Consider the following 144179-nt stretch of genomic DNA (forward strand, 5'->3'; position numbering starts at 1 on the left):
TGCACTGCTGGGTGCAGCGCTGCTCTCCCTGATCTGTTCTCTTGTGCTTGGGAGCAGGAGCAGGTGGGAGCAGACGCTGTGCACAGCGGCTGCTCCTGGAAGGCACCTGTTCAGGGCCATGGGCCGGCTGCCTCGGCAAGCCTGCCAAGGACCTACCTGCCACTTCCCACAACCTGGCACAGATGTTATCTCCTCTCCAGGGGAAAAAAAAAAAAAAAAAATATTTTTTTTTTTAGGTTTTGCCCTTGCAAGAAAAAGCACGGGCACAGCTCTATGCACGTTGCTACATGCAAAGTAAAAAAATGTGAGGAATTAAGAAATAGCATCTACTTATAGAGAATCCAAAGGCTATCCTAGGTAACAACTCAGTCCAAATGTGGTGGGAATAAACCAGTTTTCCCAGGCGGCCTGAAACATGCAACAGTCAAAATTGTAAGGTATCATCCCTGCTTGAGGAATTCAATGCATGTAGCAGGATGAGTTGCTGAGGAATGCACTAAGTGGATTCTCAGCCCTTGCCAATGCATCTGGCTGGGCCAAATGAGATGGCTAATGAAAATGCTATTGAATAAGCAGCTCTGAAGGGAGGAAATCATGCAGAATAGATTTGTGATCACTGTAAGAACATCTGGCTAATGGTTATTCAAAATAAACACAAAGATCCAGAAAATCTGATTCATCTGAATCAGCTGCCCCAAAGAGTATCAAAGGTGAGTGATTTAGCTGCTTCCCTGGTGCAAAACCTACTAAGGAATTCAACAAATTAAACTCCCTGGTAGACTATGCAACCTAAGGGGACTATTGCATAGATGAGGACAAGATTTATAATGTGGTGTCTGAGCAGGAAATACTGGGATTGAAGAAGAGACTGATAAAATTATGCAGGATTATTATGAGATGTTTGAGGAAAAGGCCAAAGACCTCCCTGTTTGGGAGGAACAAAGATAGATCAGGGAAGAACAAAAAAAGGTTGGGGTAGATTGGAGAAGGGGAATAAAAAAGACCACTAGCATGTAAGCAGGCTGGTGGTCAATACATTTGTGTGGCTGAGCCCTGTGACTGATTGTCAATGTCTATCCTATCTTCTTTTTAAATTCTGGTTTTAACTATTTTCCATGTGACTGGGTTTGCCATTCTGTGTCTGTGCAAGTGATCTGCTCATCAACTCCAGACCAGCTGGTGATTTGAATGAGCAGCCTGGGAGACAAGCACTGGGAGACAGACCCTTGAAGGAGGTTTTCCCTCAGCACGCATCCTTAGAACCAGGATTGGGCTACACATGCTGCCTGTGTGTGGTGTGGGACTCTGTAGAGACCCAGCCTGAGAATGGGAAGAAGCAGGGCCAAGGTACCCAACACTCTTCATTTGTAAGATAAAGGACTTGATGCCAAAAAATGCATCTTTTTTTTGTGAATTTCTCCACTATTCTGCTAAAGCATCTACATTCTGTGACTAATCCATCAATATATTTACTCATTAGAGCATACTAGACTACCAAGAGTCACAGGGTTAAGCCTCTGTATTTTGTCATATTAAAAATCTCACATCAAAAGCTTAGAGGAAAAGCCTCTGAAGAAACCAGTAATCATTTAAACCAGCAGAGAGAATCATGCAGACTTCAGGAAGCTCTGAATTGGGCCCATGCACATCATGGTAAGGTTACTTATCATTTGTATGCAACCCCCCAGTGTTTTTATGAGAATTACTTCTATTCTGTGTGTCGTTTCACCATCTGAGGAAGTTATTGACAGAGTGGTTGTTATGGAGACAGCAGTCTGTTAGAGAAAAGAGGGTATGTGACAGAAAGAACATCTGATAATAAAAAAATTTGTTCTCGTACCAACAAGAGCTTCAGGCACCAGACAGAAGAGGAGGAGTTTTCACATGCCGCCCTACAAACACACAGATATATTTGGGCTTTTAAAGTTACTGTCCCAGAACCAGAAGCTCAGGGAGAAGAAACTGGATCTGGTGGCAGAGCAAGGCTACAGCCAGTATAACATACAACTGTTTTGATTCAATACAAACGGGTCAGCAAAAGCGTATTATTTTAGACTTAATTATGATCAATGGGCCACTGTTGGTTTCAGGCTTTTTAAAACAAAGGCTCCTTCTTTCCTCCCTGCAGGACTCCAAAAAGGAAAAAAAAAAAATATCTAAGCTAAGCAAAACAAAATGGAGACATAAGAGAAAGGGAACAGACCAGTATTGTGTGTTCATTCTCAATGATCCAAAACATGAATGTTTCAGTTCAGTGTAGAATCCCCCTTTGCAATCCAGTTCTGCTCTTGAATTCATGTTCTGCTCCATCCTTTGGTTTGTTTTCCTGGATTTTTTGTAAATTCTTCAGAGCAGCACAGAGAACAATCAATGATTTCTCCGAGCACACACATCAGCACGGTTATTGTGAAATACAGCTCTTCTGTAGTTTGGTACTGTATCTACCCACACGCTCTCCTCTGCTGTCTGACTGCTGTGTTTTCTTCTGCCCTTTCATTTAAAGCATTGTCTAAAACCTGAAGAAATTCTGTAAAATAACTATCAGTTGCTGCTATCAGCAGTTAGCAAAAAGTTATTATCAATTGTGAAGGCCTAACACTAACACATCCTCTGTCTCATCAACAGTAAAGGGGGTGTCTGGCTTTTGATGAAAGCTCTCTCGTAACACTGTTTAAAGCAGGTGTGATTGACAATGTTTAAATCTACAGGAGCACATGTCTTCAACAGCATATCTCTCCAGTGCTATTAAAACAGCATTCACAGCAGTGGACCTTTTTTAATTCTTATTTAGTTTTTAACATACCTTTCCACTGACACTTGACATTTTCAGAAGGTGGCTTTCTTTGCATTTTAGGATGATGGGGAGTGGAGCAGGAACATGAAAATTGCATTGATTATTTCTAGAGCATGAAATCTAAATCCCTTTTTTTCTTTTCAGATGTTAACATAGAAGCAGATCCTTCCATCTGAGCCTCGCAGAAGAACCATGGTAACCATGCAGAGCCACACTGATTTCAGTGGGCTCTTATCTCTGTCATCACAGCATAAATCAGAGCCATAATATGGTATTTCTAAAGTTGAAATATTAGGGTTCTGTATGTATATATCATACAACATAAGCAAAAAGAATGCCCTAAAATTCAGCAGAAGGGAGTGGAAACTCCTAATGCAGATGCATACTAATAATGGTATCCTTTCCTACAGGGAGGAAAAAAAAAAAAGGCACTTAAAATATCATTTAAAAGTCAACCAGACTTAACAAACTTCCTCATATCACTCAGTTACAGGAAAGACTGAAAGCTTTCAAATGTGCCATAGCACAGAGCTGCTGGAGCTCACATGGTGCTACAGGCACTCTGGAGCCCCATCAGCATCCCACAGGCAGCAACAGGCACTTGCCATAAAGAGTAATTGCTGTAACTTTGGGTCACAGTGGAATACAAAAGTGAGGGCAGCAGAACCCTTTTCAGGCTTTGGTTTGGTTTTGGCATGATTTCTAACTGCTGTTTGGTTGGAAATAGAGAGCTTCATTTTGAACTGAAAGAGGGTGGATTAGATTTAGATTAGACATTAGGAAGAAGTTACTCACTGTGAAGGTGGCGAGACACTGGAACAGGTTGCTCAGGGAAGTTGTGGATGCCTGACCTTGGAAGTGTTCAAGGCTTGGTTGGATGGAGTTTGAAGCAACCTGGTCTAGTAGCAATTGTTCCTGCCCATGGCAGAGGGTTGGAACTAGATGATCTTTAAGGTCCCTTCCAACCCAAATCATTCTATGATTATCACACATCCCTGGAGGAAAAAGAATCTTTGCAGAACAACTTGTTAGTAATTGGCAAATTATCAGTGAAGTGCCTTACTTTTCTGGCATGCAAATACTTCTGAGCAGTTATGCTCATTGCTTTTTAGATTCACAACTTACTTTTACTTTATACGCCTCGGAGGCCAGCTCTAGTTATTACCTAATCTTGAAGGAAAGTGCCTCTGGACGTGTGTAGGACTTTAGGCTATTTTCCCTGTTGCCTCCAGATGGGGCGAGTCAGAGCTGCGTAGGTGCCCTAAGCAAAGGCAGAACTGGACTCGTTATTGCTCGTTGCCTTTTGCCTGTCAATCAGCACACTGATTTCCTGGAGCACCCCTGCCTAACCTTCCTTATCCTTCAAAACGAAAAAAGCCAAAAAAGACATAGAACTAACACATACATATTAATTGCCAATATTCATCAACATTTCTGTATAGGTACTTAGGTATTAGGAAGGGCACAAACACAGTTCCCTCACAAGAACCTTTGCATTCATGTAGATTTAATGCACATGCCTCTCTTACACATACAGAGTAGCTGTAATAGCAATGTGCCACACAGCAAGGGTTTATTCACACTGCTTTCCTAGAAAGTTTGGCCAGTGCATATACATTCAAAATACTTTTTAGATAGATGCATCATGTATGAGAAACTGTGAAGTTCCAAGATAAAAAACATGAAGATAAATAACACTTGCAGCACACAGCAGCAGTCAGGCAACTTAGAGTATAAAGACATGCTTATACACATGCCCCTTTAAAATAAGAGTCATCATTAACTAGGATACTGTTAGTGTGTTTGAGGACAAGAATGCCAAACATGACAGATGTGGAGAAGCATGTCATCTTCTAGGGAAAAAATAAATAACTGGGTGATCTTTTTCATACAGCTTCAGTGGCCAAGAGCTCATAGGAACAAAAATCTTGGTCTCTAGTCCACCTTGTGACTATAGTTTGTATAGACACATCCATGGGCTTGCTAGAGAAAGAAAAAGAGAAGCCTGAAGAGAACCCCAGATGGGAAGAGACCTACTCCATGCAATCCCTCATGGAAGGGGCCCTTCAGAAACAGAAAAGTCATCCCTGGCCATATGAGCAGAAGAAAATGCACAGCAGGCTGCTGTGTCTACTTGGGAGATCTGGCCTTCTTTGTCTGTACAGTTAGTGGGACATGGGAGCATATTTGTTACCACTTTAGTAGGAAAATAGGTAGAAAATGGCAAGTCTCCTTCCATGTTGCAGTAAGCTTAGAAGAGTTTAGGATGTGGGCTTCCTACAGGAACTGCTGCCCATGCTCCTGTGCCTCCATCCTCAAAACTGCCATGAACTCACAGAGAGTTTAAAGATTTTAAAGATAAGTTAAAAAGAGAGTCTGGAGATGGGGTAGGTACATTCACTGCAAAAGGTGGGTGCTGTGCCACCACCCAGGACACTCGCACGGTGTGAGGGAGATGAGCAGTTTGGCATTGATGGAGGTCTCACAACTCACCAGCTCTGTCCTGGGAAGCTTCAATCCATCCTGAAAAATTTCTTCTGTCCTAGTAACTCTGCCTGCTCTGCTCCAGAGTGTGGCTCTGCCTCACCAGGCAATAGCTGCTTCTGCTAGGCCCAAAGCAGTTTGTCCAGAAAATGATAGAAAGCATCTGCTCAATATCAGCTTTTGCTTCTCCCTCCTTCTCCTCCTTCTCTTCCATTGCACTGGTTACTCTGGGTCTCAAGTCCTGGCACGAATGTAGAGATGCTCTGCACAGCCTGAGCACATTCATCAGTGTGATGACCACAATGTCTGTCAACATTTCCTTCACGAAACTTGAGAGCACTTTGAAACCACTGCTGGCTGCCTCTCAAATATCTCAGTGAAATGCAGATTTCACTCAACTCTGTTCTCCAAATTCATATACCTCCTGGGCATGTGGTTCCTGTCAGCCTGTGACTCCTGGTCGCAATCCAGGAGCAGTGTAAGTGCAGACAGCCTTGTCTAACCCCAACTATAGATCTTAATACTAATGCACAGGTTTTCTGCACAGGTGTACACACACCCCTTTTTGAAGGCTTTGTAAAATCTGCCCCTTTCATCCAGTTTATGTGCAGCCACACAAACAGCTGAATCAGCTTTCCTGAAGGGGCCTTCTTAGGAAGGGCAGAAGTGAGCCCTGGGGGGAGATGGTGGCTTCAGAGGCAGATTTTCTCACCTACTTTTGCTACCAAGGGACATGTAACCGCAGCTGCTGCACGTTAATGGATTCACCCCCTTCACCAGTGAGATTCCAAGCCCAGAAGTATCTTAGGGAGCTATGGGAGGGACTCCTAAGTGGAGTATGTTAAGCATTTCATGACAGAAAAGTAAAATAAGGATTCAAACAAAACTAAATTGATGTATTTCCCCTTCCTGCTGACATTTACCACTCAGCCCAGCCCCCTCCAGCCATGGGCACTGCTGAGCTGGCTTTGTTATAGGCTCTGACCCAAATCTTCCCTGTGGCTGATAAGTCTCTCTCCTTTCCCAGTTATGGCTCCAGCAATCACAGGCAAGCTAGCAGAGAACTACCAGTGTGAGGGATGCGTGCTTATATATTTTTCCTTGAGAGGCAAATGTCAAATGCAAACATAAGGGTCTAGCATAAAGTTAGGCCCAGATACATAGGGCCAGCTTCAGATCACCAGGATTAGCTCTGCACAAAGAAACCGGTCTGTGACTACTGCATTCCTGCAGCCAGAATACCAGGGTTTGGAAATGAATATACCATGTGTAAGCCTGCCATGGGCCCCACTCATTCTGCTTGCCCAACTCACACCCACATACAAAGGCCAGCTCAAGCTCCACATGTTTCAGAGACCACACGTGAGATGGCTGCCCTAGGAACTGATGCAGGCTAGAACAGCTCTAGCTTTGTCCTTGTATTGTGTATAAGGAATTTTACCTGCATTGTGTTTCTTCAGTGGAATTCAGCTGCAGAGCCAAAGATTCCTTCACAATCACCTTAGAAAAACATGATTAATCAGATGGCATTTGCAAGGGGCCATCCCAGTGCCTATACCCCTGGAACAACCCCCAGCAAAACTCTCTCACAGCAGTGCTTATACATGTGGGGGTCCCACTCCAGTGGGTGTTCCTAGCAGACACTTGAAAAAATTAGTCTTTTCAGTATATGACTGAAAACAATTTTAATTTAGTCATTTAGAGCAAGCTTTCAGTACTACAGAAAAATAAATTGGTTTCCATGTTATTTCTGGAAGCTTATACCATTTCTTTCCACTTTCTCCTTTCCTTTGGGCAACACCTCCCCTTTGCATAATTTCATTAAGATGCATAAACGCTCCAAGATATATACAAGGGAAAGGAGAGTTAAAGCAGCAATCACAGGAAAAAAAAAAAAAAGTAACACCCTTTATGTCCAAGTTACACAAAAAAATTCCTTGCAAAAATTCCTTGGCATCTGAAAATTAATCAATGCTTATGGATCTTTTCCCAAAAGGCTGGTCTCCACTTCTCATTACCCCCAGAACAATTATCACTGGCTGGCTCTCCTCTTAAATCTTCAGCAAAACACACAGAGCTGATACAAGGAGTGATCTGCCTTCTCAGCTGTTTGCCTGCTCCCTGCTTAGTTCTGCATCTGAGCACCCAGGCGTTCATTGCTATTTCCCTGGTTGAACCAGATCAGCAAAGACAGCGACAACGTAAAGCTTGAAAATTTTTCAGCCACAAGCACATTTCTTTGCCTGTTACTCATGTCCTTGTAAACATTTATCCTCAAATGGCGTTTGAAGAGCCACATTCTATACTGTATCTGTATGTGCTCTTGACATGCCTCTGAGATGAAAATCAATAAAGGCAGTTTCACTTGCCCGAGTCTAAAGCCATGGTGTTTGCCCAGTAAACATCCCATACACAGTCCTTCATTGCTGAAGAGAACTTAAGTAAAGTATCACGGCTACTTCTCCTTATCTCAGAGCTTGTAAAAAGATATTCTTACAGAAGCTGAAGGGCTGGATTGTGCAACCCTTACAGCACGGGGCACTTACCTGCACAACCAGCCCATTGAGAAGGTCTGGCACAGAAACATTCCCCACAGGTTTGTGGTTGCAAGAAACCAGCAAATTAGTTAATGGATGGCAGCATCTCCAAAATGGCTGAGGTCTCAGCCCTGAATTTCAGGTGTCTTTTTCTGATAAAGTTAGCATAAATGTAGAGTAAGATCATCTCAGGAAGAAAACTATCCCTCCAGACTGATAGGGTGCTCTGGGAGAACAATTCCTCCAAATTTTGCATCAGATTTTATTAGGGAGGAAGGACTTAGCCATATTGTTAAGTAAAAAAAGAAGAAAAAGCATTCACCCAAGTGATTAATTTCAGCAGCTCCAGGACACCCTGTAGTTTCTTACAGGGAAATAATTTGTACTCAGAAATGTATTAAAGATCACTGCAAATGCTGTAGGTCCTTTAAATCCAAAAATGATGTTGTAGGCCACTGTCAGCCTGACAGTGACAAATCAATTTCTGCCAGAAAAAAAAAACACAACAAACAACAAAACACAACAAAACCAAACCTCAAAGACAAAAAAAACCCACAACAACAACCAAGCCACAGGGAAGGGAAAAAAAAGACTGCAGAGATTGTTGTCAAACTTTTAGCAGGTTGAAATCGGAGCCACTGTGCACAATGGCTTCAATGTGCAGTTTTCAAAAGAGGCATCTGGAAAAAAAGCACAAGCTTTGAATTGTTTTGGATGTGAAGCCAAAGGAATTGAGAATAAACATTTTGGGAACAGAAAAAAAAGTCCATCAAGAAGGGGCAGGGCAGAAACAGTTCACCTCTACTCCAGATAGTGATTAACCTCTGTGAAGCATCCCAGGTTATTCAGAGGAAGGTTTCACTGGAGCTCATTTGACCCCGCGTTTTATGACACATCTTCTGATGCTGAGCAGTGGAGAGGCAGAGCAGCACTGCAAACAGTCAGCAGAGTTGAGTTGAACTGCAGGATTTCTTTGCTTTTTGTGATGTGTTAGGACTGGTTCCAAACTCTCTGTAATCTTTGCATTAATCTCACAAGCTGTGCCTGACTTGAACTCTGCAGCCTTAGAAACAGCAGATTTCCACCTGCCCAGCCTTTGACTGCTATTTAGCCACGGCCTTTGCATGAGAACTCATAGAAGGAACCAGGAGCTGTGTCTCTAAACGATTGCTCTGGGATAAAGTCAGCGAGCCTGCTCTGCTCAGGCTGTAAATACCTTTGCATTTAAAAGTCAGCTGCAAAGAGCTCCAAAACATCCAGCTTTCTCTGCCCCAACATGCAGCACACCCCTCCAGCACTGCCCCAGCACACAGGCGAGGTGGAGGAGCCCTATCTGCATCCTTTTATGCACTGTGCTCCAGAAAGACACAAAAACAGAAAAAAACCAAGCACCAACCAAGAGACAGGGCGTCTTGCCCAGGACAGAAAGGAGAGGGGTCACTGCCAGCGAGAAGCCCCCCCGAGCAGGACCAAGGTGAGCAACTGGGGCACATGCCACAGTCTGGGCATGTTTGTGTGACACAGACAAGGATGTATCTGTCAACCAAAGGCTGCAGCTTACTCCAAGGAGTAATACCTCTTCCCTTCAACCAGACAGTGCCTCTGTGCCCAGACAACACCACAGGCTGCTCTAGAAAAAACAAAAGGGAGTACATGCTGTGGAGGGTGGGCAAAAGTGAGGCAGAGAAGGACAGAGAAACAGTTTCTCTTTCACAGAAAGGTGTGTCGAGCAGCCTACAGTAAAGTCATGATAGAGGAATCAAAGTCATGCCCATGGCACTAGCTCAGACCAAGGCCTGTTAGCTGCTCAGCACAGGAAGTGGTGTGGCCAGCAGGATAGCAAGTGGAGAACTGGTGTCTACACACCTTTTTCCACATCACATAGGAATGAAGCAGTTTTATAATATGCAGCATTTAAGTCCAGTCTGCCTCTGTCTGTTCATCCTTTAAGCTTCTTTGGACTTAAGTCTTGCACAGAGCTCATCACACTTGCCAACATTTTGCTAATAATAGCAGCAGCCCTTCAGGCTTTCAGGAGCACTGATTGCAGCCTAACAAAACTGCAGCAATGCTGGATCTCTGAGGTCTCCTCCAAGTTAGCCCTTTCTCAGTCTGGTGAGGAGAGCAGCAGATTGTAATGCTAAAACGCTCATTTTGGGACCCTCTGAATCCCACCCAGGCTGTTCACTGGTGTCTGCTGCTGCGATCCTCTAGGAGAGCCAGCAATTAGCAGCACCATAATGAATGCTAAAAGCATTTAATTAAATGAATATATTCAGAGTTAAACACATTGCTAAGGCTATTCAATACAAGCACAAAGATAAACCAAGCCCTACAAACACAAGGACCTTGTCTATGTGGGAGGGTAACCTGGAATGACTTCCTCTGAAGATGCACTAACCTTTCACTGCGGGGTAACTCCTGCAGACACACCACAGCTGGGACCATACCTGCCTCACTAGGGATGAGGTAGCCAAAATTTGACTGCCTGGTGGGGAGGAGAAAGGCAGGTTTTCAAGCTGTGGTGCAGCACTGCTGTCTACATGATCATTTTGTAGTCTTTTAATTACTTCAGGAAAATTATTTAATTAAGGTCTCTTCTGTACAGTTCTAGTTCAAAACTGCAGCCTCTCAGCTTTACTGTCCTAAACTGAAAAAAGAAGTCCCCAAGAGAGGACATGATAGGGCTCCTTACATGCTGATGCATGACCTCTGTCAAGCAGAGAAGGCACAGGATCACTGTGGTTTCAGACCACCAGCACCTGGGGAGAACACCCAGGCTCCATGTGAAGGCTGAAATTTGCAGTGAGAGGGACACATGCTCAGCCATAAATAGCTTTGAAGGTCTGAGGAACTTGCCCAGGTACTAAGTGTGTGAATTACTCATCCACAGAAGTGCTGGCTCGCAGGGACAGCGCCACCTCACCCCCATTTGAACACACTCAATTTTAAATCCAATTTACTTAACTAGATTTTAGTACAAAGACTGCTAGAAACTTATCTCATTCTCCTGAGTCAGGTCATGATAGTGTTTTCTTAGGTCTAGAATATACATAAACATTGATACTGACAGTGGTCAATTTACAACGCAGCTGTCCTCGTTAAGCACGGTTTCCAGTTTTAATAGGTTAAAAATTGAGGTCCTGAGAGGCATGTTTTCCAGCTCTGTTGGGCACTGCAGTGCTACAAACCTTGGTATGTATCTGGAGTCTCCACTCACCCACCATTTTACATACATAGGACACCCTTGCAGCTACAGTGTGGGAAAAAGCCCACAGTAAAACTCTCAGGATAGAGGAGAGGCTAGAGGGCTTGGAGACCAACCATTACCTTCATATAAATCCCCTGGACCTTGGAGAAAACAAACCTCAAACAGGAGCAGCCATCACCTGCCCAGAGCAGAGGCACTCTGAGGCCATACAACACTACGCCACTCTCCCCTGCTCAGCCAAAGTCACCTCGCAAAACTGCCTCTGAATTTCCTTTCTGCAGAGGATGCCGGGAAGTTGGTGCTGCCAGGCTTTCTGCAAGGCCATCTGCTCTGCAGGCATCAGCAGGAGGGACGGACAATCCAGATGCACAGCATGGCACTGTTTCTCCTGAGCAGTCTTGCTCTGGCTGCACATCCCTTCATGAGGGGAAGCTGCAGCTCCAAGATTAGACTCTGGCCCTTGATAGCACACAGGGTTTCCCTGCAGAGCACGGCCGAGCACAGAGCCAGGGCAGCGGGACAGCCCCGAGCATGGCTGTGCTGGGATAAGCCTTAACAGTTTTGCAGGGACAAGCTTATCACAGGTACTTGCACAGGAGCAGGAGGGGAAGAAGAGCACACAAGCAGCAGCAACACAGGCACCCCAAGGCCCTGTCTGAGACATGGGGAAGAGAAGGATAAAAAGAAAAGGCAAGGAGTCCTGGGGTGCTCTGAGAGTTTGAGCTTGGCTCTAGGTGGGAGCCAGTTGTAACTTGCACTCCAGATTTCACCTGGTATTTCTAAAACGTCTGAAATTTCAAGTCAGGGTGGGGGCTCTACCCCCTTCTCAGGACTATTTATTCCCCTTTTTTTTCTTCCTTATTCTGCATTTCCTATTATCATGATCCCCATCTTACAGAAATGTTGCTTGGCAGTATGTTGCATTCAACACCTTTCCTTTTATTTTGTAGCTAAGGATACAATCTCATGTGGCATCTCCCAGGGATGATGCCTCAGGAGGAGCAACATAAATCCACCCACCCCAGCAGAGGGGAGCCTCCACCAGGTGCTGGCAGCAGCCCTGGCACCGAGGCCTGATCACGGCAGCTCCATCAACAGCCTCTGTGGCAAACCAGCCTGCTCCAGGGGCTCCATATATGCTGCAGGGTTATGTTCAGGAAAAGATCTTAAAATCCATTTTTACAAACCACCTGAAGCAGCAAAACTACCCAGATCTAGTTAGCAGAACAGCAGCATGTTTGTGCATTTATTCCTAATGGTCTATACAACCCAGTCCCAACTCAAGATTTTGTTGTTTATGGGCACAACATGTTCGTTTTATGGGAACAGACCTGCTCTGTGCTGGAAGACTTCCTGCAAGCAAATGTGGTGTTAATTTAGAAGATGGCATTCTTCCCAAACAGTCATTATTAAACCAATAACCCTATGTTACCTCAAGCATCAAGGGGCAATGTGCTGTTGGAGGCAAGACAGAACAAAGGTCCTGGCTGTAGTAATTACAAAAGGGCTTAGGGGCTGTTCTCTTCATGGAAGGGAGCGAGATGCAGCCTGGCCTAACTCCAGTGCATGTGGTTTTAAAGATCCTCACTTGAGTTGTATTGTGTTGATGTGCAGCACTAAAGAGCTACCACTTCTGCACCCATGCCTGGCTGAGTTACAAGAAGTATTTTCAGCATCTTTCTGCCAGAAACAACATCTCTCATGACTTTTATCGTGGAGTGGGATCGTGTTTGTAATCAGCTTGGAAAATCTGCTTCTGAGCTTAATTCTAAAGCCTCATCTTTGCTACAGAAACAACTGTACTCAGTAATACAGCCTTCCCTCCCTTTAGAAGCATGGGGAATGATTTGCTGTCCTGGGAAACTGGTCACAGCATAAGCCCGCAGCATTTTGCAACATCAATGTTTGATGCCTTTGGTTTTAGTGCTGAACACACTGTACAAGCACAAGTGGACAGCCTGAACTGGAAACTCTTCTGTAGAGACAAAATTGCCAGTTATTCAGGGAACCCTGTAAACTAATCAGTAGTCCATGCAGCAATGTCATTAATTCACAGAAGGAGGCAAGGGGTTAATGCCAAGATTAAAAAAACTACAGAATTTTTGTAAACTCTTTCAGTTCTGGTAATCTTAAGGATCACCTTGCATGTTCCTACAGCAAACTTGCTCAAGACCATTTTATTTAAATGCCTTCACAAAATACCTTTCTGAACAAACAGACCGCCCAGGCTTTGCAAGGGCAAGGATGTCAATCACCAGCCTAAGATGAGGCAGACCAGCCATACGTGCATTGCACTGTGGCTGCAGATGGCTTTGTCATCATTGGAGAATGCATCTTTTTGCACATACACTGGAACCAAACTGACACTACCTGTGCCTTGGAGCTCTTTTCCTTGGAAACCTAAACTTCCATCCTCCCAAGCTGCTTGGCACGCAACGCATCCATGCAGAAGCCTCAGTCTGTACTTGTGCAAGAAAATAGATTAATACATTTATAATAATTTGGTTTTGCCTGAACAGAGCATCAGCAGTTGCTGTCTGGCCAGGGTTCTAGCTGTTTCTTCAAGGGGGAAGATGATGAAGGAAACAGCTTGCCTAGAGAGCCTGGAACCTCCATCAAGAGTCTAACCCTTCCTACATCATGCCAAACATCCAGTAGGAACGAGTTGAGGAACCTTATTTCTGCTAAGGCAGGGTGGCAAGCTTAAAGACATCTTGAGATACCTTCTTGCCCTATGACAGCTTGCTAAATCAGATTGTTCTGGGATCACACATCAGAAATGCATTGATAGGGCTCTGCCATGCAGCTAATGACAAGACTGCCTGTGCCTCTTGGATCTCTTTGCATGACCTCATTTCTACAGGATTTGTGTTATTCACAATCATTCATGCATTTTACCTCCATTACAGAATCCCCATCTTAGAGACAGGAAATGTAAATTTTAAAGTCCTTTTCCACAGGTGAGGAGAGATCGTGTCAAAACTAAAAGTGAAGAAAATTAACTATCACAGCCAAAACTAGCATAAGGTCTGAACTCACAGGTTTAGCATGGGTCTTTGCTGTGGACTGAAGGGCAGTGCTGTGCTCCATGTTATCTTCAAGGACAGTTGTTGCACAGGCAATAATCCCATCAGACTGGGTAACAGAGCCCAGATAAGCTACCTTCAGCCACTGCCACTGTATCCTATGACTCTGCCATCAACACTGGCATGCCTCAGCCAATTCCATGTTTTTGTTCTCATCTTTAGCACCCTCACAGGTTCACATCCCACAGAAGCCTTGTTTTTCATGTTCAAACGAACTGGAGAAGTTACACTTGGGACTGCACAGCTCCCCGTCTTGAGAACCAAGAAGTCTGAAAGCCAAAATCTGCTCCTGCAAGAAACCATAATGATGGTCAACACCACAGCTGTAGGAGCACCTCATTTGTTCAACCTGACTTTAAGCAAAGGAATCAAAGTCAAGTCCATTGCCTTCACATAACCATACACCACTGATTTCTGTGTGCATCAACAGGAACACAATATACAGAACAGCTATTTCTCTAAGATTTTTAAAAATCAAAATCAGATCCCTCATATCCAGAAATTACTTAAGAGGGGTCTGGGCTTGCCCCTTTGCTACCAGAGAAACAGCTCAGGACTGCAAAGTCATTTATTTAGCTGCAGAGAGCCTTTCAAGAGTGTCAGCATCCTCCTTTACACCAAGAGGCCTCATGCCTGCTCAGGACAGCCGTCAAAGGAAGCATTTTCCAAAAGGACTATTTATTGGAAAACTGAAGGCTCTCTACAGAAATGTGTTACAGTGGTAGGAGCAAACAAAATGGGCAATTTCCTACTTCCTCTCATTTGAATGGACACAATTTTTCTTCTGGGCTCATACATATATTCTGCAAAATCCATTAGTCAAATAAAAAAACCCAAACAGTAGTAGGTCTTTTAGATTATGTATATATAAAACAGAAAAACTTATCCTGAAATATTGTATTCTAGTTAGAAACCATACCTACAGGACTTACTAGGAGGAATGACTCATACTTCTTCCTTCTTAGATTATAGGCACCACAGAACAAGCTCAGCACAAGATAACCTGAAATCAGTGATTTTACTGCACACACTTTTCCCCCATTAAAAAAATAGATTAGAGGAAGATATAAACATCTTATTTATTAAATCAAATAGAAACGCAAAATATATTTCACATGCCTTACATGGAAAAGAGATGAACTTCCAAGACTTTAAAGCAAGACTGTGCCAGCTGACACGCAGAAAACAGGAACATTATGAACAATCACAAAGGAGGAAGGAATGGGGGAGGAGGTGACATGGAGATGATGAGCAGTTCCTCCCCACTCTGAGAAAGCTTTCCTAAGAACAAGAATGGAGTTTATGCTGAGCAAGCATCACAAGCCTGAAATTAACTTTAACATATACTTATTTTAGAGGAAGTTGTCTGAAGAAGTACAATTGGCTAATAACTACTCAAAACAGTGGTCTAAATTATGTATACCATACTCATATGAAGTGGACATGAGTTTATTTTTTGAACATTTGTAGGGACAGCAGGAGAATTGGAAACACCAAAAAAAGCTCTTAAAAGCTGGATTAATCTGTGGTCGCATTCTGTGCGACTCCACTATTAAAATAAAAAAAAAGATGAAAAATAGTTCTATTTTTCTAAATATTTTAATTAGTTTGTCATCCTCCAACTCTTCCTACCTCCTACACACAATTTCTTGGAAGCTGGAATGACACTCAACAGCAAATACAAAGCATACACCAACAGTATATTCCACAGTTTTTCTAAAGAGTCCATAGTCCAGCAATTTTAAAGTGATCTATGTGCAAAAAATAAACACATGAAAGACTTTTTTTAAAAAATAAAATCCACTGCAGCCTTAACTTCTACTTAAAAAAAAATGCTGAGGATTAGCACTACATTTCCCAGTGGAGGACAGATCAGTAACTGCAAGTATTCTGCCAAAACTGTGACTTGGTGTTGCAGAACTGTCAACATCCCAAGTTTACTACTTGCTGGCAAGTGGAAAACAGACTGTATCCCCAAAAGAAGTGGGAAAACCACTACTCATATAAACTGGTCTTCTGATATACATAAACATATGGTGCAGGTATGTATTCAGAGACAGCTACCTACAGCTGAGAACAGTCCTCCCAGCATGGTTAACAGTAAATGATTAACAATAAAATGTGCAAGATTCGTAAGAGCAGTATTTGAAATGTTCTTGGCTGCTCAGTGCCCCTAGGCCTAAACTATACCCTTGTTAACAGTGGTGTAAGTCAGGGCAGCTCTGGTGAAGTTACAGTAGAAATCGCTGTGCATGAGGATTTCTGTACAAGAACAGTCCCTTGAACGACAGACTAGTTCAGTCCTGACCACACTACAATAGGGAATTGTGTTTAAACCATGAGTAATCATGTAATCATCTCCCAGCATAGTACTTCTTTTCTGCACACATGGAATGTAACTGGCCAAGATTTACAATTGATGATTTTGCAGATTTAATGGATTATATTTCTTTAATGTTTCTGGCAATGCAAACTCAGTTAAAAAAAACAACACCAAAAAAACAACCATAAAAATATCCCACGCTCACTGCTGTCTGCTTTTTTCTTTATTTGATGACTTATCTGGCACACAGGGTTTTCTAACAGTGCGTAAGTGTTCAAAACCATCAAATTACTTGGGCTGGGGTCAGGGAGAAGGGTGGTCTTATGGTTCAAGTCCAGGTGTGGAAGACACACCACAATAGGCAATAAAGCTAAATCACATTTGGGTAAATCATAACTCTTACATCTCTGTCATTAGTCTAGTAAATGGAGCAGACACCCCAGATTCTAAGCAAGGGTTGTGAAACAAAACAATCACCAACTCATAAAATGCTTGAGTTTCCCAGATGAAAACTCAGAAGAGGAGCAAAACATGAGCAGTAAAGTCACTTGGTGTTTAATGGCTTTCAAAGTCACCTTGCAAAACAGTTCAAATATCAAAACTGTCCCCAACTTGAAAGCCAAGTGGCAGTATTCTCCCTTTTACCACCCGCTGCTGTGTGGGACAGAGAAGCGTTACTGAAGCTGAGGGGGAGACCAGCTGCAGGAATGTGACCAGTCTTTGCCGGTGTGAAGAAGTAGCACACTGGACCACAGAAGAAATCTCACCCAAGAAGATGAGGCCTTGAGGATGAAGAATGAAGGCAAACACACTTGGCCTGATGCAAACCACATACCTTAATGCAGGAAAATGGTGGTTCTGGTGCAGTTCAAAGCACAGCCAGCCTGGTTTCATTTGCTGAGGATGGCTACACACTAACATCACACATCACCATGTGTTTCAGGTGCTGTTAGAACCATACCGTACACAACATTAACCTTGGTTTTCCCTCCTTAATGCACTAAAGTAAATCCAGACCTTAAGGAATAACTTGCATAGTAAGAAAAGGTCATCAATTTAATCATTTACTTTAAGCAGGCAAGCAAATTTGTAAACATTCAAAAGCGGCAGCATCCAAGTTACAAACAATTTAAGGAAAAAAGAATTGAGATTATTAAGGTTCTTTATCGTCTCAAAGATTTTGGAAATAATCTTTTAAAACACTGCAAACATTGAACACTCGGTTACACCTCTTCTAATCCTGCTAGGAGTCCTGCCTTCCAAGGAATTCTGCTTTCTAAAATGCAGTCCCTCAATTGCCATACTTCTTAGCCTTTGCCATTTGGAAGTCAGCTACCGGAGCATTTCAGCTCAACCTAAATCCCGTTAGCAAAGGGAATGTTTGTGTCTTGATTCAGCACCTCTTTAACTTCCAAGGGTAAAGTGTCAAAGAGGTGATCTTCCACCACGAGCCCGCTTTTCCTGAGAAGCAGACACTGCCCCAGCGTGGCTGGCAGACGGTCCAAGCAGTTTCCCTTCAGTTCCAGATAAGTCAGCTGCAACAGTTTACCTATTTTATCTGGGATTGAGGTAATAGAATTTTGTCCCAGACTCAAAGTCCTCAATTTAACACATTTAAACAACTCTTTTGGCAAACTTTTGACTTTGTTTCCTGTGATGTAAAAATGCTGCAGATTTTGAAGACAACCTATATCGTCTGGAATCAATGCGATTGAGTTGTAGCTCACATCTAAACACCTAAGTTTCTGTAAACTGAACAGTGCGGGTGGCAAGGATTCGAGTTTGTTATTGGAGAGATAAAGAGACTCCAAATTCCTCACGTGGCTAATGGAGGAAGGAATTTCAACTATTTTATTGTGCCACAGCTTTAAACAAGTCAATCTTTTTAAGTGCTGGAAACTGATGATTTCTTCAATTGTGCGTATGCTATTTGACTTTAAATCCAGTTCCTGTAAGTTAGAGAGGCTGAAGATGGCATGAGGAATTCTCTCCAGTTCACAGTTCTGCAGTTCCAACTCTGCAACATTAGTCATTTTCTTAAGGCTATTTAGTACCACGAGCTTAGTGCCATCATTATGAATGACTAGTTTTGTCAGATGTGGTGCCACATCTGTAATATTGGGGGGAATTTTGGTCAAATTGCTCTTCACATGGAGAATTTTAAGGTGTCTCAACTCTCTGAGAGATTCGAGCCCTATCATTTTATTGTTTTCAGAGTTCAAGTTGCCTATCAAGTACAATTCACGGAGGTTTTTGAGCAGATACACCCACGCAGGGATTTCTGCAACATCTGTGAATTTCACATGAAGGCATCTCAAGTGGTCCCGGAGGAAGCTGAAGGCAGTCTGCTCGACCTTCACAGGACAGTGGCACAGATGAAGCTCCTGAAGATTTGTCATCTGGGAAATTTTCGGTGGGATTTTTGCTTCAGGAATCAACTCCAGTTTCAACACATCCAGATCTGTCAAATCAAACACTGCATCGGGGACTCCTGACAGCATGAAGAGATGCAACTCTTGCTTCTCCTGGGCATTGCGGGAAACATGTTGCCGCAGCTTTTCAAAAGTCCATTCATGGTTTAAACTAATTTCCCGCAGTTTGTTCTCACTTACCTCTGACAAAAAGACACCAAATCTCTTGGAATACAGCTGGTCATACTGATCTACCATATGCAAGAGAAATGCAAAATCATTTTTGACATCAGGGATATCACTGAAGCTACTCTCTTCTCTGACCTTTTCAAAGGAATATTCTTTTAAAGGTATCCGGAACAGCCAGAAAAGTGTGTAGAGGCAGATAAAACCGTAGACACAAATGAGGGAAATATAGCTGATAAGCAGCTTCTTTAACATGTAAGCCATGTTGTGTGTACATTCAAACTGTGTATAGCCAATCAGGTGTTCCACTTTTGGGTTGCAGATGTGTTCAAAACTAATGGTGTTGACAAAGTTTGCAGTATAGCAGAGAATAAATATGAACTTGACAGTCTTGATGACAGTCTGGCCGACATAAAGCTTGTAAATCAGATCACTGTCCTCCACATGAGCCCGGAACTTACGGACTTTCTCAAACAGTGCTTTGGCTTGTTCCCCATCTTTCTTATCTAAAATTGTGACACTGGGAACCTCGATCATTGGCTTGTCAGCTGAAAATTTGAAGCCAGACTTTGTTATCATGGGAGTGCTGGCACTTGGACTTCCTTCATCACTGCTAGTGGAAACATACTTGGGCAGGGACTGGGCACCAGTTAACCTCTGTTTGTTCTCCTCAGAGTCCTCACATGCTGTTTCAGACAACGCTTTTGTAGTCCAAGGGGACTCAAAGCACTTCCCTAATATAGAAACAAAATGCTCTATTTTTGAGCAAGTCTTGGGATACTTGAACCAAAAATTGCTACTGACTATTAAAATTATGGTATGAATGAGAACAAGATAGGGAAAATACTTTGAATACCAAGGAAGAGCCAAGTGATAGCACATCTGGTTAATAAATACGTATTGCTGAAAATCCAAATTTGTTTTACGGCCTGAAGAATCTTTCTGCTCCTTTTTCAGCTCCTGGCCTGATTCAGTGGGTTGATACTGAGGAGAGGTAGCTCTGCTCAGAGGTATGCCAGGTGTTACAGTAGGGGCACTTCCGAAGGAAACTGTTCTCATTGATGTTTCTTCTCCTTGACCAGTGGTTGCTTCGACAGTGGTAAAGTCAGTGTTCCCTGATGTGCCAGGTTGTGCTTTTGAATTTACAGTAGACTGCAAAACTGGCAAGCAGACCACCTGGTCTTTGGTCAGCTGCATGGTTCCAGCAAAAATGGCAACCATTAACATAACAACAGCTAGATAATCCATAAATACATCCCACCATGGTTTCAAGATACGGTAAGTTGGCTGGATGTCATTGAGCGATGCAACTTCTGCAAGGGTAAACATTCCTACAAGAGAACAAAGAGAAGATCAGTACTGATGACCGATAAATAGGTTATTTTACCATTTAGTAACAATCACACCATGACATACAGATCCTCAGAAGGTTGCAGTTTTAATTATGTTTTGTTGCCTGTCACATATCATTCAATTTAACATCACCATAACACATCATTCCATTTAACACTGTTTTCTCAAAAGGTATGTCCTGAAATGATGTATTACTTTAGCATCTTCTCCCTTCAGACCAGGTGATATTTACGTTATCTTTGCTACTTCACAGTACAAGCACCAAGGCCTGCTCTGTGCAAATGGAATATCCGAAAAGTGCAGTACCTGAATTATATTAACAACATGAATCACAATAGTTGATTACACTGCACAAAATCTGATTCTGTAAAAATGACTGCTTGAGTCCAAACACGTGAAATGCAGTGCTAATGATACTTCGCAGTACCTTGCATTTAAACAAAATAGCACTTGTTAAATACTTTGCTCATGACTTGCACAACACATTTAGGTCTCTTGTTACATTATAAGCGAGGTCTCTCATTTCTTTTCATCTCACAGAATCACAGAATCTTAGGGATTGGAAGGGACCTCAAAAGATCATCTAGTCCAACCCCCCTGCCAGAGCAGGATCACCTAGAGCACATCACACAGGAACGCGTCCAGGCGGGTTTTCAATGTCTCCAGCAAAGGAGACTCCACAACCTCTCTGGGCAGCCTGTCCCAGGGCTCTGTCACTCTGACAGGAAAGAAGGTTTTTCTGATGTTCATGTGGAACCTCCCATGTTCCAGTTTGCACCTCACACAATAACAGTGTCTCCCACTCTTTGCTATCGTGAGCATCCACATTACTTAGGAGAACTAAAAGTCTTGCATTAACTACATTAATACTTGGCATAATTTTTTAAATGTCTTTGGATGTTTTATAGTGAGAAACAGTTATCACCTATTCATAGAAGCAAACAGTACTGTATAGATTTTTTTCTCCAATTAAAGAAGAAATAATCCTTCCTCAGAAAAGCCCAACCCAACTAACCACGAAAAAACCCACAACTATTTCTTAACAGAACAGGGAAAATATTTTTTTCAGATTATCATCACAGCCTGGTGATTATAGAAAGCGACCTAGTCTAGGGAGCACAGGAGCAAGCTGCAAGGCTTACACTTTAAACCAAGCATCTGCAACCTAAGACAAAGTGGCAAACTGTGTGAGAATCCAGACCTCTTTACAGCTTTAAATAGCTTGATTTGCTTTTTGTTTTGACAAAATCTAGGAGACTGAACTTATCAGCTTTTTAAAAAATAATCTTCCTGTGCAAGCAGGATGTGGTAAAATCATCATTTTAACTACTGAACTTGTGACCCAAATTTGCCATTTCTAAAGTAAAATATGCAGCTTGTGTGCACACATGGACTGGGGAAGGAGACAGGATGTACATTATCACACAGAATTTGGCTCCCTTCAGTTGGGAGAAGAACAGCTTAGAGTTCAGAGCATATAAAGCACAAGGAAATCAAAGCAGGAAAGATAGAGATGCAGCAGATTAATTATTTTTAACTTGTAGCATACCAGTTGGTACAGACCTGCACCTTACAAACCCCAAAGGACATTGGGGATTTGACATGATTGTCACATGCAAGGAATATACAACATGATGTTCTGATTATTTCTAGCCTACATTTATTTGAAGAAGAGAGCAAACATTTCTATACACACAACTCATTTAGCAGCTATTGCCTATATGGTCAAAGGCAAGCATTGCTCCTCTCCTTCCACACACCAGCACGAGGAACACCCATGACCTCGGTCCACAGGAAAGGCCAGTGGTCAGCGTTACAGAGCCCAGCACGGAGCTCACTATCAACATGTCTCCTCCACCACAGGGAGGGATCCAACCCCTGGCCTCCCACACTCTTCTCCCTGGAGCTTTTACCAGTTTTGCATACCTAGCCTGGGATTTGGTGAAGGCAGCCAGAGAGGAGAGGGTTTTATCTCACTGCAGCACTCATCTTGGTGTTCTTGGCACAGCTGCCAAAATGTCAAAGTTAATGCTCAGTTCCTCAGGGAACAGACAGAAGGAACTTCCAGCTTTCTATTTTCCAGTGACCAAATTAATGTCAAATACTCCTCCCTGATCAGTAACACAAATTATTCAGATCTTAGAGTTCTCCCAGCTCCACGAGAGCCTCCTCCCAGCAGCATGGTTCCTGAGCCTTTCCCCACGCATCTCCCCAGGGCTGTAGTTGCTACAGGAAGTGCTGAAGTATATAAACCAGTATCACACCCCACAGCTATCTAAGCCTCACAGAGCTTTACTTGAAATTAGCTATGAATTCCCATTTTCTTTAATGTTTCCCGGTGCTTACCTAGACTAAGTCATGGCAAGACTGCTTGCCCTAGAATTACTACCTTTGACATTTAAATAACAACTGTGTGCAAAAGAATACCATTAGGTCATTTGTACTAATGTGAACAGATAGATATAAAAGGACCTTCCTTACTCCTAAGAAAACTGCCACTTGCCCAGGTCAGGAGAAACAAAACTTCAGCAGAGATTTTTGTTTTTTTCTTCCATGGACTTTTTTCATTCTTGGAAGTGTTTGGAAGGGATGCTGTTATGGATCTCCAGTCTGTTTTCACTGTGGTCTCACCTACCTTGGCAGCAATCAGAACTTCTTGTCCACTAGGTTGCTAGTGCAATAGTTCAACGGGACAGCACAGAGCCAAACACCTGGCAAGGACAAGTCATGCATGCTTACTACAGCCATGCCTCCGCACAAAGAGCTACGCAATGTGCAGGCAGAAGGAAGCAAGAAGGATGGGCAGGAATAATGACATGACTGCTGTAACAAACATGGGTAGCTGCTACTGCTTGTTGCTCTAGGGCTAGCCTTTCCCTCAACTTTGCACTAGCTAATTACATGGGAAGTTACTTCACTGCGGTTTGGGGCACAACCTGCAGAATTCCTTTTACAGAACGAAGGTGGTATTTTTTTGCTTCTGCCATGAGAACACGTGGATAAAGCACCAAAAACCAAGCACTGCAGATGTGGCTGGCTGGTCAACATAACTGAAACAATGGAATGGAAAGTGGTTCCAGCTAGAGAATTAGAAAGAATTATTTAAAAAGCTAAACCTAAAAGTCACATCAGCCAGACCTCTGCCTTGCACACACAAATTTCTTTCAAAAAGAGGTTAGGAGACACAACAGAGCCTGTGTAATCCTCTTTGTGAGCTGTAGGCTGCATAGTGTAACAGGAGCTTTACACTGAGAAGTGCCACATTCAGTGCTCAGAACATCTTTTCTTTCAAGTTACTGATACTCACAGAAAAGCTGCTGTTTTGGCAAAGATTAGCAGTTACAAAACACTAAAAAAACCCCTCTGTTGCATTAGTGATCACAAAAGAGAGGCAGATCTTTTTCTAGTAAGCAAAAGTCAATTCCAGGAGCTGAAAACAGGTTTCTGTCCTCATGTCTAAAAAATTTAAATGAGCCAAATCTTAAAAAATAAAACAAATAATATAAACCTACACACAGTGTAAGAAACATTCTGACTGACAGGCTGCAAATACATTTGATATTTTCTCTCTAAGAGAAAATCATCATTAAATGTATTAGCATTTAACTTTACTAAACTAATAACCACATAAGTTAACTTTTATTTTTGCAGCTGTGTAGAAATTAAACTATTAAGAGGTACTCAGAACAACAGGTCTCAACAGTATTGTAATGGTTTTGGATTTTCTTTATTCCATGGTTAAATGTAAACTATCTAATGCTTTTAAAGCCTACTGTCCAGAATATTCCCTGGAATAGGTAGATAGTGTTTTCATCACTAATTTTCACTTCCTTTTAAGGATGCAAGATTGGGGCTGGGGTTTAATGATAAGCTGCAGTGATGAAAGGGAGCAAAGAAGGAGCAAAAAAAAGCAAGCAAGGAAGAGAGGAAAGGCAGTCAGAGCCTGAACTCCCTGCCCTAGAGGGGTCTGCATCAACACCAGTGCATGCTCTATCCACAACCTCGACTCAAAGAAGGTCTGTTAGCAGGTAGTTCAAACTGAAGAACAAAGTACTATACAGCTCAAAAGCAAAATGTCTGATTTCTCATGGTGAAAACATACATTTCCTTCAGTCCTTTCCGGGGCTTGTAAGGCACCAAATGGACCTTGAGGCTCAGCAGAATATGGGGTTTTGATACACCAAGATCTAGACCCTGTGGTTCTTGAAGAGAAATAATTTTTAATTATCAATTTCAGGATGCAGTGTCCTTTTTAAAATAGCATATTTTAGTTTAGTTTTAATAAGCACAGATTTTAGTTCAAGCCTATTGCAGCATGATCTTTAATGCTGCACAGCTACACAACATAAGGAAGACTTAATTTCAGCACATAATCCTTTTTCCTCCCAACCCTTTTCTATCCAGTTCTGTAACTCAGATTATGCTCTAGGATAACATTAACCTATCCCAGCTCCATCCATTACCTCCCACTATCTACTGAAGGCATTCTCTCCTGGGAAAAAAAATAATTTAACCTAAACAAATACAACTGTTTTAAATGCAACTGCTTCTTGCTACCTTCTAGCATTTTATGTGGAAAAACTTAAAGTTTTGGAAACGGCATAGTACTACCTCCCTTTTCATTGCTAACATGATATGGAGCTCTAGAACTACAACCACTTTATTTACTTTGCAGTTATATAAGTTACAGTGAAAAGAGAACAGAAAAGCAGAAAATAGACCATGACAACACAATTGTTCTAAATTACAAGCCCATGCTAAATCAGCAAAGGTAACAATTTCATGAATTGTACTTCTAACTGAATTATAATCCTTTCATTAGTCTTAAAGAAAAGCTGTAATAGAAAGAGCTCAGAATTATCCTGGTTAATTTTTCTGACATATTTCAGACTCTAAATGCTGAAATACCATGTGGACATATTGAGGTTTTTTCCTAAGAAACTGTTTTAGCTTAAATACATAAGGAAAAGGAAGCAGCAGATTTGTATGTCACTAATGTTTATTTACATCCTACTTCTTCCTGTACTTACTGATAAAAACTTCATTTGTCTGCCCCTGTAATTCTCCGGCCTGTTTTAAAAGTATATTTAAAGTTTAAGTAAATTCAAAGTTAGAACAAACAAATAAAACCAGAATTGTAGCGCATGAACCTCTCATTTTACTTTCAGGTTCCCAAGGCTCTGAACAAGTCCACTTTGTTTCAGGAAACAAAAAGATTCTTGAATTAGCCTTCTCACCGCAACTGGTCAAGAATTAAAAAAAAAAACCACACAAACCAAAAAACACAAAACCAACAAAACAACAAACCCCACATTTCTAGTTGAAAAGAAGTCTACCATGAGCAAAAGTATTTTCTCCCTTCCCACAGGAAATTAAGGAGAAGAAAAGTTTTCCCATAACTAAAAGGCTTTGCTAACTTGCTTTTGATCAAGTGACCATAGATTTAAATTTATTTGCGCTGTATATTTTACCGTCTCTTTCTACCAACCATTTCTATTTCCTTTGTTTTGTTTGTTGTTTTTTTTTTTTTACTTCTGCAATATCCTATTTAGGCAGGCAATTAGACCTTAATATGATAAGAAGGGATCATAAGATTCCTCTTAGCCAGGACACTGTGACTATCAACTGTTCCACAGACAATCTACAATGATGAAAAAGATGGCACCACCTTCCTCACAGAACCAAGTGTAAGGAGCTCCAGAGCCCTTTTAAAACAATGCATGAAGACATCCAGAAAAGAGCCTATGAATGAATTTATGCATTGTGAGCATACAGACACATTCACTGTCCACACTGGTTATTCAGTTTCTGAGATTAAGTTTAAAACTGAAGGACGTTTAACCAAAACACCAGTAGGCTTTGGGAACTAGTAATAGAGGGAAATTATCCCTGCTACCGTATCTGGGGATATTACAACTATTCTTAGCCCAGTCTGCAGCTCTTATATGTTGGCTGACGCGCTGCTTCTAGGTAGCTGTAAAGAAGCAGCAGCCTGTTTGAAAAAGAGGAGTTAAATCTCTGCTGCTTTGCTCTACAGGGGATTATTGTGTTTTGCTCTACCTGACCTGACACAAGTTACAAAACCAGTTTTAGGTACATCTGCACCTACAGCTTCTCTTAAGCATCCTGCAAATCAAACCTCCAAATTCAGCTAAGCAGGGATTTGTGCATTGAGTGCCCCTAATGCCTGAAACATTCCACAATAAAATACAACAGTGGCATTTTCAGTAAGTATTATTTTAGTGGGTTTATACTATATGAAATGTTTTGCTACTTCTTCAGTGACAGAAGGCATTAGAGAACATACACTAACACCAGAATGCAAGGACTACTGTCTGGCTAATGGTACCAGATACTTCCCAATTAGTGCTTTTGTCTCAGGAAGATCAGAAACAGATTTAACATAAAAACCTGCACAGAAAAAGACTTTTTTCCACCAAATTATAATGACAAGAATTCCCATTCAGTATTTCTTCCCTAAACATCTGACAGGGACCACACATACCAGTTTTGGATCAATCTACGAGATTACTACGAGTTAGTTTATTTTTGTTTGGCTAACCTTTGATGAAGCAAATTGTTACTTGTTTGTCTTACTTCATATTCGACGCTAAGCAAATTTCTATGGGATGGGATATTTATCTGTATGATTTGACTTTATAATTAATTGCACATCACCCTGAAGGCATTATTTTAGACATGGTGTACCACAAAGAGGCTCTGTGGGCGTAACAGATAACTGAATAAGGAGAAAGCAACAAACACAAAGCTGAAAGATTTCCTATAGAGAAAAACATTCCGACTAAGGAACATGAGTTCCACAACAGCTTTTAATTATAACTAAATCTCACTCTATAAATGTGTGGAAAAACATGCTGTTCTTTGATAACATACTTACATGATTAAGAAGGATTAATTACCACCACTCACACCCAAAAATACAAATAAAAATAGAAAACCAAAAAATCCCCACAAGTAACTCATCTCCTCACTGCCCCCATCCCACTGCTCAAATAGCACAGCTATAATTTTGGGCTTTCCTTCAAAGGGAATATATAATCTCTGATATAGACTGTAAACTAATTCCCCACATAAGGAATCATTATGAACAGCATTAGCCTGACCTACAGTAATTTGGTAAACAAAAAATTACCAAAATCTAATTTCTCTCAGACTGCATACAGAAATATTAGGCTACAGTAAGTTGAAGCCAAAGTAAGATTCTTTCTCTATATAATCAATGACAAACTAGTACTCATTTACAAAAGTTAGATCTATAAAGAACTTTCTAATTTATTTTTTTAAACAAACATTTTTGTCCTTCAAAGCTGGGTTGTATAACACTCTAACCTAGTTCTGGATCCTGCTGTGCAAGTGTTTACACTGAATCTTCCTTGTTTACCAGCTCTTTGAAGGTCTAGTGCTATACATCACTCCTACACAGATGGTTTTTTAATCAATGGGATATTTAAAAAGCAGTATTAGTGGCCATAATTTCCCTAACAATAAACTCTCAAATCATACCTCATTCTTGCCTTGCTATAAATGACCCCAGAGATCTGTTTAAGGATGAATTTCAAAACAGGAGCCCAATGTACTTCTGACTAGCTTCCCAAGCACACAGTTTAACAAGAGAATTAACTCTGTGTTGGCCACATGCAAGTTCTGTGTCCACAGAGCACAGGAAATGAGCAAATTCCTAATTTGCCTACTGCAGTGCTCCTGAGCCATGCTCTTACAAGAAGGCTGCTTTGACCAAAGGTACAAGCTTCATTTTTTTTATTCACAGGCTTCAGAGTGCACTGCAAGTGCTCAGTATCTTTCAGAATATCACTTGTCAGTTTTTGACCTTGAAAAGCTCAAGACACTGTAAGCTGAATGTTCAGCAACACTGCTCTGTCTTCACTTTGCACAGGTTAATAGCTTCAGATGCTATAAAAGGTGTGAGAGAAGAGATGGGAGAAGGAAACAAGAGTGGAGAGGGGTCCTTGAGCATCCCTCTGCACGGGTCTCTGTAGCTGGTAAAGAGCTCGTATTAAAACTAACTATATGTGTTACAGTTCAAGTCAGTTAAGCACGTGATTTTACAGTTATAAAACAAACCACCTAGCAAGACAACATGCAAACAGAGATGACTAATGAGGCTACAGAGAAGCAGGGGTAGAAACTGAACTTATGCTTTTCAAAACTGTAATTAAGAGTCCATAAATGGACAGGCCTTTGATAGGCAATTTCTCTCAGCAAGAACCTGAATCTTGCATAGCACAACCGCCTGAGCAGAAATCCTACAGCACAGTAGCAAGGGCCTTGCACACGAAGGCAAAGAACATGTCTTGGTGTACCCTGGCACATGCCCTCCAAAGCTCACATTGCTGCTACAGGCGCTGTTATTTATGCAATACCAATTCACCCTTCTTGTCAGAGGCAGCACTAAGGCTGAGCAATCAGATAACCTGACAGCATTTTCCATTTTACCAAGCCAGGCTAGAGCAAAAACAGTAAGTGGACAATTTGTGTCTCATTTCACAGAATTCCCAAAACATACCAAAATTGGTAATCGTGAAATTGCCTAACCTGTGTGTGCAATACTTAATGCATCTCTTCTACTCAAGTATAGACACAACTGAAAGCTACTGCAGTTGATTTAACCTGTGCTGACATGGATGTACAGTGCAATTAAAAGTTACACCATCCAATAAACTGTAGCAGCTGCTTGAGCTCAAGTGTTAAACAGTTAATCCCTTTGCCATTTCAAAATCTGCTGTTCCCCTATCTTTTAGCCAGTGATGTTTCAGCAGTGTTTTCACAACCACTATCAGAAGTACAGGAACACACAGTAAACATCTGGCGTTTCTACTGACCAGAGCACTTTGGGAATTTATCAAGATGCAAAAGCAAGCTGCACCAAAATAAAAGCACATCTGGTAACTCTAGTCCCTAGAGGCTGCTTTTTAACACTAAAAAAATCTCAGCAATATAATTTTTAAAATAATTAAAAGGACTGGAAAACAGGGGAAAAAAATAACAAAACTGTATTTCATTTTTAGTTTAGAAATCTGAAAAAACAGAACAGTTAAAAATGGTTTAGACCTTGAGATGTTATTTCAATTTTCTTTCACATAAGTAAGTCTACATAGCTACAAAGTTTGTTATATGAAACAGCTTGATCTCAGGTAGAGATGGTATTCAGGAAATCATGTAATTCCTCTGAAAAATACTCCTTTCTGATCCACTGCCACAGACACTGCCAGTCTCTGCCTCATCTTGTTCTAACTGGGGTTGCTTCAAAAGCAGTAAGAAATTGAACTTGGCATAGAGCTGATAGTTTAGTAATTTTAAGCCACAGAATGTAAAGATACAAATCTTACTACACAATATATTAGTACCTTTAATTACACACCCTAAACATACCTAAAGAATAGGAAGGAGAGCCTACCAAAGAAAAAGAAATGTATCACTGAAGTTCATGTTCCTGGAGGTTTTAATAACGACTCTTAAGGGCAAAATGACCTCTCTACCCTAACTCATGGTACCAAAGTCTAGGTTTACTTAATTTCTAAACTGTACTCCCACCAGAATGGAAGCAGGTTTACTGAATAACTAAAGTAAGATATTTTCAATTGATACCTTCCTTCTTTTTATTTTTAATGGACATGTTAGCAACCCTGCACTGGAACATTTACAGCATCCTCATGGAGATCTAGAGCCAAGTCTGGACAAAAAGTTCTTTTAGCTAAAGAACAGGCTCCATTGTTCCCTACCTGAGTTGGTTCATCTCTTCAGACAGAACAACAAACACAGTGACTCTCACTTGGTTACACATTAAACAGAAGTTTCATACATAGGACTTGCACACATATGAGCTACTCTTTATTCAAGTACCTGTAGTGACACTGATTACATCACTACCTAAAATCTATCTACAACAAAAGCAAATTCAGCACACAAAAAAAACACCACCAAAAAGCATTCAGTGACACAAAAAGCTACTTGTGAACACCAGGTTCCTACTTGCACATCAGAGTTCTTCAGTATCTGTCAAGATCTTTTCCATGGCTGGAAGAAAAGGTGCATCAAAATGCAGCAGAGAACCACGATGTGAAAAAGCACACTTAATTTCACCTTTCCTTTTACCCACTATGCCAACATAGAGTTGCTTTCATTAAATAGAAAAAAAAGAGGCAAATTTACAGCTCAATAAATAGGCAGCTCCCTCAGTTTCAGTTTTCAAATACACAGTCTCTCCAACTTCTTATGGGACAATAGTCAAACTATGTTCCTACTTAAACATCACACAGTTTCTTCTCTCTCCAGGGAAAAGGAGAGACTTCCTCACTCAAGCCAAGGACTAGCTGTAAAGCCGTGTCACAGAAACTACTCAAGATAATTGCTAAGCAGTCTCAGACATCCCTCCCGCTGTCCTGTCTCCCCCACACAAACCCTGGGCAGACATGGCACAACAAACAGCCTGCTCCCAACCCTACCTGCTCTTTATCAAACAAAGAGATCTTCTGTGTTTCAGACATCCTGCCAGATGGGTAACAACGATGACTTCTCATGTAAAACTCATCAACAGATGAAGGATGACTTATTAATGCTATCACATTCCTGCCAAGCTTCCAATAGCTGAATCTCAGTGGTTTCATGCCAGGAAAAATGCCTGCAGCTGGAGCATTTATCCTCAAAGGGTTTTATTTAAGTTTACTATATTCCTTTTTCCTCTTCTAAACTTAAGCTGCTTTCTGTAGGAGATAAGCTATTTACTCAGTCCATCTAGTCCCATAATTGTTTAGTTCAGGGTGTGTACTTCAATCTCAGTACTTAAGCATAAAAAGGTTCTGCTACAACACATTTTGGAGGCTGTTTTGAAATTTTGCTGATGAGCTCAGATCATCTCCTTCCTTTTTATGCTTTATTTTCTCAAAACCCCATTTAAAATGTTGCCTTAAGAACAGAAAGAATGTTCCAAAAGATTTTGCCATCTTCACTGCAGCATTCCAGCTCTAACAAGCATGTTTCCAGCTCTACAAGAACAGTCAGTAAAGCTCAGTTGTGTTGCTTGCCACCGTTCACCAGCACCAACAGATCCATACAGCCTCTGATTTAAATATTTACTATTCCTAAATTTATGTTATTATTTGACCCAAATGCTCCAGCTGGAACTGTAACCTCTGTTCTCCAGCAGGGAGTGGGCAGACAACCCTTGCCCCTGAAGGCTTACAATCTAAAAGTGATTATTTGTTAGGCAATGACAAGCACATTTGTGGCCATAAAATTCAAAATAAAAAAACAAGACCCACCAGGCTTTCAGAAAAAAAAGGATTCTATGATTCTATGAAAAAGACAGAAAATGTGGGGCAGCAATGTGATTAAAAGTATAATCAAACTTAACATTTTAATGCACTACTATATTTGAAAAGGCTTAGCATTATGTTCAGATAAATCCAACTACAGTTACAGCATTCCCATATCCTTAGCTGTACTCCTTCCCACTGGTTGGAGGATGACCCTATCTCAAAAAGAAGGCACTACATGTAACAGCTCTTGAAACCTACCTTTCCAGTAAAACAGGCAATGAAGCTTTCAAAGTATGTACTTCACTTCAACTCAAATAAGTAAAATAAAAATATAGACATTTTGTTCAATCTCATCTACAGACAGATTCAACTCCTGCTCCAGCACTTGGAACCTTTCTATGATTAGTACAGCCTTCCCCACACAGTAACATTTCTGGCAGCCACTTTCATAGGTGCAGTCATGTACCACATCACTGACTGTCTGACTTGTACAGCCAAAGTGCTATCTGCCTAGTCCACAGGCAGTTTTTCTTATTCTGCAGGCAGCTTCCCCTTAACCCAGGTGCTCACCATTTGAACTTGTTTTGGCAAGTTACTGTCACTTAAAGAAGCACAACAGCCACTCCTCTGCTGCTACAGAAATAGAGTTGCCCTCTAACTGGAAGAAAACAAAAGTCATGTTTCCTTGTTGCCATGATTTCAATACACAGCCAAACCAGGTAACCTGCACATCCCCTGACAGTCAGGTCCTGCAAGCCTGGGTAACCAGGAAGGCAAGCTCAGGAAACAGTACTAGCATCATTACTGATGCGGGAGAAGGGTCCCTTTCCTTCTATATCATCTTCTAGCCCTTCCAGCAGCATGCCAAGATGTAAAGTGAAAAACAAACAAACAAAACAAAACAAAAAACAGTAAACAAAACCCACACGAAACAAACAAACAAACAAAACAACAAAGTCTGAGCTTGAGCAAGTACATCAACCACTGATTTCAGAGTCCTGATTCTCACTGTGTCTTCCACCAAGCACAATGCAAGGCTTTCAGAAAGAAGTGCAGTTCAGCCCCCCCTTGCTGCCCTGGTGTCTTGTGCAAAACAAGGTGGAGGCTCAACATTTATCCTATGGCAAATTGTTTCTTAACACAATTACCAGCAATATTTCTATAGGCATCTGTGATGGACAGGGCATCACCTACTCACATACATGAAGCATGAACAAAGGAGCAAGTGTTGCTTTTATCTTGTAACAAGAGCCCAAGACTGCAGTACAGTGGTGCTGGTGGGAGACAGAACAGCCACAGCGTTCCCCTCCCACAGGCATGCAGAGACATCCCCAGACTCCCGAGCGATCAGATGGCAAGCACCTCTCTCTCAGGACTGGATAGCCCGGAGGTAACCTGCAACTATCAGGGGACAGCAGGGATTACTTGATCTCTTGGTTTGCATTTCAAATTGTTGACTCAACACAAACCAAAAAACACAAAATGGCCACAAATTGCCCACACAGTGACCTGTATCACATCATAGCTGAACACGAGTAATCTTTGAAACACCAGATCTATTCATAAGTTTGACTGGCACTATTTTAACAAGGATCTACTCAGGAATGTTAGGACAACTAGTCAATTAATTTATTTATATGTTCCTGTTATCTCATCTGCACACTTGGACTACTGCCTGTGCATGTGGGTGTACAGCAATAATATACATATGACTAGATTCCCATAAACCATCAGTTAAGAGTTTAGAATTTGTCACGGCCAGACCAGAACACGAACAAAACCATCCATTTCATTTATTATAAAGTTTTGTAACAGCCTGTCTTTGACCAAGAATCTTGTGTGCCAAATTATGGCTCCAGTACTTTTTTTTTTAAAAATAGGAAAAAATGTTATCAAGACCCAGGACTCTATGATACTTTCTGTTCCCTTTTAGGCTAAATAGCAATTCTAATCTCTGTTTCAAGTTCCTCAAAGGCTAATAATAAAAACCCTTTCTCTTAGATATAAAACCACCAAGCAACTTTGGATAAACAAAATTTTACTAAATTATTGCTTTAAGCCTTCAAGGGTTTCAGTTTCCCAAGAAATTATTTGCTTTGAAGTGAAGAATCATTCTCTACTCTTGTCACAAAGCCTGGGACATCCACACACAGCACCAAATGATCTTGCAAGACAGACGTGAAATAGTGACTTGAAGAAGGCAGGTGACATGAAACTGCTGTAAGTTCTTGCACATGGACACAGCCATGTCCACGTTCACAGTGAAGTGGCCCTGGATTACAAAGCCTTTGGAGAAATATCGAGGTTGGATCCTTGCTTACCACACATAAAAAGGCATAAGACGGCTGTTCTGGGTATGAAGCTGAGAAATGGAAGAGCCAGTGTAACAGCTGGCTGGCAGTCTGACAGATATGGCTCTTCAGGCTTGGTGGGAAGTTGCAGCTTTGTCCCAAAATGGAGCTAAGGGCTAATTGTGCTGCTTGTTCTAAGTGGCAGAGCTACTGTTAGGTAAAAACATTCTTTATATGAAAAACCGTTATGCAATCCTGCTCCTGACTCCTTAGGGGTGTCCTCGCTCTGTCTCATCATGCCATGCCTGAGATGCCACTACCTTTTACAATACATGCACTGTATGCTCTATGCTCTTTGTGCAGCACTTAGATCCTGGGTCCCAATCAGTTTTCATATTCAAACAAAAAAAGTGATTTTTGGACAAAGAGCTAGACTTTGTTAGCACTTGGTGTTTATATTGCTAAAATAGTTCAATTTCCTACTCCATACCAAAGTCATGCTGCATTATGCATTGTGTAATGGAGTCTCAAAAAGATTGCAGTCAAAAATTCAGTAGAATTGCATCAGATGTCATTCTGTGTAACATGGCAAAGTGTTTGAGCAAGGCAAAATTTTGAGCTTGGCCAGTTATAAAAGGAAGAACCTTTATGTCTATGATGTGGGCTCGAAGGTGGAATAAATCATATTTTATCTTCTACATTAGCAACACTTTGACCACAGTAAATGTCACAAAGACATCCTAAAAAAGTCTGCAAGTATTAGCAGTGTGTTGGAATTATTCCCCAATATGTGACTATTCTGAAAAGTGATTTAACAAAGGTATAATTGAAGGATATAAATTAGCAGTAAATTTTTCTATTTCCACATGGGCATACAATTCACAAATAAAACTATTACTCTGCAGTTATTGGAACTCTTCCAAAGGGATGTAGCTGAGATTTACACATACAGTTAATCTGAGGATAATGCTTCTTAGTGCTTTGCATAGACTTACTTGCTGAAGCTGGCCATATTCACTGATACTTGCTTTGTTAAATTGAGAGACCTTTCATATAGCTTTACTTCTATCCCCAAAGTCCAAGGCAAAGGTAAGCAAGGAACAATCAACCAGGTTATGTCATCACAGCAAACTAGTATAGTCTTCTCCAGTCCTCTCGAGATAGCTGTTGCTGTCAAAAGTCACAAACCACTACAGATCTGATCTTCCAGCTCCTAGACAAGATCCTCCTGCCAACTGTAACACCATCTTACCAACCATCACAGGACAAACTATTTCTTCTTAGTAATTGAAGTCATTGAAAACCCACAGGATGTAAAACTATAAATTACCACAACCATACCAAAATCCAACATGGCCAAAACAGCAAAGAGCAGTTATTTCTCTACAGATGAAAGGAAAGGGATTTCTAGTGTTTTCTTTCCTCTAACGCACAAAACCAAAATACCAACAGCAAGTTCCTTGGTAAAAGTCCAAAGACCACTTAAAAGTCTCTGTTTTCAAAATGTCTTAGACTACATAACTTATTTCATTACTCCCCCCCCCCAATAAACACAAAATCATCTTTTCACAGTTAGCAAATGATGCAATTTATTCAGTCATCACAGTCCAGAACAGACAAGTGACACTTTAAGACATCATGCCAGCAATACAATAGCATGTAGTCAAGAACTACTGAAAAGTCATTTAACAAATAAAATCCACCTAAAAAAACCCAAAAACAACAACCCCACAGGAGTCTTCTGCTGTGTTTCAGACTCAGCATTCCAAAATACTTTGTATTTTCCTCTATTCAAAGTTCCAGTATCCCTACTTGAGGTTTTGCCAGATTAGTGCTATATTAAGCTAGAAAGGCAGCCCAGGGAGGTAGGACTGAGCCATTAGATTTATCCCTGCACAGAGCTTCAAAGGAAGTCCACGCACTGATCCCATCTTTGGACCACGAATGGCATGACCGCAATATAACCATTCCTACCTACAAGGACAGAGATTGTAACATGTTCAAATTTTAAAACTCTTATTGCATTACCATTCTTCCAAGGTTCCTGTTTTAAAACTTCTCTCCCTCTCTGCAATTCCACAGATTCCTTTCCACCAAGACCCTTGGACAAGGCAAAGACATGGGTCACATGACACATGGAGCTCAGAGGTTTTTTTGAAGAATGTACATGCGTTTCTGTGTGGACACAGTGACAAACACAGAAGAGATCTGTGCTCTTCAAGTGACAGCTCAGGAGCATACTTGAGGAAGACACTGCCTACAAGGCCGAGCAGCTACTCCCAGTGCTTGGAGACCATGAACCATTAAAGGGAAGAAACAGTACAACAACCTTCACGGTCATTATGCCTGTACCTATAGCACCCTGTCAATGACTTCTGTCCCTTAGCGTCTATCAGATGCAACTGTTACACACAACTAAAGTTACGCGTGTGCCTACATGCATTTGTATGTAACCTTGGGAAGAAAAAGTAATGAAGACTGAAACATTTGTAACTCTCAATTTAAGAACAGAGAAGTTTACTCCAAAACTAATGTCAGGAGATAATTAATAAAGGAAATTGAAGACTTCTGCTTTACCAAAAAAACCCAAACAGACAAGCCTTCTTTCCACATCTTAAATCTCCTTGCTCCATTCCATTCCTCCCTCTACTTCTGACGACATCAATCCTCAAAGACCCTGCATTTTCTCTTCAGATCAACTATTTAAAATACAATGGAGAGACACTGCACAAGTTTGACCAATGAAAAGCTGAATGCTCAAAACCAGTTTGTTACTCTGATCCATGCATATTCTGTTTGTAGATCAGCATGTATGCTCTGCAATCAGAGGCACAATGACAAATGTTAGCATGCCGGGTGCATTCTACTTTTATCACCTCCTCCCCTTCAGATACACACCTTCAGTGTTTTTCAGCCAGCACTCCGCTCCTTCTCATATTAAATTTAGAATGAGACCTCTGAATCACCAGTTCCTGTTGTTGAAAACAGCTAGAAATAGATGGTACAGCAAACGAAGTTTCCTAGTAAACAAGTATAGAATAATCTGCCCATTACGTTAGATCCCATTGTTACAAACTGGTTTTAAACCCTAGAACGGGAAGTTTTATAGATTTATATTAAAGTAAATAATTTAATTCCCTGAGGTGCCTAATCTCACCTAGAAGCATATTATTTCTTACCCATAATGGTATCATGCAGCAGGAAGTTCCAAAGGTTAATTGGTCACTTTAAAAATAAAATAAAAACATCATAAAGACCTCAAAAATCTTGCTTAGAAACTCATTGCTTGTGAGTCTCCCACTGCACTTAATTACATTCTACTTTTCCTTGCCACTTCAGATGCACCTTTGAGAAGAGGAACAGAAAAATCTGAGCTACTACTCTGCAAGAGAAGAGCAGCACAAAGATTCCAAAACTGGTTATATGCAAGAAAGATGCATTCCAGAGAGAGGAGAGCAGAGTTCAGACAGTACTACACACAAGCTAATCCACCCTGCAGAGAGGAATTGCTTCCTAGCACAACCAGAATGGAAATGCACCCAAGTTTCCCAGTTTGAGTCTACAAGGAACCATATGCATGTTTAGGAAACTCTTGGCAACCACTTGTGGATTCCTGTTTCTTGTGTTGCTCTCGAAATACATAACAGAGGACCTTATCTCAGGCCAAGAGGCACCACCCATGTATATGCTTCACATGTAAGTATACATACAAGCACTATATATATATAGATAGATACACACATACACAGAGAGGACAGATGGTCTTTGATTATTCAGAAAATGAGGAACATCTTGTTTTGCAGGTTTGTATAGTCCCATCTATGAATTATTGTAGTCAGAGGGACACCACAGACCACTATACTCAATTATTCCTGTATTTAACCCAGGGGACTGCATGTAACTGTAGGCCAGACATTTGTTTGTGTAACACAATTCCAAAGCAGCTTTCAGCCCTGGGAACATTTTGGGTGGAATCCACCACTTTCCTTTGTCATTTATATGTTCCAGCTCTTAATGTTCCTTTACCGTTACAAATGAATGTTTTATTTCCAATTTTCTGAATCAGCTCCCAGCCATCAGTTCTGTGTTCCACCTGTTTCTGTTAGCCTTTTAGTCTCCAGTGTGCTCTCCCTCAGGTGTTGCTTCCTGCCAGTTAAGTCACCACATTTAGCAACAGAATTAACTTTTCAAGCTCTCCTTGTGCTACCTGAACACCACCCAGTCTTCAAATATCTCCTCAGACTCTTTTCTGAACACACTCCCATTTTCAACAGGCTGCTCATGACATCAGAATCATACACAATTCACCCTCTTTTGCCCATTGTCCCTCCTACTTATATATACACCCAAGCTTAAACACCTTTGCTCTCCTGCAGGAAGACAGTCAGGTCCAGTTGTTACTTGCTGTACCCCCAAGCAGTCTTTTCCCCAAGCTTTCATTCTGTCACTACATTGAGGTATAACACCTGTAAACCCCATGATCTTGCACCAGACTATATTAAAATACACTTTTGATTGACACAGCTCACCAGGATACTTAGACTACTCTGTGCAAGCTGCCCTTGCCCTCATTTACAGTGCTGCCTAGCAAGATATGACCTGCCAGTTGTATCAGTACAGATCCTGTCCTCATCTCCAGGTAGTTGATGAAAAAGTTCAACAGAATCTGGCCTCAATCCTTAAAACAGATTTCTAGAAGCATTCCTCTTTGATAATGATTCACCATCAGTGACTAACTTTTAAACATCAGTTAGTTTTTAATTCATTTATTTTTGCAAGACCACATAGCATTAACATGTCGGGACAGGAGTCCCAAAGGGCTGTGTCAAAGTCCTAAGTGGCTGCCTCTGCTGTTGCTGGGAAAGGGAACTATAGGTAGCACTTGGAAGGAGCTAGGGAGCAGTAGAGGACCACAAGGTTTGGACTGTCTCCCTGCTGCTGCATCAGAAGTCTTTTGAAGATACAGCTTTATTACATTTCATGGAGGTCCCTCTCTCAAGTAAAACTTATGTTTCCAGCATGTCACCAAATCTGGTAGGACACATTTCCCTTGAAGTGATATAGACCAATACTAGTCTGTCTACTGTTTTATCAATTGAATATTGTGTTAACTTTTTGAATATTTTGATGAGGATTAATGTCAAACTAGCTGGAATATTGTCAGATCAGTAACCTACCCTTCCCTGGTCTACACCAGCACAGTTCAAGACCTTCAATACAAACAGTTATTAAAAATTGTCTGCAGGACTGCAGACTTTTCAGCAAGCTCTTCAATACAATGAAGTTTCTGATGTACATGTCTATCCCTAAAAGGTAATAATACTCATTAAGATGGACTTAATTCTCTGTTTGAATGGCATTCATGGTATCACATTCTGCACCTTTGCAAATACAGGACAGTATTAACAAATATTTCTACTTTTCTTACATGAACCATTTTATCTTCACCTAGTAAGTGGAATTATTTGTTTCCGAAAACAAATGTTTAGCTGTAGAAAATATGCAGAGTTAATTCTCAATTTACTTCCTAACTTCTAAAGTGTGCTAATTCTCATGTATCCATTGTTCCCTTAATTACTGTATTTTGCTTTGAAATTTCTAGATGTTTCCTGAAGCCTGAGGGCTGCTAGTGAAGTTGCTGTCTTTTTTCTTTCAAACAGAATTTCAGCTTTTGGGCTAGTAAGTCTTTTCCTATTGAGATCTCTCTTTTCTATTCTCATTTTTCTTCCTACAATAACATCAACTTATCTGTGATGACAGTTATGCTCTTTTGAAGCATGAAGTGTGATTTCTTTGGGGCTCCTCTCCGTTTGTCCATCCTGAATGTAACTGGATCACACTCAATGGTCCCACGGCAACCACCAGCTTCCAGTTGAGTGATACCAAAGTCCACAGTAGCTGGCTCAGCTGAAGAGCTGAAACAAGAGCTGATCTGCAATGGGCTGAATTTCCAAGGCACTGAACACCTTCCCGTGATGCCGACCGGATGTTCAGCATTTCAGAAGCAACAAATCAAAACAAGAGAGCATGAAGGGAAACAAACCTGTGTGTTTGCTGGTTAGGCACTTGGACACCTTCAAAAGCACTTAAAAAAGAAAAATAGAAAAAATACCTGTATTAATTTCTATTCCTTTACTGTAAAGGTAAGGCATTTACCAAGTCACCAGTTTGGTGGGTCAACCAGACTGGATAACAAAAACATTCAGGCTCCTCCTCATCAGCCTGACCCTCATCCAGATTAGTATCTTCTGCAGACTATGAGCCATTGGCTGCTTGTTTGATGATGAACAAGGCACAACGAGCTGACCTCAGTTCTATCACAGTGTAACACTACCCCTGAAACTGCAGTGCTCCTCAGCAGTCTCAGCAGAGAAGAAAGGCAGTGCAAACCACATGCACTCTGACTGTAGATATAACATTATTTATCTGCACAAGGTGGAAGCATGTATGGTCTACCTGGATTTGCACATGCAGCCAGTTACATTTTAATACAGAATTAGTTCTTAGCCACTAGGACCAAGTCTTTCACAGGGCAATAAAATTTACAGTATTCAGCAAGAAAACCACAACATTTGGTTTTGTAATTCCACAATAATAGGAAAAGCATTCAGAGCCTTCCAGTTTCACAACTTCAAATAAATAAATATACTAACTATTCATACACAGTGATATGTTAAGAATCCTAGAAGCATGGTGGTAGCAGTTTACAGATGTAACTCTACAGTTCAACATGGACTTTCCCACATGGGTCTTGAAGCATATACTTGAATTTATACTCTAACTAAACACATGCCTTATGATGTTTAAGGAAGTCCAAATTTAGTAGCTGAAAATGAATTAACCTAGGTTTTTGCTGCATATCAGCCCCTGCAACTTATTTTGCACAACCAAAAATTACTAAGGAAAAACACATACAGTAAATCAGTCATTTCTCCTCTTATGAAAATGGCAAAATGGGAAGCAAAGTGAAATAGGGGGGAAAAGACTGTATCAGTATAACAAAAAGCAAAATGGAGAACCCCACCCTTACTATCTGCAATAAATTCCCCCTAAATTAGGCAGCAAACATTCAAAACCAGCAGTTTGCAGACAGTTCTGTCTGAAGTGTACGCCCTCTGTGCTGGATTCCTCTGTCCCCTCCTCTCAGGCTTGAGGTAAACATAACCATGCAGGTTGCCAAAAGCCTCGGATACTAAATCATTCGGCCTTTTCTGGCTATGCAGATTGTGCCACAGTTTATCTGTTTCATACACATATCTAAAAAAGCTTTGTATAGGATAGGAAGAATCTCAGCTTGGGCTGGAAGTCCAGTATTTGCTGGGAGGGCTTGTACTCCTCTAACTTCCTTCATCCTCCTCACCATCAGCTTAGAAAATCTTACAAGAATTCGGCAGCTTTACCCGCCTAAGTAGTGCATTCGATTCATATAAAAGATTAAATATGTGAACTAAAAGTTTCTACTGAAGCTCTCAGTCATCACACAGTTAATGACAGCTTTAAGATGCCTTAAGAGTCTTTCAGAGTTCTATTGCAAAGACTAAAGTCAGTTCACATTCTTCTCATAATTTCATCTTAAGGTTAGCAGAGTCTGAAGGAGTTGCATCAAAATTAAATTCACATGAAAGTACAGAGTTACTTTAAAATACAAGTGCCTACTAATAATCTGCATCCACATAAACCCTTCCAATCTTTAAGAACACCCTTCTGATATAACATAAACCACCTCGAGGCTTTGTCTGCCTAAGGCACTTGGGATAACTTCTTAAGAGACAAAAACCACACAAATTAAGAAACTGAGTGATTAAACTGCTTGAGACTCTCTTCAGACACTGTTTTGCAGAAGCAGCAACTCTCAATTATTCTGCCTCAGATGTAGGGTAGTTGAAGCAATTGAGTTCAAATTCACACCTTCAGCTGACTCAGATAATTTCTCAATGACATGTGTAGACAAGCTCTTAATTCCAGAACCACACACAGAATTTACTCAGGAGTAACTGTCCAAAACATCTCCCTTGGGAGACAGGCCCAGACAACACAACACATCAAGATGCTGGTTCAATGCTAAACCATTCTAGGAAGAATGCAAGAAACCACACAATCAGAAAAGCTTAAATTTTGGTAAATAAATTAATGACTCCGTATTTACCAGGTTTTAGGGAAACATTTCCAACAGGCACCTAGCTAGCCTTAGTTTGAAAAGCCTCTTATTCTGACATAATTTTCCAAGACTCTTCTCCATGCCCTCCTTCCCCCATTCCTACTCTTTCTCTGCAAGCTGGACCCCCCAGCTGCTGTTTCCCAAAGCCTAGAAAGCCATCCCAACAGCTGACACACTGGGCACAATCCAACAACAAACGAGACAGCCCTTTGCTGTAAGATTTCAAGCAGCACCTGAATACAACCACAGCAGCCTGGAACACGAATTGCCAGTTCAGATCGAGCAGAGAGATGCCTTGATTTCAGATTCTCCCTCCCTCACAGCTAAACTCTCATTGTTTTTTCCTGGGGATACATTTTCAGATCTGAGCCACGGCCTGCTGCAGATACAGATCAGCTTTGCTCATCCCACAGCTCTCTGTCACTGACAAAAAATAGTTCTGGAGGGAGAGGAGGAGGTTTTCTGCTGTTTTCTTCTCCAGTCCTCTCTAGTTGTTTCCTGTCCTCTCATTCCAGCTTTTTTTACCTTGCAATAAAAGAGAAGCCATTTTTTTGTGCTCATGGGCTTGATTTCAGACTAACTTTTCTTACTGTATGGCGCAAGTAAATCCCCAGATTTGCCTTTAAAACAAATACAGTGGTAGCCACAATGTCCCAACAGCATCCTCAGCAATATGATCACCAGGCTTTTCATGAAAGAGCTTAAAGAAGGGGACATCTTATTTCTCACTGAAGGTAGCCCAGAGAAGCAGAAGGAGCCAAACAGTGGTCTGGATAGATGCTTCTACTGGGCACCACTAATACTCCACAGGGTTCAAAGCAACCACAGGACAGGGACATTTTCCTAGACAGGATCAAAAATAGATGGTTTTAAGATGGCTGGAAAGCATGCAATGTACTATTCTTCAGTTTTTGCATAAACAGTAGCTTTATTCTTCCTGAAATGTTCATCGACATTTGATCCTGTTATGAACAATTCTGAGGCCTCCCCCACAGAGCATCTAAGCTGCATCACATTAAAGCTGTTCCTTTCTCCTTGCCTCTAGCATATTCCTAACATGTAAACAACTCTGCTGTGCACACAAGCAAAGGCACAGCTAGCTAGTGAAAGCTGCAGCACTATGGGCACCATAGGAATCCATCCAATCCTAATAACCCATTATTTTCACAGGGCACTGTATTTATTAACTAGAAGCCAACTGCTATTAACGCAAATGTGCATGTGAAAAACGACCTCATTAGAAAAGCTGAAAGGATATTAGAGTATTCTTTTTCATGGTCACAGGCTTTGTTACCCCCCATAACCCAAACATACAAGATAAGACAGTTTGAATGATGGAAGAATTGTGACAAGACTAGGAGAAAGACAAGCATCAGAAAATCACAGCAGGCTTACCCTGTCTGAGGATTTCTCAGCTGATGTGACACCCCATGACAAGTAACATTCTTACAGCCAAGCCTGAAAACCTATAGTGACTATTTCCAGTTTGGCTTTAAAAAAACCCAGAAAACTAAATTATTTCATTTCTCATCTATTCAGAAGTATAGTAATTAGCAGGAGATACACTATTACAAAAATTCCCAAAAGTTTAATGCAAAAGCATTGCCTAGCCCACATATTTTGTGTATGTTAACTCTTACTTTACAGGCTCTGGACCAAGCATACAAAGCAAGCTGCTCTGGTGAGCTCTGCTCCTCCAGGCAAGTTTCTACAGCCAGATCCACCTACTCTGCCATAGAATCCCCTAACAGCACCATTGCTCAACCCACAAATTTCTCTCCACAGTTTGTAAGTAGTTTTCTAAGTAGGAAAAATGAAGGTCTGGAGGAAAAACAGGTCATCTCTGACTGCATCTCATCCATACAGAGGTTCTGCAGTGATCCCATAGGAAAAGCATATGTAACTGCAGCTACTTCTGTTTAGGGCTTTCTCTGCATTACGAGGTTTCCAATGGCAGGAATTAAGAGCAAAGTAGCCCTGGAATTGTGACCTGAATACAGCTGTGCTGCCATACTCAAACACCAGGACCTAGACCAGGCCAGGATGCTTTGATGTTTCCTTCTGATCAGCGCAGCTGCACAATTTTTTGGCTCTTTGAAACAGAGCTCAGTGATTTCTTGCTGTCCTTCTGCCCACACCTACTCTACAAAGTGGAGCAAATCAGTCATGTGTCAACACCCACTAGCTTCCTTTGGCTTACTTCACAAGCATTAAAAAATGTCAGACTACAAATTCCAGACTCTGCTTCCTTCCACAATGCAAACTATCACCCTAGTCACACATATCCTTATCCCCTTTTTCTTCTTGTCAAATTCCACTGCCCATACTGCCACCAGAGCAAGTTTTATCTACTTGAGGCCATGAAATAATCTACTTCTTGCCAGCAACCCACAAGAACAAACTGCTCCCCTGTCCTACTCTTACTACTAACCAGCAGGTGAACACCCACTCAATCCAGCACGTGACATTTACCCAAGGAAGTTCTACTGGAGTCAAACAAGCATTCAAGGAGGTCTAATTCTAGAAATAAAATTGCATATGCTTCCCTACAGCTAGAATTTCTTAATCATTCCCACACTTCCACTTTCAGTATTTTAAACACAAAATAAAGGGAAAAAAAAGCCTTCCTCTTTCATATTTTGTGCCAAGGCAAATGGTTGTTTATTACAAACAACCTCTTTTTAAAAAACTAACTGGAGTCTCATGACAATGCTGTCCTTGCACATCAGTACTGCACACTTTTTCCATTCTAAAACTCCTACTCATGGTAAGTCCGCACCACATGATAATGTTATAAAGAATTTATACAGCAGTGCAACTAAATCTTAACTTCTGACTAAGGTAAATTAAAGTTCACGGTCAAAGTAGGCCAAAGTGTATCACTATCTGCAAGCTGGAAAATTTAGACAACTCTTCATGGACTCAGGCCTTGAAAAGTACAAGGTTCAGCTGCTGCACCCCATGTACCTGACAAAACACAATGTCACAAACACCAAGACCAGAAGGTTGTAGCTACATTTCAGTGCCAAATATCTGACAGCCATCCCTTTTTAAAGAAGCCTGATCAGAAGGCTATAACCTAGCCATATTTCAGGATTTCATGACTATGGGGACCATTGAAATGAAAATATTATGCATTTCAGGTTTAAATTAGGAATTATAACAGCTCAAGTTAAAATTATTACGCATTTTCATTTACCTTTCACGCTTATAAATAAATAAAAATTAAAGAAAGGTTTGAGAGTGGGGGTTTTGTACCCTGTCAGCAAACAAATGCCTTGACATACGTTCACTATATATTAAACACTCAAGATTCAGTACCAAAAGTGGCCAGGAGTATACATCACATAAACTGGGTTTTGTCTTTTTATACCTCTTCTAGGATCAGAACCACGACCTACCTCCCAAGACAGGAGCACTCGGAGGGTATCAATTTACATCTTAAAGGATTTCAAAAGGTTGCTGAAGCTTCCATGCCTTTTATGAATTTGTTTTGACTGACACTTCATCTTTGGCTTACTGCAGCTGAAAAACTTCTCACATAGAGATTATTTATGCCAATTTAACTGAATTCAAGGGCCAGTTTTGAGTCATCCTTTCAGGGTCACACTGCAGTCTGCAGCATTCTCCACTTCTATCCCAGCATAGAGGCAATAAGGCATCATGGACCTGGGGTTTCCTCTTAGACAGCCAGCTCAAACACAAACCTGTAGAAACAAAGCCTTGACAGACAAATGTCTCTTGAGGAAAAGCAAATGAATCTGTATGCAAAAGCATATAAACTCTGAAAAACCGGAATACATTTACCCATTAAGTACCTAGTGTATCAGTGCAATTCAAAACTGTTATGAAGCACATATAATTAACCCTAACACTCACATCAAAATAATGGGCACATTTGGCTGTTTCAAAGTGCTGTAACCTCACCAAAACACTCAAACCAAGTTTGACATTTATATCTCTATAAATAAGGCGCTGTTTTGTCTTTGCTTTTGCTTACATTTGCAGTTCAGGGAAAGACAGCAAAACAAACATGTCCATAGCACTCAAATCCTAAACCACATGTGGGAATCTGATGATGATTTGAATGGCTGAAAGCTGGCACACGGAGGAAAGGGCTCCTCGGGTTTAAATTAATTATTAATCAATCTTTTCAGCCATCAAACCCCTGCAATGACTCATCCACTTTCTTTACCAAAGTCTAAATTGTTATGACTGTAATTCCACTGGAACATTACACTCCTGTGAGCAATACTTAACTCTGCACGTAAGAAAGGATTTTAGCAGGTTCATTCCTCTCTCCCACAAAAAGACCATGTTCTTATTGAACTGGAAAAGAAATTTTAAAAAAACATAAGGCAAAACAGTATTTATAATTCTACATTGAGAGAAACAAGCGAATAAAAAGTCCATCTCAGTTAATCATAGCAGAGAGAATTCACATTAGAAATCCTCAGTCATGCCATTAAATGGTCCAGTTCTCCTATGTTCATACAAACAGTCCCTAGCATCTGTAAAGGAATTTAGTTTCATAGAAACGTGGCTTGATAGGAGTTGCGTTTTAAGCTTACAAAATTAAGCATTTGATCCTATACCTCACATCCACGTAAATCTCTTGCCAGAGTTAAACAGCTCTATTAAATAAACTAAGTTGCAAGACTGGAGCTCAGTTGGCTATACCAATGTACAAAACTTGCTCTTTTCCTGCATTAAAATTATATCAGAACATTACAGCATATTTGCATATCTCCCACACATGCTACTTCTTGCCAGCAGCAACAAGAAGATGACATCAAGGCTTTGAAAATGTACCAGAGATAGAACTCAAGGGTGGAGTTTCCTATAGCAACACCCAGGCTGAAGTCCAGCAGCTCCCAGGGAAGGTGCTGCATTTCTACCAGCCTGATGCCTTCATATCAGGCTCCCACTTATTAGTGTCAAATGTGAAACTCCACCCAGGAAACAAAAAGCTTCCCATTGTTTCTCCTCTTTTCACAGCCTCCTGGGTAGTATCAGGAAAGTGGTATCACTCCACCCTTTTTTCCATAGCAGTTTCCATTTTTCCCTCTATGTTCAGCCTTGGAGCTGCAGTGTAATAGGGGGAACAGGAAAAAGAAGTCTCTGCTGGGTTACTTCTCTAGATTCTCTTGTATAGTTTTCCTGGGAATATTTCTAACAGCAGCCCACACTCCTCTCCTTGATTTTAATCATGCAAAAGTAATATGAAATTCACAACGACTCATCAGTTTTCCAGCCACATGACTTTTGCAAAAACATCAATTAAAACAATCAGATCTTCCAACTTTAACTTAGCAAGGCTATAAAAAAATACAGGTAGAAGTCCTCTTGGAAGAGTTTGATTTACACATCAGTGCACAGTTATTTTTTGAAAAGCTTTAAGTTAAAAAATAAAAATTATTACAGTGTTGGAGATTTCTGGCCTCTTATCTCCTCCAAAGCTGTCAGTTTAAAAAAAAAAAAATTAAAAATCATAAGTAATTGATCCAAGTAAAAGGAAGCAATAAGAAGTTCCTATCGATTACAGGAAAATACCTGACTTGCCATGAATAAAGCATTACTAAGGCATGAGAGTAAGTTTAAGTGATTTTGAAAGTCAATAGTAGAATCCAATGTAGTAATTCAAGGTGTGCTACATACTAGAAATTGTAACTTGAATGCTCAGTTGTACAGAGCCATGACCTTTCCTTTGATTTCTTCCAGAAACTCATTTTTCCTAGTCCCACCCTACTATGGCATCCCAATAGTAAAGCTCAGTTAAAATGCAAGTATAAGAAGTCAATTAATTTGAAACTCAGGAAAGTCTGAAAAATAATGTCTAGGAAAATGGAAAACAAGCCCATACAAGTGAGACAGTATAACAATAAGACTAAATACAATGCTCCCCAAATTATTGTTTATTAATAATCATGTTAGACAGCTGCAGGGAAAGTGCCTTTTTACCCTAATTTGGTGATGATCCAACTAGAAAGAAATGAAACAATAAGAAATTGTGTTTGCTAGTATCAAATCAGGCCGAGTACACACCACACGCATGGGAATAAGATACTACTCTAGGAAGTAGGCTTTCTGACACTAGCATATTTACAATCTAAATTACCATGGACTAGGGAATGGAAAAATGCAGAACTGCATGAAAGGAAGGCAAACCCTGCTTACAAAATAGCAGTGAGTCAGCTCCTGAGGACTGGTCTATGACTGCTCTGAAAATAAGACGCACATTCCTTATGTGCCCTCTGGTTGTGCAGAATGAAAACAAACCCATCCTCTAAATACACTTTGAAAAAAGGTGTAAAGAAACAGCAGTTACACTGTTTAACCCGTTCAAACTTCAAAAAACTTTTTCAGCCAGTGCTGATCCACACAGCCATTTAACCCTATACACATCTATCCATGTTTGATGCATTTAATAAGCAAGAAGCACTCCTATCCTTGGCCTCAGATCAATCACAAACAGCTTATCTTGGGGATACCTCCAACTCTAAAAGGTCATTTAGTTATTTTTAAGAGAATCTCTTTCTAAAATGCCATGACCCTTTAGCCTGCCTACTTCCATCATGTGTGATCAGACTATCCAGAAAGTCAAGAATAAACTCCAAGGCCTTTTGTGATAAGCTGTGAAACTCAGCCATTTAATAAGGAACACTACGTAACGTGGCTACTTTGAGCATTTATTTGGAGAACACAACTACATTTGTCCTCTTTTACAAGTCAAAGATAGCTGTCAAGTTTTCGTAACTTGTCTCCCCCTTAACAAGTGCCCTTGGATGCAAACAGCTCTCCTTGATCACATCATAGCTCTTTTTGTTGTTAAGGACTATCTGGGGACTTTTTGGTCTTCTGCTCTTTTTTGTTGTTTTCAGATGTAAGTGGTGGCTGGGGCTTTTCCTGGGTTATTAACTATTTCTGGAAATAAAATTAAATATGTATTATACATATACTCTCAAAGAATTACCATAGCACACATGCAGGAAAAAAACAGATCAAATAAGTCAGCTCTATCAATATTACTTTACTGAGAAATAATAAAACAAGGTAGTGGCTACTAAATATCATGCTGGCATACACTGAATGGAAGTACCCTATAGAGCCCCTCCCAATAGAACAGAAACCTTGAAACTGGCTCATTTCAGGGAAAGGATTAAAGGTTGTTTTTTCAGGTGTTCTTCTTGCACACTGAATCCCTCTGCTAGACATTGCTGTTTAACATTGCTAAACACATTGCAGAAGTACCTAAATATCTCAATTAGATTAGGGCCTCAGCATGCAAGGTAGAGAATATATTCATAATACTTGACAGCTCTTGCCTCACCATATTTTTCTATTTCAAGTGTTTGTCTTCCTGCTGCTGCAGCTATGTGATCAACCCACGCAAGTATAAGAAACTCAATGACACCACAAAAAAACGTACCCAAGTTCCACCAACAATGTAACTGCTCTCCAACATACAAAAAAATCCCAGAAGTAACTCTACCCCTCATTAGGATATTACATGTACATGTAAGAATCTAGCTAAATGTCAAAGCCAAGCAGTTTTGGGGCTCTTTAGGCTGGCATAGTTCCAGCTATTATAACAAAGACAGAAGTGGCTGTTGAATTAAGCTTTGGTAAATGTTTATGGATGACAGCTCCAATTCTCCTTCTGCCATCCCCTACAACCTAAACACACTCTTTTAGTGAAAGAAAGGGTTTCTCAACTGTTGCCTTGACCAAAGCTGGCTGAGACAGAGCAGAGGTGCAAACCCAAAACAAACAAAAAAATTTACATGAGCTGTAAGGAGGGAATCCACAGAGTGCTAAAAAACACATTTGCATATCTTAAATTAGCTGCACTGAAGATGGGTAAATACGACATAAATCTGAAATGCTTAATGAGATGATGAGTTCTTGGCAACTTGATTATTTTACCAAGCCAACAGTCAGTTGATTGTCTCAAGTCTAAATACACACACCAGAACAGCACAAGCCAGAGGAGTGGACCAACACTAACACATAACATTACCCATGCTTTTTGCTCCACACTGCTGTCTCACACCTGCCTGCTCTACCACCACCCACCTCTGCCTTCCCAAATTCATTCACATCCTGCAGAGCTACCCCAGAGCTCCCATCCCATTCCCTCAGCTGAAAAGGAAATACTGGCATTGCTGTGGATTCTGACTGCAAGTTACCACCAATCAGCTGCTGCCCAGGGACTAGGGAGGACACAGACAGGAAAGAACAGCCATTACTCATCAACCAAAAAGTGGTAAATTGTCATGGGGCTGTCTAGCTCTAGCACTGCCCATTGCTTCTTACATCTAAATAATATCCCATGCAACACCCCTATTTCCCCACTCCTCCCTCCCCATCTCCCCCATGCCACAGCAATGTCTGCTGCCCCCAACATCAGCACTACTAACATCCTAGCCTGGGATCATGAAAGGCAGTGAGTCACAACCTGCCAAAAGGCATGGCATGCAGGACTGACAGATCCTGCTGCTAACTACAGCTGGACCCTAGACTGTAGTTCTGGTGCAAGATACAATCTACTGGGTTTTTGGGAGGGGAGCAGTGGGAGATAGTGGTGGGTGAGCCTTGCCTCTAAAGACTCAAACCACCATGCTTCCTCCATAGAAAAGATTGAAAACAAAAAACCTAGATAGCGTCCTCCTTAACTACTACAGATTTTCAAATGAAAACATAGCAGTAGGCATGGAAGCACAGGCTGTCTGCAGTTTTCCTTTTCTACAAGATGTCTTTTAATGGATTTCCCCCTCCCTAGCATTTCAAACATCAAAAACATTAACAATCCCTAAGTTCCTTCAATTTCTTGAACTGTCCATAGTTTTGCAGCCTGTCTGGAAAAACATTTTGCTTCAAAAGGTAACAGTTTATGAACAGGGGAAAAAAATAATAATTAAAAAAATCACATTTTTTTGCCCAGCTCCTGTGAAAGGTAAGGGAATGGGAAAGAGACTTATTTCTAATTATGCAAAGAAAACTTTTCCACAGTTTCCAGTAATACACTGATCAAGAGCTACTTCACAAAATGCAAAGTCAGGTAAGAGGAAAATCTGGGAGTTTACTGCATAGCAACAAAGGCCAACCACCAGAGACAATGGAATGTTACAAATGAAAGCAAACTCTTGCACTTGAAATAATGAAAAATCTAGAGAAATTATCTACTTTTTTTTTTCCCCTGAAAGAGTCCCATGAAAAGCTGTGGACAGAGTAACACAGCATTACAGCTAAACCACAGCAGCACTAAAATAATTGTGCAACGAAGAGCTGTTTGTTCATTTTTTCCCTTGCAAATCTCTCTCTCTCTCACCTTCACTGTCTGAGATGTCAGGCAATAATGCCACCAACTTCTTATGGCATGTCCCTTCAACCATCAAAAGGTGGAAATATAGCATTACTAGACATGTTAGGTCCATGTACACAAGGAAAACCAGGTCATGGAAAGGCCAACATTTCTCCAGCCCAGCCCAGCCCCTTCTGTGGTTTCTCAGTTGCTGTGTTTTACCTTCCTGGGAAACTAAATCAGGTATGGACAAGGATGGACATTTGATGTTCAACCTCACTATGCTGGTCTGGTGCTCCTATGTTAACAGCCAGCCCCTAAAGGAACAAGAGAACCAACACACTGTGATGGTGCTCTCTTATTCGAGATCATCACCTACCAAAAACAAGGGAGGAAGCTTGATGGAGTGACCACATGTTGAGAATCTCTTCCCATCTATCCAAAATGAACATCCCAAGATTCCAGTTGAGAACTGAGAGCACGTAAATATTTCAAAATAACATCATATTGTGTCGAAACACATGGCTAAGATTACTGCAGCCTACTGAATTTGGTGCACATCCAGTGAGAAACAGGTCTATACACATGAAAACACGCAACACAACATTACTCTGCTGATGGTTTAAGGGAGCACTGCTATGTTCTGACCCTGCTCAGATTATTCTCTGCTGTAAACACACATGACCGCTGTCTCCCCCCTCCCCCATGCTGCAGTTGGTATCACTGCTGGCAACAGGCTCACAGAAGAAGCCGGCTGGAAGCAGCTGAGCTCACAGACATGTGGCTGCAGGGTCCAGCTTCTGCTATCAGTAATGGTCAGTAAAGTCTCACATCTAGGCAAAGAAATAAAGGAGCAAAAACCATGGAAAATGCACCAAAGCAGGGCTATTTTCCAGTCCGCGTATCCAACATTAACATTGAAAATTCTGCTGGGAGGACGGGAAGAAAGAAAAGAGAACCCCACATGAAAACTTTTAACACTGGAACAAGGTGCGCAGAAATAATTTTTGCTGCAAAGAAGTACTCAAAATGGCATCTACATCTCATGAGACCACACGTGGACTACTGCGTCCAGTTCTGTAGGCCCCAAGCTAAGGAGGGCACAGAGCTGTCAGAGCAAATCCAGAGGAGGGCCATGAAGATGCTCACAGGTCTGGACTACATCTCCTTTTAAGACAGGCTGAGAAAGTTGGAGTTGTTCAGCCTGAAGAGGAGAAGGTTCCAGAAAGACTTCATAGCAGCCTTCCACTGACTGAGGCGGGCCTAGAGGAAAGCTGGGGAACACACCTCAGTATTCAGTCCCTCTGCAGGTGAACCTCCAGGAAAAGTCTGCCATTTGCAACATGTCTGGAACCCGCACACTCCCCCCAGAGAGGCTGGAGGACACTTCAAAACACACAGCTCTTCAGGATATCCATCTTCTGTCTGCCCTTTGGTAGCCGTTGTAAAAAATTGATTTTGATTGTCAGAAATTGATTCTGTTTTCATAAATGAGCTGCTCTCAGTCTCACCCTCTGCCTTTGCCACAAGCTCACACCACTCAAAGACATGACACAGATGTCCATGGGCACAAGTTACACCTGGCACTCACTCCATGCTCCCTCCTAAAGTTATTTGGTATCAACACGTTTTTGTAATTAATTCACAAAGAGAGCTGATGCATAGCAAGTAAATCCATCAGATTTGCCTACCTGTGGAGAACAAACACTGTCTTACACTGCACAGAAGGGCTACAAGCAGAAACATCAGTAAAGAGGGAGACAAGAAATGAAAGAAAATAACCAAGCAAATCCACCCTTCCTTGGATCCTTTCACTCCTACTTCCAGAAGAAGGTTGGCATTGCCACTTATTACGTGTGTATAGTAAACAAATAGCTTATACAGACAAGCTGTTCTTAAATCAAAAGCACATCAGTGAAACATGATCTAAAATAAACCAGCTATGTTTGAGGATATCACTATTTCCCCTGGCACTTCAGGATTCTGCAGCTGCAGAAATTCCTCTAAAAAAAAATAAATCAAAAGAGCTTAAAGCTTATGGTCCCACAAAATAGGTTTCCAGACACAAATATATTATATATACACATACACATTCCACCACAGTAACCAGACCAGAACATTTGTATAGGAAAGCCCAAAGCCACACTAACATTTTGCTGATTTAGCCACAGCAGCTTTTTTTCTTCTTCATCTTTTCTTGCTTCCTAACTATGCCAGCAAAAACCTTACTGCAGAAGCCCTTCTAGTGGCTGTGAAATTCTTCTGCCTGCATAAAGTGTTCTTTTCATAGCAACCAGTTTTAGGAACACCAGCAAAACTCATCTTGTAGCCAGAGGGGCACCTCAGGAGGAAGCAACAAAACTGGGCAATGGAAGGGTGCACACAGCAGGGGTGAAGGCAGCGGATAGCACTGCATCAGTCTAGCTTTTGTCTACAGAAAAAGGGAGTAAGCAGCAAGCGCCACCACACTGGGTTTGTGACAGCAGAAACTAAACTGCAAAGTCACATTCCTACTAGAAGTAACAGCAAAATTCTGCACACAGGTCAGACTGACCAACTTTACTTTGACAGACATGGCATTTCACTTTGTATTTTTGTGTCATGTTTTGTGTATAATAAGTATATATATACAGACTGTATACTTCATATAAAAAAAGTATACCTCTTGAGAAGCAGACTGCCTGAAAACATAAGTGAAAGCCATTCCATTTATGTCAAGTAGATACTAATCCTGTTCCCTCCCCAAGAGATGATTAAGTGTCAGCTGGGTTAGCTGGCTTCACTACTGGCAAGATCACTATGGCCATTTCTTTGCTAAAACCTATCTCACAACTCCAAAGCATCTGTAAAACCATCCATGTATTTCCCCATCCACAAGTAAACAACCTCTCCACTCTTCCTAATGAGCATTCTTATTATGCAGACTGATCCTGAATACATGAAAATTACTCAGTATTAAGAACAGGTAAGCATGGGTTAGAAAAAAAATCAAAACTGTTTAAAACCGATTCAGTACAGTTTTAAAAACTGCCATGTGATTCTACTGAAATTTACATCTTCTCTGTCCCCTTTGTTTCTTTAAACCCAGATCTGCTGCAGGTTATCCAGCCTGCCACATCACATCAACAACCAGTAAGGCATGGCTGCAGAATTTAGGTCAACTTGTCTGTGGAGTACATAAGGTCTTGCACGCAGCCATTAATTTCCTAGTAATGCTTCAATAATCCCTCTTCATCGCGCTATGCAGCTATTTTACTAGTAGCTGCTAGCTTTCCTCCAACTTCCCAACCAAGACTCTCCACAGGAGGGATGTTTGCAGGCAAATGAACCACTCTCTCTTCCTTGGGAAGCAGGAAGCTGGTTGTTGAATCAAATAAATGCTGAATCTTATTTTCCAAGACAGAACAGTGAAGGATTGCCAATGCATACTAGAAAATTATTTCCCTTTTTAAACCATAACCAGAGCTTGAAATTACCCCTGGAACATTAGGATTAATTTTCTTAACAGATCATCTAAACAAAACCCCACTGTTTCCACCAGGGTCAACAAATAAAAAATTACATCCAAACATGGCTAAGAAATTCAGGCAGGCTAAGGGACAGAAACGTATTTCTGGAGAAAAAACATCACTTGAGCTGAAAAACCACTGTGCCTCTTCAAAGAATGCTTTCCTCTAGAAGTGAATTGTGGGCCACTGCCATCCCAAGCATTGTGTGAGCACAACTAGTAGCCCTGTTCTTAAAGAATCTCTAAAGGTACATAAAAATATGCTGAGTCTTTTTAGAACACGGTCCTCAGAGCAGAAGTTTCACATAAACTGAAAAGTACAGTTATGTAAGAAATAATAATAAAAAAATCAAATACAATAAACCTAAACCTTGAACTTCTCTTGATTGTCTTCACACAATAAGATTAAGCTAATGAAGCCTTCTTAAGTACAACAATTTGAAGGTTGCAAATGCAAGAACAAATACCAGTTTTCAGGAGTGGTTATGGGAATCTCAAGAAGTAAAAACACAGCTAGCAACTGACTGTTGGTTTTGTCTTAAAACCCAGCAGTCTGCTACCTTTCTACATTCTATGACTCCTGCATAACATTGTGCTCCCTGAAAACTGGTACTTACATCTTCCTATTAGAAAAAAGAATAAATCTCAGGAAAAACTCTTTCCTCAAGACATCATACTGCTCTTCAACATTCAAACATTTGTTAAGAGTATTCCTAGCCCATTCTTCTCAACTCACACAGAGCCTGGATACAGGTATTGGCAAACACCTACTGAGCTGTACTGCACAGTAGATGTGCAAATCAAATATCCCACAAAATGCTGAGTTGGGTCTATGTTTACCTCAGATCTACTACAGAACTCAAGCATGCAACAGGCACCCATACCAGCCACACATATGATGTGGTTGTTACTAGGGCCACTGTCATATCACACGTTTGCAAGACTTTTTAAGGAACAGAACTCTATTTTTATAACTAATTATCAACTTCAGCATCAGACAATTGTTCCCTTTCCCAGCTCAGTACCTGATCAACCTGTGCTTCTCCTCCTCCTTCCTCCGGCTTCAGCTGGGCTAAGCTCTGGCTCCAGAAGGCCCCGGTGACAGGAATACCAAGCCAGGCGCTGATGGTCACTTTCTCATTTTGACAAGCACCACAGACTCTTCCTGTATATAAAAAAATTGATTCTGTGAATCAAAGTGGCGGAATAAGGTGTTGATGCTAGTGTGATGTCAGAGAAACATCGCTCTGTGACACAAAAGCAAAATATAAGTCACCCTTTTGCCATTGGTACCTGATCTCTGGGGAAAAATGAGCACATCCTTGTTTTGATAATTTCAAAAATACTCTAAATGAGATGCCCTGTTCTTGAAGAATGGAGATCCCTCAAACTAGCAATCTTCCATTTCTCACATATTTTCTTAAACATATTGACTTATCCAAACTTAACCAAGACCACTGCTGTTTCTAAGCTGCTGCTTCCCTACACCACCATAAAGGCCAGGCCAGACCCCAGTGACATGGTTGCTGCACACTGTGTATGCTCCACACAACTGCTTTAATCACCCCTGAACCGCTGCATTACAGTGGTGTGCCGGGCAAGCAGCTCACCTTGAGCCAGCAAACTGCTTGCCTGGAAAACACCTCTATTGCCAGTACAAACAAAATGGAGAAGGAATGAGATTCTCCTCCCTCCTCCTCTAGCCCAAGACTTCCACCAGCCAAGATACCAGCACAGCTGCCTTCACCTCCAGTGACTGAGGCTCCAGGGCAAAGCAGAGCCCAGAGATGGAAAGGACTCAGCAAAACAAACAGCAAGACTCCAGCAGGTAATTCATGAGTATTTATTTTAGTGTGCTGCTTATTAAGTATGCCTCATTATAAATGAAGTATTTTACAGTAATTAGCTCCAGTCAACAAACACCAATGTATAGACCAATGCTGTTTCATAACCAAAATTAGTCCCTCAGCAACAGCTGGGGCTCTCCATGCACAGCAGGCTGGCAGTGCCCGGCCCTTCCCGGGCCTCCTGCCCCGCCTGCCCGCTGTCCGCACCGCAGCCTGCCCAAGGCCTGCCCGCCGCGGCTGGCCTGCAAACACCAGCGCAGCACTGCAAGGCTGGCAAGCCCCAGCCCAGCTGGCAGCAGCACCTTACCAGGATCAGGGACAGCCCCTCACCGCCAGGGCTCAAAGGCAAGAACCACCTGCTTCAGCCACCAGCCCGCTGCTTCCACACTGGCAGCAGCTGCAGGGGAGAGCTGCTCTGCCCTAAGGGTCTGTGCCCAGTGCCATGCACAGCGCACTCACAACCTGAGCTGTGCCCAAGCCACTACAGAAAAAAACCAAACCCTAAACAAACCAAAACACACACATGCTTCCCTATTAATTAATTTTCCGAGGCCTTTTCAGGTCTGGCAGCCACTGGCACTCAGAAGCCCACAGGAACAAGCCCTGTGTCATGTTTTCTTTCCATTGAGAACATTTTAAAGGTCTGCAGGAACCTGCTGTTTCAGGTTTCTTCTAAGCAGTAGAGATCCAGGATAAGGAAATGGGGAAGACACTGCCAAACACACAAATAAAATACACATCTTAAAGTAGCACAGAAATTACAAGGCCTTTCTTTTTTCTCCTTCAAAGGGGTTGGGGTTGTTACATTGTCTCGGGAGAACTAAATCCTATTTTGGTGCATAGAGTTGAGTTCAACTCACCAGAGCTGGAGTTTTCAGACACTGTTGTTTTTTAATTACAGAGGGGGCATGGGGGGAACCCGTCTGGATATTTTACAAAGGTCTACTGCAAGCAGGTTTCAGAACAGACCTTTGGATCATACTCGAGCTCTGACAGAGAATGCTGTTCACAGCCACAGGGCTGTTCACCTTGGCTGTTTCTGTAACCTTTTCTCATAAGGTCAGAGACTCACATAAAAAGAGCCTGGGCAGAGCTCACCATGCCCTCCAACCCTTCCTCAGCAGCCACTCCAAAGGCAATATTTTCTGAAAACAGAAGGCAAAGCAAATTCTCATCTGCAAAGTGGGAGAGCTGCATTTTCTGAGGAAAATGTGTTAAAAGAGACCGAACATCAAAACCACCATACTTGGTAAGGCATGGAAGAACAGCTCAGTTTATCTTCAAGAGCTTCATCGCAATCTGAACAACTGCTAAGGTCCAACACCCCAACCTCCCCTTCCCAGGACAGACTGAGCACAGGAATTAGAACATACCTAGAGGAGAGGTAGAGGGGGGAAAAATTAAAAAAAAAAACACTTTTAAGATTTTTTGAGGGGGGGTTTAAAAAATATAGGAAAGCAGAAATTATCATATAAATCATACCAATACAAAAGCAGATGTTTGGGCAGTGGCAAGACCAGTGAAGGAATCTTCCCTGCAGTTTTTGACATAGAAAACCTCCTGTATTTTGCTCCAAATCCTGTTTGAAGAATTCTCTTTATGCTTCTTCCCTCAGCTCCCTCTCTCATTTTTGAAATGACAACCCCAATTTACTAAAACATAGCAACATCTTACTTACAGAAACATCTGTTCTAATACAAGAATACACACCCATTCTCTTGTAAGAGTCAGTATGTGAGAGGGACAGTGGGTACAAAGGAGATTAAATAAGGAGCATATGTACCACTTTTCTTACAACCTAGTCACCTCTGGCATTCATTCCCATTAATCCTTCTCTTTTTTTTAGGTCCCTTCTGCACAGGAAAAGACTTACACCCCATTTACACTGGGGTGTTGGCATCACCCAGTGCCAATTTTATCTGAATCACTGCCAGGCACTTGGCACTTCAGGCATAGCACATGCAACCTCCAAATGCCATGTCCTATATACTGTAGCCTACGCTTGGCTGCCTTAATTTGTACAGTCACTTGATCAAACACCTTTTCCAGTAAGGAAAACATCTCTGTTGCACTTAACAGGGGTTGCATTTAACAGGGTAACAATAATTGCTAATGAAGTAGAAAAAAAACCCCAAACCACAAGACAACAGATTATGTTCTTAAAGAGCAAATTATTCTGAATTCCGTAAAGAAAAGAGAAGGAAGGAAATCACAGTATTTTGGGGAAGAACTCAGCTAATAAAGTTAAGCAATTCCAGTCACTAGAAGTTTAATTTCAGCACAACTGAATAATTCTCAGTTCTACGTACATCTCCAAGTACCCAGCCAACATTTGACAATCACTATGGTTAAAATGCCATCTTCCTACCCTGTTGCTGCAAAAGAAAAACAAGCCACCACACAGGAAAAGCACCACGCCAATAAGAGAGAAGAAAAACCCCAAACCAGTACAGAAACCTCCTGTAAGCGTATTGTCAAAAGCAGCATGTAACCTAACGGGATAAATATCAGATGATGTTGCTATATCTGAGTAAGGTTTCGCAGTCAGTTTAGGCTGATTTGTAGCCATCGCTGCTTAAGAAAGCAGTAGTTCCCAGACACACTCCCACCCTCTCCTCTCCTGGTATGTGCCCGGGAGAAGTGTCCTGCCCCACAAAGGCAGAGGTGGGTGGGCAGGAAGACAGGACTTCCCCTTTCAGCACTACTGTGAGCTCAAATTTGCTCTGGCTGATCTTGAAATCACTCTCCCTTTGGAAGGCACCTTAGGCATTGCTCCTACTCCCTGGGAGCCTACAGGATCTCACTGTCACTCCCTGTGGAGTTATTTGTCCATAGTAGGGCCTTGCTGCAGCTTTTCACATGCCACCCAACACCTCCTTCATTTTAGGAGCTCCCTGTATGAGCCAGGGGTTGTGCAAACCTCTCCCTGCTTCCTCTCTGTTGCAGAAGTAGGAATATAACCAAGACATTTACAAATCTAACATTGCTGGGTAAGCAGACAAAATTTCCCAGTGCTATAGGTAACCCACTATTTGATCCACAGTCAATAAGAGAGGGGGCTGCTGCTGGTAGCTCTGGTATTGCATTCTTTAGCAGACAGCAAGGCAGATCTAAGATCTTACAGGTTCAGACAGCAAGCAGGTAAATAATCAGACACTGAAGACGCCTTAAATGGCTGGGGTGACAGAAAGCAGCAGCTATCGGAGCACAGAGGGCTGTCATTCTCTCTTCATTCACAAAAGAAACAGTAGAGGAGGAGCCTCTGTGCTTCTCACACTGACCAGCTGCATACTGGTCATGACCAGAATACTCTGGGCTGCTGAGCACACAGACAGCGGTTTTACAACACAAATTAGGCAGGTGGAAAACTACTCAGCCAAAACCAGGCTTGTACCAATTCAACCTGTAGGTTTATAGGCACCTCTTTAAATTTGCAGTAATGAATATATATGTTCACATGGGGGTCTGTATTACTTTGCAACAGGCTTTCAGTCTGATTGCAAACTGGGGGAACTTGGCCATTCAGCTGCAACTGTAAAAGCCCTGTTTCTGGAGATGAGACTCCCTCAGTCAAACAGAATTAATACACCTGCATGCAGAACAGTACATACAACTGCATGCCTTACTCACACTTTTTGTCAACGGTTTTGTTATCTCCTTTCTTTGCCCACTGTTACTATTTTCCTTTGTATTTTTGCATGCTTCTTGTCTTTATTTTCTGGCTTTACTACATGCTTTACTATATTTGTTCTCCTGTAACTCTGGCACCAGTAGTTTGTTTCTTTAAATCTCTTTTGTTTAAACAGATAGATGCTAATAAGGACACTCTTAAAATTCACCTTTCAATCTAGGTACATCCTAAATCAAATTACACAAAAAATAAACAAAGCATAACCACAAATTTAACCACTGAAAATATAGTCCTGTCCAAGTCACTGCTTTTTTCATGTTCTTCTTATTATTAGTACACTTCTGTCCCTTCCTCAGTCCACTCTTTTTTCCAAGAACCACTCTTCTCCCATTATTCTCCTGTTAGACACTTTCCTAACCACCTTCCATCAGTGCACTAGCACTCACCAAACTCTAAATTTCTGCAGCACCAACAAACATGCGTGTATGTGCATTCCTCCACTTCCTTGCTGCAAGAGCCAACAGATTTGTTGTCAAACGGATAGGAAAGGAGAGGAGCAAAACTATTAAGCTAGTCTTCCTTTTCTGTCTGCTGACCATGCTAATGAGGTAAAACAGTGAAAAAATTTAGTACGGGTTATAAAACAGCAAACCTTACTTGAAAAAACTCAAGTGCATTAAAAGTTGGTTTTCCTTTTGTCAGTTCCTCTTCTAAACTAGGTAGTTTAAGCTTTATTTCTTAATTTAATTAGACAGAAAGCTAGTATGTGAAAGTTTCTAGATGGCCACCATTGAGGGGGACCCTGTATGTAGACTTCTCAGTTTGTATTTTTAAACTCCAGTCAGATTAAGCATGAAGTCTGGTTCCTCTGTGCATCTTTGATGAAGACAATTGCTAATGCATGTGGAAAGTGTTTGTAACCATAGTAGTGCTTAAATATAAAGCAGGATAGTGCATTACCTTCCATGCTTCTCACTCAAGTTTTAATGAAGACTTTCAGACCAAAATAATACCTATCCTCCCTTTTCATGATCTGTACACAAAGCACTATGTATAAATATGCAAGATGGACTTTTTCTAAATCGTTCAATGATATTTGCATTATGTTAGTGGACAAATGTATACTGAACAACCCAAATGACACCAGCTTAACCATATGTGAAGGTCTGCAATGGTGACAAAATGTCTATTACATAACACCACTCTATGAAATACTAATACTCACAGAGGAAGCTTTTGAACTGAAAGGTTATTTTCAATTATTAGCAAACCAGTGTTGCATAAGCTTATTTTTTTAATCAATGTATTTAAGATACACAACAAACTACACTTTTAGTTGACAAAATATGACAAATTCAACTTTGTGTCTGCCCACATCAAGGTATATAAACGATCTCCCTGGGGTTAACAGCTTTTAATTTAACCTTAAGGTACTGCATGGTTATAGAACTGCCTCCATCTCTAGCACACATCACTTCCACAAGCCTGCACTAGGGTTATTCCAGGCATGGGTGTTCTTTATACAAGTTCTCACATTAGCTTAAAATGTCTAAATTGCCCTTCCTTACTATTCTGTGATGGCTGAAGAACAGGTAAATATTCAGACAGGCATCCTATGAACTTGTTTTCTTCTTAGAGCTATAATCCTGAGTTGGAAAATAACTGGAACAAGAATAAAGTGCTTCAAACAAGGTCCACCCAAAAAACAACGCTGCTCATAGCAGGCATGTTGGTATCCATGGCATTGGCCAGACTTGAAAACACTAGAGGTGTGGCAGCCCCGGCTGCTGTAGAACCCAAGGGCAATCAGGAATATCTTTTATGGAGAAACTTTTCTCACTGCTGACTTGAAAAGAATTAAGTTCAAGAGAAGAAAAAAACCAAAACCAACAAAACCAAACCAAACAGACAAAGCCCTGCATCTTGGCTGTGGCTTTGCAGCCATTAGGTTGCATGGGGGCAGGCAGGAGCCTTGCCTTGCTGCTTCACTGCAACAGTTATAAAGGGCCTTCATGTTTGGTTTCTTTCCTCTGTGTTTATCTTTACATAATGAATGTAGGGAAGGAGTCCATCTAGAGCATCACTGATCTCCAGCAGATACTCTGTTTGATACAGGTTTCAACATATTTACCAGCTACATTTTAGTGTCACATATAATACATCTGAAACAGCAAGACACTTTTATTTAGGTGGCCCTATCCGTGGTCTTGTCAAACAGGAAATCAGGAGACAGGACCCAGACAGAAAATCCCTGAGCAACTGAATAGAGAGGGATTTTAAAGTAACTCGAGTTCGGGAATTATGCAATTTTTTCAAATTTAAATGCACAGCAAACAGTCTGAAGAGATGTTTGACAGGAAAAGGTAGCAACAGCATTTAATTATCTGCTATGCCCACCCCTTGCACCTAAGAAATCTTCCACTGCATTTTCCCAGTCTTCAAAGGAGACTTTCATAAAGGAAGAACACCTGAGATGCCTAACTTCTAACACAAAGACATGTACAGAGAAGGTTCTTTTAACACTAACAAGAAGCCAGGCAGGTCACAAGAACCAGACCATTTCCTTTCCCACTGATCACACAATACAAAATACAGGACCACGGTGAATAAAGGTGATTGCTATCTTCACTCACTGCTGGCTGCTGCCTACTTTAAGCCTGGTTATTTTTCTGCTTCTTCATCAGAGTTACCTTCTAGTGGGAGGTGTCCCTGCCCATGCAGGGGAGTCAGGGCTTGATGATCTTTGAGGTCCCTTCCAACTCCAAACATTCTGTGATTCACCAAGAAAAGAGTTCCTGAAAAGAAAAAATCTGAGCAACAAATAACTTCCCTACTCCCCTAAGGGTGGCTGTATTTTACATCTTGATTGTGTCTAAAATCTTGAATTTCACAACTACTTCAGTCTTGGAACAAATCACTCCTGAGGAATGAAGGAAAATTATAGGTAGCAACAGTTCCGAGGCTACATGGACAACATGTTTTCATATCCTGATTTATACTTGAAGAGGAAGAAAAGGAAGGTATTTCTTTTAAAAATGTGACAACTGACAGGCATGCTATCTTCTCATACTACAGCTTGCCTCCAAGTGTTGAGCAAAACTGGCATTTTGCTGTCTTGATTCCAAGCTTCCTCCTTTCAGGAATATCTGAACACTGGCAGCTGTTACATGAAAGTCTTTGAGCTTCTCTTCCTATACATTTCCTGCATAGGATGGGGGAGAGGAACCGGTTCTTGAAAGTGTGGAAGAATACAGCTGAAGAGAATACAGAAAGAAGTGAAAAGAGTTTTAACTTTTTTAATTAAAAAAAATTTGTGGTGAGAGAAAGACTGAAGCAGCGTCAGTTAAAATTAATGGTGCGGAAATTAGTATTACTGATGGCATTAGAAAGTGCCAACTTGACTTGTGACGCACTTTCCTTTTTAACATGCCAAAACCCAAGATGATTCTCAAGAAGTTAAGTACTAGAAATACTGGCTTTGTTCTTTCCTAAATTTGTTTGGAATCTCTGAGGGGAAAAATTGTTTGGCAAGCAATCAGTACCTATTCTTTGTTATATGGTTAAAAGAAAATTGCACTCAATTTGCTTAGACCAAAAGATCTTGAGCCAAACCCACTCCCAAGACAAGCAAGTTAAACTTTGAAAAAATGTAGCTCAAAGTATTCTCAAGGTAAGAGGTACAGAATAGCTTTGAAACACTAATTACAATAGCTTTTACAAATATAATTTTGGTAGCTGCTAGAGAACGGCATTTCACAAAGATCCTTCTCTGTATTTCAGTCCTTGTCTGGCAAATACTTGAAAGTGTAGGCCCACAGCACCTCAGCACCAGAGCCAGTAATAAATTCTTTCAAGATCAAGCACCTTTACTGTGACCCCAGAGAGCTTTATGCATGCGTGCGTACTCATGAGACTATACACATGTGGAAAATCAGTCATGTGCACAAGTCTTTGCATGGTGAAGTCCACAGACTTTTCCCTGCTTGTTACAAAAAAATGCTTGAAATGTCAGTTATGCAAAAGCACAGACAAGTCTTTATCTAAATGTAAAGTTTCTGGGGAAGATTATTTCCATTTTTCTTTATGCATCAATAGTTTAGGGGGTTTTTTTGCTAGGATATAATGTTTCCATTGCCAAGAAGCAATGGAAACAAACACAAAAAACAAAAACAGGCAAAAAAACCCCAAAAGAACAGTGTAGTCTCATTTCAATGCTAGCAAGAAATGGAGAAATTTCAACAGCAGAAACCAAAAGAACAGGTTTTGTTCTTTCCACTTTATATAGTAATATTCAAGTAAAACATAAATACTGCTAACTGTGTTTTATCAATATTTAGGGATCTATAGAAATTTTATTAATTAATTGGAAGCTAACTGACTGCTTTTTTGAAAAGAAACAAAAAACTTTGAGAGTTCATTATTTGGTAAAATACCACCTCTGGAACTCCCTTTTGTTTGCATCCAGTGAGAAACTATTTTACTAGGTTCCCCCATGGTATCATATGTGACTGAAGCTACTTCTCAGTAAAACAGCCATTGCCAGCCCCACACTGATTACATGCTTTAAGTTTCAAGACACTACTAATTCAAGCCAAGCGATCACAGTCTCCATGTACCTCTATCAAAACTCCACTCTGGCTCTTAGAAGTGCAGGAGAAAGCAATGGGAGACCCTGGGTTGAGGCACTGAGTCAGCACTCTGCCTGCAAGACATCCCAAGCCAAAACCAGTATGTAGCAAAAGCAGGAACTGACAGAGCAGCTGCTGCCATCAGAGAACACAAGGAGGGAAAGAAACTCGGGCAGTGGTACTGGACCTCATTCAAAATCCACTTACTCCCACTGCCTTCAACAGACTTTGAAGGAGACCTCAATACACAGAAGGAATGGGAAGACTTGAAGAATTAAAAGAACTTCAGGGCAGGAAATTTCAGTACAGTCACTCCTTAAAAAACTACACCAAGCCACAGCACACACAGTCACAAGCACTTTTGACCACAGGGATATACAAGCCTTTTAACTCCACTAGCCTTTATTTTTTTATCCTCCTGTGACTGCCAGGACCTATTGCAAGGCTATCACCAGCAGCATTAGATTTTTCTGACTCTCCAAACACACAGTCAAGACTGCTGTCCACACACAGGATGTACAGTCATGCTATCTCCAATGGATACCACCACTTGCCTACTGCTACAGAGGAAGAGGCTTGTCTGAGTTGACAGAAGCACAGGGCTAAGAACGAACTGGAAGACAAGAACTCTATTTCACATGTGCAGCTATGTGTTAGTGCAACATACACTGGTTAATCTTTCCACAGCAAGCACCTAAGTGCTTTCACTCTCTTTGCATTGTTATTATACAGGTTTGCTCCTATTAATAATTACCTTCCCATGACGGCAGCACACAGACTTTCTCCATTGCCATTGCTGGTGCTTTAGAATTGCTCCTCCAGGTCTGAACATGCTGGACAGATTACCATCCCCTCAAGGATATCAGGACTGGTACAGATATCTATCACGCGTATCTGGATCTTACAAAATAAATTACTGCTTAATGCTGCTCCCTTCCCCAGGTTACCTCATGGAGCCTTTGTAAACTTTGGATCTTTATCAAAGTAATCTCAACTGCAAATAACAGTATCTATGTAAATATTCTGTGCTTATTATGTGCAAGAAGACAGATATAGCAGACATAACAGACAAGTGTTTTTCACACTAAGCAAGATACAGGCAAAACACCAAATGAGTTTACCGTAAAGGCAATGCTTAAGTAGAAACACAAGAGAAAATGGGTGTATAGCACAGAAAACATAGCCACAGTAGCATATTCCTAGGTCAGGAACTCATAAATCAGTTGCAACTAACAATAAAATGTTTATAAGGGATTTGTAAATCACAAAGGATGAACAGGCCTCTCTGCAAGGCTTGGTGAATTAATTTAAGACAGTGATGAAGAGCAAATAATGTAACACTAACCTTCTATTCTATCAGTCCTCATCTTAAGTTTGAAGAAAGGGGGTTTCCTCTGCCACCAGTAAGAGGGGAGAGGAAGAAAAAAAGACAGAAAAAGCCATAGAGAAAGGGATTTAGCTACCCCATCTGGGATGGGAGTTTTTTTCGATAGCTTAGAGGTGTGGAATCAAAACCTCAATGCTGTTCCTGCAAATTCCTCACCTCCTAAAGCTCCCTCTCCCAAATAAGGAGGTATAGCCATACCCCACCTCCAGTTTCAGAGGCAGAAAATACAATCCTTTCCTATCCTGTCGACAGACATAATGCTGAAAAAAACCCAAAATCTATCTCAATACTCTCTTTAATAAATAAATAAATAAATAAATAAATGCTGTACCTGCCAATGCTTATGAGTAGCAGGTATCCCAAAGCCAGTGCTGAAGGTGTTTCGCACTCTGCATCAGCAGCTAAGCCAAGTAAAACATCACTTTCAGCACCACCATTACAGGAAGTACTGCGGAGACTTACTCCACCAAACAACAGGCTGGTTGCCACTACCGTCCTCCATTTTCAAGTCTGAGTAACCTACCTCCTGGCTCTAACACACTGGGAGCCTCCAGGAGAGAAACCGCCGCGGGCTGTTGGTGCGCTGTAAAGGCGCAGCATACATCCCCCACTGACCGCAGACCAGCTTCCCCGAAGGATGCTGGCAAGTCACAAGCTTTCTGTGCCTGAATTCGTGGTTGTTCAACAGCGGTGGCAGCACTTGTAACGGGGACGGGGGGGAAATGGAGGTTGCAAGACAGAAGAGCTGCTGTGCCAGGCTCAGGGAGCAGAAGTCGGCATTGCCACGTACCGGGGAGCAGGATGAAGGCAAGAGATGTGCTTCCAAAAACCACAGATGATTCTCTGACAAAGGGCATTTTTGTCCTGAAGATGCGTTTTATCGAGTGGTTTAGACCCCTTTAATCTGCGTGTGGTGCAACACCAAGAACAGTTGACCCCATACAAAAGACGCACAGCTGGCGGTCCCGGCATGGCTTTAACACCGCCAGTGGCGGAAGGAGGCTCGCTGCTTCCAGCCGCACTTCCCAGCGGCACACCGCGCTGCCAGACCCGCAGCGGGGCCGGCCCCGCCGCCGCTCGCCCCCCGCACGGGCGGGCAGGACCCGCGTGGGTGCGCGCCCCGAGGCCGAGACGCCGCGGCGAGGCGGCCCCGCCGGCTGCCGCGCCCCGGGCCCGAGGTGCTCCCGGGCACACCGGCGCTGGCAGCACCCTAAGCAAACCAATCCAGGTCGTTCTAAAGGCAGAGAAAAGAATAAAAGGCAGGGAAAAAGGCATGCGAGCGCGACGGAAAGCGCAGGCAGGGAGCCGGTGCCGACGCCGCCCGCTCCACCGCGGCCCCTCCGTCGCCTGCCCAACCGCCCCCGCCGGCCCCTCGCTCGCTTCGCTTCGACTCACCTCAGGGACGGCCCCGCGGGCTGGGGGACCCCGAGTGCCGCCCGGCCGTGCCGGGCCGTGCGTGCCGCGGGGACGCAGACCTTCTCCGGGTCGGTCAGTCCTGCGGCGCTGCCATGCGGGCGGCGGCGGGCGGGACGGGGGAGGCCGGGCCGGCCGGGCTCGGCTCCTAGCAGCGCCCTGCAGCGCGCTCTCCGCATGCGGCGCGCACCCGCATGGCTCGGCGCACGGACAGCACCGGCGGCTCCCAGGGCCGGCCCCGCGCCCGAGAGCGCCGCCCGCGGCCCGGCGGCGGCCAATGGGCCCCGCCACGCCGCGCATGTGAGGGCCGGGCCCGGCCCGCCCGCCCCCCGCGCAGCCGCGGGGCTCAGGTGCCCGCCGGCTGCCGCCAGCCCCGGCCCCGGGCGGTGGGGCAGGGCCGGGCCCGGGGGGCGCTTAAGCAGGAGCGGAGCCGCGCGCGGGGCTCGCGGCGGGCCCGGAGCGGTGTCCGTGGAACGTCTGCACCTGGGCGGCCGTTGGAGCGGCAGCAATGGAAGCGAAACGTCTGGCAGCGAAGCCCAGGGCTTGTTCTCTTGGTGCAGGGAAATTAGGTGCAGTACGTGAGGTAAATAAAGCAGCGACAAGTGCGAATTATGTGTTTGGATTATTAAAATATCTAGGGGAAAAAATCGTTTTGTTGCATGTATCTTGAGTCCTTGAGGGAACCAGGAAGTCAAAGGCAGCTTTAGCCTGGAGGAGGCGATTCCAGAGAATGAACACAGCACACTGAGGAAAGGGACGAACTCAAGCTGATCCTCATCCCAAAATCCATTAGAAACTTTTTTGCCTTCTTAAACTGAAAAGGCACAAATATCCTGGAGTCTTTGTTGAACACTGACCTGACAAGTGACCAGATGTGTGTGGGTTTTTTGTTTTGTTTTGTTTTTCTTTAACTGGATGTAACCTATTGCCTTTGGAGCTGTATTGAACTTGATCGAGAATGGAATAAAAAAAAAAAAATAGTGGGCCATCTTCTTCCAACTTTTCCCCATGATTTCTAGGAACTGGAGGAGATGGGAAATGACCCTTAGGTACTTGTTCAGAATAGCTTAATGGGCATTTAAAGATCAAGAATCTCCCCTTCATGTTTTTAGATGCATTTTTAATCAGACCCTCTGGTCTAAATGAGTGTAAGATGTATCTAAGGTTACAAATTGAAGCACTTCTTAGCAGCCATTCAGCTTCTGAGACCAGAGAAAATCAGGCCAGCTTGTCCTGCTCTCAGCTGTTCAGCACTATTTTCATACCAGAGTTTTCATCTGGTGGAGAATTTTAGCAGAGTTCAGATTTAGTCTCATGAGCTGTCAATTATTTTCAGCTTGGATTTTTATTATATTCATTTGGCCTTTTAGTTATTTTCTTCCCTGAGATCACCTGTGTTATTTTTGGCCAATATTTTAGACCTCCTTGTTTCCTCAATGAGGTGATTTTTAAAATCTATTTCTTTACTTCTGCTTTGACCTAGTGGCCAAGCCACACAGGGTCTGTAATACCAGGGGCTCCACAGTGATGTAGGGTTAATAGAGATAAAAGCAGTCCAATCTGGTAAACATCAAGGCAAGTGAAAACAGATAATAGCATGAGCTGCTGGCTGGGAAATCCTGACTTGCAGGCAGCTGGCAGAGAAATTCAAGCGGAAGAAAAAGGATTTTTTCAAGTGCCAGAGCTGGTCAGAGCTGGCTGAATCCACATTCACTTGGCAGTCAAGAGACCGTGCCAAGCTGAGGCACACCAGCAAAACAAATTCATAGCTCTGGGGATCTGAGGCAGAAGACACCTGGAACTGGGTAGATCCAGATCCAATTAGAGTCCCTTTCTGACAGGGCAAACGCGAGTGTGAAAGACTTACCTCCTACAGAACGTATGCTCAGTTGCTTGGCTAGTTTTTTGTTTGTTGTTTGGGGTTTTTTTGTTTGTTTTGTTCTTTTTTTTTTTCCTTGTTGCGAAATGTTTTTAAACCTAACTCAAATTTCTTTTAATTTAATGCTCTATGTTCATTCCCTTCTAGCTTGCCTCACAGAGACCTCTCCCACTGTCTCAGGTTTGGTCTTTGGTGGGCTCGAGTCCCAGTGCTTTTGCACAGCTTTCTAGGTTGCTGTTTCTGGCTCTGGCTGCCTGGGATATGCTGAAGTGGAATAGAAGAGAGAGGGGTGTTAAAAACCTGGAAGAGCTCAGCTTGGGGCAAATATACATTCTAGCTGTTCTGTTTCCTGCCATAGTCTATAGGGTTGTTTCAGGAGACATACAAGTCAGCCAGCTCCAAGTTACTCCATAAAAATGATAAGAGAGATGCCAGAAAAACATAAACAGTGGAAGAAAAATGGCTTCTTTCCACTTGCACAGTTCTGACATTGGCCTTTTATAATTAAAATAATATTGTTATTCTTATCTGTGGCTCAGAGGACTGCATTAGTGATCACATTAACAAACAACAGCAATGCGGCCATATGCCTCACAGGGTGAATTCATCCTGTTTGTTTTTACAACTGCAATTCAGTTTACATTTTTCAAATTCCCTAACCTGGACAAGCCAAAAGATGTCATATTTTTCCACCTTAGCATTTTCCCCATTCTTGTATCATTAACAATTTTTAGAAAATATCAGACCTCCTCTAGTGTTACGGTTTGGGCTAGGTTGAAAAGCTGACAATTTATTCTGAGATATTTTCCAATTCTTTACTTCTTTCACTCAGCCATGCTGTGGATGTCACATGTGCCTGCTTGATATTGTCCAGTGGGTGTCCAAGCTCAGTCCAAGGGTGCCAGGTGCAGGGGGAACACCAGCAAAAAGTGAACATAAGTAAGATATAAGGTGCCAAAAATAGCAAGTGCCAGCAGTTTTTTGGTTTTGGTGGGGTTTTTTTAAACAGTGAGAAAAATCCGTATTGGGAAATACTTCAGTCCTGGCTTTGAGTGGGCTGACAAATTTTTCACCCAAGCAAATTTAAGATGAAGGGAAATATTAGTAGGTAGATGAGGTATTTACTTAAGAACCAGTGCAGATGGCACTTAGAAACGAAATGCTCGCAGGGAACTGGCTCCAGAGACACAGCAGTTTGGCTTCATGGAACGGGCAAAGCTTGGAGGGGAAGACTCAAGTATAAGTGAGGAGGAGGATGCATGAGTCACTTCACTTGGGTACTGGCTACTTGTTACCAAGAAAAAGGGTTTCTAAGTGCTGAACAGTTCAGCCTGTAGTGCTCGTCTAGGACACACGGGCAGGAAAATGGAGTTGGGGATGCAGTCAGGCCTACCAGGCCACTTGCCACCCAGCCAGCCATTAGTGCCACTGCTGTGCCCTGCACTGCCCCACAGCGACCGTGAGGCTCACTTTCCCAACAAAATTAGGCAATGTGTTGGCAGCTGTTTTATTGCCCTGGAGTCAGATGATGTTGGCAAGGGCCTGCTTTGCTTGTGCAAGAGTCAGCCCAGGGGTGGGGGGCTCAGGGGCTTCGCTTGTCCAGAAAGGAGAGGGAAACCTGTCACCCAAGGGCTTCTGTACTGCGAGGCTGCTGCAGCTCAGTGTGCCCTGTGAGCAGGACACAGTGTCACAGCTTTCAGCAAGTCTACCTAAATTATGTCAGACAATTCTCCTTTAGCTACAGTTTTACTGACAATCCCAAAGATATCTAAGAAAACTAAAGCAGCATGTTTTTCCACTTCAAAAAGCATTGCAAAACTTCGTCTCTTCCATGCTAGGTTCATTTATAATTCCATTGATTTAATTTTATTTACTCCTGCCAACAAGCTTTCTTTGCTACTTTGTAACTCCATCTTAAATAATTATCCAGACCCATGTTACCATTTTTTCTGAAGACACTTCATGATTATGCTTGTCTTCAAACACCTCACACAGTTGTCTCTGTGTTAAATTGTCCAGTAACCTTTTTGGAGACCTTGCAAGCCAGCCTGTTCTGCTCCAAAACTGTGACTCTTCCTCAGCTTCTGAACGTCTCCATTGGGAAAATTAACTCTTTCCTTACCTGGTCTTTGTGCTGAAAGATGAGGAATCTCTCTATCTTACAACATCAGAATGACTGTTTTAGATAAAAAGCAGTTTCTTCTCCCTTCTAATTTACACCCAGAACTCCATAATGTGCTCATCAGTTCTTGCATTTCATTTGCTATAATACAAAGTCAGTCACTCACAGTGCAATGCAGCCATCCAAAAATGGAATGGAGATTTGGGGGATGAATCCTTATTCTTAGCAAGTACATTTGTATTTTGAAAGAAGACAAGCAGCCATGATGGTGTGCAGGGTAAGCAGCATGTGTTGTCACTCTGCAGCTCAGCAAAGCTTTTCAATTAACAGCAGGAATAGTGTGACAACTTCTACTGGCTGCTCCTGCTCTAGTTTTCATGAGTTTTTGCTTCTCATCCAGTGGATATACCAACAGATGGCCAATCTGTTTCAATCTGTACTTATCAATAAAGGACTATAAATTCACAAAACACACAATATCATCTGAAACAGCGCAAGGCATGGCAGGAAGGCAGGAAGCTCTGCGGCTTGCAAACAACATCACCTGTGCTTCACCCCAGCTGCTCACGTGAGCAGGGCTTTAATTTGGCAGAAGCAGGAACAAGGTGATGCATTGCTGGGTCAACCTGAGATAGAGCCTGTGTCACTCAAAAGTAGTGTCTGGTAGCATGGCATCTTTGTCCTTGGATCCTAGCACAGCAGCAAGCCAGGTACCACTGCTTTCAGATCTATAGAGGCAGAGGGCTGGGATAAGGGGGTTAGTCTTTGACTGAAATAGTCTATTTCATCTACTTGGCCCTCCTATTTTATTAATTTTGCACTTTACTACTTCTGTGATCTCTACCTCTTCTGCTTACCCTAGGTTCCACAAATAGTATAGGCTAAGCATAGAGGCTGAACAGGAAATAAAAGTTAAAAACCTGTCAGAAACAAAATTAGCAGGGTAAGATCAAAAGGTGCTTTCAGTTGTCATGGTTTGTCCAGCTTAGCTCACTGGAATGATTTCCCTGCCTCCCCTTGGGACATTTCCATCTGTTATTTCTCTCTTCAAATCATGCCTGAAAACCCTTCTTCCTTCTTCAGACCTTGAATGGCTTTCTCAGCAAAATGGCTGTGGCTCTGTGTGCAAATGGCATGACACAAAACATAAGTGCCCTAGCTGGCTCTTGGAAAGTGGTGATCTTTAAAGAAATGGCAAGCCAGTTACCTTCAGAGTGCTTAGCTATGTGCTAGCATGCCTGTGCTAACACTTAACCTTTACTTCCCCAATCCCACAGTTACAATAGTTAGAGCTTGCTGATTTTGTTATTCCTTTAGAAGAAGTTTTCTTGAAATAGCTTAGCCACAAGGGCATAATGAGGTGCACAGCTGGGCAGAGCTTTCTGAGCAGCAGGAGGAAAAAGAAAGAACATATGCAGGACCAAAATGCTCAGAGCCTGGAAATGACTGATCTCCAGGCATTCAAATGGCTGAAGATTAAGGACTCACCCAGCTGGACCATGGAGGGGGGGGGGGGGGCGCAGGGCAGGGGGAACAAGATACAGGAAGACCAGGCAAAAGCTGCAGAAAAAAAGGGGTAAGGGAATAATATATCATTTATTTCTTACATGCTGCACCTTCTCTATCTTCCAGTTTTCCCACGGAGCAAAGAAACTACCAGTCATTCTGTAGAATGACAGTAGAGAAAGGTTGTTTTTAAATGGTTATTCTTAATCAGGGACCTAGCGAGATTTGCAACTCTTTTCCCACATCAACAACTGCAACAGGGCTGCTTTGTTTGTGCCTGGAAGCCTACAGAGCCCAGGCTTGCCAACTAAGAGAAGCTGACTTTGCTTGAAATGGCTAGATTAATCTTTTCACCTTAACTGCAGCACCTTCTGCTAGTTACATGTACATAGAATAGATCATATTAAGCCGATCATTCCATTCTAGAGACTCTACACAAGAGAAAACATATAGCAACAACATGCTGTAACTCCACTTCTGATGTCCTCTTCACAACACTTTTACAAATGCAATGACAGTAAATCAAAGTATTCCAGTCCCTAAAGCTTCTAAAATTATCTACTGTCAGTTGAGTGTAATTCTGTCTTCTTTGTGTTTACCTTGAATGTAAATTAATCAAAGAACACACTGGCAATAATTTTATGTATTATACAGCAGTGAATTTACTGCCAATGCTGTATAGCCACTACAAAACAACTAAACATGTACCTCCCCCAGCCCCAAACACCTCCAACTTATTTTGTCACCTTACACAAAAAGGTAGCAGAAGAAGGAGGGCCTGGTCACGCCTTAACCCAAAATAACGTTTTGCTTTGTCAGGTTAATTATATGTTCCGACATCAGAAACTGAAATTAGCAAGTAGTTTTCCCTTGGGTTGTTCACAGACTGTAGAATGAATCATGCCCATGCTTGTGCTGCACCCAGGACCATGGAGAACGAGGGACGGGAAGACCAGGATATTAATTTTCCTGCTCAGATCTCTGTGGCTAGAGAGTCATATACATGCTCTGGCTTTGAAGGCACTGTGATGTGGCTGGTTGGTATTGCTGTCATCCCACGTGTGACAGAAATGGCCATCATCTTCCAACAGATGCATTTACACAGCCACAAAGGCATATTCACTGCTTTGCTTTCATCCTGGTGTGAGTTCATGGCATTAGAGTTTCTCAAAATGTCAAGGAACCTTTCTGAAATTAATTTGATTTAGGAACAGTGCTCAACTCAGAGCATTCTCAGAAAAAAAAATAATGTGGCTAGACCTTCTTAACATTTAAATGCAAAGAAAACATTCCCCGAGTAACTAAGATACCCTGCTCCCCCTTAGAGCTATTTTGCACTAGGCACCAGGAAGTTAGCCTAAGTCTTAAATCTTAAAAGAGAAATCACACCCAGACACTTATTTTGCCTGCCTCTTTCATGTCTTTTTATACCTAAAGTTCTGTTGGCATTTCGTTTCCATGGTGGCTGCTTTTCAACCACTTCTCCTTCTCTCGGGCTCCTATTTTCCACATCTCTTTATTCTGTTTCAAAGCTCCCTACCTGATGCAGCAGAGCTCCAGTTACCTCTGCCAAACCCCTGCCTGCCTCCCTCCTTCCCCTGCCTGCCTCCCTCCTTCCCCGGGGCTGCTGCTGCCAGGCTTCATCTGCTCTTCTTCCTCTCCCAGAGCTCCCTCTGCCGTTAGATGCAGCTGCACTTCGAAATACGGCTGTAAACCAGCGGAAACCCCAAGAATTAGTTGGGAAGGCTGAAGAAACAAGTGCAGGAGCAAAGGCTGCTCCTGGGAAGGTGGGGAGCTCTGGTTCTGCTGGGCTGCGGGCTGCCTGGAACTGACGGGAGAGAGCACAAGAAATCCACTCCTCAGCAGTGAGGGGGCCCGGCCTCAAAATGCGGGGGTATCTTTTGCCAGAGGCAGTACCTGCAGCCCTGGGAGCCAGCGATGGAGCGTGGCTCTGCTCCCAGCCGGAGGAGCAGGGCACGGAAACCTGCCGAGCGGTGCCCGGCGATGCCGCCTCGTCTGCACACGTGCTGCACGTCCCTGCCAGTGTTGTCACAGCAACTGCAGCCCCAGCATCTGCTGCTCCCTCCCTGCTGCCCCTGCCCACCCTGCCAGCCTGCTCATGCCTCCTCCTCGCTCGTGAACTCCCTGCCTCATTTTCCTTTCGGGTGATAACCGAGTTACTGCCGTAGCAGTTAATTATTGCATTAGTTATAATTTGCCTATTCATTTGTCTCTCCCCCTCCCTCCCTGGAACGTTTCCATCTCTCCATCCTTCCCACCTTCATGCTAGCTCTGCTTTCTGACTCTCATCCTCTTTTCTCTTACACTCCTCAGCCACACAAAGCCCTGTTGCACTGCTGTACCCTTTCCTTCCTCATCGCCTCCCTCCTACTCACATCTTCTGGCCTCTTCCCTAGCGTGTATCACTCCACCCTCTCTCTCAGTCCTTCTCCTCCCATTTCCTTCCCCTTAGACCTCTCTGCCCACCACCTCAGACTTCTTCTTCACGCAGTCCTCCTCTTTCTTCCATTTGCACGCAGGGCAATTCTAGCTCACCATCATCTTTCCCAGCTTCTCACTTCTGCATCCCCATCCCCCTGGTTGTCTCACTGCTTTTGATGCCACTGGCTGCAAATTCCCATTGAAATTATATTCCCTCCTGTCTCTCAGAATTGCTTTTCCTTTCTGCCACATTCTCCATTTCCATATAGCCCTTTAGACCAGGTCCCCCAGTGTCCTCCTTCCATCCCTACCCCCAGGAATATCATTCATCCTTCCTGGCTACCCTCTGCCCCTGCTCACTCCACAAGGGAATCTCCAGCACCCCTGCCCTCTCCTTCCTCCCATGTAAAGAGACAGATGTCTCCTGGGCCACCTTCTGGAGACCATCTCATCTGCCTGGAGGGATTCAGCTACCACCTACAGAAGTGCTGGCTTCCATTCCTGATGGGTGTCTCTCCATCTTGCATCTCAGCCAATCTCTGCCCTCTCCTAGATAAACTGAGTGCTGTTAACACCACCTTCACTGATCCCCTCACTTTTGCTTGCAAGTCCCTAGCATTTCCACACTGAGAAGACGACTCTTTCTTACTAGGTTTCCTCTGCTTCTACTTCTCAAGTGTCTTTTCACCACCTCAAAACCACCAGTAGTTATGAAGTCATTACATTTAGACTGTTGCTGCAGGACATGCAGAAAGAAGGTGTGGATGTGAGAGGGCACACAAGGATGCTGAAAAGTTAGACAAGGAATTTTCCACTTGTATTTTATTTCCATACGTACTTCCGACCATCTGTGGAAAGCTGTCAAATGACTAGTTGGACACATAGAATAAAATCTTGTTATTTTACTTAAGACATTAACTTAGCATTTCGCTGAGTTCTCAGATCTGAGCCTGCTAAGAGTTATCTTGTGTGTCCCAATTTTGCTCATATTTTACAACAAGAAGGCCTCATAGCTCATTTTGCCCCAGTTTTACTGGACCCCCTGCAACTCCTGAGCTCACTTTTGGCTGTTACCTTGGCATGTGTTACACATTGCTGTAGTCTCAGATCCACACATGCTTGTTAATACAGCCTGGACTACTTTGCATGTTTGTTCTCTAGTCAGCAAAAGTGTCACAGCACTTCATTATTTTGTAATGACACCTCTGGACCCCGAGATCAGTACATTACCACATCTTTTTTAAGACTGTGGTGGGGTTTTAGATGCTTTTTGCACATTGCATTGTCCTGGTATCCATATATTTACACTATGAATTTCCAGCTCTGTATCCTCACTGTTTGTTTGAGCAGCATCCTGAATACATTTGAAATTAGCTTTGTGATCATCTATTTCCTGATTCCCAGTATTTGAGAAAGCTTCTGCTACTTGTTTGGCTTCCAAATGCCATTTTGTGATGATGCTGGCCTGGAGAAGCCTAACAGCTCTATATCCATGGGTTTTCCTATGCTGAATTTCACTCCTTTAGTTTGAGAACTCTGGAACAAACCTGTCTCTTTCTGTGCTGTTACACTCTACTCCCAAGTTTTTGTTTGATTTTCCCTATATAGAACAGCTTGCCTTACCTGTGCTTACTGCAGAATTTCTTCTTCGCTACTGAACTTGTTGTTGAATTCATCTTTAAATTCTCTTTGCACACCTTTTCTAGAGTTTTTATACCTTTGTCCTTGTGCTGTCAACAAGTTCTTCTTTCTTGTCTCTTCAAAAAGAGGCCATGCAGACCTTTCTTGCACATGCTTTTGTGCAAAACAAAATGAAGTTAGTGCAAGAGAGCGAGACACAGGTACTCACACTTACAAAGTACATAACTCTGTGCTTGGTGCTGCTGTGACCAGAGCTCTGCTGGTGCTCACACACATTGTCCTCCTGATCTGAAGTTGCTTCCATTGCAAACCTGTTTGCTTGGATGACTAAACAGAAAATCTGAATATATACAAAGTAACAATGAAATTTTGTTGAATGCACAGTAAATCCACTGAAGATAGTCTGATTTTTCCAATTTACACCAGATGAGAGGACAACATTTAGTAGGTTTCCTGCACTTCCCAGAGATGCATACACATACACTAAGCCCAAGCACATTAGTTGTGGAAGCAGGAGCTGGCTCCAGCAGGCAACATTTCCCACTCAGAGCTTGTTTGCAGAACCAGAAATTAATCTCCCAGGGCTTAAAACAGTCCCACAGCCTCATCCCCAACCCCAGGGAATCCACATTTTTCTCTTCTTTTATAACTAGGTTTTATTTCATGCATAGACACGATCGTTTTGACAGAAAAGGATCTGACAGAATAACAAGCAGCAGCTGCACAGAACAGCCACAGCTTGTGTCTGAACTAGGGTGTTCCTGGTGCCAGAGGGAAGAGCCAAAATGCACCAAAGGAAAAACTCCAGGAGGGATTGGATGGTCAGTGTCTTGGGTTAAGTTGTATTCCACATAAGGACTGGTCAGGTGGGAACAGCTGTCCCTTACTGGAATTCTGAATGACATTATAGACATGGGAGTAGAGAACAGGGAATGACTAAGGGAACTGTTGTGACTAATACCCTGTCCTACCTGAGCATAAAAGCCTTTCAGCTTTAGAGGTGGGAGTTTGCTGAGAAAGGCTGATTCCAGCTAGAATTGGAGCAATGCATCAGGGAGCAGATAGGTCCTTAGAAGCACAGGTCTTATCCCTGCAATTTTCCCATCATAAATCCAATATTTTCATGTGCACTAAGCCAGGCCTCTATGGTAACATGAGACAACAGACAAATGTTTCCTTCTATTGTCTTTGTATCTCCCAAAGGACCTTTGGTTTGAGTGTCTTTGCCAACAAATAAGAAGCAGCAAAAGCAGTTGTCAGATGGAGATCACTGATGATGGTAGAAATGAGCTGACCGTGATGCTGGTTGCTGTTTACTCTTTTGAACAAAGCGGAACCAGTGTGCCCAGGGCTGTATGAATAGGAAGGAAGAGCTGATCTCTCCTATGCCTGGCTAAGCATGTAATCATCTGGGATGAAGTCCCAACTTGACAAACTGAGGGGAGGGAAGCTAAAGATCCCTTCAATTCAGCCCCATTTTGGCCTTTTTGGGTTATCTATTTCCATGTGAAGTTCCTAACTCTGGGTGAGCTGAACTGTGTCTCAGAAATACTGCCTGGTTTGCGGGGCCTAGGGAGGGGAAAGGATAAAGTGAGCCTCACACCACTGGTACCAGAGCCAGGGGAAATACAAGGAAGAGAGGCTGCTCTCCTCCACTTTTCATTTGCCTTCATGCAAGGAGTGGGCTTGGAGAGAACGGGAGAAGAAGCAGAAAGGAGATAGTGTTTCCACTCAATTAGCAGAGCCATGAAGTACAGCAAAATTCCCAAATAATTTAGCTTACATCAATGGAAGATTCTTGTGTTTTTCTTTCCCAGAGCTAGATCTGTTGAAAAAGAGCTGCATGTCACTATACACCTGAACAAGCTCATTGTGTTCTCAGGAGAAAGATCATGGTTTAATTACAGTTTGCAGTTTGTCTCAAAGCTAATCCAAAATCTGTCACTGAAGTGCAGTGCTCATTGCAGTGGAGTGAGACATGGACCTCTAGGATGCCAACCTGCCAGACCTCACCTGTTTTGGACACCACAGCTGTGTCTTTGCTCAATGTGGTGCAAACATTTTTAGACCTACTTCAAGACACCAACAGTGGTGTATGAAAAAGCCAGAGTGGATCAGACACACAATTGCTGCATCTCCTTTTTTGTTCTTTCACATTTTTTTCCCCTGTCTATTCACTTGAGTTTTATGGATGTTTTCTGCCTGTTCTGATTTGTGTCTACTGGCTCAAAAAATGGTGATGCATGCCTTTGAAAACCCTCAATGCAGCTGATAGAGAGGACTAAACTGTCCCACCAGGAGAGTCAGGTTTATGTGCTGACACATGCAGAATGAAGCTCATTAATTCATTTTCTGTCTTCAGGAATTTTAAGGTAAGATGCAACAGGTTACTGTGCCTTTGGTAAATCAGTACCTGGCACAGCTTCACAAAGGACATGGGTCAGCAGCCAGAAGGGCCTGCAGATGTGACATAGGACCATGGGAAACCTCTCTTCTGCTGGAATGGCTACTGGAGGTGAAGAAGGATATTAAGTCAGCAGCAAGGCTCTCTGTGGAACCAGAGCAGACTGTGAATTGCTCTGAAAATGTCCCAACACTTTGTTTATGAACTGCACTTGCAGAAGATTTACCTTTAAAAGACACAACATCACTTCTACTACTAACCAAGAAAACCCCATACTTCACAGGAATGGCTCCTTTTACATCAAAAAAGCAGGGAGACTCTTTGGTCAGTAGGCAATTGCATGCAAAAGAATCACAGAAAACTGCATGGGTACATGATCCAGCCAGATCACCTGGGAACACTGAAGGGAAATGTAGACCTGCTTTCTTCCCATCATTGTGCTTGGAATATGTTTCCAATTGCACTAGTCACAAAGAAATCAAAGAAACTCATCTACAGTGGCAAATAGATGTCCTATGAGACCACATTACAAGGAGCTACACACTATTGAATCCTTGGTTACATCAGAAGAAAAACAAACAACAATATCCACATGGCTTCAGGACATAAGGCAGTTGATTTCCATAGGACTTGATAAACAAAAAGACCAGATCTCAAAAGCAAATTAAATCTCTTTGGAAGACACCCATTAGCATATTTTTCCTCCCTTACATCCCTACCCAGCATCCCACCTTCCCTTGCAGGAGGTGGGGAAAGACGGGAGGCTGCCCCATGCAGCAGCCAGAGACAGGGAGCTCATCCAGTCAGGGGCCCTCAGCCCTTCCTCAGCTCCCCAGCAAGGTCCAGACCCTGCACCCCCTCCTCTCCATCCATTACCTCTGATAGTGGGCTGGTCCCAGGGTGCAAAAGTAAGGAAGTACCTTTTGGCTTTGTTCATTTTGAGTGTGCCACATCTGGCGTTCCCAGTCATGTTCTGCTCTCCTGGCACTGTCTGGTGGTTTTAACAGCCCTGTGAAGGAAGTCAGAAGAGACATAATCAAACAAATCAGTCATGGCCACACGGTAACAGGGCCACAGATTACCAGAGAACTGGAGCACCTCTCTTATGAAGACAGCCTGAGGGAGTTTGGGTTATTCAGCCTGGAGAAGAGAAGGCTCTAAGGGAGACTTTAAAGCAGCCTTCCAGTGCCTGAAGGGGCTACAGGAAAGCTGGGGAGGGGCTTTTTATAAGGGCCTGTAGGGATGAGCGGGAAGCAGTTTTAAGCTGAAAGAGTGTAGATTTAGATGAAATTCGGAATAAATTCTTCTCTGTGAGATAATTTCTGTGAGAGAAGGCACTGGAGCAAGGGAAGCTGTGGATGCTTCATCCCTGGAAATGTTGAAGGTCAGGTTGGATAGGACATTGAGAAACCTGATCTAATGGAAGGTGTCCCTGCCTGGTAGAACTAGATGATCTTTAAGGTTCTTTCCAATCCAAACCATTCTGTGATTCTAATACGACAGCTGGGGCTGGCCACTGTCCCAGGGAGCCAGGACCCTGGCTGGCGCACAGCCTGCTGCGCGTGTGGGACCCCCTGCTGTAAATAACTTACTGGTCCCCTTTGCTCTTCCAGATGGCAGCCTTTCTCTCGTGCTCCGCCACGGACCAGAGACAACAGCGGGTTGCTACTGTTCCGCAGGGCTCCGGCGCTGCCCGCTCACGACAGCGGGTGCCGCTGCAGCCCGTGGGGCGGCCCGTGGGGCGGCCCGTGGGGCGGTCTGTGGGGCGGTCTGTGGGGAGGCCCCCGCTGTCCCGGCCGGGCAGCGCCGCCGCTCCAGGCTCCGCCGGGCTTCGCGACCCTCATTGTTGTGCCTTAAACTCTGGCAGGTGAGCAGCTGGGAAACTCGATCTCAGGCTTTATCTGAGGGTCAGACCCCGCTGCTGCCGCAGGTGCCGGTCAGAGCGCGGTAGCGAGCCCCTGTCCCAGCGGGCAGGCAAGGGCTTGGACCTGTAAAGGTCACCTGGTACCCCAGGACCATCGTTGGATGAGGAGATTTAGATTAGATGTTAGGAATAAATTATTTACTGTGAGAGTGGTGAGACACTGGAACAGTTTGCCCAGGAAAGTTGTGTGACATCACCTTCTGTTTTCTTTCTGATTGACCTTTGTGGTCAGGATAGCATTACAGACCTAAACTTTTAAAGACAGAGAAGGAAAGGCCCAGGGAAAAAATAAACCTGCATATAGTTAATGGATTTATCCTAAAATTAGGGATGAAAGAAGTTACAAGGACTTCTCAGGTCATGCAGGTCATTCCCTTGTGGGAGACCCTCCACTGGATCCACTCCATTTTAACCCTCACTCACGTGGGGGTCTAAATAACCAGTGGAAGCAAAGAGACACCATGTCCTGTCCTTACCTGCCAGTGCTAACAAATCCTGCTTGTGCTGGGCAGCTGAATTCACAACCCAACTAAATTCTTTCCCCTATGAACACACATTTTCCTTCCAGCTCTTTCCTTTCTAGGAAAGGGAGATGCTCTCTCAGTGTCATAGCAAGCTGTGCAGTGCTCAGACCCAACACCCTCAGCCCTCTCTGCTTGCTTCACTGCTGTGGTAGCCGTGGCTTTCACATGGATGCTGCCAGCAGCCATAGCTCTACCAAAACCAGCTCTACCAGAATGCACGAGATTGTGCAGACCATTTGCAACTTCTTGGTGTGCCACCAAGGCCTGGATGGAAGCCAAAGACGACAGGAAGGGCCTACAGGACGTGGAGGAGGGGCTGACAGTATGGCTGCAGATAAGCATGGCACAATTTACCTACCCCCATTTTAGACACCCCAAGATTTCTGAGATTGCACAGAGCTGCCAAATGCAGTATAGGGCCACAGGAGATCAATCCATGTGGGAGCAGTAGCTGGGCAGAGAGGGCACCTAAGGATATACAATAGGAGTGGAGAGCAAGAGATGGTTGATTCAGAGAGCCATCAGGGAGGAGGGGGAAAAAAAGCATGAGCAAGTCCTGTGATTCTCTTCTAGTGAAATGCAGCTTCTAGAGCCTCTCTTTTCTCTCTTTAGGATCTCTCCATACTGATACTTTCAAAGTGACACGTGAAAACTGGGTGCTACTCCATGCTATCAAAGGCAGGTTTCCTGTGACTGAGCAGAGCAGCATTATCCCTCATGTGAGACATCTGAGAGACTGCACTCACTTTCTTAGCAAGAGCATTACATGATGAAGCACTTTTACTGTAATGTTTTATTAATATTGCTCTCCCCTGCCGGCTAGGTCCCCCCTCTGTGCCTGTCACCCACCTCAGCTATGTCTCTCTGTCCTTTGAAGACAGCTGAAGGATCACCAGTACTTCTGGACATCTTCCTTGGGGTTGCACCAGGCTCTGACTTCAGTATCTCCAGATGATTTCTGTAAAGGGAACAGCACAAGTGTCCTCCCATGGACATGCATAACCACAAGCCACCTTCATTTTCCCCAGCACTGCTGCCTGGGCACCCAGTCTGAGGAAAATAACACCAGATTCTCCCAAATTCCCATCAGCTTCTCAATTGTACGTAGACTGGCATGAAGGGGACCACACTGAGTGGGGATGGAGGAGGAAGGCACCCAGCACACAGTGGGTGTCGGGCAGGCTGCAGTGGTTGTGAAAGCACTGCCTGGCCTGGGCACAGGTCAGGTAACAGTAGTTACCTACCTGCAATAAACATGGGCAGTGCAAAGAAAGGCAGCTTGCAGGTTAACCTTCCAAGGGACAGTGGCAGCACAGCTATGTCAAAGGCCTTTGCTCCAAGTGGCACAACCTGCTAGCAGGAGTTGCAAGAAATCTGGCCTCAAGGTACTGCTTTAAACAAGCTGACTGTACCTGATGTATCTTGAGTCCAGCCAATATTAACTGGCCTTAACCTGCTCTTTATATTCATGAAATCAAGCTAAACAGAAATCTCTCTAGTAGATCCAAGTGTACCCACGTGAGTGTTTGCACTAGTTAACTGTAGAGATCTGAAGGTCTGTTGCAGCATGAGCATGTCCTACAGACTTTCCAGTCATTGAGGCACCTTGTCTTAAGGCCTTCACAGGCATCATGAACATACACACTCACCCTCCAGAGCAAGAAGGTTTTTCCTTTGTAGAGCTTTATTCAGATTTGCACACATTGGTGCTAGAAATGCGTGTATCTCCCTGTGTTAATGGCTTTATCTCATACTACTTCCTTTTTAGCAGTAATGACAATCAATAAAAGATACACATGATAAAGTTACACGTAATTATGATAATTACCAAATGACCCAGTTCCTACTTACCGAGGCTGCACATCTTTAGTACTATAGGAGTGTCCACAGAATTAGCAGACTATTGTTCTTTCCCTTGCATTGCCAGGGCATTCAGTGTAACTGTCTCCACCTGCCTTGGCCACATGTTAAAAATTTGCTTCTCAGATCCACTCCTGTATATTGTCCAACTAAGATACTTCCTGCTGGTTCAACTAGGTTCCTTTCCCAGTGCTTTGGAAGGCCACTACTGTTGGTCAGTTTGACCTCAAAGTTGTTTCCTCGGGCAGTGCCATGCTTTTTCTCCTTCTAGAAAGTTTTGCTGCTGGGTGATGGACTTCCAGTTCCTCACCAGGTTCTGAGTTTTTACTTTTTTTTTTTAATCATTATTATTATTATTCCTGGCTGCTCACTCAGACTCCAAGTCTTCCTGCAATTCAGAGATCTGAGATTCTAGGTCACCATTTCTGTCTGAGCTGCTTCCTCATCCACCTTCACCAAGCTGCTCACAGCTCTTCCTTCCTGGGAAGACCTCCATGCTTCTTGGGCTCAGCCTGCAAATGTGGCACCTCTCTCCTGTTCTGTATACCCTGTCTCCAGCTTTTGTCATGGTTTTCCTCCCTGAATTACAGACAATAGTAATGACCTGATGTTCAGTCATAAAATCCCTACCAGAAATGTTATTTGCTACCTGCAGTTCATTAGATGCTCTTGCTCATGGTTCCCTGGCTCTCCAGGTCACTGGGCCAGGGCTGCCTGGGAAGTGGGAGCCAGGAGGGTTCCCTGGGGCAACAGAGCAGAACCTGGCAAGTGGGACCCGTGTCACTGCCACAGCCAGAAAGCAGGGCAGGCCAGGAGGCACCAGGCATCTGGTACCTCCTTGGGGGTGGGGTTGGGCCAGAACATCAGCCTGCAAGAGGGCTATCACTGTGACAGTACATGTAAGGCTTTGCAGACCAGTGGGACCACCCTCCATCCTGCATCCTCCACTATGGCAGGATGTCTTCAGCAGCTTCCACACCCTTCCTGGGTCTGTAAAGTAACAACAGCCACTGACAAACTCTGTGCAGATTTTGGGCACTTTGCTGGTCCACAACATGTTCCTTTCGGTGGTGCCCACAAGAAAGCCTTGCCAGTTGCTGCTTCTGCCAGCAGGGCAGCAGTTTCTCATCACAGCATCTGTACTGCACTGGCACAGCTGCTGGCTGTTATAGGTGAGACTTCACATTTTTAATCTCCCCACATTTCCAAGGAAAGGAAGAACCTTGGAGGAGTCTGCTCCACACACCTATCCATGCTGAAATTCCCATTAATATTTATCCAGTCTGTCAGTCAGGTTTGTGGGGCTTTTTTACCTACAAGATATTTCTGTGTCTTTTTTACTTCTCTCTGGTTTTAATGTGATTGCAGCACAGTCTGTGTGTGCTAACAAGTGAAACTACACGTTCAGACTTCGATAGAAACCACTGACAGGCTCTATATTTTATGATTCAAAGGTATTCATAATTCACAGGAGGCTTTCAAAGTGCATACATATGCACATACATTCTCCTTTTCCTTTAATTTAATAGTTTGCCTGCTTTTCAGAGAAAGTAGCTGCTCATCACATATCTGAACCATCATAATTTTTAAAGAACTGGAAAAATTTGCATTTCCATTTCATTTTTTCCCTTCTTTAATCACTTGACCTTTTTTATAGATGTAGATACCTGCACAGTGCTGGCAGTCCTAGCCACCCCTTTCTCCTATGCTTTGTCTGTAAAAGATTTGCAGTAGTGCAAGTGAAAAAAATACTTCCCCACTAGACCTTATTCTCTGGCATTTACAGACAACTCCTGTTAGCCTCTCTTCTTACATGAGTATGTTTCTGCTTTGTCATCTTCTGCAAGCAAAAGCAAATTAATTTTTTAATATCCTGGAAATTTTCATTATAAGAAATTTTCTGTACTTGCTCTTCTTACAGCTGGGCATCTCAACAGGCTTGAACCAAAGTAATTCCCAGAGGCAATGTCCAACAGAAACCAGGCAAAGGAAGAAAAAACAAACTCAGGTTTAACATTCATAAAGCAAAATGAACCCACACATTGAGAAACTCACCAAAGTAACTTGATTTGGCTCCTGTCACTGAACTTCTTTCACTCCTTCCTGCTGGAGTCCAGCCCCTGAACCAGGCCATTCCTGATGATTTTTGATTCTGCAGTGAGTGCCCAAGGCCCGTGACCTCCCATGTCATTCTCATTCCAAAGGCTCCTTCCCAGACCCCAGAGCCAACCTGTTGCTCTGAAGTTTCACATTGTCCTTGAGCAGCCCTGATGCTGCAGCACGTGGCCACCACAGGGCTGTAGCCAGAAGGTTCCTGGGCAGCCTTCACTGTGCCATGAGCAAATCCAGTACATGGGGTGAGGGGAAGGATATGGATGGCAATATAGGTCTAAAAATCTCTGCATCTCCCTGGATTCTGGTTTGCAGTATGAGACAGAGCAGCTAATATGGTCTGTGATTGCTTGAGACACATGAGTCAATAAAAAAAATCCCTGTCTGCATCCACACTTGCTGTTGTCCTGAGGCTTTCATCATGAACCTGCAGGGAGAGGGGGGAACTTCACAGCTGTCCTGGACCACATTTATGCCATGGATATGCCCTATTGGACTGGTGGCTTTACACCCAAGATCTGGAGACCTGCTGGCTTCCAGGAGCTGTAGTCCTCATGCCATGGTATCTCCCATGCCAGGACTCCTGTTTCAGTATGTCAGTCAGTCAGAGTTGCTCAGGAAATTTTCCCCATGCTCAGCCATCACTGCTTCACCTCCCACAGGTCTAACACGTGGTACTGGAGCTCATCACACAGAACCTCACTGGCTGAGCTGGCAAGTGCCCCAGGGAAAGGGACCAGAAAGGAAACAGAAGAGATTTCATTTTGTGGACAACTGCTGATCTCCATGTGCCTGCAGAGCACTGGTCCATCTTTTGTTCTCTAGATGAGATAAAAAGATAAAAAAAAAAGAAAAAAAAAATCAAACAGTGTGAGCAAGCCTGACGTGCTTTGCCGTGGCATCACTAAGTGTCGCAACCACTGCATCTTCCTGCTGGTGTCTGCTCTGCCAGGTGCCTTACTCTGCGCTGAGCCTACCAACAGCCTTGAGAGGAGCAAGGAAAATGCCACTTAACAGTCAGATATTTTTCTCCTGACTCCAGTTTCTTGGATCGTCTCTGCTTTCAGACTCACATGTGCTGAAGTAATTTGCAGTCATGTCTAGGTTTTGCATTGCCACTAACTCCATTAGTTCATGGATTTCTCCTCCTGTGGAGTTCTTACAGCTGTTGATGTCTTGCCAGTTAATTTATCCTATATTTCCTTTCAAATCTGAATTGAATTAGTGAGCGTACATAATGAGGCACAGTAGGAAGAAAAAAGGCAGATGCAAGCTGACACAGACCAGATGCCTCTTTCAGCCTCTGCAACACCAATAGAGAGTGTGGGTAAATTTCAGGTGAATAAGAGAAACCAGGATATAGACAAATAACTTGCCAGGATTTGATAACCAGCTAAGTAGGTTAACATAGGGATTTTGAAAATTCCCTGCCCTCAGGGAATCAACATTTCTCCAAGCCTCCTAACCATTGTGCAGTTCAAGGAAGACATTTGAGAAGGAGCTCATTTGCATTAGAAAAATGTTGAATAGTGTGGGAACTAACCTTTGAAGGAAGACCAGCAGAAACGACCATCCTAAGGGAGCACAGCACATGAACAAAGCAACAACAAAACAACCAAAAAACCACGCACACCATCAGTCTCTGCATACTCTGCCCATCTTTGAAACTGCTCACACTCAGTTACAGCATTTTCATTAATTAGTGCCTAACAACACCAAAGTACAAAGACACACAAAGTGTTCAGTGCCCAGGACACAGTAACTCTCCCCACCAACAACATCACCAGCTTATGGCTATTCTCTATTTTGGACTCTGGCTTCCTATAGAAAGTAAAATTAAGTTCAAAGCCCTTATATTCAAAACAGCCAGTAGCAGGGAATGAGGAACTGCTGAGAGCAACACAAGGCTGTGGGAAGGAGGCTGCAAGTGGGAAGTGGGCTCCACACACAAAAGGGTGTCCAGCAGCAGGAATAACTGCCCTGCTCCTGAGCAGGATGGAGACCCAAAGCTCATCCTGAGAGCACAGATGCTTACCAGGCACAAAGGGCCCCACTTCCATGAACTGTCCCTTTCTCTGCAGCACAACAAGCCTATTACTCAGCTGCAGTTGAATCCATTTGAGCACTGCATTGATCCTAGGCCAATGGCCTACACCTGCCACTTTGGCTTTCTGATATAACCAGCACCAACACAGCTGGTCCTACCACTCACTCCAGTGCAGAGTAAGCAATACTATAGCTTTCAGCACCTTTGTTGCAAAGTCCTTCATTCCTTATAGCCCTTATTGTACAGTATATGGGAAGGAAAAGTTGTGCACAACTCATATGCATGGTAGAAACATAGCTCTTCAAATCCTTCTCATTCGCCTTCTTGCTTCTGAGTCCTGCATACATTTCAAATATATGTAAATATGCAAATACATAAACATAGGTAATTTCCTCCAAGGTGCCATTTTCCCTGAGCTGTGTGCTCTTGGGTGGGCACAGCTCTCAGTGCAGCCCTTGCGTGGCCTGGAGGGGGATTGGGGCTCCTGAAGGACAAGTGGTGGCAGCTGTCCCTCTGCCTGCCCCCTGGGTCTCGCACTGCCAGGCTACCAACCTGACTGGACCTCTCAGGTACCCTCAACTGCATTTTTAAAACATTACAGAAGGCCTTGGAGAATAAATGTTGAGAGGGACATTCACCCACACACACATTCTCTGCATCCTCCTCTTCCCAGCCTTGTTCAAAGACACTGCAAGAAGGTTTGTAGATGTTAATCCAAAATGTCTCCTTTCCCAAGCACAGTTTCAGCACGATTCAGAGCTTCCTTCTAGAAACTGCCCCAGTGAATGTCTCTGCTGGCACTGGCTCAGCAGACTCTAATGGAAGGAGATTTGCACTTCTTAAAGATGTCACCCTTTCTTTTTTACTATGAATCTTTGTTAAAGTGATGTGAAATTATCTTGGAAGAACTGGGGGTGGTTTAGTTGACAAAAAATGAAATATTTGTTCACAGAGTTTTTGTTTCTGTGTTTATTTTTCAACACTCCAGATTTCCAGTGTCCTTTGATGGTCTCCCAGGGACAGCAGAGTCTTCAGTTAAAGACTTGTTGAAGAAGTGAAAACACAAAAATTTTAACATAAGTGGTTTTCCCACTTTGTTTGCCAGATATTTTATTAAGTGCTAGGAAAATAAGCAAATTAAACCTCCCACTGGTTTTATTATAAATAGATCAGGCACTTGAAGTCTCGAGTTATTTGCAATTTGTTTCACAAAAAATAAGCTGGCTTTCAATTCTGATGTTCTTCCTGCATAGTAAAGGAGAAGGAAGGTACAACCTTTTAGTCTTGATTTGTAGTTTGCTTTTTTAGATCCACCTCCTTCCTTCTGTGTGAGTCATTTCTGGCAAACAGAAATTTCTTCCTCTTTGTGCACAAAGGGGGAAGGGTTGCATGAGATGTCTCCAGTATCTCTTGGAGGAGAAGCCATCACCCTGGTCAACCCCTCCCCTAGCAGTGGCCTGTGTCCCTGGTCCTTCTGTGCATCATTTCATCCCTGTGCTCTCCTCAGCCTCCTACAAGCACTGTGTCCCTCCAGCTTCATGAGAGGCTTTTCTTTCCAGCTCAATGGTGAAAGAAAGATGATGCTTTTAATTCCCTTTGCCCACAGGCTCTCTCATAGTCCCACAGGGAGGTGAAAGGAAGTGACTGTTTATTAACAAAGGATACAAATGCAAAAGAGCTGCAGAAAGTAAAACGGAGTGAGGTATTCACTGAACGAGCCAAGATAACCCTGCCTAAAAACTGGTTTGCAGCTGGAGGGTCCCGGCTTGTCCCCACTCTGCATCACTGGCTTTGCCTGCAAACACACCAGAGCCTGGAGGCGGGTGGAGGAAGAAAGACACTGGGCATTGAAGGAGCCAGAAATACAGTTAAGGAGAGGAAGTTCAAAAATAGCCAAGCTTTTCCTGTAAGTCTGGGTTATTTATTTAATTTGTAGTTGTTGTTTTTAGTTTAGGCACGTTTTTTTCCCCCTCCATGATAGGGAAACAAGGAAAGGGAGAAACTTTGGGAAACAGGCAAAGGAATAAAACCAAAAACCTTTCACAGCAAACAGAGGGGGAAAAGAGATGAATTTAGGAGGAACAATATCAAAAGTAAGAGCTTTCCTTAGATACAGATCAGATGTTAATTACGAAGAAAGAACAGATACTGAGAACAGCAGGAAAACCTCCTTCCTCTTCCAGCCTGGCTTTAAGCACTGCCATTTGCAGCTGGGTCCCTGTGCAGTCCCTGGTGCACCCCCCGGGCCTGGAGTTGCTGTGATCCCTGCAGCTAGCCAGGAACACCCGCAGGGGTGGGAGCCTGGGCTCCCTGTCCTTATAAAATGGCACAGCCCTGCTGCCCTGGACCCCATCTAATGCCCTGCTCTCTTCTGTGACCCCTCCAGCTGCTGCCATCCTACCTCATGGGACCCAGCCACAACTCCGTAGAGCAGGGCATAGCGAGTCCAGGGCATGGGCACAGCTGGGATTTCAACAGCAGAGCTGAAGGAAGAGGAGGTGAGCCTGAAAGTGAAAGAACTGAGCTGGAGTGTCTCTGGCATCTAAAGTGACAGAACTGAGCTGGAGTGTCTCTAGCATCTACATTGCCAAGAGCTCCTGCAGTGCTGCTCGGGAACTTTGTTCAACTGCAAACCCTCCTGTAGGGACTTGGTGGGCGAACCCAGACCCTGCCTGGCCTGGGAGCTGGAGGGAGCCTGTCTTATTTAACTGAGACAGGCGACCACAGTGTGGACACGTCTGGGGATGTATGCTGGTGGTAATGTATAAAGCAGTAGGGAAGGTGCAGAGGTTATCTTCACACCAGGGATGGAACTACATTTCCTACCCTAGCACATCAAATTAATTAGTATCTGGTGTATGTGCGGCTCTCACCTGGATCAAATCTGTATTTGTTACATATGGAAATTGGAAAGACCTTCCTACCAACACTGCTGGCTGTATATACCCCTACAATACTGCACATGGAATTCTGAGAGAGATTTTCAGGCAAGTCTGCTGAGACTCAGAGATATAACAGGTTATTTTATCAGTGGATTTCACCTGAAGGTCTCAGAGTATTTTACATGACCCCTTGTCAGCCTGATAAACTCTTTTAACTACTCCCCTGTGCCAATGCTGTGGACAGAGATGGCAGAGAGTCACAGGATGGTTTGTCACAGGGCAGTAAGTGAAGTGCTGACATCCACATGTTGCTTGAGCCCTGGCAGGGGCTGTCCCAGGAGCCCTCCTGGCACAGATGTCCCACACATGGGACCAGACACAACCCCCATTCTGGGGCAATGGCTGGCATGATGCTCAGTGTGTGCCTAATGAGTGAATGAGCAAGGGAAGAAGAGAGGCTTCTCTAACCTTGTCCCCAGCAGCATCATCTGCTTTTTTTCACCCCAGAAAGGGTAATAAACTGGAAAGGGACCACCACCTGTCCCCATGACACACAAGCCAGTGCTGTATGAAGGCTAAGGCCACTCAGCTCCTGCTATCTCCAGTGGCAAAGCCGCTTAGCCTACTCCTCACCTCAGCCCCTGCCATTTACCCTTACAAGAAGTTGCTTGCTGTGTCCCTGTTTTTGCAGAATAAACAAATGTCTTCTTTGTGGACTGCAATGGGGAAAAAATTAACAGAATGCTCCATAAGGCATAATAAACCTGGTATTGCATTATCTGTGCACCCATGGCAAATAATACATAAAAGAAGTAAAACCAAAGTGTTCAGGAACACTGTGTTATTAAAAACCAGGGAATCAGTCTCACTATCTTGGAAGACAACCAAAGCATCCAAGGCATATGTGAAGATGTGATCAAAACCCAGTGAGAGAGCTAAAGGACTAATAGAAGCACAACATTAATGGAATTCACTTAAAAAACTCCTAAAACTGGAAACATTTCTTTTATAATGACAGATGGTCTAATGCAGGATGCCCTTGGAGGCCTGAAACAACTGTAAACATGTACTTATGGAGTGTTATGAGTCTTCTGCACTGTAGAGAAAAAGGGTGTGAAAAATGGAAATATGCTTGGGGTGGAGGCAGCTTTGGGCCATTTGTTTGTACTGTGTCTGAATTCTTTGCTGGCCTTGTTTCTAAATCATCATTATCACAGATCCCCAACAGCTGAGTGATCTCCAATGGAAATATGTCAAGGCAGGCAATGTGTAAGAAAAACACACTCTAACATTAGGCAGATCTCTGGGGCATAACTTCTTCTAAACAAGTACTGGATGAAATTCCAGCTCAAATGAATGGATTTCAATGCATTTTCCATTCACTTTTTAAAACTCTCTTGGAAAGCAGGTTAAATGAGATTTAGATAAGACTAAGGCTCAACTGTGCTGTTGTCAAGGGAAAACACCCACATACACATTATTAATGACTGACTTGCGGGGGGATATTGCTCACTTTTGTTTGGACAGTGTCTCAGTGCATACTGGGGCAAATCTTGGCTACAATTTTCAGCTAGCCTGTGCTATATAGAAGGTTACAGCCAAATGCTGGGATCAGGCACTCTTCTAAGTCATTTGGGTAGGGCTCTTCTCACCTTCTTTTGGCTGCTTGGGATTAAGCATCACACAGTAGTTACTGTTCGTCTTCCACCTCCAGCCAAAGGACGCAGGAAGGAGCCAAAGGAGGAGGAAGCAACCTGTGCCACCTGAGGGATCCAGGGCAGAGGCACCTAATTGTACCACTGAACATTCTACGCCTGGAGCCTACTGATTAGTTCAGTCAGCAATTATTCCTCATCCTCTGATCCCTGTTTAAAATATCCTGGGCTAAAGACCAAGAGAGACAGGACGAGTTCCTGGCATGACTGAGCACACCTGCAGCAGTGAAAAGGAGTGCTATCAGTGACAATGGCAGCACCTCAACTGGCCTCACCTGCCTCTGCAACACGGCCCACATTCCTCCTGTTATAAGACTTGTTGCCGTCTCTGGAGAGATGCTGCAAGGGCCCTCTCATTTTCCTGTGCTCCAGACTTGGGGTGTCAAGAGCACAAGGGGGAGACCACCTTTGGGAAACTCACCACTTCAGTCTTCTACTAGCCCACTAAAGGAACCTGATTTTTTTCCTGCAAATAAATAAATATTTTGTAAGACCTGGGACACAGAAGCAATCAGGTCCAAAATCTGCAAGTTCTGGGCAGCCACATTTTTCATATTTAGGTGTAAATTCCCCCAGAAAGCATTGATTATCCTCCTGCGCCCTTATGAATGATGACTCTTGAAGCCTGCCTAATGGGAATCAGAGCTGAAAAAAAAGGGAGCTTAGGTAAACTCAAGCATGTTTTTTAATTCAATGAAAGCCCCAAGTGTCCTACTGGCAAACTTGATGCTCTGGGGCAGTGGTAGGAGCTCTGTGCAACTGTTTGGCCGTTGCTATGGATGCTGCAGTCCCCCTGTCCCACCACCTCACCCAGGGTTAGTGATGCCTGCCAGGATGCAGGGGGCTCTGGGGGGCTGTGGGCCTTTCAGGACACCCAAGGCAGACAGTCTGAGACCCTGGCTCTCACCTCGAGCTAGAAAGTGGAAGAGAAGAAGGTTTGTGCTGATGGCAGCCGCTCCCTGCATTGCCAGGGCAACACAGCTGCTTCCTCTATTTCCCTGCTCCCTGCCAAGGGAGAGCTCCAGCCCTGCTGGTGTCAACACGAGCCCAGGAACAGTCCAAGTCCCAACAAAACACCTTTTCACCAGTCCCTTGCTCCCCAGCACACAGCACTCTCTTCAATGGCTGCAAAAGACTTCACTCTCCTGTGAGGAGTTTTCCTTCTTGCTGCTGCCCTGCTCACAGAAACTCCACATAACTCCTGAGCAGCCAGGTACTCTTGCAGCATTGGGGCCAGCAGCACCCTTCCTTGCCATGGCTATTGTCATGTCCCACAGGAAGCAGCAGCCCCCTGCCCCTTTACATCATTTTTTTCCCAGGTCTGCAAGCTTATATTTGCCCCTCTCAGAGGCTTAATGAGCCCTGAGTTTTCCTTTCAGATCATTTTCACAGGTTTCCTACATAAGATCTTTTGTTTTGGGAGATTTATGGCACTGATGAGTAGGTGCAGGCTCAAGCTCCTGTTCATGCACCAGCTGCTCACCCACCAAGTTCCAGCCTCACTTCCCCGAGGCAAGCACCCACAAATAGTGGGATTCTCACAGGGGAGTGTGAGTTGAGGTGCTAAGAAAGGGTTCCCTCTGCTCTGGAGGGGTTGTGAACAGTATGGCTTCTGCAGAAGAGCTGGACCATTGACACCTGGGGTACCCTGACACTGGTGCTGCCTGGAGCAAGCTCCTTCACAGATTCACTGTCATCAGGGTTGGAAGGGACCACTGAAGATCATCCAGTCTGACTGCCCTGTTAGAGCAGGATCACCTACAGTAGATCACACAGGAACATGTCCAGATGGGTTTTGAAGATCTCCAGAGAAGGAGACACCACAACGTCTCTGGGCAGCTAGTTTCTGATGTTTGGCACGATCAGTGGTTTGGAAGCAGTTCCTCTCCACTCTCACAACTTCTGCAGAAAGAATTGCTGGCAAAGGCAAAATATATGTTTGGTGGTTCCTCCAGCAGCTTATCAGGGCACCCATGCTGAGCTCTTGGGAAGGGCTGCTCAGGCAGGAGGAGATGGCACCACCTGCTTGGACAATCCAGCCCTGACCTAGCAAGACCACTTGGTTGCTTTTTCATTGGGCAAGTGCCAGGCTTTGCACAGCTATTTCCACCAGCTCAGAAAGTTATTTTTCTCTTCTATTCAACCAATTCATGTCCCTGATAAGCTATCTCATTTGAAAAAAACACCTGGGTCCTTGGCTTCATAAAAACTTTTCAGCTCATTGAAGCAATGGGGGTAAAATCCCCCAAAGGTTAGGCTGTGGTTTCAAGGAGTATTTTGGTCACCAGCTGGGAGCACAGCTGTAATTGTATTTATTTAGCATGTCTTGCCCTGCCCAGAGTCCACTGATGGGGTGGTGGCAACAGCGAGAAGCGTTGGTGTTCCGAAAATACCATAGGTTTTACACTGAAACCTTGTAGTGAAGATGTAGCAATGGATTTCTTATTTTGAAATAAAATTATAAGTTCTGTTCCTTTGTGCCTGGCAGTCTCCTCCTGCTCAGCACACCCAGGGCAGAGTTGCTGCAGCCAAGTGGGCAAAGAAATCACCTTATGTGTGGCATCACCTTCGAAACAAAGGAGATGTGCAGATCTGCTCCCTCCAGCTGTCCTGCACCCCACGCTGATGAGCCCCCTCCATTGCTGCACTCCAGAGCATTGTGTGTGCATTGTGAGAGGAATGAACAGGGGTAAATGAGGTTGCAGATCTCACCAGCACTGATCCTGCCTGCTTATGCTCCTGGCACTTCAACTTCCGAAAGTCACTTTTTGCCAAGACAGTTACTTTGCTCTGTGGTTTTGTTTGCAACTTATTCTGGACTTGTAAAAATCTCATTTAGCTCCTACCTGTAGCCAGCAACTTGTTCCTAAGTGTAACCTTGTGACTGTAGTGAAATTCTGTGCTTTAACTATTTTATTCTCTCTACTCACAGCAAGGAAACAGGACGTCACAGCTTTGCCAAAATATTTTACTAAATAAATAGAACTGCAAGCAGTCTCCACAAGCCAGTCTTACAATGCCACATGACCCCAGCTGGCAAGACACAGGGGTTACATTTAAATTATATTTTAATTCTGCAAAACATCAACACTTATTTATCACAGTCCATAAAATTCATGTGACAAAATACCTCCGACAGACAGATTAGTAGCCCTCTTACTCCAGCAATGTCAAAGCACAACAAATCAAGTCAGCACACATTCTGCAGGATCACACCAGGCTGGCAGCAACATGTGCCACAGCAAGCATCTCCTTACTGCAACCTCTGCTGGGGCTCTCAGTTACCTGGCACTCCTAAACTCCCTTGCCACCTCTGCCTTGCTCCCCAGCAGACCTTCCAGTTGTCTGAAGTAGCTAAGGGCTCGCCTTTGTCATATGCTATCCATTGTGGTACTGTAAAGGGACACAGACACACACATCCCCTTTGGCCCCTTGACATCTGAATCATTTTGAAGGAACTACAATCTTGCTGTTCCAATTCCCAATGCCCATGCCAGTGCCACCGTGCCATCTCAAGGATGCTGACCCCCCAGTTGAGGTGCAGCTTCATAAGTCTTGGCTTCAGAGTTGGTAACAAGTTTGATAGCAGAATGGGGCAAGCTTGCCTGCAACGTGTTTTACTCCATGCCTTGGCATCATGCGCTTTACCAGTGCTGGCCATGGTAATACCTGGGAATTTGGCCCTGGCCAAGAGCCACCAGACCCCCTGGCCATGACAGTTACAGTCCTTGAGGTTATTGTATTTGTTTTCTTACTGGAAGCATAACCCTTGGGCACACTCGGTTCCTCAACTGGTACAGGACAAATGGAAGAAGCCCTACTCTGAAAGCCAGCTCTACTTCAGGCTTGTCCACCTGCAGACATTCCATGTGTGAGGACTCAGCATGGCCCTGCCAACTGCCATGAACATCTTCACAGTTTACTTTCCCAAGCCAAAGCAATCAGTCACAGCTCAGTCACCACACGGCCCATTTTGCACCGAGATAGCAATAAAAATGCAACTTCTCTGCCAGCACAAGCTCCTTCAAATGTGTGCCTGGAGCCAGAGGACTGGAGCAAGGTCTTTGGTCTGGTCTGGGCTTTCTTATGTGGAAGCTCTGGGGCCATTGCCATCCAACATGTCTGCCAAACCTCACATCCTCCCACAGCATGCCAGCCCTCTTTGATCCCAGTGGGGATGGGGCAGGTCCAGCCTTGATATTTGTCTGTCTGGTCCTCTGCATCCAGCACAATGAGAACGCAATGGAGGGCAGGAGGTGTGATGGGAAACAGGGAGCTAAGCCTGAGGTGTGCAAGCACCCATGGGTGGAGGTGGACCTGCAGAGACCTGTTGCCCCACCCCACTGATGGGACACAGCCTGTCTGGCCCTGCCCTGGTGATGCCCCTGCCAGGCTGAGGGGCCCATCCTCGTCTTCCTGGCGGACCTGCTCCTGCCAACGTGCTCCCCTGGTGGCCCTGGCCTCAGCCTCTGGCCATAGCTCCCATGCATCTGCTGCTCACAGGGATGGAGGCAGCAGTGGGGAGGGCCTGCACCTGTGGCATGAGGGGCATCTCTGAGGCAACCACAGATGGGGAAAAAAAAAAAAAAAGAGAAAGAAACTGCTGCTTCTTTGTCTAAATCTTCAGGGTTTCATGTACTCTTCAAAGGAGAAGGGAGGACAGACATGATTTTCTTACTATGGCCCATGCTATTGAATGCAATATATGAAGACACATGCAGACAGTGACAGTTTTTGGGAATTCCCAGTAGCTATTTCGCATGAAGGACAAACTGGCCCTTGGTATTGCTGCTTGCTGGCAAGTCAAGATGTCATAGCTGCTGGTGGGGTTGTGCCCTGGGAGCCCCGATACTGCAGGGTGGGAGTTTCCTAGGGCACGGAACCTGTTCCACCTGTCTCCCCAGCATGTGTATTCAGGAAACAGAGACGTTTGTCAGGGCTCAGCTGAAGCAGGCTGTGAACTTCTCCCACTGACAGCACACTTAATAAACAAGGTGATGATACCCACTCTGGCAGCGTGATTTCATCGTGCCAGGGATCTCCAAGGCAATTTCACCTGCCCTGTCATTCCCAGCCCGCGGGGTGTGGCACCACGATGGTATCTCCTGCAGGGCTGGTGGGAAGGAGCTGAGCTGTGAGGAGGGGACCAGCTTTTCCAGACCTGTGCATCTTCGCAGGAACAGCCTGGAGGTTAAGAACAGACACTGTCAGCAAGGTTTCCTCTACTCCTCCGCCAGGCCCACTGTGCCCCAGGGGCAGTGTGTCCTCTGTGCCAGCTCCCCACCAGGGCTGTCTGCAGGCAAAGCTCCCGCGCCTGCCACTCCCCTCCTCTCCCAGAGACCCCAAACTGAAAAACATCATTGCTTCAGTCTTAAATACCCAGAGAAATGAGGAAAATGCCCCATGTCAAATGCAGACAGCACAAGCCCATCACCTTTGGTCAGGAGATTTATAGGGGGGGAGGTCAGATGCGAGGGCTAACGGCATCATTCCCCTTCACAGGGCAGGCACCCGTGGGGGGAGGCAGGAGCCCTCGTGCCCCTCGCTGCTGGAGCGGGACCCTGGGCTGGCAGGGCCCCCAGCACCCCCAGCCCACAGGGAGCGGAGCGGGGGAGCTGCTCCCACAGGGACATTCTCTGCTGGCCACTGAGGTGGCTGCTGGAATAAGGAGGTGGAAGGAGGCGTGTGCAGGAAGCGAGACCATGCGGCTATAAATCCTGTCAAGTCTAACGATGTTTTTTCAAGCCGATTTTCCTGACTTCCCTCCCAAGGGATTAAACTCAAAAGATGGTTATGTCTGATCTTTAGGTAACCCAGAAACAAAATGTTTCCCAAACAAATAATCACGTTGCAGTCTGACAATGTTCATTATTACAAAAGAGCATTTTATTTCATTTTTTTCTGGGTGTACTATATTGCAATGTAACACTATGCAGGTCTATTATCATAGTAAGAATCTTGCTACAGAATTAAGAAGTTTGTCCATTTGGTGGAATTTCAAAGTTTTTCCTTGGCATTCTTACAGGACTTGTCAGTACTTAAACACATGAATTAGTGGAAGAGCCAGAAATGTGATATGAGACTTGGTGCAGGCGCTTTCCAATCAGAATTGGCAAAAGTTCTTGGGCTGGCTAGATGTAGGAGGTCAGCACAAATATCCATCCTAATTTTGACAAAAAAGGGAGATGCACATCTCCAGATTTTGATCATAAAGTAGACTGGTTTTTCAGGCTTAATCACAGAATCTTAGGGGTTGGAAGGGACCTCGAAAGATCATCTAGTCCAACCCCCCTGCCAGAGCAGGATCACCTAGAGCACATGACACAGGATTGTGTCCAGATGGGTTCTAAATGTCTCCAGCAAAGGAGACTCCACAACCTCTCTGGGCAGCCTGTTTCAGGGCTCTGTCACTCTCACAGAAAAGTAGTTTTTTCTGATAATTACACGGAACCTCCTATGCTCCAGTTTGCACCCATTGCCCCTTGTCCTATCACTGAAAAAAGCCTGGCTCCGTCCTCCTGACACTCACCCTTAACGTATTTGGAAACATTGATGAGGTCGCCCCTCAGTCTCCTCCAAGCTCAAGAGACCCAGCTCCCTCAGCCTTTCGTCGTAAGGGAGATGTTCCACTCCCTTCAGCATCTTTGTGGCTCTGTGCTGGACTCTTTCAAGCAGTTCCCTGTTCTTCTTGAACTGAGAGGCCCAGAACTGGACACAATATTCCAGATGTGGCCTCACCAAGGCAGAATAGAGGGAGAGGAGAACCTCTCTTGACTTACTAACCACACCCTTTCTAATACACCCCAGGATGCCACTGGCGTTCTTGGCTACAAGGGCACATTGCTGGCTCATGGTCATCCTCCTGTCCACCAGGACCCCCAGGTCCCTTTCTTCTACACTGCTCTCCAGCAGGTGCACTATTAAGGTTGTCTTCTTATTTTTGATGCACTCTTTGTAATCTCTGCTTCTATTATTGAGGAAGATTTGTATTATTTTTGAGAAATAATGTAAAATGCCTTGCTTATATTCTGGAATTGTTGTACTTGTTAGGCACCTGATTAATGTAAGTAATTATATAAACTCATATAAACCATGCCTAAAGTATTATCTGCAAAATGTCCATCCATTCTAAGTCATATATTTTCATTCACATTCTAAGTCATACTATAGGTCACTGAAAAGTCTAGTATGCATTGCATGTGAATATACATGTGAGCAGTACATGAATCACTGAGTAAATATGGCACTTTTACATATTTTCCTGGATGTCACACAGAATCAGGAAACAACGTTCTCTTAGCTGACTCATTTCTAAAATACTGTAATATGAGTTTGGAAAATACACCCCACAGACTAGACAGTAAGAAGTTTAGAAAAGTCAACAGTGCAGCTACCTGAGTTTGTTTCATTAAGTTTAAGCAATATTTTATCATTCACTGTGAGCCTGAGGATTGTCTGCCCACAAAAGCCATGCTGCCTAAACCTGCTACAGATAAAACAGCACAGCTCTCTAAGCTTGTGGCTCGGCAAGATTATGAACTGACCTAGCAGCTCAGCACCTCCAAAGTGACTCGTCCCACCTTCTTGTTGCTCAGACCCTGGCTGCAGAGTCCTGTCCCCTTGCTACTCCCACCCTAGTGTCCATCTGATCCTTTGGAGAGCTGATCCAGCAGGAAATTAGTCCCTTTTTATAACTGGCTTTGTTTTCTGCTGGCTTAAAAAGTTTGTCATGCTGAAGGATCAGACCAGCACCAGACCAGTAAAAGTACAAGAGAAGCAGCATGGAACATGCTGCCAGGAATAAGGAACATGGGAGGAGGAGGGAACTGCCCCTTTTTGGTGGCAGTGAGCGGTTAGATTGACTAAGCTGCCTCAGCAGATCAAACCCTTGGAGAAGATACAGTTATTAGTGTGAAAGTGCTTAGACCGGTATAGTTTATTCCTATCTAGGTGAATAAAGATACACCAGCACAAGGCACTTCATACTCATGTAACTGTGTCCACATGAGGGGTTGCACTGGTAGAAGTATAATCAGTAACAAACAAAAACCCCACATCCCCTAAGTGATGGATTTACAAAAATGGCATAAAACAAGTCTCCAACCTTCAGTTATGAGGGATGCATAACTTTCGTTTAGAAAAAAGACCACAAACTACACATGAAACAAGAGTAGACACAAAATAAATTAGGGATTTAAAATGCTACATCTAGGAATACAAAGATTTTTTTAAAAAACATTAAATGTAATCCTGTATTTCAAACTTAAGTAAAGTAACTATACAGCTCCACCGATTACTTAAACATTTTAAACAGTTTACATTCATCAGGGACAACAGCACTTTGGCTTACATGATTAGGTTAATATGAGCAATGAAACATTTCTCTCCCTCACGTTATATCAAAGTGAAATACATTTAGATACATTTAGAATATACTGCCAAGCTGTTCAAATAACTGCATTCCATAAACAAGAAGAGTAGCTCTTGCAAAACCTACATCAGTTATAGCTCTTTAACAGAACTAAATCAACCACCTTTAAAAAAGCCTGCTTTGATTCCTTCATGCCTGACCCATTTTTGATTAATCACATGGATCTGCTCCAGAACATAGCCAAGCACAAAAAATAAGTCTGACTTGGTACTGTAGAAAGCCCACATACCAGATTGCATAGCACACCCTGGATTCATGAGAAAATAGTAATTTTAGTTGGTCTCCCCACCTTTTTATAAGTCAGACTTAAAACAACAGTATGCTTTTGTACCAAGCTCAAGAACTTGGATTAACTATAGCTCAAGAAACACAATGGTAGTTAGAAAACATTTTGAGCAACTCAGCTGACAATCATCAATTATTTTACATAACTTTAAACAATCAGCAACTCAACCTCTGCAATTTATAAACAGCATTGCCTCCTACAGAAAGAGTACTTATTCCTAGATATTCTTGCAAAGCATTTATCCAGTGCCTGCATCTGACTGAAATACGTGTTGTGGATAGGATGAAGAGCTCTCCTCCCAGCAAAATATTTTACTATCATATGGTTATTTTTTATTAGCTTAAATTAGCTGGTGAGCAACACGAGTTATCACATACCTGCCAGACTTGCCTAGAAGAAAGCAAATGGCTGGATTAAATAAACAACTGAACATGGCTTCAGAGGATAAAGTTTACAGCCTCATGCATAACCATTATAGACCATTACATTATTTTAAAAAAGCAGACTTCCAACTGCATAATTTCCAATTTAATTACTAGCTGGGAGATGAAAACAGCCTTCATCACTGTCCTCTGGTAGGCTGACATTTTTGAGAAGCTAATGTATTAATTTAATCTCATTTTTGCAAATCTGCACATGTTCATGTGCTGAGCTTGGTTACATGATACCAAAGCCCAATTAAGGAGCATTAGAACCTATTTCCTGGTCAGAAGCTTTACAAACTAAACATGATTGCACTTTTTCTGGATCCCGTTCCTGCCAGGTGCCAAGCATACCAGGGTAGAATTGAACTGAGGGGGGCAGAGGGCACTTGCTCCCTTCCAGAACAGGTTGGTTAGTGGAGGATGGGGAGGGGATTTTTCAAGATAGTGTTTAATCTTGCTGGATTCATGTTTCCAGCACAGTGAGTTCACTGCACCCCTTCCATTCAAGTTAGCAGGAAACGGGCAGCCACATCCCTCTGCACTCATTAGAAAATCTTCTACATCAGTCACTTTGGTCCTGAGTCCCCTGTGAACTGTGACCTTACTGTGACCTTCCTACATCAGAGGGAACATTTCAGTCAGTGCCTCCTGCTCAGCACTGTGTGTGAATGGAGAGCTAGACTAAACTTGCCAAAAGGCCCTGAAGGAGTTCCGCCTGCTCTTTCAGACCTGTAAAAATACATAAAAAACCTTTCCTACTTGCTCTGACCATCTGAGAAAACTATATCATAAATAAAACAGGACGGTCAACCCAGATTTGATCTTGTTAGATGTCGAACACCTTCTACTGCCACTGAAGAAAAGAGGAAACAAGGCATTCAACACCTGCAGCACCACTTGTTGAAGACCACATCCTAAGTATTAGCAATAACCAGGAAGACAATATAATAATTTTTACAAATTAAGCAAACCAAAGCATACAATTTAAACACAGTTCCTCTGTTGGGATTAGGCAAAGAAAAAAAAGTCAGCAGATAAAACAATTTACTTTTACCAGTAAAAATTAAGTTACAGACACCCTTGTTCTCAGGGCAAAACAAACTTAAAAAAATACCTTAAAACAGTGAAAAAATACAAGAAAATTTTATTTAAAAATATATGTACTCCTTAGTCCAAATTTGTTTGTACAGAAAGAATTTGTTTGAAAAAGAAAAAAAATAATGACAAACCAAATGTATATTTGGAGTATGCACTTTCTACAGCATATTTGGTTGAAGCGTTATTTCTGTAAAACGGAGTGAGAGGAAATCAGTTATTCAGCTTTCATTTGTTCCCTGACATCAGAAGGCAACGTTTCAAACAAGGTGTCCTCTACAGTGAAACCAGTCCGCTTCAGAGCTCTACATTCACCGAGCTCAGGTGGGAGGATTTCAAAGTGATTGCCTTTAATATCCAAGTAGGAGAGGAATACCAAGTTACCAATTTTAGGTGAAAGGACTGACAAGTTATTTTTCCCAATTTTTAGAGTCTTAAGTTTTTTGCAGAAGTACAGTTCATCTGGCACGCTCTCCACTTTGTTGCAAGTAATGGAAAAGTACTGTAAACTTTGCAGAACTCCTATTTCAGGTGGGATAAATCGAATGTCATTGTAAGACAAATCCAAATATCTGATTTTGTTGCATAGGAATAGGTGGGATGGAAGAACCTCTATTTTGTTATGGCTGAAGAAAAGCCGCTCAAGACTAGTCAGTTTCTTTATATGCTCTGGGATGTAGGTTATACTGTTGTACCACAGCTTTAGGACTGTCAGTTTTCGCAGATGTTGAAAACTTACAATTTCTTCAATGGATTTGAGGTTGTTTTCCTTTAGATCCAATTCCTGAAGACTGAGAAGGCTGAAGACTGCATGAGGTATGCGCTCTAAATCACAGTGAACCAATTCCAGCTGTGTTAGGTTGACCATCTTCTTCAGGTTGTTGAGCATCACTAACTTAGTGCCATCATTATGGATGCACAATTTTTGCAGGTGACCAGAAACATCAACTGCAGATTGTGGGATTTTTGACAAATTACTTTTTATGTAAAGAACTTTAAGGCTTTTAAGGTCCCGAAAAGACTCCAGTGTAATATTTTTGGAAATATCGTGACTTAGGGAGCCAATTAAATAGAGCTCTTCCAAATTTCTGAGGCCATACATCCAGTGTGGAAGTTCTCTGATGTCATCAAACTTGACGCTCAGGATCTTGAGATTCTCCTTCAGAAACGCTAAAGCGGCGCTGTGGATCTTCACAGAGCACTGGTGCAATGAGAGCTCCTGGAGATTGTCCAACTGTGCAATGGTTGCTGGTATCATTACGTTATTAATTATTTCAAGTTTTAATGACTGCAGCTCAGTAATTTCAAAAACTGTGTCTGGTAGTCCAGAGAGCATGAAAAGCTGTAGCTCCAAATGACTATGGGAGTTTGTCTGTAGCCTCTGCCGCAGTTTATCTGCAGTCCATTCATTGTTTAGGTTCAGCTGTTTCAGCTTATTTTCACTGACTTCAGACAGGAAGACAGCAAACCGCTTGGAATAGAGAGGATCATACTGATCTATCATATGCAGCATAAAAGCAAAGTCATTCTTGACATCTGGGATATCATCGATTCCCGTCTCTTGCCGAACATATTCAAAAGAATATTCTTTCAGTGACCGGTAGAACAACCAGTACAGTGTATAAAGGCATGTGAGGCCATAGATGCTTACAAAGCACAGGTAGCAGTAAGAAAGCTTAGAGAACAGATGTGCCATCGTGTGATTACAGCAAAAATTCTTGTATCCTGTCATGTCTTCAATATCAACATTACAGACTACTGTAAAATTAACTTCTGAGACAAGTGTTGTGTTGTAAACAATAATAATAAGGAATTTAATTACCTTAAGTACAGTCTGGCGAACGTACATGACATAGAGTATATCACCCTCCTCAACATGCAGTCTAAATTTCTTCACCTTTTCAAACAGTGCTTTGGCCTGTTCACCTTCTTTCTTATCTAGTGCTCCAGGCGTTCCCTTATCCACAACTAACTTCTCAGGGATTGATTTTAAAGACTGTGTCTTGACCAAAGTGCCTTCAGTGTTCGGCTGGATAGTAGCAGACTTGTTTATGTTGTTCTTCCTGTTATCTTTCTCTTCAGAGTCTTCTCCTGACACTTCAGATAATGCTCTAGTTGTCCAGGGAGAATCAAAACACTTCCCAAGTATTGAAATGAAGTGTTCAATTTTGGAGCTTGATCCAGGAAATTTGAACCAGAAGTTACTACACAGCATAAAGACGAGTGTGTGTATAAGGACAAGGTAAGGGAAGTACTTGGCATACCAGTGCAGGGCGCGTTCATAGCACACCTGATTTATAAAGCTGTATTGCTGAAGGTCCAAATCAGTCTTCAGTCCTTTCATTTCAACTGTAGCTGGAGGGGTGGATGGCTTGGCTGGAGGAAGGGGGGTTGTATCTGGAATTGTGTTAAACACATTTGAATTATTAGATTGGTTCTGGCAAGGCTGTATGCGCTTTGGAAGGCATATTATCTTGTCTTGCATGACCTGAAACACACAAAAAGATATCTTTTAAACTAATGTACAAACAAAGAAGCACAGTACCAATGGGTAGTTGTCCTTGGAGTTCGTCCAGCTGTCAGTCATTCCATCCCACAGCCTGGTACTCGGCCCCACAGGCCGTGCTATTATTACTATTATTCCCAAAAAGACACTTGCTCTACATGCCAAGAACTAGGTCACCCCTTTTAATCTATGGTTAGGTTTCCACAATGTGAGTAAGAAGGTATTGAGATAATCCAGAAATGGGAAAAATGTGGGTAATGCTTCCAGAAAAGACCAGGGATCTCTTCCTTCTCTTTCCCCAGAGACTGTTCCTGCCAGGTGTATTTACCCTCACTACAGGATGTTCAGAGATAGCTAGCTTAGGCTTGAAAGCAGCATAACTGCATTCATGTGGCTGTATGTTCACACTGTGATGTCTTATCACACCAAAAACGGCTGACAAAGAGCTAATGTGGGCATACCTATGTTGGGATATTACTAATCTTCAGTCTTAATAAAGAGAGATAGTGATGATGAAGAACTGACAGCATTTGTGTGTTTGTGTGCATGGACGTCGTTTTTATTCAGTTTGTTGGACATATACATAGAGTCCTCATACCACACATTTGGGGGGAAGAAGGTTGCTCTGTCCTTCTGCCCTTGAGTCTGTCTATAATGCAAGGTCTGAATTTAAAATGCTAATCCATGTGATAAACCAAGGAACTCTGTTATTTGCCCTGAATGACTGACTGGGATTAGCCCAAACTAAGAATGAGTGTGTAATGTAGATGTATTCTATCACATCATGGTTGCTGAAAGCACTAAATATAGGGTATACAACAAGAGCTACCAAAATCAGATCCTCCTTGATGATCCACCCTGGTGCGTGGAGACGTTGAGATGAGATCCCATGTGTCTTGAACAGTATCAGTGCTGTAACTGTTGACACGTCAAAAACTCCTGCCGTTCATCTTTGTCTGTAACTGCTATTCTGATATACACCCTTACACCCTGGATTCATGCCTCTAATAATAAGTTGGAATAATTTAAAATAAAAAAGCCTATTATTTGCAGTGATCCTACACATTATTTTCCACTGTGTTTCATCCAACCAAGCAGGTAAAATTAAAAATGACAGACATCCTACTTTGTGTGCTTACACAAACACTTAGCTACTGAAGCAAAATTCAGCCCTGTATGAAGAGATTTTTAAACATGGACATTTTAAGTTTTCAATTGAAAATACTTTAGAACAGAGAACACAAGCAAAATTACAGTTGATTACATCCGACATTTTGGACAGAGTATGTGAAAATCTTGGGCCATGTAAGTGAGCAGATTCCCTTGAAATAAGAGCTCTGTCATTGTGTCCTCTTAGCTCCATTTCTAAGTCATGCTAAGAAATGTGAGATCCCTGTTTGAACTAGTACTACAATTTTCTATTTTTGTGGAGTCCATCCCAAACAGTACTTTTGATTCTTTTCAGCTTTTGGCTCTTCAGCAAACTGTGACTAACAGTGATTGACAGCAGTGTCAATTGTTTACATGTAAGCATCCTCAGAAATGCTTTGGAATGGAAGAGACATAATTTTAGTTGTGGGTGGTGCTAAAATAAGTACATTAATTTCAAATCTCTTCTATTTGAAGCATAAAGGCAGAAAGAAAATTAACATTTGCCAAATAGAGAAAAACAGAAATCACAAAATGACATTTTTCAAACTTCTACACAGAAAAATATTAATAAATAAGAACTTAAGTCAATAATCTGTTTTATTATGCCAAACTGTGGCGAAAACAGGCATCCAGACATGAGCCAAATCAACAGTTCTTATCTTAGCTGGCACTGCTCCACTGACTCTAGTGCAACTCTGCTGACTTACAGCTGATAAAAGTCTGGTCTGTGTTATTTGATGTTGCTACCTGAACAGCTTTAATTTGTGCTTTGTTCATGATGAACCCAACAGATAAAACAAGACGTGACACCATCCATCCGAGGATCTTCCTCGTTTGTGGTGTTCTTTCAGCACCCTGGGAGCACCCCTCTCTCCTTCACCCTGTTTGATTTACCTGTAATGTGCACCCAAACACACCGATCATCAGCATGGCGACGGAGAGATAATCTGTGAACACATCCCACCAGGGCTTCAGCACCCTGAACGCCGGCTGCTGCTCCGAGAACTGTCGGAACTCGGTCACGGGAATCATCGTCCTGCAAAAGAGCAAGGCCAGCACTCAGCCTCCTGCAGCCAGTAGCCCTCAGTCTGTGTGAGCAAGTACTTCTGCAAGAGCAAGTACTTCTGCAAGAGCAAGTACCTCTGCAAGGTCTGAAAAAACCTGCTCTGGAAATTCAACTCTCAGGATGTGGTGAAAAAGTTCCCAGTGGTTCCTATGACACCCCATCCCAGTAGAGGGATGCTTGTGCTGCTCCTCTGCAGCTCCTGTGAGGAAGGGAGAGTAGGACCGGGGTCCTATCCATGCAAGCAGGCAAATCCCTCTCTGCATTGATTGCCATCATATCTGATGGCTCAGGAAAGCTTTCTGAATCCCTGAAAATCAGCCTGTTCTGTAGATAGAGACATTCAGATTTATAGATGCTAGCCTTGATCTCAAAGGTCTGGCTAAAATGCTTGTCCTGTGCTCAAATTTCACAGGTCCTTTTAGCTATCGTATTCCATTAACTTCCATTTTATTCATAGTGGTTTCAGGGATGCTTTGGAATATTTGTGTGCATACTCACTGCTGGTTTAAATCTACCATGTTTTGAGTGCAAGTTGCTAAAGTGCTTTAGCGAACCAAAATGACAAGCAGATCAAGGGCTTTATCTTCACCTCAGATGTCACGGCTTACATCATCACCTCCTCTGAAAAATCAGCTAACACATGAGCGTGTACAGGCAAAGCAACTGATTTTAAAGCCTACAGCACACCGTGTAACTGAATCCCTGAGATCAAACCAGTACTGAGACTCCCTAGTAACTTATGATGCAACAATAAACTCACATGGCAATGGAACAAAAATACTCCTATGGGCAATTTTCAAAATTTGTCTTTTATTATAATAAATACTCACCACAATCTAATGTTGGAAGAGTCTATAATCCTGATTCAGTTTTGCACTGGGATCTGTTAGCATGGGTTTGGTGCCATCCAGCTGTGTGTGCAGGCTAAATGATAAGCACACACTTGCTGACATGCTGCCCAGGGACTTAAGGGATTAATTCAGAGCCTGGGATCTGGCAGGGAAGGATTTAGACCCTAACGGCTGCAACTCATGGCAAGCCTACAGACAGCCCAATAATTCATAATTGAATCCTACTACTCTGGCCATACTTGCATGGAAAGATGCTCAGTTTGAAACCTTCTCAGGGACTGCTATGCCTCTGCTTGCCCAGCTGATCCTCAGGAGGCACGACAGTCCCCAAAGGCACACAGTGATGTCTCTAAACATGCTTTGGTTAGTAACTGGGCTGGAACTTTGCAGTTTTCTGAGTGAGTAGCATAAAAACTTCTTAACACTTGCTCCCTGCTCCCATCTGCTCTTACAACCCTTCTGTGTTGCTTTAAGCACTACTTGGCCAGGCAGGGGAATCTCTCTCTCAGCCTCTTGTCCTTCTAAAAGCTGCCCCCAGGATGCATGCCACAATGCCAGATGAAATCAGACACACCTCTCACACAGCTGGCGATCCCCCAGAGGAAGGCAGGCTGTCCTCTGCAGCACATACAAATTAATAGACCATCAGTGAAAACGATGGCAATGCAGGCCTGACTTCACACAGCCAGGTCGGAGTCACACCAACAGGCCTGAATTGCTGCAGCAGTGGCAAAGGAATGCAGCATTCATGACTAAATTACACACAGCCAGGAGCCACACTGCTGATTTTTATGTGCCTGGCTTGCAAATGCTCATCAGGCTTATCAGGGAGGATTTACCTCGACAGCAGAGAACAGCTTGGGTCGCTCCTTGGCCAAACCTTTGCTGCCTTCTGCTTCTCTTTTAGAAATACTGGTGGCAAAAATAGATCTCATAAATTAGAAGTGCCCTGTGCAGGTTTAAGTACATGCCCAGCACTCCTTCAGCTTCAGCCAGGGAGAGGAAACCCTCCACTGGCAGCTCCCAGCGCAGCCTGTGGAAACAGGCTTCAGCCTGAGTTGAAGAACCTCACACACTGATCTCTCTTCCATACCACATGCATTTCACAGTCGTTGGTAAGGAATTACCCTCCTCTTTTTTATTGCCACATAAAATGTAGGTAACTGGCAATAGCTGCTGGTTAGCTTTAAAAAATAGGTTTTTTATCATGCATTGAACACACTAGAAAATTCTTAAAGGAGTATGCTAATACAAATGTTAGATAACCAGTTGCCATGCAACAGTCCTGCTCCAAGCTCTGCAACACATACGCTGCTGTTGGCTCAGGTTTGGACACCAGTTAGCTGACTGGAATGCCACCGATATACACCAGAACACACAACAACAGATTGCTTTAAAATCACAAGGTTTTGACATTTTCTTGCCCCCCTTCCCCTTTTAATAATGGCATGAGGGTTCCTTTTTAAGATGCCACAGCCTCTAAGGGTCCTATTTGTAACTTTTTTCCAAAAATACAGACAATTCCAGTGTCAGGTAAGACACAGTCATGTTTCCTACAGTGGAGACTCTTTGAGAAAACAAGAGTGCTCATATGTACCAAAACACTGGAGATCCACACCTTGCTGGTTAGATGTCTAAGCAACTCTGTGGATTTCAGCCAGTACTGCAGCAGACAGGACTGGAAACTATCTTGCAAATCACTGTGCAGGGACAGCTTTCAGGACCATAAATTAATTTGGCTGCTGCATTTGATAGGCTTCGCTCCGTATTATGTATTTGCTTTATTTATTTTAAGTGATGTGTGGGGAATTTAGATTAAGGCTGATAGTTTCTGGCACCACAAATACATGCTGCTCTGATCCCTTGTTCCCTTTAGAGGCTGCTGTTTGCATAGTGCAACTCCTTGAGTGCACATACTATTACCCTGGTTAATGGGCCAAGCAGAAGACCTGCATGCCCCTCTGAGCCATGCTAGAAAACCCATTTATGAGGGTGAAAGGTTTGCAGCCCAAGACTCCAGACATTAAAATCTGCCTGCCACTTACACTTTTCTTAAATTGTTAAAAAAACCCAACAATATTACTGAATGAATGATGGCAATGGTACTGCACATAATAATGGTAAATAAACCAACAATGTCTAATGACAGACAATATCTTTTTAACTTCAGGAAAAAAGATATTCACATGAAGCTTTAAATGGAGATTGGACGTGAAGAAGTGGGATAACCACTTTCCAACGTCTGCTGGAGAAACCCTACTGCTTCTCCCTCTGCTGCTCTAGCAATAAAGAGAAAACACTGGAAAGAAGCACAGAGAAGCCCAGTCTTACCAGCACTGCTGGTATCTGCAGAACAGAATGACACAAAATCACTTTTTCTTTTTCTCCCTCTTCCCTCTAGCTTCTTTTCTATTCTGGCCTGTCCAGTGACCAAAAGGACATCTATTAGCAGCAGCTCTGAGGCCTCAGGAAAGACACAGCAGGTCCACGTGGCTCAGTGCAATCCTAAAATCCCGATCCTGGCAGTGGCTGGAGTCCAGCTCTTTCCCACTGCTACACCCAAAGCCACACCACTGCCAGACTCATTTATAACCATGCACAAACCAGGTCTGTGCAAAATAAAGTGACTCAGTTGATCATTAATTTAAACAAATCAAAACAGGGATGCTAAAAAGTCACACTGCAGCCCAAATTAGAGCAATCTCTGGGATACTACATTAATCTACTGTAGATTCTTATCTCTTCTTATAACAAGGAGATAGGAGAAAAGGAATTTGACATTTCAGCTGGTAAAAACTAAGACATCAGTACTAATTTCAGCTCATGCACATTCAAAATGCTATTTAATGACACAATACATCATAGCTGAAATATAGAATCTGATTTATGTTAAATACTATTCTAACCTACTTTAGGAGATACTGAATTCTAAATATTGGATAATTTTTTCCAATAAAAATCAAAACTCATTCTCTTTCTTCTCTCATGCATTTCTAATAATCCTCAGTCTCTAGAGAAAAGAAAATGGTACATGAGATAAATCCTCTGGTATTCAGCTGCCAGAAGGAAATAAAAAAGGAACTTGCATGAAAAGAAGTTGTACTGGCTGCTAAGCAGTGCTGCAGAAAAGAGCTGAGAGTTTGCCAGATTAAATTAAAAAAAACTCAAACCCCAAAAAACCACACCAACAGAAACAAAACTTAGGAGGGAGAAATTAGCAGGGGGTTTTATTACTATTTAAAATTTCTAGGAAATACAGAAAAGTCAACGAGTGAAAATGAATAGGTGATAGTAAGATGAAATACTGGAATCCATATACAAGGAAGGTGCAGTTTTCACTCCAGCAGAAAAACTGACTGAAGGCATCAGTTAACGCATTACTGACCAGGAGTGAGACACAATGACTTAAAAGAGTTCAGGAAAATAAATAGATCCAGGTAAGAGAGACCAGTATTGGCAACTAATTAGTGTTAAAAAAATCAAGAGATTGAATCAAAGGATGATTATTAAATGGCCACGCTACAGAGCAAACCAGCATCTCAGCAATTTGCTTTCATCAGAGAGGATAAAGGACAGTGGTGGGGACAGTTCAGAAGCAGTGGTGGCTCTTGCCAGCATGGCTAAAGAGAGAAACAAGTATGTTTTACAAGTCAGGCAATCTGTGTGATGTGCACTGCAGAATATAAAGGAAATTATTTAATTAACTTCCTGCCCACTGGTGGCTCAGGGGACTCTCGGGCAGGCAGCCTGGGGGTTTCTGGGCAGGGAGCACCTTTGTAACACTGGTGCCCCCAGGGCTGAGTGGTGCAGCCGGGACTGCCAGACAGTGGCAGAACCTCTGCCACCAGTGCTGTGTCAGCAGGACCTCTGTGCGAGCAGGTACAGAGGCAGTGACAAGCAGTTTCCAGCTGTAGCTGTAACTATCCTACCTCCACCAGCAATGGCAACCCAACAGACCAGCATTCCCCAGCCATGGCACAGTGTGCTCAGGCTGGCACTGCTGGCTGCTGGGGCTCTTTGGAGGTGGTAGATGTCATGGCATGGGCAGCAAAGCCCTGGGGACCAGCCTCAGCCTCAGCTTAATGCTTTTCAAGCAGGTGCTGTGACCTGCTCTCTGGAGATCCATGTCCACTGAACTTCTGTGACCTCCCTTGCAGCAGCGCTCGAGGGGACCTGGTCAGAGACAAGGCTCACAGCAGCAGATGGGCCAACACTTTGGGACTCCCCTTACGGAGCTGTATTCATCTTTCATATTGAGAGATGCTTTACAAAGAAAAAACACGCTAATATGCAGAGAAGTACCCCTCTGGTACAACCCCGAACAGAATCGCTTTTGGCTTCTAGCAGCCACCAGACTGCACACTGCAGCTACTGCTAGATGACAGTTGCTATTTTTAAGCAGATTCTCACAGAGTAAAGTAATTCATTTTATCATGTATAACTGCGTGGACTGACACCAGCCCTCAGCTGAATTAGAAGGTAGGCTGCTGGTGAGTGTTCTGCCACCAGTGAAAACCACTGTGCCGCTCCCGCTGTGCCCCACCTCAGCTTTCAAGGCACAGTTGGTGGAGACACTGCAATTAAAGAAAGCACGCTGAGTGAGATGGAGAGCAGGCAGGCTCTGCCTTTACTTCACCAGTGGCAGGCCTGCTAGGATCCATCCCTCCCTGAGACAAACCCCAGCAGCTCCCACCACCACACCCTGCCGTGACAAGACAGCCATGGGCCCATCTGCCCTGTGCTGTCAGGAAAGCTGCCGACTGGCCTGCACCCTTCCACGGGCAACACTCAGTATTATCCACTGACACCAGCCAGCCTGTGCCCAGCAATGGCCTCCTTGCCCAGCAAAGCCCAGAGGGCTGTTCCCACACCTTGTTGACCTTCATGCAAGATGCAGCATCACTGCTGCTTCATGTGCTGTAGGTGGGAGACCACGACCTGCCAGGGCTGTGGTTGCCAAGCTACAGGTGTTACTCACTAGAAGTCAAACACTCTGCTATTTTATTCTTCCAGAAGTCGTTACTCAATCATGTTGCCATGCATTGAAGCCATCAGTGTCACCCATCCCTTGTTTTAGGGGAATGACCACAGTTGTCCACCTAGGCGCTGGACTGGCAATTAATATCCAGAATGCATGGGTTCAGTGCAGGCAGGGTACGAATAGCACACCAGAGAGAAAAAGGAAGAGGAAAGTAGCAGTAGGAGTGTTTGTGGGTGGGGTGGGACCCCTGAAATGACCATAAGGAAAAACCTGCCTACTTCAAAATGAAATTTCAATTAAGATCTAGCTGACAACTGTTCAAACCACTTTTAGAAACAAGCTTAGAGGAACACTATTGGACTGTGCACGCTACAAAACTTGTGGCCTATTTTAAAATTTCCAGACCCCCATGCCCCAAAATTTGACCTGTGTATTGCTGATGTACTTTTTACTGCAGCATGAATAGCTGCCCACAGCTGGCTAATTTATAAACCTGTGGAATCTGTGGTTTTGCATGTGTCCTTTGATCTCAGCAGCTGAACACTTCATTTTCAGTGCATGTCCAGGAGCACCTCACACTGGCACTGCCAGTGCTGGCATCACTGATCACAGATAATGAACCTGCTTCACTTCATCACCTAACCAGGAGAGGACTAAAAGTAAGCCCAGGGACAAGGCACCAAGTCTGGAAAAGCGAGATTAGACTAAGGGGGAACTGAGATTATAAGGGCCGGAATTAGCAACTCCTAATTCCCAAGAGGTTGATGTTCTATCCTTATCTGTGTATTCTCACACACATTGTACATGAAGTGAAATAATGTCTGAACTATCCTGACATTTTGGTTTTGCTATCCTGCTCTGTGTTTGCACTGTAAAATTTTTTTGTTGTTGTTAGAAAAACTACTTTGGATGCTGGCTATTTGAAAGTATGGCAAAAAGTATCACATGCAGTCACTTTTTCAAACATGTTGGGTTACTTTTTGTTCTGTTGATTGTAATGGATTTTCACAGGATGAATTACCATCATTCTGAAGTAAGAAATACAAACGAATGATGCTGTTACTTAAACATAAATCCCACGCTAAGGAACTAGAAAGCTACTGAAAAGAAGCCATTTGCATCCAAACAATTAATTTTAAAGGTCCATGTGTTTACTGTATTTTGAAACAAACTGCTTGAAATTCATCTTCCTGGGGCTGAGGTTGGTGATGAAATGTGGCCTGAAGGAACAACAGAGCGTGATTCAGGACTGCCCACTGGGACCCAGGGGAAGGCTCCCTGTACTTCTGCTTTGGGCACGCCACGTCACCCCACCATCCTGCCTCTTCTCCAGCTGCAAAACACAAAGGTATCTACTTTCTTTGGGAAGTGTGAATGAATAGTACTACAAAAGCATAACATACTACTTTGTCCAGTCTTCTGCAATGATTGAGTCTATATTGATAGCATGCCACAACTTCCCTGCAAAACCACTGGAGTTAATCTGATTTCATACTACACGTTACCAAAATTATGTGTCGCAGTTGGAAGCCGTTTGCAACCTGAGGAGCAGACAAAATATAATCAACCTGTAGAAGATACTATTCCAGCAACCCCAATTTGGTGGTCCTACAAAACATGTGCAACCTGTGCAGTTTTCACAGGGGCTACACCTGCACAGATACAAATGAAAACAGGCTAGCCAGGTCTGGGCTGTCCCCTGTGTCACAGCCGTTTAGTGTAGAAACAGGGTTTAATTTCCAAATGTACTGGCTGTAGAAGGTTAGGCTGTGCCACCTGAGCTCTGGCACAGTCACAACCCAGCTACTGGAAAGCTGCCCTCCATTACACCACCTGCCATGACCAAGCTTCCCCCATGCCCCAGCTCTGCAGGTCTGCCACCATGGGCAAGACTCCAGTGAATCACCAGGGACTTAGTTGCTTGAGAAAACTGGTAAGGGTAAAAATTCCAGAAACTTGCTTAACACCTAGACCTTTTCCATTATTTTCCCTCTGAGTTACTGAGGCCCACACTGCAAGCATCCAACTGTACATCTCTGCCTAACACCCAAGACCAAGCGTGGTAGATTCAGAGGTGGCAGGGAATCCTCTGCTCTGCTGTCAGGGCTGTCAGTACCAGCCACTGTGGCAGTGGAAGCTCAAAGGCCTGAGTCCAGAACTTGGAGGAAACAAAAGGGATGTAAAGAGGAGACATAAAGGACGTAAAGAGGAAGCAACTCAATAAACTGCATTTCAAAATATATGCTGCAATTTCCACCTACACACACAAAGAGTGCTACCTTGGCGATGGAACCCAGACAACAACCTTGTTGTTTAATTGAGTCATTGCAGTTTTTCATGTATTACACACCAAGCAGACTTCCTATTGTCAGCAGCTCTGACTTCAACTTGGTTGGACTGAAGACAAAAAGAATGTTCAGGGGCAGATTCTGCCAGATAAAGCCTCAGTGAAATCAACAGGAGTTCTTTCTGTACCAAGCACATAGGCCTGCATGGAGATTTGGCTTTGCTGAGCTATTTGTCCAAATCTAAAGAAAAGTACACTCTATGCATTGTCATGTCAAAGACCACTTCAAAGGCAAGACTCACCATTTTCCAGCTCTGGAAGTAACATTCTTAGTTTATCAGGGCTATCACTCAAGCTGCCTGCCCTCTTTCCAGAGCTGCAAAATGTTCTTCATGCGAGTGAAAACCTTTAACAGCAAACCAAAGCACTAAGAAACTATCCTGTATTTTAATACTCTTGAAATATGGCTAAATGATTGAGAAAAGTAACCCCATACCAACTTTTAATCGAAGTTACATCAGGTTTTCCACAAACACTTATTTAACATACTTAGATAATGAAGACAGAAACAATACAGTAGAATGTCCTAGGACAGACAATATTACACAAACCACTGCCACTCATTGTCAAAGGAATAGCTGGGGGGCCTTAGGCTAATGCAAGTGCTCCTAATGAAAAATGCTCAGCTGATATAATTAAAAATTAATTCTTAATTGGGACAGGAAGTACAAAGAGCCCATTCTGAGTCTTAAGCAGCTCAACCATCTGAAAAGTTAGTTAAAAACTTTTTATGCAGTGACTGAGCCAAAAACATCAAAGAAATGCTTGTTTTTGCAATTTGTGAGACTTTTTCACATAAAGGATCTTTTCTGCTCCCACTTACATGCTACACAAAGACCCTTCTAAACTTTGCCATAGTCTTATAAAACTAAACACACAGGTATCCTCAGCCTGAAACACAGCTGATGTATCTTCCTCCCCCCAGTGATCCTTTGTATCAAAATTCCTGACAATAAAAAGAAAGCTCATAGTCTCAGCCATACTCCTGAAAGAATGTGAAATACTAACGTAGATAAATTCAGGCAGATAAAATGGATTTGACTTAAAAAGACAAACATGAACAGCTACAGAATAAGAACTGCTACTCACGTAAGATGACTTTCAAAGACCGAAAGCTTCAGAGGTGTGGAAATCCATTGAACTTTTTTCAGTGCTGTGTCCAGCCATGACCCACTGAAAAGGGATTAGCTCTAAACTTGTTCTACAAAAAAAGTCTGCTGCTACATCATAACACAGAACAAAAGGCTGGATCCATCAGACCTAAACTTTGTGAGATCAAAGCAGTGGCTGGGGGAGGTTCTGGCCACTCTATAGCAGGCATGCTGGTCTTTGAAACTATGTTGTCATGGGTTAAAGATGGCAAAGTGCAAATACTCTAATTACATTACATTTAACAAAGGGCTTTTCTGACAATATCGTCAGTGAACACCCATCTTGCTCTATAAGCTTGCATGAAAGCCATCTACCCTGAGACAGCTCATCAAGCATTCACATCAACTGGAAAATGAGATCTCAAATGGTGCTCACTCAGACCCTCAAACCTCCTTTCTGAGAGCAACCTGCACTTCTGAGCTGTTGCATACTGCTGTAACTAACACATATTATCAGGATCTTACACTGCTGCACAATCAGGGCTGGGCTTGACATGTGCTCTGCTTCGCCATATGCTCCAGAGTGAGGAATTAATCCAAGCTCCCACCTTGCTTTCAGTGACGAGTAAATAAAATTGGACATGTTCTCAGAACTCCAGGAGTCTTACTGCTGGCTTGTTGAATTTTGGATTCCCATCAACACAAAATCACTATCTGCTACTGCCACTGAAGGAAGACGCGAGATAACGTCACTGTTTTCAGCAGATCATAGTTTAGCCCAGGGCCTGAAGTTGGTATAAAAGGCTGGACGCTGCTCACTTCAAAGTCAGTGGAAAAGTTAAAGTTTACTTTCACACAGAGAGAAATGGAATTTTAATGCTACCCTACAGGACCAGATGTTTTCACATACTTTGGTCCAAACTCAGTGGACCTCTGTATGCTTACTGGGACAGCAGCAGTAGCAACCTTGTATGGAGAACCATTCTGAACTTCAGCACAGGCTTTTGCTTTACTTTAAAACCAAGAAAAAACATGCACTGAACCTTAACGTCAGATTCTCCCAAACAAATGGAAAATGTGCAAAGCACATACACGGCACTATCCTACCTTTTAAAAATCTGACCTGATCAAACACTGGATTGTAAATCAGTCCTTCACAGGAGATAGAAAGAGTGGACACATAATGGAAAACAATGCTGAAAAAGCCCCATCCTGGTCCAAGCCTACGAAACTTTGGATGATACAGTTGTAAAGTTTATGCTGTGTCTGATTAGCTGTTTGTGTCAGGCACCAAAATGTAAAATTAATACAGTGCAGGAAAGCTGATCCAGGGTCTGTCAGCTTTAAAGAGCTCTAAGACACTGTGCCTGCTCGGGGATGGTAAGACAGCAATGCCTGCCCTGTGTTAGGAACTAAAGCAATAGAGTAAATCGCTGAGAAGGTGAATCAGACCTAGGATCTTCCTAGTGGGAAAGAGACCTTAGAAACAGAAAACCCAAGTAAAGTCATTGCACTGTAGCTTGAATTTTCATCAATTTTGTTGCACAAAATCCAGGGGCAAACAGCTGAATGATGAAGGAGAGAGTAAAGTTTCCATTACGTTGAGCATGTGAAATTCAACACTTGTTAACGTTCTTCTGACAAATCATTTTGGAAGGAGAATGGCTTTTTTGCTTTACTAAGTAAGGTTTTAAGGGAAGTATTTTGGGGTTACCTTTTTTTTTTCCCTAAGGTAAATGGTTTCATTTTCAGGGTTTTCTTTAATATACAGCCACTCCCATGCCCCTCACAATTCTTTTTTCACTAAGTTTTCTTGAAGAAAAAATCCTGTAAAATTAAAGTCTAGCTCCTGTTATTGTGAATTGTTTGGATGGTAATAGACCTTTTTTTTTTTTTTTCCACTTCCCGCAGCATTCAGAAAGGCTTGGCCTGGGAAGTGCCCTTCTGGCGGTGAATAGGGGCCACTTCAGCCAGGTCAATGGACAATCAGGGGAACTGCTCCTCCCAGCACTCTCTGACCTGATTCACTATTCATACTGTGTCTTCACTCCAGCACTAGGGCCACCTGTATACTGCTTAACCCTCTCTGCAGCCCAGCCCGGATGCCACCCCCCTCCCCATCACAGCCCCTTATCCTGGGCCCCAAAAAACAAATCCCAAGGTGGGATGCGGCTGCCTCAGGAAATCAGCTCGAAATGGAACAGGAACTGATTGCAAGATAGGACCAAGCACTGAGGCAAGGAACTTGTGCGAAGAATTCAGCTGTCTCTGATTCTGTTCTTTACTGACAACCAGCACTGGCCATTTCCAATACCAGGCATACAAAGTAACTAAATGTTAAGGCTCTCCATCGGAAAGTGTATTTCTAAAACTGCTTACCAGAGTAAATAACAAAAAAAACTCACAGAAAGTTACATTACAGTAAAATATCCAGCACAGCCCGTTACTAACCAGACTGGAAGAAAAGAGCATCACGGCTGCCACACATTTAGCAAACTCAGAATGTAACTGGAAAAGGAAATGATTCAGAAACCACAGGTGCTCAGCACCAGGCTGCTGTGCCTCGCTGGCAGCCCCTGGGCATGGGCATGAGTGAGACAGCACGAAACCAAGGTCAGGTTAAAATTAGGAATCAACCTGGAACTGTGCTCAGCCTGGCTCTCGATGCTGTTCTGCACCACAGGGGTAAACAGGCATTACCAGAAGAGTGAGCCCAGGGGGGTGAATGCTACCCTCTTGACTGCTTTTAGCAAGCCAAAAAGAAAAGTAAAAGCAGGCCTAATATACCAGGAGGGAGGGGGAAATACGCAGCTTTGGATGAATTGTGAAGAGAGCCTTTTAACATTTAGTATTAGTTTCCAAAGTTGCCATCTTCTTCTCCGTTATCTTGCAAAACACCTTTCTGCCTGTCCAGTTTTTCACTGCATCATTCAAGCCCACAGTGCTCTATGGGAGCAAACACACAGACGTGTGTCTCCAAACAGTGCTGCTCAGAACACTGAGTCTTTCCTCACAGCAAGTACCTATTCCAAAAGTAAAAAACATTTTAAAAGGTAAGCCATAACACACATACTTATCTGTGAAAAAAAATTCTTCATTTAGCATTTTCATCCTAAAGAAATTCTAGAAGGATACATTTGGCCTTCTTTCCTAAGCCTCTCTTTTTGCTTGGTCAACTCTTTCCAGTGAAATGGACAAACTGCATTTCGTGAATAATGAACAAAACCGCCCATCACACTGCGACAAGGCAGAGCTGGTTTTAAACTGATTTAAAACCCAGGATCGGGTTTTTAAAAATATCTCTCCGAAAACAGAGCTCTGAAAGCCGAAGCCCAGCAGTTTCTCAGGGGGCTGCGTTCCCCTCCCGACCCCTCGGCTGGGACCCTCTGGGGCGCGGAAAGGCTGCGCAGCCCCCGCGGAGGGACCGCGCCCCCCGCCTCGCGGCTGAACCGCCGCCTCCCCGTCCCGCCCGCAGCCTCCTCATAACGCGGGCTGGTTTTGGTTGTTTTTTTTTCTTTCCGGGGAAAACACCGTTAAGAGCTTCCCTCCGGCCGCCCGTCTCCACGGCGACTGCTTCGCCTCCCCCCGGCCCACCCCGGGAAGCCCCGCGTGGCTCGGGGCCGCCGCCCTGCGGGGCACCCCCCGGGCCGCCCGAGCGCCGCAGCCCGGCGGGGCGGCCCGCCCGGCAGGGGATGGGGCAGCGGGGCTGCCGCGGCCGCTCCCCGGAGCCCCTCGGCGCCAAGGGAGGCGGCAGCGATCTCAGATAAAAGTTTGGCTCCGCCGGCGCTGCCCAGGGACAGGGGCGGCACTGGCGATGCTGGAGCGGTGTCCCCGCTGCCCGGGCCGGGCCTCTTCTGCCCTCGGGGCGCAGCTCCGGGCCCCGCGGCAGCTCCATCCCCACGCGGCCCCCGGGGCCCCCTCCCCTCGGTGATGCCCCGGCGCGACCCCGCCCGGGGCGGGCAGCGGAGGCCCGGGGAGAGACAGGGCGGGCGCGGCAGCTCTACCTGGTGCGCGTCCGGGCGGGGGCGCCGGGTCACGGGCGGCAGCGTCCGGGCGGCAGCGCGATCATGCCGCGGCGCGGAGCGCGGCGGGCAGGGCCGGGCCGGGCGGGGCGGGGAGGCCGCCCGCAGCCGCTCCGCCCGCAGCCGCTCCGCCCCCCGCCGCCGCGGGGCCACGTCTCCGGTCTGACGCAGGCGGCGGCGGCGGGCGCCGGGCGGGCCGGGTCGCGCAGCCCCCGCTGGCGACGGCTGCTCCGGGCGGGTCCCCCCCCCGGCCCGGCGGGCGGGAGAGCCGCGCTCCGCCCGCTCCCTCGGAGGCTGCTGACGGCAACCGGCAGCCGAGGCCTCCGCGGCATTCCCGGCTGGAGCGGCCGTCTGCGGGCGGAGCTGTGAGGAGGGGGCTGGCGGAAGGAACGGCAGAAGCAGGCTGGGCTCGGGGCTTGGTTTTTCTCCTCCACAAAAAGCAGCTGGTGCCGCGGGAAGTAGTGAGGGTGCGGGGAGCCGTGCGGGGCCGTGCCCGCGCGGGCGGGCCCGGGCTGTGTCTGCGGGATGACAGCAGGAATTGCGGCGGGAAGACCCCGACCTCAAGGCGCACGGCCGTGGAAAGACTATAAAGAGACCAGGCTGTAAAGCGCCTGGTATTGCATTAACAATAGAGAAGCATCTCAAAGAGTGACAATTGGAAAAACAAACTTCTGGCCCAGCAATTCAAAAAGTGCAGACTGAAAACTGCTGCTGAAAGAAACCACATATTTGAGGGGACTTTTGTCCAACATTTCCAAGAGCGATTTACATCTCTGGCAGAATGAAGAGATGGGACAAATTCTGCATCAGAGGGAGGTACTTGCCCTCTCATGACTTGCCCTGTTCTCAGGGATAGCGTGTGTATCCCCTTAGGGACAGTACAAATATGTAAACAAAGAAACACAAATATATAAGCCCACTGGGGGGGAGTTAATGGAAACAAATACAACATGAGGCATCACAGCTGTTTTGCTGCAAAGATATTAACTGGATTGGGATGTGGACTGAAGGCCTGCCATGGATAGCTGTGAGTAATTCTGACTTTGTCTGTTTCCTGGCCCATCTGCTTCAGGGACGGCTGAGGGCAGACTCAGGTTCCTCATTTGGGAATCACTGATGTGATTTATAGCTGTGGGAGTGCAGCTCAACATTTGACTCGAGTGTGCTTGAGTGCTTTGCTGTGCAGAGCTGTTTTCCTCAGCTAAAGCCTCCAGGTTTTCTGAGGCCCTCAAGAAACGACTCTGAATCTTGCAGGAACTGGAAGAGGTTGTTGGCACAGCTTCCTCACAGCCCTTCTGAGCTGCCAGCCTAAAAGATTTCAGCAATATTGCACCATTACATAAATTTAAGCATCAGCTCCGTGCTTCAGGCGATGTGGCCGAGGAGCAAAACAGGACAAATAAGCGAGGCTTCCATATGGACAAAAGCACCGAGTTTCTTCTTTGAAGTAAATAAATGGTTATGGTGACTGCTGCATTAATTTTATTGGTTTCTTTCCATTACTCTTAACTCCTGGCAGCAGTTTAGAGAATCCCTCCCTGTCCTGGATGGTTTCTTCTTTCAAACACTTGCAGGCAGTTATGCTGTTCACCCTTTCGTCATCGCTTAGCTCATTTAATCTTTTCTCTTAAGTCAGTCCCTCCTGTTAGCTAATCATGGTGCTGCTTTTCCTTGAACTCCCTCTCAGTTGCTCATTTATTTTCCGGTGACATGGTGGCCAGTAATCCTGCCATTGTTAACGTTTCCTGTTGTGGACTTTCGGGTTATTTTTGTTCAGAGTTGTTGCAGTACTTGGAGGACTGAGCTAAGCTTCCCCCGTGAAGAATAATTACAGGTAAGGTCACTGATGCTGCAGGAGAAAACATGGTCCACGGGTAATTGTAGATGATGGGTTTGGGGATGGAGGCTTACTGCAGTTCTGGTATGTGAACTTCCAGAAGGCGGCGGCCCAAAAATTGTATGATATTAAACACATAATTGAGGCTCCAGATACCTTTGGTCCACTGAAAAGATTCTGCTGCCTTCAGAAAACAAATTTATTTGCGAATTCCTGCATTATATTATTTAAGACCATCTAGGCAGGAGAAGTCTGAAGTAATTTCAGGGTACTTACTTTACTAAAAGCATTGTTTCTTCCAAAATGAAAGGCAACAGAAACAGGATTCAACCATCTGTATGACTGAAATCTTTTACATCCTTTGATTTCAGGTTGACCTCTTTGTTTTTAATTGACTCCTGAGGAATGCAGGACAGGTCACATAAGAAATGCCATTACTGCAAACTTGGTGCACTTGCCTTCGCTATTGATTGTCCTACTCAGTCAGTCATAATTTTAAAAATTCCAGAAGTGTTATTGCTGCTACTGAGGGCTACCATGCAGTACTTATAACTGAATCATGAATAGCACTGGTTTACACCCGAGTTAACAAACCAGCCTCCAAACCCAGTTGGACACAGGGACAGATCACACTGTCAGTACTTATGTGACAGTTATCCCCCTGTTCATGTACCTGTGGGCTGATTCCCGAGTGTGATCCAGGTCAAGGATGCCCATTCATGTAGTCCTTGCCCAGCATCAACATAGCATCTGCCAGGATACAGCCCCCACCTTCTACTAATTCCTGCTCAGGGTGGGCAGTTTGGGGTTTTTTTTGTTTTGTTGTGGTTTCTGGTTGTGTTTTGTTTGCTTGTTTTTCTCCCCTTCCCTCTCCAATCTCTTCATAATTTGAGAATGCACCCTGACAAAACTCAAAGGCATCCCATATTCAAAAGTCTGGGGTCCCAAGAGTAGCCCTGAAGCTGGGGCTGAGGGGAGGGTGCTGCACAGTTTGACAGAACATATTTCCTCTCAGCTTCAGGAGAGGTTGGGGCAAGAAGACAGGATTTGAATGCAAGAGCTTTGTCTATACTTGGACACACACCCACAATGAAAATGCTTTTCATCAGTCATCTCTCCAACAACTGTTGAAAACAGCATAATCTGCTAACACAGAAAAGCTAAATTGCTTTCAGATGAAGTACTGGAAACTGCTTCTGTGATTTGATTCATCTCAAATCCAGAATGCTTCCATTGACAGCTCTAGTGCTTCTTAGCCGCTTGAACTTGCTGTCAAAGTTTATATTTTCTCCTAGTTTGTTTTTCTCCAGTTTTACATTTTAACCCCTTTCCCCCCAGATTAGTGTTTTTAAAATATGAATTTTAAACACACCAGATGTTTAAATAATAGCAGTGCACTGGAAATACAGACTTCTAAAAGAAATGTCATGGATGCTATGGCTGAGTCTGGGCAGGAGTGGCAAAGTTTCAGAGCAAGGTGAAGAATACGCTATTATATCTTAAACCCGTAGCATTTTCTCTATACTAAAACCTGCTTAAATCAGAACAGCACTGAAAAGATGTTTATCATGGTTTAACCCCAGCTGGCAACTAGGCACCACACAGCCACTCATTCACTTCCCCCCAGGGAGATGGGGAATCAAAAGGGTAGAAGTGAGAAAACTTGTGGGTTGAGAGAACAGTGGTTTAATAGGTAAAGCAAAAGCTACACACACAAGCAAAGCAAAATATTCGTTCACTACTTCCCATGGGCAGGCAGGTGTTCAGCCATCTCCAGGAAAGCAGGGCTCTATCACATGTAAGAGTTACTCGGGAAGACAAACTTCCTTCAGCTTTTATGCTGAGCATGACATCATAGGGTATGGAATATCCCTTTGGTCCTCTGGGGTCAGCTGTCCTAGCTGTGTTCCCTCCCAACTTCTTGCGTACCCCAGCCCACCTGGTGGTGGGGTGAGGTGCAGAAAAGGTCTTGAGGCTGTGTGAGCACTGCTCAGCAGTAACAAAAACACGTTATCAACACTGTTTGCAGCACAAACCCAAAACATACACCCATACAGCTCCTATGAAGAAAATTAACTCTGTCCCAGCCGAAATCAGCTCGTTGTTTAATCTCACAAACTCTTTTGTTGTTCCCAAGTAAAGAGGAGCCACATTCATCACTGGTATGGTTACAATGAAAGCAGTGCAATTACATCAAGGAAGAGTAACTAGGCCTAACTAGTTCTCTGCAGAGAAGTTACTGACAGCTGTCACCATGTATTTCAAGGTGTTGAGAAAACAGAGAGTTAAAGACATGCCAAAAGAAATAGGACTAACTTCCATTTTCTGACCTTTAGCTGAACTGCAGCTCCTGGAATTGAATGATGCATTACCTCTGTTACACTTCTGATCATTATTAGGCTTTGCATCAGTGATAGTCTGAAAATGCAGCTATGCTTTGTATGACTATTGCAGCTCTGAGCCACCGAGCCTTGCACTTCACAAGATACAGCATCTTACCTAATTTTAGATGTGATGCAACAAGTGGGGGTGGCTCACGTAAGGCAGGAGGGACAGAGCCCAGCAGCCAGAGCTGAGAACAAGCACTTTATAATTACTAAATGCTACTTTCAAAATAACGGAGGCTTTTGTTACTACCAATGCACCCTTATGGGTGTGACTGAATAAAGAAGCAGTAGCAGGGACAACCACTTCTGAGGGAGAGGACAAGTCAATCACCAGGCTTGCTGTCCTCAGGTGGTAGCTGAGGCTGCCCCAGGTCCTGCCTTCCAGCCTTTCCCCCACTTTCTGCCCCCTCTGATGTTCTCTAGGAAATGCTGTAGCTGGTCTGACATGTACACAGGCTTTTTTTCTACACAGGCATAATCTCTGACTCTCATTCAATTCTCACCAATGGCTTGCTTTGAGTGTTTGGTTTTCTCAATAGCCTTCTGCCCCTCGCACAGTCCAGACTGTTATACTTGCAGAGCCAATCTGCTCATAACCAAATTTATGCATAGAATCTATAAATTAATACAAAGCAGCTCCTCTTCTAGGGAAGTCACTACTTGCCAGAGCAGTCACCTATCCTGGCTCCAGTGCTGTATTGGACTGAGCCACTGGTTACAGGCCATGCTCCCCCTGGCTGACATCGGGCAAAGAGGTCACAGTCAGTGGTGGTCCTCTTTGCATCATGGGCTTGGATGTTTCAAGGAGGATTCAAGTTTGTCAGTGTCATTAGACCTCAGCTTGGAATGTTGTTCCCTAGTTCCCCTCCCACTCTATGAAACTTCATCACGGAATTTGTCCACTATCTTTAAAGTTATTTGCAGATCTTTTACTGCTAGCAAGCCTATGTCAATAATTATTTAAAAACACAAACAGCACATCCTTAATGAAAATATCCTTTTCCACATCTAAATGATAAAGTAAATGTTTGAGAAACAGGTCCCTAAATTTGTCATCTCAAAATAAACAAAAACAAATGTTTGTTAATCATCTGGAAATTTTAATTTCCTATTTTGCATGGGAACCTGAATAATCAGACATGTGGTATGCTTGTTAGCTGGGAAATGGTCAGGATTAGAATAGATTCTTAAATTAGAAAGGACTAAAATACAGCAGCAGTCTGGGCTGCCTAAACTTAAAATAAACAATGTTTTGTGTTAATTGCTGGAACAGATCAACACTGAGAAAAAACACACATCTAAATCTTTGAAATATGGTGCCTGGCAGGGGAGAGGAGGTCTCAGGAGACTGGGGGTGACTTAGTAAATTACCTGCAAAGGGGATTATTGATACAGATGTAGCTGATAAAGACCAAAATTTCAATTGTTGTTTGGTGACTTCTTTCTGAACTCAGTAGTTTTAAGAGTTATAGGATGCCTAATGCAGAAGAGTCCAGTCAGATAAAAGTAACTATGTTTTTGGATTTATAGTGCTAAGCATCACTGTGCTATTAAGCAGTTAAAATATGTTCTGGTGTAAGTTTTCATATCCAGTGTGGACAGGTAGTTCATAGGCCAAGCTGCTGCCATCAATGGAGGCACAACAGAATGAAAACTTCCACACCATCATTCTAGTCTGATACCGGTGTGATTAAATCACTAGCACAATGGCAGAAGAGAGCTCACAACATTTTCCTGCTTCATTAGACTAGGCCCATGCAGAAGATGAATGGATACATGTTTTGCTGCTTAGACTTGACACAGGTCCAGGCCAACACTACTTCTGACAGCAGAAGCTGGCATTCATCCTGCTCTGTGCTCACTCATCAGCCGACAGACCCACTGCAATCACACCTGCTATGTTCAGACTTGCCCCCATTTCAAAACACACACAGTTAAAAGGTTTATTTTCTCTGTTGTTTTTCAATCATATATGAGCCTTGCACTTCTTTAACTACTGGGGGGAAAAAAACCAAAAACAACCCACACAAAAAAATTTAGGGATAGTTTCCAATTTCAACTCTGGCTACTTCACACTACTTTCAGTAGGGGAACAACCCAGAAGACAATGTACTTCACTGCTCAAGGAGTCCTTTGGTACAAAGGCCACAGTGGACACAGCTTCTCAATTGGGTAACCACAGGAGAGGAATCAGTGTACAGGAAGACTGTTAGGAACAGTCTTTTGTAGTGAAAGAGCATAAATAACAGCCTACACTGTCAGTCCAACTATTCAGGCATCATACACACAGCACTCACCTGACTCTTTCATTTTTACTTTCCCCTTTCCCAGGTTGTCAACAGTTGGCTCTGCACTGGGACTAGCCCCAGTTCAGCTAGGTTAGTGCCTCCAAATTTGAAGGCTTTTTGGCATTATTTTTAGAAGTACTTTTGCATCCTCCAAGCTCTGGCTGTGAGCCATTCACACAGCTTAAAGATCAGTAGTTGGAGGGCTTTGTTCTTCTCTTCTCAGAGCTGTAGTTGTAGCTCTTTCTGGTGGATATGATTTCAGAGTTGTCCAAGCAGTCAAGGCTGCATTGTCAGAAGTTTCTATCTAAATGAACAACTATCATACTAAACAATTTACAATTAAGGCTGAGTGTATTTGCATATACATACCCATATGCTTACATACTAAAACAAGCCTCCACACTGCTGAGATGAGAGATAAGATTGTTTACTACAGCACAAACGTAAGGGGATGAAACATCTCTGCAAGCTGTTTTGGTCTAGCTGTTGGTTGGACTGTATATGGTACAATGACTCTTTGTTCAACAAGAAGCTAAACATTGTATACTTAAAATTGAGACCTTTAAGACTCAGACTATACAGAAGACAACTTCCCCTTCAGACTGGCTAAGAATAATTTAAGAAAATGAACCGTGCATTTTTCTATGCCTGGCTTCATCTGCTGTATTGCATTTTTAGAGTGCTGTATGTGACAAGCCTTCCAGGAATCCCAAACACAAATGGAAGTTCCACTGAATCACTCAACGCAGCTGAGGAACACCATCAGTGAGGCCACACAACTGCATGGAATGTGATGAATTTTCAAGAATAGGATTGTTTCCCGGAGATTACTGTGTAAAATACAAGTCAAAAGAGGGAACAAAGGTAACACTGACAGTCTCCGCACCAGTTGGTTATTTTAGTTTCTGAAAATAATGAAGAAAAGAGACACGTTAGAAGACCTTTGCTAGGCTAACAGGAAGCCTGTATGTCAAGAGCAAACCCTGAAACAAAGCAGAACAAAATTATCTCAGCATAAAAGGTAATCTCTCCACAGTACTATCTTATGAAACCAAATCCACTTTTAGCTTGAATGCAGTGCTAATGGAGAGATTGAGAGCTCTATGTCCATGCTTCCATCTAGCAATAACAGAGGAATTATTAGGTAAAAGGCAGCAATTATACAGAAGTAAGCAAACTCTGAAGTTCTGAGGGGAAAGGAGTGCATTTTGGGGTTCAAAGCCAACAGGAAACCTGTCAATTCAGGTTCATTAAGAAATCCGTTCTGCTTACTAGAACTTACCTTGAAGCAATGGTTAAGCAGAGCACTTTCAAACTGAAGTACCATACAGCACATACAAAAGTCTGGCCTCTGGATATGATGAAAGCAATCCTCCCAGGAGAGCCTTCTGCTCTTCTTCCTTCAAGGACCCTGTGCTCCAACATACTGGAGGAAATCTTACTTTTAAATAGGTTGACTTTTATAGGTGCAAATTCTAGTATGGTTTCAACCCTGTTGCTTCTTAGCTTTATCAAGCATAGCTCAGGTCCTGACACTGGCTATTGGTGAGTAAAGACTGCAACTTCTAATAAGACATCAGGTGCCAAACCCAGAAGACATTGTAGTTAGTGTTCAGTGTTTGCATTTCAGGTGGTTTTTGCAAAGATGGTTAGATGGAACCCAAACATAAGTATAGAATTTAATGAAGCAAGTTTTCAAATGCTCTCATATTTCTGTTACTCATTTACCTTTTGGTCTAGCAGAGAGAGACAGGAACATGAAAACCACACTTTTGTGAGTTCAAGGATATGCTAAACACTCTCAGCTTATCACTCAAGAACAATGACATGATACTAGAGCTACTTTTAGTATCTACTTATTGCAAAGAACAGCCTGTGTCCATAAAGCTAAACTTCCTCATTGGCACCAAGAGAGCTACATCCAAACTGCCATCTGAAAACAGTCTCTGACCTGTGCTGCCCAGAGTACTGCTGGAAAGGGTGGTGACCAGCCCAGAGCTGTGCTATAGACTATACCACAATTTGCAGTGTGAATAGAAACCATGCTAGTGTTTGGACCTCCGCCCCAGGCCTGTTCAGCTTACCCATGCAGACATGGTCTGCACCACTACATAAATATTTGCACACACAGGGAGGGAATGAGGGAAAAGAGTGCAGCAGAGCCATTTCCCTCAGCAGTACCAGAAGTTTGTGCCAGCTCCCACTGTTCATGGAATTTCAGCTTAGCCCTGACAACAGCACTGTATGCCAAGCAGATAGCTCTCCTCCAGACTTACACTGGGAAAACACAGAGTGGTGCCAGTCTGCTAAAGGTGATAGAGCAGCTATGCACCGAAAACAGGAACATAATTTTTTTTGCTCTGTGCCTGTATTTTGCTATTACCTCCACAGCACCTTAGTGGTGTGCCCTTTAGTACCTACATCACAGGATGACTCCTCTCTGCAAGGCACCGCTGTGCAGAGGTCCCGAGCCAGTCCAGGTGAGCTGGGAGAGCTGCCTGGCACAGCCTTTGGGCCTAGCATATAGCACAGAAGCAGTCAAGCTGCATAAGCTAAAAAGGAGATAGCAATGCACAGTAGCCCAGCCAGAATGGAGGGCAGTCTGCATTCCCTTTCCTGGCTGGTCTCTTGACAGCAAATGAGAAGACTACACATTGTATTTTTTTCTGTGGGAGTTAAGTACTGTTTCTTCCAGCCTGAAAAATAAAAGCATATTACTGGCTCAAGTTCTACAAACTTGACATGAACACTATGTTTTTATGAAAAAGCAGAAAGATGGGAAATCATGAGCAACTTTTCAATAGAAGCAACAGCAACAAAGAAAATCCTGACTAGTTAAAGCCTTGATAATTACACCTAGGATCACTCAACCAATTTTATTTTGTGCCTTTGCATAGTTCATCTTCCCTGCCTCTCCCCATCTTAATGTTCCCCTTTGATCTAGCAGATAAAGTTATAAACTCAAAGGAGATTTGGTATATATCTGATCCATGCTATCCCATGAAAGAGTTGCTTTCTTCACCTCTTTCAAAACTCATTAAGTGTAGAGTAGATGATTTATCCCAGAGGATACTGCATTCATGCTAACAAATATGGTTTCTGCAGATGCAGACTATTAATCTAAGGATGAAGACTAGGGAAGACTTGTTCACTAGGGCAGGTAACAATAGGACAAGGGGTAATAATTTTAAGCTAGAGAAAGGTAGATTTAGGTTGGACATTAGGAAAAAGTTCTTTCATGTGAGGGTGGTGGATCACTGGAACAGGTTTCCTAGAGAGGCCCCATCCCTGGAGACGTTCAAGGTCAGGCTTGATGGGGCTCTGAGCAATCTGGTCTAGTGTGAGATGTCCCTGCTTATTGTAGGGGGATTGGACTAGAGGTCCCTTCCAACCCAATACACTCTATGAATCACATCATATTCCCACAGGAAATTAGGTAAGTAATAAACATTAAAGCAATGTGATCTGTGCCATCCCCTTAATAAATACTGAATGTGCTGGTTGATTTAAAACAAATTTAACAAAAGAATTGGCTACCTAGGGGAAGAAGTTCCTGCTAGTGTTCCAGCCTGCAGAGAAAGCCTGCATAATTAAGTCAAACACCAGAAAGTCTGTAAGAGGGAGGTCACTTTTAAATACCCCAACTATGAAAAAATCTTCAGGGACACTGATCTGTAGGCCAAGCTTCATTCCTTCAGCTGCTCATGAAATGATGCAGTGTTAGGCTCTTCCTCCCTAGTTTCGTTTTTTTAAACTTGCATCCAGTTACAAAACAGTTTGTTAAGAGACTTCAGGTAGATTGTATGCTTGTCCAAGCTTAGAAACAGTAAAAAGCATCTCCAAGTAGCAATGTAAAGATCACACTTCTGCATCTGGAAAATTCTAGGGATCCCCAAGAGTTGTGATGGTGGTAAAGTGCATATCGTACTGACAGGAGGCCCTGGCTATGCACATGTTAGCTGGAAGACCTACAACTCTGACACACACGAATGGCTCCAGAAGAGTTTTCTTTGTTGCTCTGCCCTGTTGGCGTTGCCACTGCTTCCCAAGACATTCACAAAAAGCAACCTCATGCACAGAAAGGCAAGGCCTTCAGATTTATTTTTTTTCTTGTTCTAGTACATTTAAAAGCCCACACTGTGAGAAACTACTAACCTGTTTTACATCATGTCCTCCTAACCTTGGACAGTGGCAGGATCAGTCACATCCCATCATGAACATTTTAAGCATTTCTCTAATTAACTGCTACAGGCAAGACACTATCCTTGAATTACGTGGTAGTTAGTGCTCTATTAGAAGATGATAATGTTGACCTCTAGTGACTGGTCTGGGGATACCTGGTGACATGATCACAGTGAAACATTTCTGTGAACAGCTAGCCAAAATTTAAATGAAGCTGGCACATGAGAACATGCTCCTCATGGAGGTGATTACACATCCCTTTTATGGAACAGAAACCCTCAGCTGAAACAAAGACCCCATATAGTTTAAATTATGCATGCAGAGAGATTTAAATAGAGGACAAATGTACATGGATGCCTTGAGCTGTACAGTGGCTGCAGCCTCAAGAGATAATGTACCCAGATAGATTGAAAAGACTGGACAAAGCACCCATGGAGGCAGACATCGTGATATAATCCCAGGAGAAAACCAGAGGGTGAGGAGTCAGTCAGAAAAGGACCTGAGCTGGAAGCAATGAATTAAACGCATTTCTCAAAACACAGAAATTAAGCAAGAGAACACAATTGTGATTAATTGTAAATGAGCAAAACAGCAGAGGAACACCCTAACCCACTGGCTGTTTCTTAGCTGACATAACCCATTAGACACAGGATTTTTCCAGATTATTAGTAATGGAAAATATTGTTAAGACATTTTAATGCAGCCATCAACAAGTTACACATTTGATTTTTAAATGTCATCCATTCTACATAGTGAAATTATTTACTCAATTATGGATTAAATAGAGTATTTTATGTAGTACATTCATAGAATAAAAACAGACAATACATGATGCCTTAGGAAGCCACTCAGTTTATCCATATATTCAAAATAACAAGTGTTTTACTTTCCCACTTATTCAAAAGAAATGAAGAAAAACTCTTCCCAGGAGAGCTACTCCAGGTATATAAAGAAAATAACAGATATTCAGGAATAGTTTAAAGAATAAAATTACTCAAGGATTGGGAAGGAGAGTACATTCCAAACTAGTGACATAGCCCAAGTGATGTAGTGACTACACTGCACCATGCAGAAAGAGATACTAGCAAAAGGGCAATTAGGTGAGCAGAGCATGCTTCCAGCTAACTGTTCTGAAATGGATTTGAAGTGGGGAGAAAATTAACATAATCCTAGTCCCTCCAGAACTAAGTGATGATAGCTGTTTCTCAATGGAAAATGACTCTCCCCATTTTTTGAGAACTTTCACCATTTAATACAACTTTTCTACTAGAAATTAACATCCATCTTAGTATCACTGCTTACTTCTCAGCTTGGACTGATTAAGATAAAAACTGGGCAAAGACACCCTGGCAGCAAAAACTTAAACTGGAAATGCACATTTTGACACTCAAATACGTAAATTAAAACAAGGAATTAACACAGTTTTTTGCTATTTGAGTAGTGCATTTGCATTGCACACAGTGACTAACTGGCAGCATGACCATGAACCAGTACTGCTGTCTCCATAAACAGTTCATTCCTGGTTTTCAGGGCTTTGCTCCGTACCACAGTGACTGGAAATCAAGGGTGTGTTTATAGTCAAACCTCAGAAAGCTTAAATTGTGATTTGTATTTAATTCATTAAAATACTTTTAAAACTGTCTTTTCAAGGAAATTGTCCATAACTGGAATCACGTTACAGTACCCATTTAAGTCATGCAATAGCACCGGAAGGGGGAGATGAAGAGTAAAATATGCCTAAAGCTGCATGAACCATGGGGAGAAGAAATATTTAACAGTAGGAAAGCCTTACACAGGGGTCTTGGAGCATTTACAAGCAGAAATAAACTGGCATTTAAATACGAGATTTAAAAATGTAAATTAAAAAGAAAATACTAAGAAGCAAGAGCACAATGTAAATATTCTCTACAAATGCTTGTTTTAGTTTTCTGGGCATAGCCAATTATTTCTGAACACTTACTGGCAGCTTAATTTTTGACTCTTTAATAATCACGCACACATACTTTATACATTTGTGTAACTGTTCAAAAATTACTGCAATATCCTCAGCATATATCCTTTCTCTCAACTGGAGATGCTATCAGGATATGTATCATTTTGGGAGAAAAAGGCAAAGACATGACCCAAACGCGTCAGGTCCCTGACTGCACAGAATGCATTTCCCCTGCTTCCCTGGCAATCAGATTCAATATCAGTCTGTAATGTTTTTTTTTTAAAAAAAAAAAGACCAAAAAAAAAAGACAAAAAAAAAAAAAGATTTTTTAGTGTAACACATTTGGCTGAGAAAGAATTAAGGTACATGCTATTCCCCTCCCACTGACCTATGGACTTACATAACTGTCAAAGAAGCCAGTGGCTTAACCTATGAAGACAGCAAAAATATAGCTATTGGCTAAATGCATGCTAAAGATGTAAACAGAAGTGCTGATATTGAGACACCCAGACCTACAACCAAAGCTTTCCTCTCCAAATAGTATTTTTGCCAGTACTCTTTGCCAGCTCAGTTCTTTCAACCTACAGCAGGGACAGCCTCAAGAAAATTAATGTGTGCCTCCCAATCTGTGTTTCTTACTACATGTTCTACACTTGGATATGGATGCTATTTAGGTCATGTTTCTGTATGCAAGTCATCAAAACTGGCACAGCCACAGGAATGATCAGCCATATTGTGCCCTTCCCAGCTGCTTCTTTCATCCTCATGCCAGGACAAGCATGAATTCTCCTACATACCAGGCTGCAATTTTTATCAACAGCTGGACTCTAAGGGGGAGGCAGCAACCAGTGATTGAGCATCAGCCTGCCCTCAATACAGAACCTGAAGGAATGTTTACCTAGACATAAGGGAGATAACTTCCATTTACAAGCTGCAGGAAACTCCTTTGCCCTATGCAATTATTACTATAACTAAAACTCACTTAAGGGTACACCATTAATGAGAAAATGCAGAGTGTAAACCAACTGGCAAATGGGCCTTCCTTAAAGAGAGAAACTTCTGAAAAATATAAGAGGGATATTGCAATTTAAAGGAGCTCAAAGCCTTTTTAACTATAGTAGACTTCTGCAGCATGGCTTTGTTATTTTCCTTAAAAAAAGCAACACTCAAACCCAGCAGCTTTTTTCAGGGGGGGGGGGAAGTCCCTAAACCTCGACTTGTTCCCTGCTCCAGTTCTGTCTTTTTGAGTCTGAAAGGTCCTGGGAGTAACATTCCAGAGAAGCAAATGACTGAGCTCTGAACTGATTAAGCCTGAAGTCTTAAAAGACAGATTGTCATGCACTATTTGCTACTTCACTGCTGACTCAAGAACATTCAGCTTGTGTGCATATTCCACTTTCCCATCTGCCCACTGCTTCAGCTTCTTACTGACAGTTGCATATTTCCAGCACAAATATCTTTGAAATATTAAGAGCTAAGTGCAGGGCAGCATAAACCACGCAGAGCTTTTCATCAGAGCATCAGAAGTACTACTCTACTGACTATTAATCTTTATTTGTGAGCTTCACTTAACCAAAAGCCTCCATTTTAACAAAATAAATAGTGTAAATATGTATTTTAACTTACGACAACTAGAAACTTTATGTAGAATTTCAGACTCCTTTGCTATGGAATATGAAGCTTTGTTTATACTCTTCATTGATCTGTGTAAATCCATGGCAATGAAAACCAATCCCTCTTCATAAGATGCTAGTATTATTAAATCCAGAAAAACAGGCAGCTATAGAGCTAAAAGCAAGACTCAGTAAATTTAAAACTTTGTACCTAGTTTATCAGAGTTTTCTCTGAACCAATGCATAAAAGAATTTTATCACTTAAGAGCATTCAGTGGATTTATTTCTCAAGCTAGCAAAACCACACACACTTGGCACAAATCCAGATTTAAATCAAATAAGATTCATATGTTCTTGCCTTTGACATTGCTGCTTGTTTCTAGTCATTTTTTAAAACAGAAAACCATTATCTGTTTCCTTTTTCTGCATATGTTATAATTTATATCCACAGAACAGAAAGAAAACAAATCATTGTTTTACAAGCTCCTTTTATCAAGACATCTTTAAGAATAAAGAGGGTTATGTGGAATGGTATGAATACCCTGAACTCCCACTGGCTTTGGGTGGGAGTCAAGCATATTCACTAGGCAGTTACTCAAAACCTCAGCACCTTACAGAATCAGTTCCTGCACAGCCCTCAAGTTACGTTATGAGTTTTCTGTGAGGCAGACTGCTTTGAACTAAAACTAGCAGTGTCTCACATCAGATAAAGGATCTGATTCAGGAATGAAAACTGCTTGCTCTACCATGGTTGGACTAGCTCCTGCCATAGCTTCTCTCCCCTCTTCAGTTTTCCATCTCAGCTATGGGAGAGGCTCCATTATTTTGACATAGACACTTAACTTTTGTCTTACTCACAAAAAGTGATGTGAACTTTTGGTTACCTTAATACCTCAGACTAAGATACAACAGTTCAGCAGCCACTGCTGGAAAACCTGAATCATCCCTAAGTAGCAAAAGACTCTCAACGGAGCTCAGGAACTGCTATCACTGCTCCATAATCAGAGCACTAATCTAGATAAACCATAGGCAGCCTAAGGGAAACTGATAATGTTAGGGATTAATGAGCCCACTAATAAGCCCACATAGTCACCAAGTACCATATATTGAAAGTCTGTTTAGTTTCCCCTCCTACTCCTAAACTTTCAGGCAAACATTGCAGTCAAGGTAACTGAGCACATCTGTTATTCAATAAGATCAGTTCAAGACATGCTATTTATGAACTTGAAGATGGTTTTTAAACTTTATATTCCTACACTTCATTAATACCTTATTTTAGATAAAACATATTTAGCATATTACTGTGTACTAGACCTGTTTAACACCAGACCTGGATTAAATACCTATGTGTGTGCATATATGTAGCTATATACTGTATTACATATCATAATCCAGGTAAAGAAGTTGTGCCTATTTGGCTGTAATAATATACTATATAAAAAAACAGGAGAGGCTGACAAAGATAGTTACTTCGCAAGCAAATGCAGAGTTCCACCCTAAGCAGTCACCAGAAGGGGAGGTACTAATCTTTGTCCCTTTCTCCTACTGACTTTGTTACTTGTCAGACTGTACCAAACAAATTAAATTCTGCTGTTAAACCAGCAGAAAACTAGTACAATAAGTAATGTTTTGCCAGACTTTTGCATTGAATCAGCTCAGCATAAGGTCCAGCAAAAGCCAAAGCAATGGTGTGCTTAGACCACAGGGCCAACACACAGAGGCCAGAGGATTGGGACCTCCCCTATGCTGATGTAAAGGGGTTAAACACTACGAGCTGTTATGACCAGCTTCACTCAAAAAACCCCAAACAGTTTAATGCATAATTTTGCTACTAAGCAAGGCTAATCTAAAATGATCAGTCAATTCAATATTCCCTTGCAAGCCAACTATGTTCCTCCTTTTTCCCTTACCATCCATATACTCAGTCTTAATGCTGATTTGAGATTTCCAAGTTGCATTGCCAGTGAGCTTGCTGTGACTGGCATTACTACATACCTCCCATTGTTTCTATCCTTGCATGCTTTTCAAATACTAATCTCATTAGCTGCTTTGCAATGTCTTTTGATGAGAATACTGGTTCTGCAATACATAGATATGAAAGTATGAGGGAGTGGAAAGAAAAGTTTTATTCAGAGTTCTGTAAGTAAGTTTTATAAATAGAAGCAAGTAGATTTATAGATAGCATTTTTATAAAAGGAGAAAAGCAACAGCAAGTCATAAATTCACCTGTTTAACAGCATGCCCACAAGAACCATAGACTAATACCTCACTGTATTAAGCACTATACTGTTTTAACTGCCTGCTAGCAAGTAACACTTCCAAATAGCTTCTCAATACCCTTGCTGGGCTAAGTAGTAATAATTAACTCACAGACATCTCCCCTGTTACTTTGAGTAATTATTCCTTTCTCCTCTTTATGCTGGTAGACCAATTTTCATTCTCTCATCTCCACCTCTCCAAGATTTAAATACATATGGCTTGCATATCCATACCACCTGAAAGTCTTTTAGCCAGCTCTGGCCAAGCAGAGAACACACTCATAATCCATTAAAGGTTGCAGAAAAAGAGAGCAGATCTTTGCATAAATGGAGGAAAATAAGGAAGCACCAAGATATAATGGTTCATTTACTAAACACACAAGACTGAGTTAATGCCTAAGCCCTCTCAGAAGCCGGTCCAGCCCCAGAGTGTGTTGCTACTGCCCCCCTTCACCTATGTGTCCTAGCAATAGAGGACTGGGATAAACTCTTCACATAATTCCAGATGGTGACTTCTCCAGACACAGAAATTCCTGAGACATTGCTGCATCCTACAAGTGTATAGCATTGTAGTATCACTGCTTGCTTCTTCCTAACAATGAAATACAAATTCTCCTCTACTGCCACAGCCTACATTAGTTGTCAACTCCATCCTAGTAATAAGTAAACTGCATAGTCTCTGCATTCTCTCTTGGAAATGCATTACTTGTACTTGCACATTTGAGGGACTCACCCACCCAACAAGGCAAAAAAAAAGCAGGAGAGCTTAATCAATTACTGATATCCAGAAATACCCACAGTTTATATCCTTGATATAAACAACCCATACCATGACATGCACTGGCTCCTGCCTTCAGGATTTTCAGACAGGTATTTGCTAGTAGAATTTGTCAGTTGCTCCCATTTTGTTTTCTACAATCCCATAATTTATTGGGGTGGAAAGGAAAATGAGAAAGAGTCACTTACTAGAAGTGATTACAGAATGAACCTCAGGACATTCTTGAAGATGGAAAGTCTACATACCAGTCTAGCATCCTATAAATCTACTGGTTTGGTTTTTTTTAAATAAAATTATAACTACCATAAGTTCCCATGAAAACAAAATACAGGGATCTGTAGAAGCATGAAACAACAGTTATAAGAGGCATCTGCAATATTTTACTAACACTGCCCACCTGGAAACAGGCAAACCACCCGTTTGTTGTTTTTTTTTTTTTGTTTGGGGTTTGGTTTGCTTTTTTAGTTGCTTCATCTCCAAGAAGAAAGGGCTGCAGTTCTATAAAGCTTTCTAGAAAGGTTTTTATTTTGAAATATAGGAAGCTAGCACTTGAACATGTAACATTAGTTGCATGTTTGTGGTTTTTGTTTTTGTTTTTTTTTCTCCTGATCCTCAAAACAGAGTCAAACCCAGGTTCCCACAAAAAGTCCTCAGGTATCACCTCACACTCCAAGACAAATGACATCTTTAAGCTAACACAGTATGTAACACTTGAAACACATTGATGATTTACCACAAGCAGCATTATTTTTGGCAGTTTAGCTGCATGACAGCTGAGTGTGCCAAGCTGGGAGGATAATAATTGCCTTCTTGCTTCTCCCAGTGCAATTCCTGGATGCATTCAGTATCTACCCAGCTCACTAAAATTTAAGTGGGAGACATGGAAAGGTTCTGTAATGATTAAGATGGAAGCTTAGTTTTAATTAACACAAGAGCTTCTCTCCTAGCCCAGAGCCCAAGAGCTGCTTTGATATGGAGCATAGTGTTCATTTCCCACGCTGTTCATTATCTTCACACTTTCCTGTGGAAGATACACCTACTAGCACATAGGTACAGAGAACTGGAAGCAGACTTTTGAACTTCGCATTAAATGCAACACCTCATACGGAAAATAAAGAACAGTTCGTAGAATTGTAATGCAAAAAAAATTTAATTTTTCAAAAAAATGGTCATGATACGGCAGGTCACAATACAAGGTTCTTAAGCACAATACAACACAAACAAGTTAAAAAAGCCTTTTTTGATTGGAAGTGATTGTTTAATACAAAGACTAAATACCAACAATACTTATTGTACAAAGCTTACAACAGTGTATTCCTATATTGATTCCCTGAAAATCCCTTCATTTTGAAGAAATATTGAATGTTAAGGTCATGGCTGAAGTGAATTAAAGAAATGCGGAGTTATTTGTCTCCACCCTTAATTGTAAGTACTAGGATTGAGTTTCATGGTACAAAACAGATAAAGGCACACTGTGGTTTGAAAGCAAGGCTAGTGATTTGAGCCTTCAAACTTTGTTTTTTGTCTGGGTGTTTTAAAAACAGTAAAACACAGTGAAAAAAATACAATCCTTGAGAGGGTGCAGAGTGGAAAAAATATTGAAGCCTGCAAAAAATGTAACCCATTTAAACTATAAGACAGTATTTATATTCTTATGTATTTTTTAGTGCTTCCTCAGATCCTTTAGAGTTATACAGTTTTGAAATTAAGTACCTTTCTCCAAGTGATTTCTGTTATTTTGCTCTAACAGGACTAGCATAAAATGCACATTTGAGATCACTGCTCACCTCCATCAGTTTTGTTGATTATGGAAAAGGACAGATGCACTGCTAAAAAGCTGAAGTTATTTTCCAAGTCAGTTACTTGCTTATTTAGGTTTTTCAATACAGCTTACCAATTTAGAAAAAACAATTTAAAGAAAATGCTTCCTTAATCTGTTAGAAATTACTAGACTGCAAGTCTTGCATGTAAAATTCTGGCATGAAGTCTTCCTCAATGTTAAGTTATAAAGTCTTCACAGACCTACTGCAATTATTAACAACATTCTTGCCACAGGGTGCAAATCAATGTACCCTGGTTTAACCACATCTACCACAACTAACTCTATGAACCATGTCAATCCCTAGGAAACTATTATACAACTCAAAATCATTTAAGAGTTCGGAAGAGCTGTATACCGACACTATGAAAGACTGTTACAGCAGCACTGGTTTGCACATAAACACAACCACTCAGTTTACACTAAACATTTCTAGAATTACATAAAAAGTAATAGTTTTACCACATTTTGGTTCCCTGAGAAGAAAAGTGCTCTAACTACAAAGGTCTTTGGAATGCCATCATTACAGTGAATGAACACACACCTTTTGCACTGCTACTGTTGAGACATCTGCTTCTATGTTGATCAGAGTTGGTTTTGGAATTTTCATTATAAATAAACCTTGTTCTCCACAGAAGGGTCACTGGAATGGGAGCAAGACATAACTAAAGTCTAGTAGTAAAACTGTGATGATTTGTTATTAAAAACTACAATGCATAGTTAACACACTTGATGAACACAAAGTGATTAGGAGCACAGTTTACTTCATCTATTTAACCCAGAATTGAGATTGGTTTTGAAAATTTTGTATAATATTAAAGTTTTCAAATACGTTTTTGGAAAGCATGCTCTTTCCTTTTTTCTAGGGGGATAACTTCTAATGTTTATCATGTTCACTAAAAACATGAATGAGAGTTAAGATTTTAATACAATAAAACAGCGCACCACAGCAGAATGAAGTCAGGAACCATTTTATTTCCATCCAGTTTTGCAAGTATTAAGGATGGCATAAGAGCTCATTCCACCACTAAAATTTATGAAATTATTACATCCCTGGAAGAGGCAAAGTTTATAATGCTTCTTGTTTATCCCTCCCAAGTGCTTATCATCTGTGTGATTATTTGGTTGTTTTGTCTTTTTATCCCTACCTAATATGAACCTTCTTCATCCTTTTCCCAGCCAAAATACAGTAACTGGGTGTGGAGAAGAAGCACTGAGGCAGTCAGAAGGAAAAGTTATAAAAATATTAAACAGCAACACACACTACACTAACATTCGGGATGATTACAACATACATAAGACAACTTCACAACTTTATCATGTTCTGTTTGCCATCAGTACTTATGAAGATCAGTACTGTAAGATTTGTTGTCTAGTACATGAACACAACAGTTACTCCAGATTCTTCCAATTCCTCCCAATTTCTAGGCAACAATGCATTTTGTATTTACTATTTTAAAGACAAAATACTGAAACTGGTTTCAGGTATTATTGTTCAACTGGTTTTAATAGCAAGATTCAAGTGGCATCTTCCACAATTATAGAATTAATGCTCAGTACTTGTCAAATGCTTTAAAAATTAAGGTATATTGAAAAATTACTTTTAGTAAACCCCATGCAATTGAACTGTTCAAATAGTTTAAACTCCTAATTTAAAATATTCTAAGTTAGTGAAGAGTTCATATTTAGAAACTAATTCCAGTCAGTTCTTAGACTTCATATGGCAGGAGATGAAACTGTTTAAAATTATCACTATCAACAGAAAAAATTCCCAAAGAAAAAAAGTATATACACTCTCACTATAGCCAGGCAATCAACTCATCCATTTCAATTTCATAAGCATTTATCTATTTCCACCAGTAAAACCCAATCAACAATTCATATTTCAGATTTTTCAAACATATGATTACCTGTTAAAGGCTGTTTTTTTGTTTAATTCTAAATTTTTCCTTTTCCAATACAATCAACTCAGTCCAATGCATTTAAGACTGATTTGTAAACTGTTATCTCTCCTTTACTTCTCTTCACCTATACAGATCTTTAGAGAGATACTGAGCAAAAGACTTGTAGGATGCAATGATGCAAAGTTTGATTTTAAGCTTAGCACTTATCTGAGCTTGTCTGCAAACGCTCTCTTACACGAGGTGGAAGTGTTTTTAACAATCTTTCTTCTACAATCAGACTATTCCGCTTTAAGAACTGACATTCTTCCAGTTCAGCAGGAAGTGATTCAAAATAGTTTCCAATGAGCTCTAATTGAACAAGGTTCTGTAGCTGACCCACACAAGGGGACAGATCCATCAGACTGTTATTTCCCAGAAGCAGAAATTGCAGCTTTTTGCACTGAAATAATCCATCAGGCAGCATTTCAATCTAGAAAAAGAAAAGAGCAAAAATAGAAGTTGTTAGCCAACATGCAACTGCATGTTGAGACATTTCCTGGTTTTATTTTAGGATAAAAAAGCCTCTTAGTTTACAAAGAGTAAGGAAAGGGAAGATTGTAATGCTTCTATCATTATGTGATGAAGTGCTTGAGAACACTTCCATGTTTCTATATACCTGTTTTGTTATGAAGATGCTTGGCCAGGGGCAGAAGTCCAGACATAAGCATGGCAGGGGGTGCATATACACACGTGCATGCACAGAAGTGCACACAAATGTGTGCAGGTGACAGGAGATAAACAGGCTACTGTCTCCTAAGTATCACTTAACAAACAACAGTTTGTGGAGAGACATTACACCTCCTTTGTTGTGAAACCTGTACAAGTAGTACCTGTGCAGTACAGTAGTAACTTATTATTCCAGGTGCACACTACTGACATATAACATCCAAGCCCAACCTCACCAATGAGCCAATTATAAACCTCCAAAAAGTCTTAAGTCACAACCCTGGACCCCACACTGATGTGGCTACTGGCTACAATTATTTCCCTCTTCCCAATCAGACAGCTGAGCTGTTCCAAATCAACTAGCTGTTGATTCACTACAGCTTTCAGTATGACATTTTAAGGTAAAAATTTAACTGCTCACTTCCATTAAAATACTACATAGGATAGACAGGTGCAGAGAAAGGGAGACTACATTTCTGCAGCCATCCTAACCTATGCTACTTCTGGATCAGAGCCCTTAAGCTCCTACAGACCAGGACAGCACTTACTCAGTATTACACAAGCTTTGATGACACCCAATTTTTAGTAATTAAACAAGCACCACCCCTTTTTTCAGCTTTACTGGGTTTACTTCAATCATTTACTTTAATCACAAAAGCCTTTTGAATCAGAGGCTGTTCCAGAAGAAATGGTAGGTTAAATCAAATATTGATTTTTTTTTTTTTTTAAAGTAATAATTCAACGTTCTACTTACATGGTTTTTTGTCAAAGCCAAGTACTGCAGATTGGTCAGATAGCCAATTTCTTCAGGGATGGAGGTTAGCTTATTATAACCAAGATCCAAATACTGTAATTTTTTACAAAGAAATAGCTGCAACGGAACATTTTTAATATTATTATAATTTAGATACAATTGTTCCAGGTTTGATAATGCACCAATCTGCACTGGGACATATGAAATACTGTTGTGCCACAATTTTAAGCAAGAAAGGTTCTTGAGATGTTGAAAACTAATTATCTCTTCCACTGTTCTGAGATTATTTTCTTTTAAGTCAATTTCATGCAAATTGTTTAGGGTAAAAATAGAATGAGGAATGCGCTCTAAATCACAGCAGATTAATTCCAAAGTTCTCAGGTTTACCAGCTTCTTCAGGTTATTTAGCACTATCAGTTTATTTCCCTCATTGTTGATAGACAAGTGTTGTAAAGAAGGCAGAAGATCTGTAACTACTTGAGGTATACGGGAAAGGTTGTTTTTTAAGTGAATTGATCTCAGATTTTTTAGCCCCTGAAAGCTTTCGTTGTATATGGAGCT

The 144179-nt window shown here is 42.8% G+C and overlaps 3 protein-coding genes across 6 annotated transcripts in view; all 3 read right to left on the minus strand.

The window, feature by feature from the left end:
* Positions 1 to 15166: 15166 nt before the first annotated feature.
* LRRC8D (leucine rich repeat containing 8 VRAC subunit D) lies at positions 15167 to 68060 on the minus strand. 4 transcript variants are annotated; one of them, XM_051625319.1, is made up of 3 exons: positions 67832 to 68060; positions 55969 to 56108; positions 15167 to 20363 (listed from the first exon to the last, which is right to left on the minus strand). In XM_051625319.1, exon 3 carries the CDS (start codon positions 20359 to 20361, stop codon positions 17791 to 17793), a length of 2571 nt encoding a protein of 856 aa, XP_051481279.1. In that variant the 5' UTR covers positions 20362 to 20363; positions 55969 to 56108; positions 67832 to 68060; the 3' UTR covers positions 15167 to 17790. The 4 variants fall into 4 exon arrangements, with proteins under 4 accessions (XP_051481279.1, XP_051481280.1, XP_051481283.1 ...); XM_051625320.1 differs by lacking the exon at positions 55969 to 56108; XM_051625323.1 differs by lacking the exons at positions 55969 to 56108; positions 67832 to 68060 and adding an exon at positions 45533 to 45553.
* Positions 68061 to 98771: 30711 nt separating this feature from the next.
* Positions 98772 to 121227, minus strand: LRRC8C (leucine rich repeat containing 8 VRAC subunit C). The gene is made up of 3 exons (XM_051625390.1): positions 121143 to 121227; positions 107697 to 107838; positions 98772 to 105632 (listed from the first exon to the last, which is right to left on the minus strand). Exons 2-3 carry the CDS (start codon positions 107832 to 107834, stop codon positions 103362 to 103364), a joined length of 2409 nt encoding a protein of 802 aa, XP_051481350.1. The 5' UTR covers positions 107835 to 107838; positions 121143 to 121227; the 3' UTR covers positions 98772 to 103361.
* A 19983-nt stretch (positions 121228 to 141210) lies between these two features.
* The window catches only part of LRRC8B (leucine rich repeat containing 8 VRAC subunit B), a 21133-nt gene continuing 18164 nt past the window's right edge, over positions 141211 to 144179 (minus strand). The window contains exons 4-5 of the mRNA XM_051625389.1: positions 143619 to 144179; positions 141211 to 142628 (exon numbers count right to left, since the gene is read on the minus strand). The exon at positions 143619 to 144179 is cut by the window's right edge and continues 1601 nt beyond it. Of these exons, the coding sequence (XP_051481349.1) occupies positions 142356 to 142628; positions 143619 to 144179 (834 nt within the window). The 3' untranslated portion in view covers positions 141211 to 142355. The remainder of the gene's footprint in view (positions 142629 to 143618) is intronic.

Source organism: Apus apus, chromosome 7 (genome assembly GCF_020740795.1).
Source record: "Apus apus isolate bApuApu2 chromosome 7, bApuApu2.pri.cur, whole genome shotgun sequence".
NCBI lineage: Eukaryota > Metazoa > Chordata > Aves > Apodiformes > Apodidae > Apus > Apus apus.

Bases quoted from the DNA above. Each gene is read 5' to 3' on its own strand.
- LRRC8D (XM_051625320.1), bottom strand. From the start codon at position 20,361: ATGTTTACCCTTGCAGAAGTTGCATCGCTCAATGACATCCAGCCAACT.
- LRRC8C (XM_051625390.1), bottom strand. From the start codon at position 107,834: ATGATTCCCGTGACCGAGTTCCGACAGTTCTCGGAGCAGCAGCCGGCG. The intron at 105,633-107,696 runs GTAAATCAAACA...TGTGTGTTTCAG, and splicing joins TGTTTGGGTGCACATTACAG to GTCATGCAAGACAAGATAAT.